The sequence below is a fragment of the Medicago sativa genome, chromosome 4 (genome assembly GCF_051527215.1).
Source record: "Medicago sativa cultivar Bolivia chromosome 4, Bolivia_mono, whole genome shotgun sequence".
Classification (NCBI taxonomy): domain Eukaryota; kingdom Viridiplantae; phylum Streptophyta; class Magnoliopsida; order Fabales; family Fabaceae; genus Medicago; species Medicago sativa.
The window spans coordinates 76,107,948-76,248,020 of record NC_140752.1 but is presented as its reverse complement, the minus strand read 5'-3'; the positions used below and the strand labels follow the sequence as shown (position 1 = coordinate 76,248,020).

General features: G+C 33.4%; 17 protein-coding genes, 1 long non-coding RNA gene and 1 pseudogene across 25 annotated transcripts; 13 read left to right on the top strand and 6 right to left on the bottom strand.

The window, feature by feature from the left end:
* Nucleotides 1-6,103: 6,103 nt before the first annotated feature.
* LOC146932007 (uncharacterized) lies at nt 6,104-11,174 on the top strand. The gene is made up of 2 exons (XM_085707715.1): nt 6,104-6,831; nt 10,685-11,174. Exons 1-2 carry the CDS (start codon nt 6,104-6,106, stop codon nt 11,043-11,045), a joined length of 1,089 nt encoding a protein of 362 aa, XP_085563841.1. The 3' UTR covers nt 11,046-11,174.
* LOC146932008 (uncharacterized) lies at nt 7,874-9,139 on the top strand. Its single transcript, XM_085700999.1, has 3 exons — nt 7,874-7,898; nt 8,147-8,631; nt 8,708-9,139. Exons 1-3 carry the CDS (start codon nt 7,874-7,876, stop codon nt 9,137-9,139), a joined length of 942 nt encoding a protein of 313 aa, XP_085557125.1.
* A 9,804-nt stretch (nt 11,175-20,978) lies between the features above and the next one.
* On the top strand, nt 20,979-25,186 carry ARAD1 (Exostosin family protein). Its single transcript, XM_085703588.1, has 3 exons — nt 20,979-21,952; nt 22,304-22,669; nt 24,530-25,186. Exons 1-3 carry the CDS (start codon nt 21,047-21,049, stop codon nt 24,704-24,706), a joined length of 1,449 nt encoding a protein of 482 aa, XP_085559714.1. The 5' UTR covers nt 20,979-21,046; the 3' UTR covers nt 24,707-25,186.
* Nucleotides 25,187-25,905: 719 nt separating this feature from the next.
* Nucleotides 25,906-28,550, bottom strand: LOC146932005 (HISTIDINE TRIAD NUCLEOTIDE-BINDING 2). The gene is made up of 6 exons (XM_085703589.1): nt 28,383-28,550; nt 28,213-28,305; nt 26,955-27,041; nt 26,564-26,711; nt 26,226-26,343; nt 25,906-26,127 (listed from the first exon to the last, which is right to left on the bottom strand). Exons 1-6 carry the CDS (start codon nt 28,412-28,414, stop codon nt 26,060-26,062), a joined length of 546 nt encoding a protein of 181 aa, XP_085559715.1. The 5' UTR covers nt 28,415-28,550; the 3' UTR covers nt 25,906-26,059.
* Nucleotides 28,551-28,619: 69 nt separating this feature from the next.
* On the top strand, nt 28,620-43,432 carry SRX (sulfiredoxin). 2 transcript variants are annotated; one of them, XM_085703590.1, is made up of 5 exons: nt 28,620-28,757; nt 28,847-29,007; nt 30,000-30,033; nt 30,217-30,310; nt 30,406-30,633. In XM_085703590.1, exons 1-5 carry the CDS (start codon nt 28,685-28,687, stop codon nt 30,419-30,421), a joined length of 378 nt encoding a protein of 125 aa, XP_085559716.1. In that variant the 5' UTR covers nt 28,620-28,684; the 3' UTR covers nt 30,422-30,633. The 2 variants fall into 2 exon arrangements, with proteins under 2 accessions (XP_085559716.1, XP_085559717.1); XM_085703591.1 differs by lacking the exons at nt 30,000-30,033; nt 30,217-30,310; nt 30,406-30,633 and adding an exon at nt 43,349-43,432.
* On the bottom strand, nt 41,096-41,214 carry LOC146932004 (5S ribosomal RNA; annotated as a pseudogene).
* Nucleotides 43,433-44,433: 1,001 nt separating the features above from the next.
* LOC146932002 (putative fasciclin-like arabinogalactan protein 20) lies at nt 44,434-45,321 on the top strand. The gene has a single exon (XM_085708355.1). It carries the CDS (start codon nt 44,463-44,465, stop codon nt 45,273-45,275), a length of 813 nt encoding a protein of 270 aa, XP_085564481.1. The 5' UTR covers nt 44,434-44,462; the 3' UTR covers nt 45,276-45,321.
* Nucleotides 45,322-47,942: 2,621 nt separating this feature from the next.
* Nucleotides 47,943-51,488, top strand: LOC146932001 (DNA-directed RNA polymerases II, IV and V subunit 3-like). The gene is made up of 3 exons (XM_085703587.1): nt 47,943-48,452; nt 49,463-49,700; nt 51,004-51,488. Exons 1-3 carry the CDS (start codon nt 48,007-48,009, stop codon nt 51,274-51,276), a joined length of 957 nt encoding a protein of 318 aa, XP_085559713.1. The 5' UTR covers nt 47,943-48,006; the 3' UTR covers nt 51,277-51,488.
* Nucleotides 51,489-52,605: 1,117 nt separating this feature from the next.
* Nucleotides 52,606-69,424, bottom strand: GRL (transcription activator). Of its 2 annotated transcripts, none has more exons than XM_085703586.1 (24): nt 69,251-69,424; nt 68,270-68,721; nt 68,107-68,181; nt 66,417-66,497; nt 65,700-65,790; nt 65,490-65,572; nt 64,056-64,140; nt 62,600-62,725; nt 62,391-62,498; nt 61,349-61,393; nt 61,128-61,270; nt 60,314-60,446; nt 58,969-59,079; nt 58,487-58,565; nt 58,068-58,261; nt 57,497-57,642; nt 56,684-56,765; nt 56,426-56,536; nt 56,080-56,205; nt 55,878-56,017; nt 55,698-55,794; nt 54,031-55,022; nt 53,624-53,836; nt 52,606-53,424 (listed from the first exon to the last, which is right to left on the bottom strand). In XM_085703586.1, exons 5-24 carry the CDS (start codon nt 65,745-65,747, stop codon nt 52,950-52,952), a joined length of 3,537 nt encoding a protein of 1,178 aa, XP_085559712.1. In that variant the 5' UTR covers nt 65,748-65,790; nt 66,417-66,497; nt 68,107-68,181; nt 68,270-68,721; nt 69,251-69,424; the 3' UTR covers nt 52,606-52,949. The 2 variants fall into 2 exon arrangements, with proteins under 2 accessions (XP_085559712.1, XP_085559711.1); XM_085703585.1 differs by having other exon boundaries at nt 65,700-65,780.
* A 6,166-nt stretch (nt 69,425-75,590) lies between these two features.
* On the top strand, nt 75,591-77,606 carry LOC146931999 (uncharacterized). The gene is made up of 2 exons (XR_015006898.1): nt 75,591-76,968; nt 77,070-77,606. It is a non-coding gene; the product is annotated as an uncharacterized LOC146931999 (long non-coding RNA).
* Nucleotides 77,607-81,426: 3,820 nt separating this feature from the next.
* On the bottom strand, nt 81,427-88,139 carry CPN60ALPHA2 (TCP-1/cpn60 chaperonin family protein). 3 transcript variants are annotated; one of them, XM_085703584.1, is made up of 9 exons: nt 87,995-88,139; nt 87,775-87,913; nt 86,952-87,083; nt 86,650-86,857; nt 86,411-86,556; nt 85,604-85,910; nt 84,834-85,084; nt 83,378-83,578; nt 81,427-82,051 (listed from the first exon to the last, which is right to left on the bottom strand). In XM_085703584.1, exons 3-9 carry the CDS (start codon nt 86,952-86,954, stop codon nt 81,764-81,766), a joined length of 1,404 nt encoding a protein of 467 aa, XP_085559710.1. In that variant the 5' UTR covers nt 86,955-87,083; nt 87,775-87,913; nt 87,995-88,139; the 3' UTR covers nt 81,427-81,763. The 3 variants fall into 3 exon arrangements, with proteins under 3 accessions (XP_085559710.1, XP_085559709.1, XP_085559708.1); XM_085703583.1 differs by having other exon boundaries at nt 81,427-82,143; nt 86,962-87,083; XM_085703582.1 differs by having other exon boundaries at nt 86,962-87,083.
* Nucleotides 88,140-89,396: 1,257 nt separating this feature from the next.
* Nucleotides 89,397-93,403, top strand: LOC146931997 (secondary thiamine-phosphate synthase enzyme). Of its 2 annotated transcripts, none has more exons than XM_085703579.1 (8): nt 89,397-89,814; nt 89,929-90,101; nt 90,188-90,248; nt 90,349-90,443; nt 90,535-90,568; nt 91,869-91,923; nt 92,010-92,052; nt 93,188-93,403. In XM_085703579.1, exons 1-8 carry the CDS (start codon nt 89,733-89,735, stop codon nt 93,257-93,259), a joined length of 615 nt encoding a protein of 204 aa, XP_085559705.1. In that variant the 5' UTR covers nt 89,397-89,732; the 3' UTR covers nt 93,260-93,403. The 2 variants fall into 2 exon arrangements, with proteins under 2 accessions (XP_085559705.1, XP_085559706.1); XM_085703580.1 differs by having other exon boundaries at nt 89,711-89,765.
* A 2,357-nt stretch (nt 93,404-95,760) lies between these two features.
* Nucleotides 95,761-97,850, bottom strand: LOC146931996 (Single hybrid motif superfamily protein). The gene is made up of 3 exons (XM_085703581.1): nt 97,724-97,850; nt 96,242-96,501; nt 95,761-96,121 (listed from the first exon to the last, which is right to left on the bottom strand). The coding sequence occupies exons 1-3, from the start codon at nt 97,800-97,802 to the stop codon at nt 95,993-95,995; spliced, it is 468 nt and encodes a 155-aa protein (XP_085559707.1). The 5' UTR covers nt 97,803-97,850; the 3' UTR covers nt 95,761-95,992.
* A 324-nt stretch (nt 97,851-98,174) lies between these two features.
* LOC146931995 (pfkB-like carbohydrate kinase family protein) lies at nt 98,175-103,446 on the top strand. Of its 2 annotated transcripts, XM_085703578.1 has the most exons (9): nt 98,175-98,244; nt 98,400-98,525; nt 98,780-98,882; nt 100,081-100,128; nt 100,229-100,326; nt 100,480-100,594; nt 100,700-100,782; nt 101,424-101,988; nt 102,970-103,446. In XM_085703578.1, the coding sequence occupies exons 2-9, from the start codon at nt 98,403-98,405 to the stop codon at nt 103,026-103,028; spliced, it is 1,194 nt and encodes a 397-aa protein (XP_085559704.1). In that variant the 5' UTR covers nt 98,175-98,244; nt 98,400-98,402; the 3' UTR covers nt 103,029-103,446. The 2 variants fall into 2 exon arrangements, with proteins under 2 accessions (XP_085559704.1, XP_085559703.1); XM_085703577.1 differs by having other exon boundaries at nt 98,175-98,525; nt 102,970-103,322.
* Nucleotides 103,447-104,733: 1,287 nt separating this feature from the next.
* LOC146931994 (uncharacterized) lies at nt 104,734-110,730 on the top strand. The gene is made up of 4 exons (XM_085703575.1): nt 104,734-104,832; nt 105,314-105,716; nt 105,836-105,952; nt 106,051-110,730. The coding sequence occupies exons 2-4, from the start codon at nt 105,429-105,431 to the stop codon at nt 109,915-109,917; spliced, it is 4,272 nt and encodes a 1,423-aa protein (XP_085559701.1). The 5' UTR covers nt 104,734-104,832; nt 105,314-105,428; the 3' UTR covers nt 109,918-110,730.
* Nucleotides 110,731-113,983: 3,253 nt separating this feature from the next.
* On the top strand, nt 113,984-118,041 carry LOC146931993 (transferases, transferring hexosyl groups). The gene is made up of 7 exons (XM_085703574.1): nt 113,984-114,496; nt 114,587-114,679; nt 115,259-115,454; nt 116,152-116,330; nt 116,465-116,709; nt 117,056-117,225; nt 117,591-118,041. Exons 1-7 carry the CDS (start codon nt 114,090-114,092, stop codon nt 117,756-117,758), a joined length of 1,458 nt encoding a protein of 485 aa, XP_085559700.1. The 5' UTR covers nt 113,984-114,089; the 3' UTR covers nt 117,759-118,041.
* Nucleotides 118,042-125,337: 7,296 nt separating this feature from the next.
* Nucleotides 125,338-128,747, top strand: LOC146931992 (alpha 1,4-glycosyltransferase family protein). The gene is made up of 5 exons (XM_085703571.1): nt 125,338-126,465; nt 126,550-126,699; nt 127,262-127,396; nt 127,790-127,984; nt 128,160-128,747. Exons 1-5 carry the CDS (start codon nt 125,408-125,410, stop codon nt 128,344-128,346), a joined length of 1,725 nt encoding a protein of 574 aa, XP_085559697.1. The 5' UTR covers nt 125,338-125,407; the 3' UTR covers nt 128,347-128,747.
* Nucleotides 128,748-129,906: 1,159 nt separating this feature from the next.
* Nucleotides 129,907-131,878, bottom strand: LOC146931991 (putative polygalacturonase At3g15720). The gene is made up of 7 exons (XM_085708354.1): nt 131,729-131,878; nt 131,477-131,614; nt 131,146-131,319; nt 130,816-131,023; nt 130,635-130,716; nt 130,430-130,538; nt 129,907-130,325 (listed from the first exon to the last, which is right to left on the bottom strand). The coding sequence occupies exons 1-7, from the start codon at nt 131,876-131,878 to the stop codon at nt 129,972-129,974; spliced, it is 1,215 nt and encodes a 404-aa protein (XP_085564480.1). The 3' UTR covers nt 129,907-129,971.
* Nucleotides 131,879-136,058: 4,180 nt separating this feature from the next.
* LOC146931990 (Glutathione S-transferase family protein) lies at nt 136,059-138,949 on the top strand. 2 transcript variants are annotated; one of them, XM_085703572.1, is made up of 6 exons: nt 136,059-136,168; nt 136,691-136,915; nt 137,011-137,187; nt 137,290-137,514; nt 137,610-137,738; nt 138,572-138,949. In XM_085703572.1, exons 1-6 carry the CDS (start codon nt 136,091-136,093, stop codon nt 138,803-138,805), a joined length of 1,068 nt encoding a protein of 355 aa, XP_085559698.1. In that variant the 5' UTR covers nt 136,059-136,090; the 3' UTR covers nt 138,806-138,949. The 2 variants fall into 2 exon arrangements, with proteins under 2 accessions (XP_085559698.1, XP_085559699.1); XM_085703573.1 differs by having other exon boundaries at nt 136,685-136,915.
* Nucleotides 138,950-140,073: the final 1,124 nt, after the last annotated feature.

Genomic DNA, 140,073 nt, shown 5'->3' with positions numbered 1-140,073 from the left:
TTCTTTCCATATTCAATTCAAAAAGCAAAAAACAAAATGGTTATTCAATTTCTCTCATAAAAAATTGTTCTTTAACACACATAAACTCTCTCTCTCCACATTTATCTCATATGCAGAAATTCCATACTCAATCAAACAAAATGTTAATTGTTACTTCTATGATTATTCCCCATAGTCTGCAACTCCCTCACTTTTAACGTTTTTTAGAAAATTTGTGCGCTCTGACCTTTCGTCGTTTCTGCAACTCCCTCGCTTCACTTACCCAGATTCCATCGGAGTTTGAAGATGATGACAAACTTACGGTTGAGCATGTGGCCCACAATTTTAAAAGACTTAAATTTCAAAAATAAAAATAATAAATTAAACCATATGACTCGGTTCACTCGGTTGCCTGTTATAAGAATTTTAATAACAGCCACGTGGACCAATGGCAGCAAAGGTGTCCAAAGGAGAGTGCACAAGCGACTGTATTTAGCATTGCTCCTCACATTATATTCTTACTCTCTCTCTTCCTTTTTCTCTTTACATTGTTTTTGACCAATAAAAAGAGAGAAAAATGAGGTTGTCATAAAAGTTGTTAGCAAGTGGTTGTTCAAATATCATTGTTCTATGACTAAAGATATACAACTGTAAAAAAAATGTATAAGTACATAGTCGTCTCTGAGGCATATAAATTATTCCCTATAACTTCAAAGTAGGTGGTAATTGCACATAAATATGTTTGCTTCCAAATATTAGATATGTCAGCATTTAATTTTTATTTCAAAACACCGATGTTCTAAAAGAAGAAGGTGTTGCCCAAACAAACTAGTTATTTTTGCTAATTAGTTTTGAATGGCTTATAAGTGTTGAAATCCAAAAGTAATCCAATAATGGACCCAACACCAATCAAGAGTGAAATGAGGAAACACATCCATCAAGCACTTGATGTCTAAGCCAGCTTTTACTCCATCTTTCAATATTGTTTGTTGAAGGGAAATAAGCTGTTAGGGGCCAGAACCCAAATGCTCCCAGTATACCAACTATATCACTGAAGAAGGGTAAGGACATAGGGTTATGGTGGTAGTGAATATCACATAGGTGGCCCTCCATACTAAGCGGAATATGTTAAGTTGGTACACTAGAGAATGGGTATTTCATAATTCGTTGTCTCAAAGATATTCTATGGATATTTGAGAGTAGTCCTTTTCTCAACAAATGCAAATAAAGGCTGGGAAAACACGGAAAATACTTAGGTGACATTGTGGTTGGTGACATTGGTGACATTGGTCAACCACAATGTCACAAGTGTACATAAAACAAAAATATCTTATGAAAGAGAGAAAAAAAAACCACTTTTGACATTGTGGTTGGACAATGTCACCAATGTCACCACCACAATGTCACCCAAATGCTACCCGGGAAAACACCTAACACAATATAACCTTAAAATAGATTTGCTACACCATTTTTGAACAATCAATATTTAATTTGATGCTAACATATTAAATTATAAGATACCAGTAAGCATTTTTTAGTGTTCGGCGGGCTAGGGTTAGTTACTAAAGGAACCATCAGACTAGTTTACATTTTTTAGTAAGATAAAATAAGATAAGATAAGATAAGATATATATATATATATATATATATATATATATATATATATATATATATATATATATATATATATGCATGCGTTCGAGCATGCAAATGATCCTGATTATGGATACCCTGTTGAACATACAACCAACAATGACATGTTATTTGCCCACTTAACAAGTATAAACTTGAAACATCAAGAAAGCAAAATCTAAACAAAAAAAGAAGCATAATGCCAAATTTTTGGCCTCCAATTTAGTTCCCACATTCACATCATCTGCGGGTGTCAAGCTTATTCATTCTACAATGCATCTTCTAATATATAATGATAGTAGTCTCCATTCATGTTGGATATCTTAGTCTTACAAATAATTAATGATATGGTACATTGGTTATAAAAAGATGGTATGATGATATATGAGGAAGGGATGAAGGAAAGAAGGAGGAAGCCTTGTAGCTGGAATGATGGTACACAATTTTTTTTTTTTTTTTTATAACATAGATAGATAGCACACATTTGTCACTATAAATATTTTGCATTCGCCTCATCGTACTTCACATCACTATATTTCGCATTTGCATCACTGCATTTCATGCACAATCAAATCATGCTTGGCATCGAGGTGCTCGACATAAATTTTGATAAGCAATTCATCAGTAGGCTACGTAGTTTGGCTAATAGGCTTAATTTTTGCTATAAATAGTGTGTGTGGTGTGGTGTGTGCGCGCATGCAAGCATGCGTGTGTGTGACTTATAAAAAAACATTGGAGGAGCAAAACAAAAACATTGTAGCCAATGAAATGATCGTTGACAAAAACATATAAGCTCAAGAGTCAAAATTGGATATAGAGACCACTCATGAAGGAGGTACCAGCAGAGCCTGTACCAACTGAACATATTCCACTTAGTATGGAGGACCACCTATGTGATATTCACAGCAACCATAGCCATGTACTTACCCTTCTCCAGTGATATAGTTGGTATACTGGGAGCATTTGGGTTCTGACCCTTGGCTGTTTATTTTCCAATCAACATGTACCCGTGTCAAAAAACAATATTGGAAGATGGAGTAAAAGCTGGCTTAGACATCAAGGCTTGATGGATGTGTTTCCTCATTTCACTCTTGATTGGTGTTGGGTCTATTGTTGGATTGCTTTTGGATTTCAACAGTTATAAACCATTCAAAACTAATTATTAGTGAAAATAATTAGTTTGTTTGGGCAACACCTTCTTCTGTTAGAACATCAGTGTTTTAAAATAAAAATTAAATGTTGACATATCTAATATTTGGAAGTAAACATATTTATGTGCAATTACCATCTACTTTGAAGTTACATGGAATAATTTATATGCTCAGAGATGACTATGTACTTCTGCATTTTTTACGGTTATATATCTTTAGTCATGTTAGTACTATTCTTCCCCTTGCGTTGAAGTTAACTTTTAGAGAAAGACCTTTAAATTTTTCAACCAAGTCCTCTTTAAAGGCGATATCCCTCAATTCCTGAAAAAGTTGCTCAAAGAGGTTGGGATCTAGTTTCGAGGCTTCTTGTCCTTGTACAGAATGCTGAGGTTTTAAGGAAAAAGTAATCCCTTGTAATAAAACTCCGGGCAATTGCAGCAACAACGTCCTCATCTATCATAGCATCAATTTCTTCAAAGTCTTCGCTGACAAACTTTGAAATGTTGGCGAACCGAACCAACATAAAAATAGTTCGATACAGATAATTGGTTCGTTGAACTTGGTTCATGAACCAAATGAGCCAAACTTGAGTTGAAAATTAAGCCCATTAAATAAATGAGTTGAACTTGAACTTAGTATAATTCGACTAGGCATGACAACAAAACTCATACCCGCAGGTACCCGCCCAAACCAAACCCATTTTGACGGGTTTTCCCCGTTTTAATCGGGTTTGGGTATGAGTTTGGGTTTTTCTCGATTTCAAAATATGGGTACGGGACGGGTAACGGGGATATAGGTACCCACCCCGAACCCATACCCAAACCCGTCCCAAATGTAGAAAATCAATTTACAGTTAAAACTCTATAAATTAATAATGTCAGGACCGGAGAAATTTATTAATTTAGAGAGTTATTAATTTATCGATAAATTAATAATTATTAATTTAAAGAGGTTTTAAGTAATTGTACTGTACATACCAAACAAAAAGACAAATTATTCTATGCCTCTTAGAATTACGTTGCAGCGAACCTTGGGACTCAATGTAAATTAATAACTACTGTGTTCATATGCATTGGAAATCAATAATGACTTTTAAAGTAAAGTAAATGTAAACAAGAGGAACAAATGTGTTCAATGTATTCTTAATGAGTCAGGATCCGTTGACACCAGGTGTCAACGAATTCGTTGACACCAAATCTTAATCGTTGATTTCTTTTGATCTGAAGGCTTATATTTGAACACTTAAAAGTATCATGTACCATATTTATTGTGATTTCATTTCTTAATTTGTTCCGCTGGATTCTCTCTCTTCTCATAATTAGTAGATACATTGTTTTTATGAATTCTATGTCCTCAATTTGCAGTTGACTTGCCATGATTTGTGCCAAATTAATTTTTCAATTGCTTTTGTTCAATTTTTTTCCTTTAAATTTTCAAATAGTAGAAATACAAGAAGGCCATTTTAAAAGCATATGATTGTAACGAAAAAAAATAAGCATAAGATTAAGAACAAGATGTAGAAACGAGGCTTAAAGGAAAAAGGTTGACATAAGATTAAGAAGAAGAAAAAACGAGGCTTATAGAAAACGAGTTGCTATCTGCAGATATAAAAGGTTGGCTCTTGAGATTGGAACAAAATGAACATCGAGTTTTCTGAGAAATTAACCCTTTTTTTTTAAGACAAAACTTTACTTTTGCATGCTGCACACAGAGAACAAAGCTTTTAATGGAATGTAAATTGCAATTATAGGCCTTCGGATCAAATTAGGAAATGAAAATCGTAAAAAGATACGCTACACGATACTCTTAAGTGGTTCACATAATATTCTTAATGAACAAATATAAGCCTTCGGATCAAAAGAAATCAATGGTTAAAATTTGGTGTCAACGAATCCGTTGACACCTGGTGTCAACGGATCCTGTCTCATTCTTAATATATTTTTTTCAGTTTCTATGAATTATTAATTTATGATTTTCTTGGGACCGAAAATTATAAAGCGATCTCCTGAAAAATTATTATCTTATTATTTTATCGAGTTTTTCAATTTTTTACATTGGCCCAAGTCGGGACCGGACAAATTTATTATTTTAGAGAGTTTATTAATTTACCGAGTATTAAATTAAAGAGTTTCTACTGTATTACCCCTTTTATATAAATAGAAAATGAAACTCTAAATCATTTCACTTACACAGTCAGAGTCTCAGTATTTCAGATGACACTCACTTATCATATTTCTCTCTTATCTTCTTCCATATATCTCATATTCTCAACCTCTTGTTTACGTTGGATTTTCGTAAACAACCGCTGGTTTACACATGGTAACTTGCAAGATCAACCAGTAAATCTTAGGACATATTGTGTTTGTTCTTGTTGTTAGAAATTCTGTGTTTTGGTGTCGAAAATATAAGAAATACAATAAAAACAATCGAATTCAATCCACTTGAACTCAATCGAACTTAACAAAGTAAAGTGCAAGAACACTTAAAGAAAAAAGGGTAAATTGCATTGATTAAATAAGAGTTGGTACACAGATTCATACATTGCAACTTGTGACTCGTTTCTCGCTTCCATACGGATACTTTGAGTGTAAGTTTGTATGATGGAATTGTGACCCGTTTTTCCTATGAAAAACTACTATTTATACTAAGTCTAGAAATAACTACACTTCTTTGAAATTCAAACTACAACTGCCACAAGTCGACAGTTTTACTTATTTGAAAACAAACTTAAAATACAAACTGACTTAAAGAATAACCGTTGATAACCACCTTCGAAAACTGCTTTATCGAAGTCTTCTACCATCTTCGAACCCATATTTGCTTTCAATACAACACACTGTTCGAATCTTCTTTAAATCTAGGTCAACTATACTTTGACCACATTTATTACAGCTAGTAAAATATATTGGCTAACAAATTGCCCCCCAGAAACGCCATTTTCGATTTCACCGAAGAAGAAAAAGACGTTTTTGAAAAAAAATAACTAACATTCTCCATCGAAATGAATGATGTCAGTATTTAATTCAAAACTAATTCAAATTTCCTTTAAATACTGACCCCACAATCTTAGTTAGTGGGCCACGTTCTCTAACATTGGAAAAGACAACACTTTAATGGTAAAACTGTCAAAATAAGATCTTGACATGTGTCATGATCAAAGGTCCATATAAAAACAAACTCACCTTTACTCTTCTCACTTTTCACCATTTCATTTTCACTTTCACTGTTCCTCTTCTCCGCCAAAAATTTTCTCGAAGAAAACACTTTGAATTTTCTGCAACTTCTATCTTTAACCACGAAATCTTCACTATTCATCAAATTCTCACAAAAACACTTAAACAATGACGAACGCAGCAGGAACTTCTCATGTGAATCGCGAAGAACCCGTTGATTTTACTAAAGAAATCGCCAGTGCTGCTCCTGCTTTTATGAATGAACCAGAGATCAATGAAGCTGAAAAAGCTATCTGGAAAACCCAGGTAATCATCCCTTGTACTGATACTCCACATGCATTCTTAGGCCCCATTTCTCTAGAACCTGAAACTCCAGAGATTAACTCTCTTTTCCCATGCATCGAAACTCAACCTCCTTTAATTTTCACAAAAGGTCCTTTTGACCTAAGTTTTGTAAAATCCAAAATTAGGACTGAACCAAAAACTTATCCAGAATACATTGCTTGGTTAGACAAAGTTCAAAAACAAAAGGGACAATTCTGGAAGGAGAAAGGGATTTTTGATCTCATCCAAATATCTCGATATGGTCCAAAATACCATAATGAATTGATATTTGCTGCTTTACATTTTTGGAACCCATCGAACAACAGCCTTCACTTGAAATGTGGAATGCTCACTCCTACCCTTTTAGATGTGGCTGGCCTTACTAGCTTAAAACCAACTGGATACACCTTTAATCCAGATGTTACCACCTCTCAATACTCAGTAAATTTCGATAGCCCTGCCTATGGTTTGTTTATAGCTAACAACCATGATACCGAATGTGCTGAAGTATCTGCAGATGAACATGTAGCTTTCTTGACCTACTGGTTATCTATGCATGTTTTTTGCTCAAGGTCAGTACAAGTCCCTAAGAAATTCATGTGTCTAGCTAGTCAATTACATGAAGGAACAGATATCTGTTTAAGCAAACTGATTCTAGGTTCTTTGTATGAAACCCTTAACCATACAACTAATAATCTTAGAGATTATCCCCAAACTGGTGGGAATTTAGTTGTATCAGGACCCATATGGTTGTTCCAACTATGGCTTTTAGCCATTTTTGGATCAAAACTTGCTTCGATCCTACCTTCCTCTTACACATCAGCATACTCAGACAAGACCACTGAAGGTATAGGCTTAGCTATGTTTCACCCCGATGGGAATAAGTCTTCACAACAACTTTTTGAGAATGCTTATGAAACCCTGCTTGATTGTCCCATTTTCACCCCTATGATGGCACCATTTACCACTAGGAAATATGGACCTAACTGGTTCAAAGAGGACTTTCCCACTACTTCGAAAGCAGCCAACAAAACAGAAATCAATGCTATATGGGAAGCTTATTTGACCCCTACCTATCTATCTAGCAGACTTACACCTGGTAGTCCTTATGGAGTATATGGTTATCAACCTAACCATGTAGCTAGACAGTTTGGTATGGTTCAATCGAAACCCAGCTCTTTGTTCAAAAGTATAAGTGAATGGAAAATTCCTCTGATCGAACCTGTGTGGAAATCCATAATTCAAGCCAGGAAAACAACTGTGTTCGAGCCTACATATTTCTCAACATCATTTGCATGCTCTGAAGCATTCTTTCGATGGTGGCGAAATTATTACACACGCCAATCCAATCGAGGGAATCCTGATGAATTGCTGCCTCAACTGACCAGTACTTTTCACACTTTGCAGAACAAAGACAAGAAGACTAGAGGTACGCACATTAAAGAAATTCAGCAATTTCAAAGATATTATCAAACAACATATGACCCTTTACATCCAAAGAGGACAGTATATTATGCTGCTCAAACTCTGAGAGATAAAGTTCGAGAAAAAATTCCAGAAACAATTTTTCCCCCTGGAACACCCAATAAATATCTTTATGTTTTAGAAAAGAAAATGAAACTAGCAAAACTTCCATCTTGTAATCTTGCTTTGGCCTTTAGGCCACCATACCCAAAATGGTTACTTTATAATTTCAAATTCCCACAAAATAATTTAGTAACCTATGCTAAATGCCATTTATACCAATATAATGGTGAACTTGGCTATGAATTATCCCAAGTTCGAATCGAAACTCCCAGTATCATGGGTATGATTTTTCTTTTACTAAAATATATTAATACTATTTTTAGAAGAAATAGTACTTATCTGTGTAATCACATATTTCAGCTTTGCCTTTAACTCCAGGAGAAGCAAAGCTCGATGATGCCAGCACCCAGAACACTTCGAAAAGCAAGTCTGACAAGAAGAAAAAGAAAGCTTCCCAAACTAAAGAAGTTGAATCGAAGAAATCTGAGACTGCATCAAAGGAACCTTCTAAATCAAAGGAACCCAAAGTGAAAACAACTTCATCAAAAAGATCTTCTAGATCAAAGAACAAGAAAGAACAAGCAACTGTCGATCTCTCTGATGATGATAGCGAGGTGGAGATAACTAAAGAACAGATTGAAGCTTCCAAAGTAACACTTCCCAAAGTCCATACTGAAGGAAGAAGGAAAAGAAAACAAGAACAAATTTCACTTGTCCAAGAAAAGGAAGTCGAAGTGGAAGCTTCTGAAGGTTCTCCCCCCATCTCACCATCTAAACCATTCAAACGTCTTCGAAAGACTTCTCATTCTAGTGCTCATTCACATGTTGGTGATAATGGTTCGAAGGTATTTTATCAAAACCATATTTTATACGCAATGTTTCTAAGTATCTTGTTTTAAGCATTGATCTTATTCTTTTTAGGGTATCGAACAAGAACAAACTAATCCATCACAACATGGGCAAGTTCTTCCTTCTTCGAAGACCACTTCACCAATTGCTGAAGACAAAGAAGATGAGCATGATGATGCTAGCAGTCCAGAAGGTCTTAAAGTGGATCCTCCTCAACAACAACAAACAGAAACACCCACTGATGACTTGGTAAATGATGAATCACTCAACAATGATCAATCTTATTCTGCACCCACCCTTGGAGATAATGTATCAAACTTTGCTACTGAAGATACAAACATAACTACTCGACAAAATGCTCCTGGTGATGCAGAAATGATTGCTCAACAAGATACCCCTATGATCGATCTAGAAGAAATCGATCGATTGGCCAAAGATGATCCTTTCAATGCCTTTGCCTTGATAGCTAAGAGTAATACTCTTTTCTCAACTAGCACTGGCTAAACTTCTGATTCATCCAAGGGAAATCCCTCTGAGACTTCAAAGAACAACCTGCTAGCAGAATTTCAAAAGAAGATCATCGAAGCCAACTTGCTAGAGTTGATTGAAAAAGATGCTGGAGCTCTTGCTGAAATCAGGAGTTTATTTGAAAAACTTGGTGCTCTCCCAACTGGTTGGAAATTTCGAAACCTGTTTAATTATCTTGAACCAATGTTGGAGAGTGCTAATCAAAACTTCCAGAAGAGGAAAACTGATCAAGCTCAAATGGCAGAGAAGAAAGTGCATCATGATCAAATTGTAATCGAACTGTCATCCTTCCAAGAGAAATTTAAAACTCTTCAGCAAGAAAGAAACAATGCGAAGCAGCAAGTGGTTGACATCGATGCCAAAATTAAAGAACTGGAAGCTCAAAAAGCTGAAATTTTGGCTAAGGATGAAGCCAGAAATCGAGAAGCCAATGAAGCTATTAACAAATTCAAGCTCTCCAAGGAACTAGAGTCTACCATTGCTCAACTTGCAAGTGACAACCATGCTCTCGATACTCAACTGGCTGAATACAAGAGCCAAATCGAGAAACTCATCTCATCATTTGAGATTTAGTTCTGTTTCTATTTTATTCTCTAAGACTTTTATTTTATTTCAGCCTTATCGAATATCTTGGTCTGTAATGTCTTTATAACAATTCGTGGACCATTTTCTATTTCGAACGACAATTTCTTTTCAATCATCGAAATTCCTTTCTTATTTTCTTATATCGAATTTAAATTTTATTTAAATCCAAATAAGATTGGAACAATTTCCAAGACATTTTAATGATGAGGAAACAAAAAAGTAACTTTTTTGTTTAACCCAACAAGTTAAACTTGCCTAGGAAGTTGAAAAGAAATAAAACAAATAAATGACCTTTTAACACAGATTAATCCTTTTTTTAAAAAAAAAAAAAACCTTTAAAACTTCCCTCAGGTTACGAAGTTAAGTAACCATTGGCCATCGGAATAACTGTTCCCACGTGTCATCATCTTCAAAGCAAGAAGAACCGTTTGATTGAGCCACTTCTTTCAACTTCCCTCCACTATAAATATGATTTTCCTTTTTATAAAAATCACTCTTTTCTTTGTTTCGTCTTCGTCTGAAAAATCCTTCTTACTCAAAGCTTTTTCTTTCTTAAATCATCATGACCACCATTGATAATCTGAGTGATGATCTTTTAGTCAAGATTGCTGCAAAGATTGCTGCTCAAAGCAGGAAAGATCTTTTCGCTTTTCGCCATACCAATAGCAGGCATTGGCGCGTCAGTGAGGATTCTGAAGTTTCTAGGGCTTTTGGAAATGATGTCCTCTACTTCCTCTACGACCCCAATGAATGGTACAACAATGCTATGGTGGCTCATTCTAAGTTTGCTTTTAAACTTAGACTCTGGAATCATGGCAACGCCATGTTCTGTATTCTTCGAAGCACTCAACACATGTTGGATGCTAATCCAAACATTGAAGAAATAAAACGCCTCCTTACTACTGCTATCAACACCACTGGCTCTCTGAGTGCAAGGTACTACCTTCTTCTCATCAATGCGCTCTCCATGCCTATGCCAGAAAACATCCTCGAAAACTTCGAAGATCTTGCATGGACACATCGATTGGCAGAATTTCGAAGCGACATTTTGGGAGGAACTTCAACTTATCGATTTCGCTGTCCTTGGTGGAATAGGCCCATGCCTATTTGGCTTACTAGGCGTCGTTTTTGCAACAACTACCACAACTGTGCAGGAGATGGGAGAATTGGAGGTTGGTATTCACTTCTACCTGGGCCAGATCATGAATACTACTTGGTCAATGCTTGCTTCAAGTGTCGTCTCGATACAGAAATTCGCTGGTTTCTCGATCGTTTTGGGATTGTAACTGAATGGTGAAAACCATCTTTAAATGCTTTTAGTCTTTAAGTACTTTGTGTTTTCTTTTGTAATGGTTTTTCCATTTTAAGCATTTCGATGTAACCAGCCCATCAGTTGGCATTTTTAAATTAATGCCAAGTTTTTATTTCGAATCAAATTACTCTCGTGTAATTTTAATTTCTTGTAACATCGGTTTATATTTTTTCAAATATTTACCGTTTATGCGTATAATTCTCTGATCTTCTTGTAATTCTTCGATCTCATATGCATTATTCGAAGAAACTCTTAGAATTTTCCATGGTCCTTCCCAACTAGGAGACCATTTTCCTAAACATCGATCCTTTTTATCCATCGGCAAGATAACTTTCCAAACTAAGTCCCCTTGCAGGAATAATTTCGATTTAACTCTTTTGTTATAGGCTTTTGCTATTCTTTCTTTTTGCTTTGTAAGCACTTCTAAAGCCATTAATCTTTCTTCATCAATATCTACTAATTCATCCAACATCATATCCAAATATTGATTTGTTGGAATTTCGATTTGTCTTTGAATTCGAGTAGATTGAAGTAAGATTTCTGTTGGCAATACAGCATCATGGCCAAATGTTAATCGAAAAGGAGTAGTATTTATAGATTCTTTAGGAGAAGTTCGAACTGCCCATAAAGCTTCATAAAGAAACTCATGCCATTCTTTGGGTTTTTTCTTTTGGCTAGCTTTTCTTTTGATTATAGTAATCAAATTCTTATTTGCTGCTTCTACTTGACCATTTGCCTGAACATAATATGGTGTTGAAGTCAACAACTTATATCCTATTTCTTCAGCAAATTTTACCATCTTTCGACCAGTAAATACAGATCCTTGATCCGTAGTAATAGTTTCTGGTATGCCAAATCTATAAATAATAAATTTTTGAATGAAGTGTATAACTTCATCTTGAGTAACATCTTTTAGTGGAACAGCTTCTATCCATTTAGTGAAATAATCTATTCCAACCAAAATATATTTGTAGCCTTTGGATGACTTAGGTTTGATTTCCCCAATTACATCTAAAGCCCATCCTCTGAATGGCCAAGGTTTCACTATTGAATGTAATTCACTAGCTGGTACTTTTTGAATTACAGCATGTTCTTGACATTCTTTACAACCTTTAGCAAAATTTATGCAATCTTTTAACATGGTTGGCCAATAAACACCTTGTCGAAACAAACGCCATTTTATTTTATGGCCTGCTTGATGTGTACCACAAGCACCACTATGAGTATTCGATACAGCCAAATATGCTTCTGCTTCACTAAGGCATTTAAGTAAAACTCCTTCTGGAGTCTTTTTAAATAATTCATTGCCTATTATCACATAACTCAAGGCTCTATACTTGACTTTCCTACAAGTTGTGCCATCTGGATCTTCCAAAAAATTGACTATGGGTTTTCGCCAATCATTATCATCCAAATTGTTAATGACCAAAATTTCAGAAAATTTTTCACTCTGAAGGTATCCTTGAGATGCTTCCATGCCCCCAAGTTTTGGTCTTAACAATTTGTTAGGCACAATATCTATCGAATTACGCTTTGTTTTAATTTCAATAACCTCTTGCTCTTGTTCCTTCGAAAGTTTGTACCCAGAAGCCAATTGAGCTAAATCATTAGCTTCTTGATTTTCTGCTCTAGGAACATGTTGAACTTCAATTTGAGCAAAATGTTTAAGTAATGCATTAACTATAGTGTAATACATTATCAAAGTTTCTTTGAGGCATTTATATTCTTTTGTTATTTGCTTTATTACTAATTCAGAATCACCTCTAATAATTAAACATTTCGCCCCCAGTTCGAGCAAAATCTCTAAACCATTTATTAAGGCTTCATATTCTGCCTCATTATTCGAACAATATTGGCTAATTCGAAATTTATATTTGGTTACCTCATTTGTTGGTGAAACAATAACTATACCTATTCCAGAACCATTTTTATGACTAGACCCGTCGAAATATAATGTCCATGGAAATGTTTCGATGCCCCCAGTCACAGGTTCTTCAATGGAATGATCAGCAATAAAGTCAGCCACTATTTGGCCTTTCACAGTTTTCAAAGATTGATAAGTTAAAGAATATTCTGTGAGTGCCAAAGCCCATTTACCAACTCTACTATGCAGAATAGGTTTAGATAACATGTGCTTAATAATATCGAAATGGGAATAAACATAAACATCAAAAGGCTTTATATAATGCTTAAGTTTCATACATGAAAAATATAAACAAAGACATAATTTCTCACTAGGATGATATCTTGTTTCAACATCACTTAAAACTCTACTAAGATAATAAATGGCTCTTTCTACACCATTTTCATCCTCTTGTGCTAACATACTCCCTATAGTTCTTTCAGATGATGCTATGTATAACTTCATCTTTTTGTCTTTCAACAAAGGTGAAAGAATAGGAGGATTAGATAAATATGACTTTATGTCTTCAAATGCCTTTTGGTGTTCAGGCTCCCATCTAAAAATTTCCTCTTTCTTTAATCGAAGTAATGACGAGAATGCTTGCGCTCTGCCACTTAGATTAGATATAAATCTTCTGAGGAAATTTATTTTGCCTAATAAAGACTGCAACTCTTTTTTGGTAGAGGGTGCTTTAGCCTCCATTATAGCTTTAGTCTTATTTTGATTGATTTCGATGCCCTTTTTATGGACAACAAATCCTAAAAAATCACCTGCACAAACACCAAACGCACATTTTAATGGATTCATTTTTAATCCATATTGTCTCATCCTTTCGAATGATAAACGTAAATGTTCTAAGTGTTTGTTTTCAGAAGATGATTTCACAACAATATCATCAATGTAAATTTGCATAAAATCTTCAATAAAATCATGAAACATTGAATTCATTGCTCTTTGATATATAGCACCAGCATTTTTAAGACCAAATGGCATTACTATCCACTCATAACATCCTAATGCCCCTGGGCATCGAAATGCTGTTTTAGAAACATCTTCTTCAGCAATAAATATTTGATTATAACCTGAATAACCATCAAGCATACTCAAATATTCGAAACCTGCTGCAGAATCTACCAATATTTCTGCTACTGGCATAGGATATTCATCTTTAGGAGTGGCGAGATTTAAATCTCTACAATCAATACAAACTCTTATACTTCCATTTTTCTTTTTAACAGGAACTACATTAGCTAACCAATCAACATACCTTGCAGGTCTGATGAAGCCACATTTGAGGAGTCTTTCGATCTCTTCTTTTATTTTTGGTAGAATCTCTGGTGCAAACCTTCTTGGAATTTGCTTCACTGGTTTCTTGTCTGTCCTGATTGGCAATTGCAACTCTACTACCTTTCTACTCAAACCAGACATTTCATGATAATCCCAAGCAAAACAATCCTTGTAATTTTTCAACAGCGCCACAATTCGATCTCTGAAGCTCTTAGGAATCTTTGAACTTATGTATGTTGGTCTTTTTACAGAACCATCTCCTATATCCACTTCTTCAAGAGGATCTTGGGCCTTCATTTTTATTGTAGATCCCATTGGATCTTCTTCAAAACCCAAAGGTTCATCATCATAAATACAGTCTAATTTTTTATCATCAATGAGGTCATCAGAATTATTTTCTACTGAAGCATCGAAGACCTCTTCTTCTTTGGCTGTTTCAGCCAAATCGAAGTTTTTCTCGGCTATGTAACGCCCTACTTTTTATTTAATTATTTTAATTAGTTTTAGAATATATTTATATGATTGGTATGATTTACATGATTTATGTGATATTTTCTTATGTTATATGTTGGTATTTACTAGCATAATATAATTGTTATTTGGTGTAGAAATATATTTGTTATTTGTTATAGATATATTTGTTATTTGGTGTAGAAATATATTTGTTATTTGTTATAGATATATTTGTTATTTGGTGTAGAAATATATTTGTTATTTGTTAGAGATATATTTGTTATTGGTGTATTATTATTATTAAGTGGGGGAGAGATATATTTAATTTAGAAATAAATAAGATTATGAGGAATAGAGTAGTTTTGAGGTGTAAGAGAAATAAGAAGGGGGTTAGAATAGAAAGAAGAATAAGTTGTTGGGCCTAAATAGATTTGGGAAAAATATTTTAGTATTATAAATAGAGAAGCTTATGTTAGAAAGAGTTTACCTTAAACCGCTTTTTGGAAAGAAGAGAAGAGAAGAGAGAAGTCAAGAGAAGAGGAGAAGACCTTAGGAAAGAAGAACGCTGCTGCTGATTCAAGAATTAATCTAAGGTGAGGGTGAGACTATCTTACATTAATATTAAGTTGTTAAATCATTAGATTACATCTAACAAGTTGTGGAGAGTTTGTGAGAATTTGAGAATTAGGGTTTTGAGAGAGATTTGATGATTAGAAGATGAAAACTTATTGAATTGATGTAGAAATTATGTACAGACCTTAGATAATCCATAGGATGATTATTGGAAGTAGTTTTGAGGTTAGAACCATGAGATTAGGTGAAACTTGGAGAAAATCTGCATTCAGCCCGTATTTTGATATTAAAAATGGAATTGATCGGTGCCGAATTGGTCTTAGGTGTAAACACGAAAGTTGTAGGTATGGATGTTAGCTTTCTAATGCCGTTGGTCTCACGTCAAAACAATATATAGAACTTGAGTTATGGTCAAATTACTGCACGTAGGTCACAGTGAATTTTTATGGACTTTCAGCACAACTTTTCCAAATTTAAAATAAAAACTGGTATTGATCGGTACAGAATTGGTCTTAGGAGTAAACATGAAAGTTTTAGATAATTTTGTTAGCTTTCTAGTGGCTTTGGTTTGACGTGAAAATGATGTTTGGTCTTTGAGTTATGATTAAAATACTACAGGGAGGTCTTAGCGAAATTGTACGGTGACAGCATTCTCTGTTTCATGTTTTTGCATTTTGTTCATATGTTTCTGTTTTGAATTGATCTTTGTTGTAAACATGAAAGTTGTTGATATTTGTGATATCTTTCCAATAGTTTTGGTTTGACATGAAAATATGTTGTGGTTAATTTATTATGTTTTTACAAAGATACATAGTGAATTATTGTTGATGTTTAAATACGATGTTATATGAAGTTGTTTATGATTGATGAATATGATGTTTTAAGATGTTGTTTATTATCATTTGATATTGTTATATTATGATATGACATGAATTATTTATGTGATCCATATGTTGTCAAGATGTTAAGATGTTAAGACGTTAAGATGATAAGAGTTGTTAAGTCGTCAAGTCGTTATGAAGTCATCAAGTTATTAAGATGTTATGTTGTCAAGATATCAAGATGTTAGGATGTCATAGATGTTCATGAAGTTGTCTAAGTTGTAGGAAGTTGAGTCCATTGCATACTCATTAAAGTTGGGGGCTTTAGGCCCGGCAGCCTTGTGCTCATTAAAGTTAGGGGCTTTAGGCCCGGCAGCCTTTGTGCTCAAACTACGTTGGGGGCTTTAAGCCCGGCAGCTTTATGCTCACATGTTGAAGAGCCTAATTACGCTCATTTATGTTGTTGAATGGTACCACATGCATTTGCATATCAAGAAGTTTTAAGATGATTTAAGATGTGAAGTTGTCGAGTTGTCAAGTTGTTAAGTTGTCAAGATGCTAAGATGATTTGAGATGTTAAGAGTTACATAGTCGAGTTGAGTCGCATTGTCGAGTTAAGTGAGGTTTGATTGTGATTTGATGATTATGATTTAATGATGATGATGTTTGACGATGATGTTGTTCATGTTTGACGATGATGTTGTTTAGGATTGATGATGATGTTGATTATGATTTGTTTATGATGGTTGAATATGAAGTTGTTATGATAAGATGCTATGTGATTTATGATATGCTGATATGTGAATATGATAAGATGTTATACGTTTACTAATGATGATGTATGATGATTCCTCGTGATTATATTTAAGATGGATTGTTTGTGATTATGTTTATGGTTGATATATAATGTTATGAGATGGTTATGATTAGTACTTGATGTTATATGATGTTGTTTATGTATATGATTAAGATGCTATGATTAAAAGGATATATGATAATGCTTATGACTAATATTTGTAGATATGTGATGATATTTATATGATGATATAATACGAAGTATATGACTAATATAGGAAGAATAATGATACTAGTTAAGGAAGTTTAAGTTGTTAGATATGATTAATGAGTTATAAGATGTTTAAGTTGTTGAATGTACTTTATATGATTTATATGTTTAATATTTTTGTTTTGAGAAATCTCACCCCTCTGCTTGGAAATGTTGCTCTTCGTATGGGTAACTTGCAGGTAATCAAGATTAGAGGCGTCGTGAGTGGACTCCTCACATGTGTGTCTAGGTGCTCTGATACGTAACGGGATGGGATTATGTCTTTACTTTCTGTTCCTTACGTATTACTTTATGAATCTTTCAAGAATTGATGTTGAACTAAGTTTTATGAAATTTTATATTGAGGCCCTTGTGCCAAAGATTATTTAAGTTGTCAAACTATTCCGCTGCGAAGTTTTAAAGATTATGTTGTTATATTTTTGAAGGATAAATTATTATTCCATTTACATTTTTTTAAGAAATGTGACATTCCGTTTTATGATGAAAAATTCTGATTTTATTTAAGAAATTTTTACGTTGGGAAAACGGGGTGTTACAGGCTACATAAGCCGTAATCTTTTCCCATATGCTGGGCTCAACCATCGATCAATTATTGATATCCCACCCAGTTGGTGAGATTCCATTTGCTGAATATTCTTGGTCATCAGTAACCCTCTTGTACGAAGTACTTCTTGTCTTCAGCAAATCTTTTTCCTTTACAGGTATCTTCTCATGGCAATCTTCATTGTTCACCACTACGAAGTCATCATCGAATGCAGTTTTCCAACGAAAACCCCATTCTGGTGCAAGTTTTACAAAGAATTTTTCTTCTTTAGTCATAGAACTTGATGCATCATTTTCCATGAATGGTGCAATATATTGAAGCTGTTTGTCAAAGTTCTTTTTGTTGATATCTTGATTATCAACTTCAGCTTTGAAATAATAACTCTGGTCAGCCTCAATATTCTCTACCAAACCATCTTTCCTCCAAATCACAACCCTTTGATGCATTGTAGAAGGAACTGCACCTACAGCATGGATCCATTCCCTTCCTAATAATGCATTGAAATTGGCTTTAGAAGGAACTACCAAAAACACAGTTACTCTGGTTATGCTTCCTACTACCAATTCTAGTTCGATAGCACCAAGAGATTGTCCAGTAGAGCCCTCATAATTAGTGAGCACTACATTATGTGGTTTCAAATCACATTCAGAAATACCAAGTTTCCTTAGAAAAGATTGTGGTAGGAGATTAACAGTAGCACCACCATCTACTAACACTTTGTTAATTCCAACACCATTTAACTTAGCTTGAATAAACAAAGGCTTTAAATGAAGCTTCATGCTATCATCAGGTTTCTCGAACACTGCATGTTGATCTTCGATGCAGCCATTATTCATAACATAATAACACAGAGGCCTATGACGAGCCATTTCCTCAGTGAAATCACATTCATCATCATGATTGGTCTTCGAAGATACATCATACGCATATTCAATTGGTAGTACAGAAACCACACATATAATGTCAAGACTTGGTTCAGAATCTGAAAAAGTAGAAGTTAGAATATCATCATCCCCTTTGGGGATGTTTAAAGCAGAAGATAATGGCGGGAAAATTCTTTCAGTAGCTGGTTTTTTAACCATTTCGAAAACTATTGGTTGTTTTCCCTTACTTTTGTCATCATTAGTGACATCTTTCAAAACTCCTTCCTTTTTCTGGCGTTGAAAACGGCGCCATTGAGTTCTAGTCATAGGATTCTTACCTTTATAGTTATTTTTGTAAGCATACTTGTTAGGATTAGAACTCTCCGGTTGGTCCGGAACTTTGACAGCTCTTTTTACCCATTTTGTTGGTGGTGCTGGAGGCGCAGAATGACCAGTTTTCTTGCCCCCAGAGAAAACCCAAGTATCAATAGGAGACTTCGATGAAGGAACGAACGTCTTCTTATGATTCTTCACTTGATACTTCTCTGAAGTTTTCATCTTGTAAGGAACACCTCTTTTGTTAAAGCCAAATTTAGAACGGTTCTCGAACCACCCTCCTTTACGTTTTGTTTGAGGTTGATATCCTTCAACTGCTTTTGCAGCTTCTTTATCGAACACTGCACTGCATCGAGGACAAAGCATAGCATTGGTGTTAGATATTTTACATCGGTTTAAAAAATCAACCAAATCTTCTTCAGCCTTTGGATATGCTTTCTCCATTTCCTTGGCCAATTGATCTTCAGTAACCACTGGCTCTTCAATTTGATGGTCCTCAGTAACCATTTCTGTATCAATATTATCTGAAATTTCCACCATATTGATAGAAATACCAGCAAACATGGATTCTGCCACATTGGCAGAAACATCAGCAAACATGGACTCTGCCTTTTTCATAGGATCTCCATCCACTTGCTGTTTTGATTTCTCTCCAAATTTCAGCCTCCCTTCGTCAAGAGCTTTTTGTACAGAATCCCTGAAACGAGTACATCGAGATAAGTTATGACCTAAAAAACCATGGAATTTACAAAATCCTCTTTTCTTCCTTTGTTCCAAAGGAGGCAACTTCATATTAGGTGGCACTAATATTATGCCATCATTAACTAAAAGATCAAAGATTTCATCACTTTTAGTAATATCAAAAGTATAAGTTTTAGAAGGATATTTGTCACTCTTGGGATCTTCAGGATTTTTTCCATTGGATGGCCTCAACATTTTACAAGCATATGGAGGTCCATCTTTTAATTCTGCTAGGTTTATATCATTGTCTTCAATGATATCTAAACCCCAATCGAATTCGGATTCACTATCTCCTGTTTCTATATAGGCAATTTTTTCCTTTTTAGGAAATTTGTTATGAGTTCTAGTTTTTTCAGCTTTAAGTCTTTCAACATCATTTACCTTATAAAGCAATGTTGAATTCCTTCATCCGCCTCATCCCCAAACCCCCAGACTCCTTACTCATACAAAATAATATTACAATCAATCCAAGTAATTTTTCTATGATCCTCACTCCCACCCCAAAAAAAATAATTTAAAACAGCCTCAAGAGAGGAGATTATACCTGAGGGAACTCTGAAGAAAGAAATGGTGTAAACAGACAGAGAAGACAGAACGAATTTAAGGAGAATCAAACGACCACCAAAACTCTATTCGATATATTATCTATGCTATATTAAGAAATTAGACCTTTTTATACTGACTTTTTCTCCTTCCAATTATACCCCTAAACAAATTTGACTAAAAAATATTATTTTGTTACTATCATTCGAAAAGATAATAATTTATGTTATATATATTTTTTGAAGATATTATATTTGTTATATTGTTGGTATCATTGAAAAATATAAATATAGTTTGTTTGTTTTTTTAAGAAGTTAAATTAGCCCACCCAATTTGACACAATTAGCCCACCCAATTTGACACTGATGAGAATCGAACCTGAGACCTCGAGGAGGAGCACACTCCCAGGTTTCAAGCCAATACCACTAGGCCAACCCAAGTGGATAAATATAATTTGTTACAATATGAAAGTGCAAAATATATATTATCTATACATTAATTTTAATCGAAATCAAAATAATTTTAATCAAAATTTCATACAAACTAATGTTCGTACTTTATACGCATTAAAGCAATAAGAAGATGAGTCAGACAGACGTGTCCGTCTAAAAGTTAGTATTAAATAATTTTTTTGAGGAGAAATTATATTAAAATAAATTTTTTAGGGATATATATATATATATATTAAACTAATTATATTAAAAATATAATGATATGCTTTAAAAAAAATTAAAAAATAATGATATATGGTTATTTATAAGACTAAGATAAGATTATTTTTGGAGGGGAAAAATAAGATAAGATGTTGAGTTGGAGAGGTGAATGAAATAGCGTAAGAAAGGTGAAGAAAGTGGCGATGCCGTATACAAAAAACATGGACGAAGAAGAAACAACGAAAAGCAAAGGAAAAAAACCCAAACACACTTTCCAAACACTATTCTCCACCATGACACGAAAACCAGTTTTCAAACAAACCCTAATTATCTTCTTCGTTCTCTTACTTCTGTACGCTCTCTTCAACACCTTCTTCCAACCCACCGATTCTTCCACCTTCGATTCCTCCACCTTCTCTTTCAACTCCGCCGCCACTTCCTCCGTTCTCCTCTCCTCCGCCGCTTCCAAATCCCCCGCGGTCAAGGTTTACCTCTACGATCTTCCCAAAAGGTTTACCTACGGAGTTATTCACCACCATTCCCTCGCGCGTGGCTCACGCGCTAATACGGATGAAAAGGATGTAACGTCGTTGAAGTATCCCGGTCATCAACATATGTCGGAGTGGTACTTGTTTTCGGATCTATCTCGACCCGATTCGGAACGTTCCGGTTCGCCTGTTGTTAGGGTTTCAGATCCAGAAGAAGCTGATTTGTTTTTTGTTCCTTTTTTTTCATCGTTGAGTTTGATTGTGAACCCGGTTCGACCTGCTGGTTCGGGTTCTGGTTCGGAGAAAAATGCTTACAGCGATGAGGAGAATCAGGAAGCATTAATGGAGTGGCTGGAGATGCAGGAGTTTTGGAAGAGGAGCAAAGGAAGGGATCATGTGATTGTTGCGTCGGATCCGAATGCAATGTACCGGGTTGTTGATCGGGTTAAGAACTGTGTTTTGCTTGTTTCGGATTTTGGAAGGTTGAGGCCTGATCAGGGATCATTGGTGAAGGATGTGATTGTGCCGTATTCGCATCGGATAAGAACTTATGATGGTGGTGTTGGTGTGGATAAGCGCAACACCTTGTTGTTTTTTATGGGAAATCGATATCGTAAAGAGGTAATGTAGTGTTTTCTATCCTCTTTTTTTCAAAATTTTGGTGATGATTAGTATGAATTGGGGGAGCAAAATTGATTCTGGAGTGTAAAATTGGTTAAGATATATTTGGTTGCTTTCGAGTAGAATTGATTTTGCCTACAAAATTGATTCTATTTGAAGCTAGGATCTGTAGCTTTTGATTCTAATTATTTTGGCAAACAAATTTATAGTTCAATTAACTTTTACATGAACGTATCCAAAAACATATATCACTTTCCCTTCAAATCACTGCAGAACCAACATACACGCGTTTTATTTTTACTAATGGCTTCTTGTTATATCAATTTGTTTATGTCATCGCTGGTTTTACAGGGAGGGAAAATTCGGGACACACTCTTTCAAATTCTAGAGAAAGATGATGATGTTATAATAAAGCATGGAGCACAATCCAGAGAAAGTAGACGGGCAGCATCACAAGGAATGCACACATCAAAGTTCTGCTTACATCCTGCTGGGGATACTCCATCAGCCTGTCGATTGTTTGATGCGATAGTCAGCTTGTGTGTTCCGGTGATTGTCAGTGATAGCATCGAGTTGCCTTTTGAAGATACTATAGACTATAGAAATATTGCTGTATTTGTGGAAACTGCTGCTGCTATACAGCCAGGATATTTAGTGTCAATTTTGAGAGGCATGACCCCAGAAAGAATCTTGGAATATCAGAAAGAACTAAAAGAGGTTAGTAATAGTATTTCTATAGTTTACTTCTGCAATAAAATCTATTGGTGCTTTTACTACTTTGTCTTTTGTTCCCCCTATTGCATTTTTTTTTAAAATAATCTCTTGGAAAGTATGATAGCATGAATAAAAAGTGTTTCAAATTCTTTTTAACCCTCCTTTTAAGTTTTTTGCCTTCATATACAAAAACTGTGGCATTGATGAGGAGATGCAGTTTAGCTTTAGCTTTAGTTTATGTTTGGTTTCAATTTTGGAGGGACCAAAATTGATTCTAAAATTGGTAGAATTGATTTTATCATGTTTGGGTGATTTAAACTTCAAGGATACTTGATTTTGCTTGTAGATTTGATTCTACTTGAGACTAGAATTTGTAGCTTTTGACTTCTACAATTGATTTCAGCCTTAAATTGTTAAATTCACTTTTACATAAATACATCCAAACATAAATCACTTTACATCCAGAATCAATTTTATTCAAAATCAACTTATGTCACTTTACATCCTTTTAAATCCACTCTTATCCAAACATAAATCACTTTACATCCTTTTAAATCCACTCTTATCCAGAATCAATTTTATTCAAAATCAACTTATGTCACCGCTGAACCAAACAAACACTTGGTAATTGATCATTGTTTATCATGAGTGTGAGTTTGATGAGTTATCATTGATGTTCTGTTATGTTACTTTATCCATTTATTGTGTTATAAGTTTGAATGCAGTGCATTTTTTTTGTATGTAAAACAATAATCATTTTTGCTCACTCTCTCATCCAAGCTTCTAGTCCCCTACTAAATGCATAGCCTAAGTACTTGTCTAATCTTTATGCCAAGCAAGATTGAAATTATAATCTGTTAAACCAAATCTTAATAGTGACCTTGAATTGGGCAATTTGCAATCGCAAGTTAGATTCTCATTGCTTCTTTCCTGTGTGTTGTTAACAGGGCCTGCCCTGTGCGGCCACTGCACAGGGCCTAAAAAATAAGTGGGTTATAATTTATTTTTAATTATGTCCCAACCCCTGTAGAGCCCAAGGAATGTGCATATAAAAAAATAATAGTACTTGATGTCTCCTTGTAGTTAACAAACGCCCAGCCCAGTGCAATTAATTGACACATGCTGTTTGCATCTTGACCACAACACATCACCACTGGCCCAAAGCAACAAAAAGCAATAAACTAACGGCTTGAACAAAAAAGAAAAGAAACAGAAAGCCATTTAAAATTAAGTATTTGGTAGCATACAATATGATTAGCATTGAGAAAGGCTAAATGGATTAGCATTGATAGCAATTGAGAATGATATTTTGGAGAGAATACAATATGAAGATTTGATTGATGAATTTGTTTCAAAAAGTGTTAGAAGGATGACTTTATTAAGTAGCTAGAAGGTTGATATTAGCTTGAAGTTGTATTTTGATGTTGTTGATTAAATCATGCATCTTTTCATGTTATTTACAATTTACATGAAAAATATTTTTTTCTAAGTTTTTTCTTGCTTTTTTTTTATTAGGGGCCTCGTTTCTAAGATTATAGCAGGGCTTCCTCATTGTTCAAGAAGCCCTGGTTGTTAATCAACATTTAATCCTTGTATCATGGTGTACATGGATTCCATGCATTTACGCTTCCTTGTATCTGTACAAGTAGTAATTATACTAAATTCAAGTATTCAACCTACTTGCTCAAACTTAGTTATAAGATATTATTTTCTGTTTTTTTTTTTTTTTTTTTTTACTTTTATCTGATTTTTCTTCTAAATTTTTAATTCTTTTTATAGTTAACGATTTCTAATTTTAAAACAGGGTTGACGAAATCATTCTAGTTCACTTCATTTTTTGATTATTAATATATCTGGTTTCAGGTGAAGCGATACTTCGAATATGATGAACCAGATGGGACAGTGAATGAGATTTGGCGCCAAATTTCAAAAAAACTACCCTTGATCAAGTTGATGATTAACCGCGAGAAACGGCTGTTTACAAAGGAACCTGATTGCTCTTGCGTATGTACAAACCAGACTGCCATTGGAACTTTATAGCACTCATCTCCCAAACAATTGGATTTGGCATCCCATGAACTCCGGCTTGGTTTTGACAGGACATTCTGAGTTGATGAGAAAATTAAGGATAATGATAGTTGTAAATGTAGTCTCTGTCATATTTCTCACAAGGGTGGCTTGGAGATAATTGTTGACAACCACGGTTTACTCAACTCATGTCCCAATCGAATTCTTGTAACACGAGAGAAATTAGGTGTAACTATCATTATCCGTTAGTTACTGCGGGGCTGGCATGAGTGTGATATTTAGATGCTGGAAATTGCTTGTTATCTGCCGTCAGTGTAGGTATACCTTATGCATTCTGTCATTGTAGATTCCACGAGCCCCTTATACACATTAGACTAGGCTAAGAAGATGAAATCAATTTGTATCGTGATTGTATTGTATTGTACAGGTTATAAAATAAAAGGCATGATTATTTTTATTTTTTATAATCATATCTTGATCTTTCCCTGTTCATTCTGCTGTTGTATGTGTGTAAGTATGTATCTACCGATAGCTCTCTTATCGTTGGTCAAATTTATTTATTGAATGTAAACCATAATTGTGTTCACCGTTAGTAACGTGTTGATCATAAGCAGCATGTAATGTTCTGTTGGTGTTTGAACTTTGAATTATAATATAAGAAGTAAGAACTGCGCATTTAGCAATTGGTATGTTGAAACAAATCTTGAACTTAGAAACAAGTGAGCAGAGATAGTCGGGGATACCTCGAATAAATATCAACCAAATATGCTGGAAACTTCTGGAATCTGTACTCCATAACTTTTATCATGACCGTTCAGAATTAATATAGTTCATCACTATTCACACCACCGTTTTTATGTAACAGAATCCTCTATATTGTTATTGTTTTGTCTAACATGCACAAGAAAAACGAATCAACATGATACACAAATATTTTTTTCATCATTAGATCAATAAATTACATAATATTTCATTTAATTTATGCATGATACAAGACTTATCCCACTTGTGCACCATATAATTGACTTTTTTATAAGCAATGTTAATGAGTTTATGTTAGTTTTGAGGGTTGAACTATGTACTTCCTAGTTGGAACTCTTTCGATGTCCCTCAGCTCACCTAACTGAGCTATCTGCTTAAGACATTCTTATATATTCCTATTTCAGAGACAAGATAAATAGAGCCAGTTTTCGCTCTCGTTTTATGGATAATTTAAAACATAACAGTATCAATGAGATTGCTTATTTATAATTTAAGTATCATAAACCCACAAAGAATAAGTTTAGGTTTTTCAATAACTAAAAATATTTCACATTTTCCATTCAGCTATTTCTAAGATCTCCAGGAATCAGCAAGGATTGACATTCAACCAGGTGGCCAATTCATCTGTCTCCCACCTAGGACATGCAAGTGCAGATGATACACACTTTGGCCTAGCAGAATAAGAAAAACGAGATTAGTGGAACAGAGCAAATAAGATACCATACCATTATTAGCAATGGAAATTGTTTTGATTAGAAAAAAGACATACAGGCACTGGCACCACTGTTGATGACAACACGAAATCCATCAGCGATACCTTCTTTCTCGGCTACTATTTTGGCGGCATAGAGAAGCTGGCCCAGTATCTCCCCATGTCTAGCATCAGCCTGAAAATGCAGATTTTCTTTTGTAGATCAAAATACTCCCTGTTACTACTATGTAAGGAAACATCCCAATAATAACTCAAAGCTAACAAAAAGAAACGCTCACTATCAGCGAGAAACTGAAGAATAATGTTACGTAAACCCCTTATATAATAAATTAGTGTACATGTAACTAAAAACTAAAAGCCTTGAGTTAATGTACATATAGAACAAGATTAGCGACCTTCCCAAGTTCTGTTAATCCATCTCTGAATTTTGGAATGACCAGAACATGAACCGGAGCCTGTGGACTGATGTCCCGAAAAGCTAGGACCTTTTCATCTTCATATACAATGCTTGAAGGGATTTCCTTATTTATGATCTTGTCAAATCTGCAAAGACGAATAAAATAGAAACATTGGGTGTCTCTGTTAATACAATGCTTGATTGGTTATCTTGCTTTTAATATTGACATTGTAATTCTAGGCAAGATAAAAGCAGACCGTGCATTTAAACTTTAAATCTTTCAATGTTCTTCGATTTTGAATAGTGATAATGAATTTCAAAGATACAAAACTTAGAAGTTTCAAACATATTTCAGAAAGATAAGAATTCAGTGAGTTTAATGTTGATACATTGTTGGTGCTCCACTATCAGCATTAACAGCAGCTGCTTTGGCTGCAGCTTGTTCATTGTTTGCAGCGCTGGCGCTAAATGGCAACCTGAAACAAGTAAGCAAAATGCCAATAAACATGAATTCACACCAAGTCAATAACTAAAGCTACTCCAAAAAAAAAAAAAAAGGGCAACCCGGTGCACTAAAGCTCCCGCATACGCAGGGTCCGGGAAGGGGTCCCACCATTTGGTGTATTGTACGCAGCCTTACCCTGCTTTTTACACAAGAGGCTGTTTCCAGGACTTGAACCCGTGACCTTCCAGTCACATGACAACAACTTTACCAGTTGCGCCAAGGTTACCCCTCTTTTTTGGCGACTTCACTGGGGACAAAAAAGATAATGGGAGACAAACAGCATATAACTTCAAAACAGATCCTGGTTATTAACAAGCTCTAAAAAAACTTGGTGTTGGATGACAATAAACCTTTATATTTGCAGTTACACACCTAACAGTGCAGACACACTCAAAAGATCCTTTTCTTAGGTATCCGATCCAAGCAACATTTTTAGAAATAGCTAGTATGTATATTCACAGTCAACAACAGCACCTGGTTGAACTTGAACAAATTTTTGGAAATAGCAATACAGTTTTAGTTTATTCATCCAGTAGTTACATCGTGTCTAATAACAAGTTAACAACTTACTTCGGAGAAACAAAGGTTTTTACTTTTCTTGTTCATTGTTCAGCTGCCAATAAAAAACAAGGTTATCCAAACATGAATTAGGTTGCAGAAGTTCCAATTTTTCGCATTTGAACTAAAATAAAAAAACAGACACATTTCTGAGACTATGTTTGGTTTCGCGTTTAAAGTAGCTAGAATTGATTTCGGAGGTGTAAAATTGATTTTGGCATGTTTGATAGTGTTCTCGAGAAGAATTGATTTTGTCTCCATAACTTATTTTAACTTGAAGATTTGTTTCTTGAGTCTAAACACAATTTTTATACTGAAATGCACACAAACATAAACACTTTACACTCAATTCACTTTCAAGTAAAATCAATTGTATAAAATCAATTCATTCAAAATTAATTTTTGTTACCTCAAAACCAAACATGCACTGAAATGCAATTGATTGCTATATATCAGTTCTTAATTCTTTATACAATTAATCAAAGTTTCCAACTTTTATTGTTTTAGGCACTGCCCATCTCATTAACAACGCAGATTTAACCTTACAGATCATAAAAAATTCAAACAAAAATAAAAAAAACTACCTGCGACATTGAATAGGAAGAACATAGTTGGAGAAATTGAAGTTGTTAGCTTTCACAACAAAAGCTCTTGTAGACACCAATTGTGAGTAGTTCCTGACAATAATTCAAAGCAAGATTCAATATTTCACATAACAAACACATGAATGAATCAAAAGAGTGAATATTGTTACCTAAGAAGAGAGAAAGGAACCGTAGCTGCCATGGTTCCTAGAAACGAGTGAGGTTGTAAATTTAGATTAATTCATTTTTTTCTGAAAAATATTTTACCCTTTCGTAGAGTTGATTCAGTGTAGATGATCCTTCCTAAAGCGCTTGTAAAAAAAGAATCTTGGCCGTTGAAAATGGTGGGCCATGCTTGTCATGTGATAATAGCTTATTACAACATGATTCACATTCTTAATTTTCTGGCTATAAATAAATAAATAAATAAAACCACAAGGAAAAAAAATATCTTGCAGAGAGGAAGAAAAAAATGGCAAATTTTGTTCTGCAGGTTCCAAATAGTTTGAGGAGTTTCACTGTGTCTGCTTCATCCAACCCTAATGGTGCATCACTCATTTTCTTTCTTTCTGTAGGTTAAATTTTTTATCTTATATTTTTCTATTTAATTTATATTAATTATGTTAAAATTTAGGGGCTCTTTCTGGTGGTTCTGGAAGTGGTGGTGTGGGTCCAGTGATACTGGAACTTCCTCTTGATAAGATAAGAAGGCCTATGATGAGGACTAGATCAAATGATCAAAACAAAGTTCAAGAACTTATGGATAGTATTAGTGAAATTGGTCTTCAAGTGCCTGTAATCACTTACTCTCTCTTTTGCATATTTTTATTCAAAATATATTTATACTTTATGGAGTTTATATATTTCTCTATGTTGTATATAAGTATACCATGGATTTAAATAGAAGCCCCTTAAGGTTCTAATAGTCATTTTTGTTAGCTCTTTATTAGATTTTTTTCTTAGGATCTTAGCTATGAATACTTATGAAGCAATGTCAAGTCACATACAGTTATGGAAAATGGTGATATTTGGGAAAATAAAAGTGATTGTATGTAACTACAAGTGTGAGTATTCGGTTGGTGTTAGATTATACACACCTTTAATCACAAGTGTCCGTGCTACATAGTTGGACACACATTTATTTTCCTGTCATTTTCTTTGATATTAATTACGAATGAAATATTTAGATGCAAGTTCTTACATTTTCTTTGATGAATTGGCCTTTTATGTAGATCAGAAGACCTTTACCATTTTCTCTAAGTCTTAGGTTCGAATACCCTATGTGTCAACAATTCCTATGTTGGGTCAATCCATACTCTAGCTTCAATTCACCCGCTGGTGGACGGTGGTCTTTGAATATCGAGTTTCCAAAAAAAAAAAAAAATAGAATAAGAAATCAAAACTGCTTAATTTTTTAGTTCCATTACATTGTTCTGATCTGAAAGTGGGGAAAATATTGTGTGCATGCAATCAAAATTGGTCTGTAGTTAGAGATGGCATGCCTCTGCTGATTAAACTGCCACTATAGCCATTCTCACTGTATGTTCTATAATCTATATAATTCCCACTGTTGAATACTATTGAGATTAGGGGGCAGAAACTTATGACTCTGTTTGTTAAGGGATATGTTTTTGGTGTTGCTGAATTTAATGTTCTGTACTCTATGATTTTCTTGCATTTTGTGTTGGTAAAACGTACAATTCCTACTATTTCTTGTTAAAATAAATTTCTCATTCATCAAAATTATCTTGCTCGGCTGCTAATTGAAGTTCTTTTAAGTGATGCAGATTGATGTGCTTGAGGTTGATGGAAACTATTATGGTATGTACTTTTCTGAATGGCATAATAATGATATGATTTTTTGTTTTTCATTTATAGCTAGTCCGTGCTTATCGCTATAAACAATCAAAACAGAACTAGGTTTATCAGACCGACTAACTTATTTTCAAGATTCTGCTTACACTGGAATCTCACTATATCGATTATCTTATGTTGTGGTTATAGGTTTCTCTGGCTGTCACCGGTACGAGGCTCACCAACGACTTGGACTCCCCACCATACGCTGCAAAATACGGCGTGGCACAAAAGAGACTCTAAGGTTAGTTAATATGTTTGGCTAACTACAAATGAAAGCATTGGAGATCAATTGAATTCATTGTCTCAGCTTATTGATATTCGTTTCTCATCGTGTAGGCATCACATGCGCTAAAATATGTGACCATTTAATCATCTTGCTCCTCAAAGCATATAGTGGTTCCCGTTTGATCATATTATAGATGATAAATTGTGTTTGTATTCACATATGAAGATGCAAATGTTTCTTCTTAGTGACAAGGGTACAACAGTGCGCTGTTGCTACCAAAAAGAATACAATTCATAATCCAATTTCTAATACATGATTTTTATCTTTACTATATTTAATACGTGTCTTAATACACGACATAATCTATCTAACTATGCAATTGCATCTTAATCTTTCTGATCTACTCTAACTTTAGAACTCTTATCTTATAGAAACTAAAATTAATGTGTGTGAAATTTTATAAATAATCTTATATTAAACAACAAAGTTTTTTTTTATAAACTATTCCTATAGAAAGAGACAAAGGGAGTACAGCTTTTGGAATTTATATATTTTTTTCCTCATGCTCTTTGTGTAAGTATTTCATGGATTTAAAGAGAAGCCGTAGATTATATGGCTCTCTTTAACTAAGACTGAAACATTTAGATGTCAATTGCTACATTTTCTTTTATGATTTGATACCTTGGATTCAATTTTATAAGGGTAAATAACCATTTTGGTCTATGAGTATCTGAGACACTTTCATTATAGCTCCTAAATGTATCGAAATTGTAAATACATTTTCAAGTGTATCTTTAGTTAATTCTTTTGGTCTTCAAATATGTCATTTTGGTCCTCAAATGTGTTTCTTGTCAGTCAATTTAATCTATAACCTTACAAACAAAAGAGACATTTAGGGATGTATTTACAATTTTGATACATTCGAGAACTATAATGGCAACGCTTTACACATTTAAGGATCAAAATGGCTTGTCTATTTTATAATTTTTTTACTATAGAAGACTTTTACCAGACTATGACATTTATAAGAAAATAAAAATACCATAACAAAGATTTGGTATTGATCTTGTTGGCATTTGTTACTTTGCATTAAAGAAATCAAAATTGACTTAATTAGTTCCATTGTGCTAAAAGTGGAGAAAATATGGTCACTGTCATGGTTTTCTGATTAAAGTGTCACTATAATTCTGACTGTTCGTTCTATATACCTATACTTTGTGATGGGTGCGCATATACAGCTTCGACAGTTGAATACCACGTTGGTTAGGGGGATATGTTTGTTGTGTCACTAAACTTAACATTGTGTCCTCCTCTCTCAAAAAAGAACAAACATTGTGTCCTCTTTGATTTGCTTCCATTTTGTGTTGGTAAAACTGACAATTTCTTGGTAAAAATAAGTTTCTTATTCATGAGCATATCTTGCTCATTGTTGTGATTTTATTAACTCTTTATTTCATTTTTTTTTTGCTTTCCACTACCAAATAATTTTTTTTTAGACAATATCTGAAAATAAATCAAATACTCCATTAGACACCAAAACAAAATAAAATATCCTAGAAGTATAGAACAATAGCACATGCGAACTAAATTGAGACTTTAGCACCTAAGAATAATAACATCAAAAAAATAAAAGTATATCAACACGTAATTAGCTAAATTTTAAACTTTTAGATGCAAAATTCCCATATGTTAAACTCATAACAACATTAATACATGATACAAAGTTAGTGTTAGACTTTTTAGAGGAATCATTCCTCTTTTTATATACTATAAGTATCTCTAACAAGTTCATTATGATGATACATGAACATGTCTCACATGATCTTGCATTATCAAATTCAACTATGCAATTCTTTCAATCAATCAAAGAAAACTGACATTACTACATTGATGTAATTTATTTTTTGGAACCTTTGAAAGACAAGATTAAGATTAATTTATCTAGTAGGTCCATTTTCAACTAAAATATAATTTTTGTTATGAAAATTATCCCAATTTATTGGATAATAAATATCACCAATATTTTTAATATTAGTGAAGTACACTATTAGGAACAAAGGGTCCAAAAAAATATCACCAATTTCTTCGATAATAGCACATTATTAAAAACAACCAAATTTTTTTATAGGGAGGATGTATATATAAATCTTTGTGCTATATGGGGTATATATATATATATATATATATATATATATATATATATATAGGAAGTGTATCAAATGAGAGGGTGAGAGGAGTAGATAAAGACCCTTGGATTAGTTAGATGGCTGTGATTAAATTATAAATTTAATATCATTCACGTGACTTTTCTCTCTCCCCCCTTAAAGGTCTCTGCTTCATCTTCTTCCCTACGTCGCTCTTCCCTTGCTGCTAAAAAACGATAACCGTGGAATGGATCATAGCATGTTACACTCTGTAAATCCAAGATGCAAGTATTAGTTATTTTTTTCTTTTTCAAAAAGAAGATGCAAGTATTATCAAGCAACCATTAGATTCATCATCTAAAAGGAGAAGATAAGAACAAGAAGCGTTTGTTAATAGAACAAAACCAAATCTTCCAACACAACCATTAAGCTATCGAAAATTTGTAACCATGTAATTAACCAGTATATATTCTCGGTTATACAAGAACCAATCTTCTAAAAAAAATTCATTCACCGTTTCAGTTTGTCAAACCAATTTCAATTATAAAGCTCATGGAGATCAAGAGAGGGCAAAAGAGATGGAGAGTGTCTTTTTCTTTCCCAAATTCACCGATAAACACGGTTAAACATGTTGTCTTTTTGCATTCCTACAATCTTCACCTTCTTTTTCCTATTTCTCCTTTCAAATCTAATGAACAAATTCAACATCCTTCTATTTTTAATTCTATAAACCCTAAAAAACAGGGTGTGTTTTCAAACAGCTTTATTAAACCCTAAATTCAATTCAAATCAGCTCAAGAAATTAGCAGGATCGTAGAATGAATATAGGCAAGCACGTCGGCGACGGCAAACAAGTATTTTGTCTTCACCTTCTGCGTTAATGGCAAAGAGAAGAGAGGGAGATGTAGATATGTGCGGCAAGTAGGATAATAAAACTGAGATTGAAGTGTTTGAAAGGAATTGAGATGGAAGCTTCAACATCGTTGCCCAGAAGTAAGAATTGGAAGAGAGTGAATAAGAAAGAATGCAGGTGGGTGAATGGGAAAGAAAAGAGACATCACGTGAGTTTTTAGAATTAAAATCTAATCTCAGCCATGTATTTAATCTGATGGCTGATGTTACACCCTCTCACCTCTCATTTTAAAATCTCCTCTCACTTGAAACATCCCCTATATATATATATATCAAATCGCGTCAAAAGGACCAAAAACATTAACAGTTCCTTTTTATAAAAAAATGCATTAACAGACTTCAGTCCAGCCCTTCATCGTGTCAATGTTTGGGGCCTTTATAAACGAAATATTTCTATATACTCCCCCTCTATAAAAAAAAATAATAATTGGGCCCCCTACCGGCAAGGGTCCTAGGCCGTCGCACCCCTGACTTATGGCCTAGGGTCAACCCTTCTTATATCTTCGTCACACTCCAAGGAGTAAACCCTTTCACGGTAATCTTCTCTGTGACCTAAGCAACGGCAGTAATAACAAAAGATTTTGAGACGCTGGTAATTGAATTTGATGAAAGATGTTTCTCCACCTTGCCTCTTGATTTTTTACCTGTCTCTTAAGTGGCTTCGTGACATCTAACAAGACTCTGGTCCTCGTGTATATTCTGAAATAGTTAGAATTGTTCTTGACATCATATTTAAGGAATTCTTCAGTATAATTTGCGATATTTTTCCTAGCTTTTTCTGTCATATACCCTGGTGGAATGTTGTCAACTTGGATCCAAAAGGGCACAAAAGTTACCGCGACCTGATCAAGCTTACCATTTTATGGGAGAATGTCAAGAACCAAGAGATATCGAAGTACCCAGGGCATTTCTTGAGGATTCTTTGAAAATCTAGGTTATGGTTGAATTGAAAGGTATACATACATGTCTCAATTTCCTAGATTTTGACACCTTTTACTAGACTCCAAAATGTTTTGTTCTTCTCCATCATCATGTATGATCGGTTAGTGAGAAAACGACCTACTAGGCAAAGGCGAGGGTTAGCTGTTTGAGCGAGGGTTTCATCTATTTGAATAACGAGTTCATCTTCTTCATCGCTTAGGGAAAGGTCTTGTGGAGTGTCCATGGAGGGATTCAAGTTTCAGCAGGTAAGATTCTAGGATGGAAATGAAGAATCGAGGAATACTTTTCACAGTGGAGAGAATGGTCAATTAAAATTTTCCATTGATGTTGTCCTATTATCCTACATCGAATTTATTTCGCTTGTTTATCCTTCTTGCATAAAACATTTCTAGTGCTACTACTCTCCCTTTTTTTTCGCTTAAGAATTTGAATTATTCTCAGGAAGTTATACCCCACACCCCTACATTTATACCTTCACCCCAACATTTGACACAAACTACCAAATTTACCCTTTTATAAAACAAAGCACAATCACCCTTTCACTTTTCACCCCATCTTTTTCTCAACAAAAAAAAATGTGGCTGAGGGAAAAAAACGCTTCCAGGAAAACACCATAGAAGTTCACCCCTCCTTTCCTATGAAAACACTCGTGTGCTTTTGCTCCCAAACCAATAATAATACTCCTTTCACGTGTTCTCTTAATCGTTCCGTGTTATTTATTTCTCTTAATCTTTTTTCCTGTGTTTGTTCTCTTAATCGTTTACGGGAATCATTGATTGAGGTTTGAGGTTTTCTAGGTTTGCCCAAGGTTTGCTAAGTTAGTGGGTTATCAAAATTATTCACAAAATCGTGTTCTAGGTTAACAAAATTGATCTCTGAATGCATGGAAATCGTTCCGATTGAAATCCCGAAAATGCTTGCAAAGTGTTTCGGTTGATTCTTCTCAGAATCGTCGTTCAGACACGTCTTATTTTTAAGTTCTTACTTTTTTTACTCAAACTTGTTAAATAAAAGAAATTGAGATGGGAATTACTGCACTGTTAAAACTGAGACCGAAATTGGGAGTTATTGTTGTTCTTTATTCATATTCTTAACACTTGATATTTGTTAATTTGTTACTGTATATAAGCTTTTTCTTACTCGTTTTGTTATGAGATGAAAGGTTTTAAATAGTAGTTCTTGTACAACAAAATCCGATACTGGAAATATTAGTTCTTTTGAATATTTAGCTCTTGTGTACCTATTTGTAAGTATATGCATATCTTTCCAAAAGCAATGATGAGTTTTCCGGGAAAATATCGGAAAAGTATTATAAGAGGTTTTGGAAAAATTTCAGAAAAGTATTTTATAGGAGGAATAAATCGGAAATACATATCAGGAAAAATATCATGTGGGGTGAACTCATGGAAAAGGTTAAAAGTGAGGGTGAGAAATTAATGTGTAAAATGTTAAATAACAAAGAGGGCAAAATTGAAATTTTTGAAAAATTGTAGGGGTGAAAGTACATGTGTTGGGGTACATGTGTTGGGGTGAAAATACATGTGTTGGGGTACAGGGTAAAATTTCCTTATTCTCAATACATTTTGAGATCCAAATCAGTAGTCTCGCTTGTGTGACTGCATGATATCATTGACTTGACAAAAGGGGTCCAAAACATTTATGATAGTAAACCGAATTCTCGTTGCTTTTACATTTTTCAAATTTATTTTTCCATTATACATGATAAAGTACAATGATTCAAACACTTATAAACGTAGTTTATGTTGTCATTAATTACAGTGAGCTATGTTTGGCAGTAGCCAAACTCATATTTTCAACTACATTAAATTCACTAGCTACTTGCAAATTTTCCGAATGACTATAATTAGGAACAAAAATAAATTATTTTTCCCTCGAAGAAGTAATTCATCTTTCTTCTTTTGATTCAAATGGTATGGTTTTCGCGGTTCTCCTCTTATTCTACAAATTGTTCGATTTTGATGAATCTTGTGGTCCATTTTTGCCTTTATGAATATTGTTTTACACATATTAACGTTTAACCGTCCAATTAGGACCATCCAATTAGGAGTATTGTTCGTCTTTGTTTTCATTTTGGGTGGAGTGGCATAGGCGGATGCATGTTGTTTTATTCTGCTAATTGGCGGGCTTTTGTTCCGTTCTTTAGAAGCAGGTATGTTGGGCTTGCATTGTCCAAGTGGCAAGCACTCTTTGGATTGAATGTATGATCGGTTCTTGTGAGTTATAAAGGACATTTGCTATAGTTTTTTTAAAAGAAAAAAATATCATTTTTTGTTAGAATAATCTTTTGTTAGAATAATCACTTTTAAAAGTATTGTATCTTTTAGTTACGAAAAATCAAAATCTAACAAAAAAAAAAACTTCAAACTAGAAGTTGTTAATGATTTAGTTGTTACAAAATAAAAAAAGGGTTAAATATGTTTTTGGTCCCTATAAATATACCAACTTTTCATTTTAGTCCCTCTAAAATTTTCTTTCAACTTTTAGTCCCTATTAGTTTTTCAATCATTACTTTTGGTCCCTATTTTTAATTTAATTTTGGTATTTTTTAATGAAATTGTGCAGAAATGTGTAAAATATTCTAAAAAAAAATTCCCAAAAAAATTAGAATTTTTTAACAAAACACAAATTAAATATGAATTTTTAACCTTAAAACATATAAAAATTCATATTAAATTCATGTTTTGTTAAAAAATTCTAACTTTTTTTTTGGAGAGAATCTTATTATATTATGAATTTTTCTGCAAAATTTTATTCAAAAATATGAATTCTACATATGAGTTTACTTTAAAGGAGGGACCAAAAGTGAAGATGAAATTTTTTTGAGGGACTAAAAGTTGAAGAAATTTTTTAGAGGGGCGAAAACGAAAAGTTGACACATTTATAGGGACCAAAAATATATTTAACCCAAAACAAAATGATTTAGACATTTAATAATTTAAATATTACTATTTATTAGAGATTTTCTAAGTTACTCTAAGGGTCCGTTGGTGTTGGGGGGAGAAATATTTTAATTTTAATTATAAATGTTGGTTCATAGGGAAATAGATGTATTTTAAAATTAATTTCCTGTTTTACGCTTAAACTTAATTAAATATATGAAAATGCTTGTTTTTACGATTTTATAGACTGATGAAAGACATAAATACATCTAATAATAAAAGTTGTTAAAAGAATAATATAACCTAATAATAATAATAAAAGTTGTTAAAAGGATAATATAACCTAATAATAATAAAACTTGTTACAAGGATGATATAATCTAATACTAATAAAAGTTGTTACAAAGATAATATAAGTAATAATAATAAAAGTTGTTTTTTTAAGAAAATAATAATAAAAGTTGTTACAAAGATATTATTGAGATTTTAAATTAATCTAAGGATAATTTTAGTAATACAATAAAACTTTAAGATAATATAAGTAATTATAATAAAAGTTGTTTTTTTTTAAGAAAATAATAATAAAAGTTGTTACAAAGATATTATTGAGATTTTAAATTAATCTAAGGATAATTTTAGCAATGCAATAAAACTTTAAAGAGATTATCTCCCCTCCTTTTCAAAAAACTCCAATTCGAGGGAAAACAAAAAGTGGGTTTGATCCTCTTTTCTTCCTTCTTCTAAAAATTGCGCCAAACACGTCAAATTAAAAATATTCTCTCCCCTCCAAAACTCTCAACCAAACAGACATGAACTTCTTGTAATTTGAAGTTGTTATTTTCTCTCCCCTAAAAATAATTCTCAATTATTTTGAATTATGTAACATTATGTGACAATAACTACCACAATAAACTACCAATAAAATAAAAATGCAGTACCCAAATAAAATAAATTTTATATGCCATTTTAAAAAATAAAGTTATATATTTTGCAGCATTTCTTTTAGGTATATATAACTTTAGAACATGTCGATAAAATGAGAGTGGGAAGTTCATAATGTAGGTGTGAAGTTCATGGTAAAAACATTACCACTCACAAACGTAAAGACGGACACTCTTTTTATTGCGTCAATGTTTGTAAATTGTGAACAACGTTTTTTTTATAAAATTTTGATTTTGATTATATGTGTGTGTGTGTGTAGATAGATAGATAGATACTTGTGACTTTTAAATTATAACAAATCCAACAAACCATATTTTTATCTTACTTTAAAAAAAAATATATTTATCTATTACAATTGTAACACCCCGTTTTCCCAACATAAAAATTCGTAATAAATCAGAGTATTTAAATCATAAACGGAATGTCACATACTACTTGAAAGTCATAAAGTGGATAATTAACATTTATCCTTCAAAATTCAACATCATAAAATCTGAACTCCGCAGCGGAAAATAGTTCAACAAAATAAAAGTCTTTGGCACGCAGGCCTTATCAGAAAAATCTCATAAGTTCTGATTCAATATTTATTAATAAAAAGTTCATAAATGACACGTAAGGAATAGAAGTAAAAGCAAGCCCCATCCCGTTACGTATCAAAGCACCTAGACACAATGTGAGGAGTCCACTCACAACCGCCACTAGTATTTATTACCTGCAAGTTATCCATACGAATGGCAACATTTTCAAGCAGAAGGGGTGAGATGTCACAGTCAACAAATTAAACATATAATTCATCAAAATGCATTTAACAACATAAAACATTATTAACATATCAAACATTTATCACTTAGCATCATATCAAATCATAATCAAATATCATCTTTAATTCATAAGCAAATATCATCTTTAAAACATAAGCAAATATCATCTTAAAGTCATCAGACATCTTATTCAACTCAACACTTGACTCGACGATGCGACTTAACTTGACAATGCAACTCTTAACATCTTAAACCTTCGTAAAAACTTCTTGATATGCAAATGCATGTGGTACCATTCAGGGCATCAAGCCCCCAACATATATGAGGGTAAATAGGCTCTTCAACAAAGTGAGCAAAGGCTGCCGGGCTTCAAGCCCCCAACGTAGTTTGAGCATTAAGCTGCCGGGCCTCAAGCCCCCAACGTAGTTTGAGCATTAAGCTCCCGGGCCTCAAGCCCCCATCTTTAATGAGTATGCAATGGAATCAATCTTCCTACAACTTAGACAACATCATGAACATCTCTTATAATCCCATTAACATGGACCACTTCTTAGATATTTACAACTTGGACCGACTCATACAACTTTGTGACATTAAATGGTCAACAACAGCAAACAACGACAAATGCAACATATAACAGTGCTTGAATAACATATCATCATTTAAGGAATAATCATATCAATTTAACATCATAAAACATCATAATATTATGTATCATACAATACTCACATAATGTATTCCAACATATCAACAACAATAATCACATATACATTAATCAATTACATTCATATAAAAGTCCAAAACATTCTTCAAAAGCAAATCAAGTTTGATCAATGAGACATAAGCCAAATACTCATAAAACACCTCAACTAAATCCCTAATACTTAAGTTGAAGTTGGGAAACCAACCATAAGTTTTTGGGCTAACTTGGGATTAGTTATGCTAAGTTTTCTTAAAGTTTTCTGAAGACCCACTTGGACTATTTCCATCATAACTCAAAATCTATACATAATTTTCTAGTCACTCCAAAGCCATTAGAAAGCTAACTCAAATATCTACAACTTTCATGTTTACACCAAAAGCTAATTCAAAACAGAAACGGGTGAAAAGACGCAAGAACGCAAAAATCAAAGTTCTGACAGCACGCAACGAAAGCACAACAAGCAGTCACCCATGAGGGGCTGCCTTACTGCGCTCAGGCGTGGAAAACTGCGCCCAGGTGTGGGAAGGCAGTAGCCCACCCCCCGCGCTGCAGCTCTGTGCAGTCCCATTTTTTTCGGTTTCACCGTTTCGTCCGTAAAAACCTAACCGTTACTCTGAATCCGATTCCGTTTTCGCCTACGCGTTCTATTCGACAAATCCTATTATATTTTACTCAAAAAAAAATCATATTTTCAAATCTCCAAACAGCTTATCCCAGAATCACTTATTTCTCAAAAACACTTAAAATCACTTTTTCTCAGAATCTCAATTTTCATCAAATCTCATGGTTCTATCATCCAAACAGCATCTAATTATCACCCTATGGAATATCTAAGGTCTGTACACAAGTTTCACCTCAATCTAACAAGTTTTTATGGTTCAATCATCAAAAACGGTCATAAACCCTAATCCCTAATTCTCACAAAACTCATCCTAATCCATGTGAAATCCATTTTTCAGAATCATACACTTAATAATGTTGAAAGTTAGTCTCACCCTTACCTTGTTTGATGAAAATCGCAGCTCTCTCTCTTGTTCTCCTCTTTTCTGACTTTTCTCCCTTTTTCTCCAAAAACGTACGTTCTGTGTAAAACTTTTCTAAACCTAACCTCTTCTATTTATCTCTTCTTTCTATTCTCCCTTATTTCTCTTCTCACCACTAAACTTTCTCAAATCACAACACAGCCCCACATCTTAATATTTATATTAATTTCAAATCTTATTTTATTAAATAATAAAATAAGTCATAACATCTCATAAAATCTCTAAAAATCATATAATTCACATAAATATTATAAATCACATAAATCTCATATAATTCACATATAAATCATAGCAATCATACATAAATATAATCTAAAACTCATTAAAATAATTAAATAATCGAAACTGGCGTTACAACAATAACACCAACAATATAACAAATATAATATATATTCTTACCTTTTTTAATGATACCAACAATAAACATTTTTTTTTGACAAGAAAAGGGTGGGAGATGTGCAACACAAGGACTTCTCAGGAGGTCACCCTTCCTAGTACTACTCTCGCCCAAACACGCTTAACTGCGGAGTTCTGATGGGATCCCGTGCATTAGTGCTGGTATGATTGCACCTAAACAACAATAAACATTATTATTCCTTTTTTTTTTGTGGTGTCCGGGGTTCGAACCCCAGACCTTGCATATATTATGCATTGTCTTTACTAGCTTAGCTAAGCTCACACATTATTATTCCTTTAAAAAAAAAATAAACAATATTATAGGGAATTTTTAATTAAGGGTAAAATTAGGACAATGAAAAAACCATCCCAAAACCCCCCATTCCCTTCGTAGTGTGTCTCCTATTGTTGTGAATTGTTTCTATTTTAATGATATTTAATTAATTTTTTAATTGATAATCTATACAAATATATACTGAAAATAAAGGGATTTTGGGCTGACGTTTTTTTGTAATTCTTATTAAATCCTTAAACAAAAAAATTCTATAATAATGTTATATTGTTGGTGTTATTAAAAAGGTAGATACTTTTGTTTATTTGTTATATTATTGTTGTCATTGAAAAAGATAAATATGGTTTGTTGAGTTCGTTACATTTGAAAGTAAAAAATATCTATAGTTATGATTTTAATATATATCAACAAATTTATATAAAATATCGTTGATAATCTACACGCGTTAGAGCAATAAAAAGAGCGAAAGACGAGTATGTGAGTGTCCGTCTTCTGCTAGTTTAAATAAAAATAATAAAATGGTTTAAATGAAGGGATAAAACAGGAAATAAAAATCAATCCAAAAGGATGTATTACCTTTATATAATGGTATAAATGAATAGATAATATTGTTTTTATTGTAGTCGATTAATTCCTATTTTAATGGGATTTAATTTTCTTATTTAATAATTTAAATAATATTATAAAAAGTTAAAATAGTTTAAATAAAGGGTAAAATACGAAAGAAAAAAGCTAGACCAAACTCATGTATATTTTTTATATAGTGTAGATGCCTTGACTATGAAGAATGTCAAAAAAAAAAACAAAAAAAAAAAGAGTTTTATTAAACTAAAAAATGGTTGAGAAGGTTGGTATGATACTCAAGAGTTTTAGGAAATAAATAAAGTGTGACAAAGAGTCTGTTGAGTGTTTGTTACACACTTTCAATACACTATTTTTTATTTGTTAAAATTCATATGGCTTCCACTTTATCATATGGGTTTTATATAAATTTCATGAGACTCATTAATTTTAACTAATAAAAAAAAGTGTTGAAATAATGTGTGACAAACAATGAGTTGTTCATAACATTAATGTTTTAAAAATTGGATAGTGATCTATCGTTTGAATCGGGAACAAGTCAATTAGCTAATTGGTTTGGTATGGACACACGTATTTGTTTTCCTGCCATTTTCTTTGATATTAATCTTGGTGGCTAGAACTGGCTGACATAACTAAGACTGAAACAATTAGATGGCAATTGCTACATTATCTTTGATGGATTGGTTTTTCTGTTGATGATTTGATGCCTTGGATTCAATTTTGCAAAGGTAAACAACCTTTTTGGTTTATGAATGTGTGAGACGTTTTCAGTATAGTTTTTAAATATATCAAAATTGTAAATACATCTTCAGGTGATGTTTTTAGTTAGTCATTTTGGTCTTCAAATATGTCATTTTAGTCCTCAAATATGTTCTCGTTAGTCGATTTAGTCTATAAACTTACAAATAAAAGAGACACTTGAGGATGTATTTGCAATTTTGATAATTTCGGGGATTATAATGACATCGCCTCACACATTTACGGACCAAAATGGTTGTTTACCCATTTTATAATGTTTTTACCATTGAGGACCTTTACCAAATTATGGCTTTTATAAGAAAATAAAAATACCATCACAAAGATAGCACGTTTGGTATTGATCTTGTTGGCATTTTTACTTTGCAACATTGAATAAGAGATGGCATGGTTTTCTGCTAATTAAAGTGTCACTATAGCTATTCTGACTGTTTGTTCTGTATAACTATACAGCTTCCACGGTTGAATACTATGTTGGTTAGGGGGAAGAATCTAGTGGCCCTGTTTGTTAAGGGATATGTTTTTTGTGTCACTAAACTTAACATTATGTACTCTTTGATTTGCTTGCATTTTGTGTTAGTAATACCAACAATTCCTCCTCTTTCTTTGTAAAAATAAGTTTCTCATTCATCAGAATATCTCTCTCAGCTGCTAATTGAAGTTCCTTTTAAGTGCTGCAGATTGATGTGCTCGAGGTTAATGGAAACTACTATGGTATGAGCTTTTTTTTATTTTGTGTATGGCATTAGCATCTTATGATATAACTTTACAATTTGCTCATACATAAAAACAGAAAGTTGAAGGACAGGAGTCTCTGTTGCTTCTGCAAGGCATAATAGTGATTCCAGTTTGATCATATTATAGATTATAAATTGTGTATAAATGCATAGATGAAGATGCACAACAGCACATGTATCATTGTTTGATTGATAAGATAAGAAAGCCTCAAATGAGGACTAGAGGCTAGAGCAAATGATCAAAACAAAGTTCAAGAACTCATGGATAGTATTAGTCAGATTGGTCTTCAAATGTTGTAATCAATTACTCTCTCTTTTGCATATTTTATTCAAAATCTATGTATGCCATTTGGAGTTTATATATTCCTCTATGTTGTATACAAGTATACCATGATTTAAAGATAAGTCCTTAAGGCTTAAGGTTCTAATATTCATCTTTGTTAGCTCTTTATTAGATTTTTGTTAGGATCTTAGCTATGATGTTAGCTCTTTATTAGATTTTTGTTAGGATCTTAGCTATGAATACTTATGAAGCAATGGCAAGTCACACACAATCATGGACAATGGTGATAATTTGATAAAATAAAAGTGATCGTATGTAATTACAAGTGTGAGTATTTGGTTGGTGTTAGACATAACTTTAATCTCGCATGTATATTTTTGGTGAATTGAAAATCATATATATTCAACATAGTTTAGATGATAAATAAAGGTTATTTAGATGATTAATAAAGGTTAGTGATATTTAAAATCAAGGTTAACTATATTCAATTGATAGTTATGAGTTGGTGCATTTTATAATATTCATAAATCATCTACTCATCCTAACTAACCACATGCTTGCTTAAACTATGTTAACTAACTAATTGTTGTAAAATTTTACGCGGGTAAAAAAAACAGTAACTTTATAATTGGAAGAGTAAAATGCCAACGTGGCAACAAAAAGATACCGCTCCATGATTTTATAGAAGGGGCGTTTCTGTCTTTTTAAATGAAAAGGAGTAACGACGATTTCTTCAACAATCTTTCATTTCCCGCTAAATTTCAAGGTTCAACCATGGCGTCGTTACTCTTTCTTGCTTCGTCTTTCATCATCTTCTTCTTTTCTTTCTCTGTCGCTCTTCCTCGCCAAACCATTTTCGACGCCGCCGACATTCTCTACCATTCTGGCTTCGACTCCATGTCCCTAACTCTTGAAATCGCCGGAAGTCTTCTTGAACACTCACCTTCCGCCACCATCTTCGCTCCCTCCGATTCCGCATTCAAGAAATCTGGTCAACCATCATTCGATCTTCTTCGCTTTCATTTCGTCATGTTACCGCTCCCGCAGCAAAGACTCCGGCGTCTTCCCGCTGGTACTAAGCTTCCAACCATGCTCACCGGTCAGTCGCTAACCGTCACTACCTCTTCCTCCGATCGCGTGACATCTGTTAACAATGTCAAAATCATTGGATCGCCGATATACGACAACGGAGTTCTCTTTGTTTACGGAATCGATAGGTTCTTGGATCCTAACTTTCAGTACACTGGTCCTAATCAGAAACCTAATTCAAATTCCAATTCATCGTTTGAAAAGGCACTGGAAACGCTCAAAACTACCGGTTATTCTGTTATAGCTTCGTTTCTCTCAATGCAACTGTACGGTGACATAAACCAGAACGGAATAACGGTGTTTACTCCGCCGGATGAGATGGTGATGAACCTTATCGAAGACCATCGTTGGCTCTTTCGTCGCGACGTGGTGCCTTGCAAGTTTATCTGGAACGACGTGGTGCAGAATAATGCAGTGCAAGATAATGATAGTGTAGTTGTGGATCCTAATGTTTTCTCGGATGAAGATCGGAATCTTTTTGATCCTGGTGAATTTTGAAGTTGCTTTTAAGTGCTTCTAGCTGCTTCTGTTAATTTTTCATTACTGTATATGTTTCTGCAAAGTTGAAAAGTGAATAATATTTCTTTGATTGTTTAGATAGTCCTTATTGAAAAGTGAATAATATGATGCAAAGTTGAACATTATACGCTTGCAATCTCAGATGTTTACTAATGCAAAGTTGATCATTTCCTTGTTTAATTCGTGTATGTGATTCTTGTGACTGTATGTTTATATCATTCTAGAGTTAAGTTGTATTTTTATTAATTCCAAAACTAGGTAGTTTAGAATTAATGTAATTGTGTCTCACATTGTTTCCCTATACATTTCATAAGAAAAATAATGTTTTGTGTTTCTGATTGAAGTGATTCAAATCATGATACAATTAGATTCAAATTATCCAAGTTTTTTCTTAAACTTGTTTTGGTCTCTGGATGGTTGGATCCGAATCATTCTATATTGGATTTGAATCCATCTTCAAAATAAGTTGCATTGAGAAATATGGCTTTGTTAATATTAATAATGAAACAAGTTAATTACATCAATATGGTTCTTACATGCTTTTCTTCTCTTATCTCTCAACCTATCTATTTTTTTTTTAGGGTTTTATACGTTTTGTTTAGGGTTTATGATACAATGTCTAATGCATAGTATTCTACTTATTCAATGTCTAATGCCACCCTTTTTTATATAGAAATTTATCTATTTTTTCAAAAGAAAGGTTTGAAAGAATTTCCAAGAAATGAGTTTTACAAAAGTACAATGCAAACCCCCTCATTTCATGTTTTATTGTAAATTTATCATTATGTCAAAAACATCAAAGTCGGATTAGAAAATAGGATCATAAAAATTACAAACAAGTTAAGTATTTAGTTAAGCATACCAAATATATAATTTACTATATATGCATAAGCATGGTAAGCATATAAATTTTTTTAAAAAAATCATAAGCATACACTTACTTAATAGAGATAAACTTGGACAATCCCACATGCTTAGTTTAAGCAATAGAGATTAATTATTGAGTCAAAAACGTCAAACTCAAATAAAAGAAGAGCATATAAATTACAATGCTCTTGCTTGGCTCACTTCTTGGTCCATCTTTCCAAGCCACAAAAACTCTAACAATATAAAAAGGGAAGTTAGAAAGTAAGCTTTCAGGATTTACAATACTCCTTAACTAAATAAGTAGAATACTATGCATTAGACATTGTATCATAAACCCTAAACAAAACGTATAATAAAACCCTAAAAAAATACACATAAAATCCTAACCTTTTCTTTCTTGCTATCGGCTACTCACTTACTCTGTCTCCAACGCATAAATAATGGGTAGGTTAGTAGCTAAAACATGATGGAAACAAATGTTATTGAAATTCCATGTTTAAAAATCAATGAAACAAAATTTAACAACCCATTGTTGTAACACCGTCTTATCTCGTCTCCATTTATGGTCAATGGGATGAGATGGAGATCAGTTACAATTTTTCATTTCATCACCGTAAAAGAAATAGTTGTTTCCATACTGTTTTTAAGAAAATAAATGTAAAAAATTGTAAGAGATAAACCAAAATTAAATGATACTAATTTTAATCATTTATTTTTCTAATTTTTATTACTCCTTTAACACTAAGCACATATAGAGATACAAAATACATCATGTTTTGATAAGGAATCATCGACAAATATTAGAGACAAATTTGAGTTCATAAAATTGTGTATTTTTTTAACAATAAAAATTTATATTACAAAAGACATAATCTCATGTATGATCAATGAGAACCACCAAATTTATTGAAGATTTACAATAAAATTTAAATATAACTTACTAGGTGCACAATTTTGGAAGAAAGTAAATATAAATTTTTAAAAGTCTGAACGTCTTCGTTATCTTCGACTGGGACATCATCATTTAGTTCTATTTTTTTCTTATGAAAAAAGTTTGTAATCTACCACTACCTGATATCAAATTAAATGTTGTCCATAAATAGTATTGTTTATTTTTATTCAGGGAAATACTATTGTTTTTTATTTTTTGAATACTATTGTTTTTTATTATGTTCAATTGTTCATTGAATTGCAACATTATAATAACTACTAAAAAGCCAAAAAAATTAACTCCAAGGACTCGATCTAATGGTAAAACGACATAACTTAAATATGAAAGTCACGAGTTCAAGTCTCATTAATGATTTTAGAGGGAGATAAATGTAAATATATTTGTAAGCGTTCTTTATACTTGAAAGTCTTTTTCACCTTGAATTGGATGATCATCACACCACGTTAATTGAAATGCATCTATCTCTTATGCGCGATGAGTATATGTCTCCTTAATTGAAATACGTCTACTCTCATGCGCTATGAGATAAGCTAATAAGTGTGCTATTTTTTAATGTGTTCAATTAGTTGATAATATTTATCTTATGCTTCAAAACTTACTTGTAGTAACCGATAGATACTTTGATACTTAATAAAAAAAAAAATTACTAATTTTCAAATTATAATTATAATTTCTTTTACGAATTAATTTATTTTAGGAGAAAAAAGTGAAAAACTTGAATTGGGGGAAAAATAAGAGTTAGAACAACATAAAGGAAATGACAATGTTAACCCTAAAGAATAGACACTACAATATATACAAGTGAAAACAGTGAACTATTACATTGGGGGGTTTGAGAAAAGGGTTTTAAGAACCCACATTTCTTCTCAGCATTCATCTTTCTCCTTAACAATGGAAGGCGCGTCGTACGCACGCATGCCGCGCGTGAAAATCCGTGAACTCAAAGACGACTACATGAAGTTCGAGCTTCGCGACACCGACGCCAGCGTCGCCAACGCGCTCCGGCGCGTGATGATTTCCGAAGTTCCTACCATCGCCATCGACCTTGTTGAAATCGAAGTGAACTCTTCCGTTCTGAACGACGAGTTCATCGCTCACAGACTCGGTCTCATTCCACTCACAAGCGAACGTGCCATGGCCATGCGCTTCTCACGTGACTGTGATGCTTGTGATGGTGATGGACAGTGTGAGTATTGTTCAGTTGAGTTTCATCTTAGGGTTAAGTGTATAACGGATCAGACGTTGGATGTTAGTAGTAAGGATCTTATTAGCTCCGATCATACCGTTACTCCGGTGGATGTTCCTGGTGGTGATGCTTCTGTTGAATCTGATGGAAGGTTCGGTTTCTATTTTGTTTTTTTTACCCTAATGAGAAAAAAAATCAGTTTTTTATAATGGCTTTTCTTAGATTTCAACTGGGTATTTGTGTTTTGTCTTTTTTCTTTTTCTCCGTTTTTGAATGTGATTGTGTGTATGGGTTTAGGTTTAGTGCAAAATAATGTTGAGAATGAATAGTTTTGTTTTAGGCCCTTTGGAAGTGCTTATAGCATAATTGCTTATGTATAAGCTATTTCTATAACGAGGTAAAATAAAGCTGTTTTGATATAACTATAAGCTAGAAGCTGTCGTAGAGAGTTTATGGACATAAGCTGGAAACAGCTTATGGATATGTCATAAGCTCTCTCAAACAGCCTCAGAAATGCTTAGCTTGGTAGATAAGCTCAAATAAACCAATACAAACAGGCCCTTATTCTCATTTTGGTTTGATGTTTTCAAATGTGACATGCATGGGTTTTGTTCTGGAGCAAAATATTTTTGAGAACAAACAGTTATGTTTTAGGACCTTTAGGTAAACAGCTTACTTAAGAGCTTGTAGCAAATGTGCTTATGTATAAACTATGTCTGTAAAAAAGATCCTATAGGTAAACAGCTTAATTTCAAGCTTACAGCAAGCTGCCTATGAATAAGCTATGCGTATAACAAGGCTCTTTGGGTAAACATCCTAGTTATGAGCTTTATAGCAAAAGTGTTTATGTATAAGCTATGTCTATAACAAAAGGTTAGATAAAGTCAAATTGTTTCCATTAAGCTGTAAGCTGTTTTCACAAGCTACCATGAAAAGATACCCTGGGAAGTGTATGAAAAGCTATTTCTATAAGCTCTTTCAAAGTGTCACAATCATAAATGTTTATGCAGTAGAAAAGTTCAAAGCAACCAATCCAAACATACCTTTAATCTCATTTAGATGGTTTTTTTACTTCCATTTTCATTGATGCTGAGTGAGTTTTAATGTTGGGTTTATTCGGAGGATATGTGTGATTTGAGTTTTTGTTTATGCTGAATGTAGGGGGATTATCATTGTGAAGTTGAGGAGAGGTCAGGAGCTGAGACTGAGAGCGATTGCTAGGAAGGGGATCGGTAAGGATCATGCCAAATGGTCACCAGCAGCAACTGTTACTTTCATGTACGAACCAGACATTCACATCAATGAAGATTTGATGGAGTCTTTGACACTTGAGGAGAAAAAGGAGTGGGTGGATAGTAGTCCTACTCGTGTCTTTGATATTGATCCTGTCACACAGCAGGTTTGCTTATTCTTATTCGCTTCCTAAGGATTTTGGTTAGGCACATTTCACTGATTTCACATGTAATGCTGGTGTTACTGTTATCTGATACTTAGTTATGCACTTGGAATTTTTAACTTTCCAAATACTTGCCTTACTGTCTTTCGATTTTGTGTTTAAATGGTTGTTTGATCATTGATGCATGTATTTATTTTCGAAATTATCTTATCATGTGCAAATTTTTATTAATTATTAGAATTTTTTATATATGATAATCATGAACATTATGTGATTCAGTTCAACCTTTTGAGTTGAAGTAGAGTGGAAAATGCAATTAAAGGTGCTTGTCCTCTTTCTGTGGTCAATGATGGACATTAGTGATTTGATGTTTTGAATAGTTCTTGTGGGAAAGTAACCTTTACTTTCTGATATGATCTTTACTTCACACTTTCATTCTACAAGGTGCTTACAAACAATCACAAATAGAGGCATGGAACGGGTGGCCCATAAAACACTACATCGGGATAGTGGGAAGGCCATTATGTCTAATTTTAACATTAATAATAAACTATATGTGTGTGTACGAACTAATGAAAATACCAAAAAATTAAGGTTGGAAATATAGGTGGGGGGCAAAGTGGGTCTTCTCGCTGAAATCATTAGCTGCACAAATAACTGTCAGTGAGTACGATTTTGACTGCAAACCGTAGTATGGGCATGACTCAAACATTCCATGGCCAAAGTTTGGTAGTGGTCACCAGCCGCAACACCGTTGTAGTGCCTGGTTAGTAATTGGTTGATCTTAGAACAAATGTTGGGAATTTGCTATACTTGGCATCGCCCAAGCTACCAATTTGATAATGATTCTTAGGCTTTAAAGGAAGCTACAGTAAATATGATATTAATATCTGGATTTAAAATCCTGCTTATGACGGTTGTTTACCATGTCCAGCATCATCATCTGCAGAATATATTGATCCTCATTTCTGCTGAACCAATGCTTATAAGGAGTTCTTGAAATTGATGTCTGATCAATGCTTAGTCTGTCAACAACCAAGTGTTTTACATACTCTTATCTTGTGTGGATTTTTTATACTTCGTACTTCAAATTCATTTTAGGTTCTGTGTGATTTATTACTATGAATTCACTAGGTACTTTTATCTTGTGTGCATTCTTGATCAATGCTAAGTCGGTCAGCCACTAGGTTCTGTTTGACTTGTTACTGCGAATCCTTCCTTGATGTATTGTTCCTTAAAAAATTCATTGTTACTCGACCGCTTAAGGTAATTTATTGTACTGATGTGATTTTTTTGTATTGATTAGGTGATGGTAGTTGACCCTGAGGCATATAGTTATGATGATGAGGTGATCAAGAAAGCAGAAGCAATGGGAAAGCCTGGGCTTATAGAAATAACTGCAAAGCAAGATAGCTTCATTTTCACGGTTGAATCTACTGGAGCAGTCAAAGCATCTCAATTATTGCTAAATTCCATTGAAATTCTCAAGCAGAAGCTGGATGCTGTGAGGCTATCTGAAGACACGGTTGAAGCTGATGATCAGTTTGGTGAGCTGGGTGCACATATGCGAGGAGGATAATTTTGAAGGATTTCAGGCTCAGAACTTGTTTGTTGCATTGCATTTTGTTTTTAACTCAACAGCTGAAATGTGGTTAACTCCTCTTTGAACCTAAGATGCTAAGTTACTACTATATTAGGTACTTGAAGATAACTAGATTTACGTTACCTGGTTTGCTAGAAACAGTGGTTAGCTTAACTCTTTGAATCAAATATGCTGTTATAGTGCTGAAATTATTAAACTCAATTGAGTCAAGATTAAGTTGAAGCTTTGGGTAATTAAAATTGCTTGTTGAAACTGTGTATATACAATTTGATTTGACTTAGTTTGATAGAAGCTAAGAGCAACTCCATTGCTTGGTTCACACTCGATTAGAATATGCTTTTGGTGAGCATAATACTAACAAATAGAGGGAGACGAAACAGATGTAGCTTGTAAATACTCCCTCCGTTTCAAAATGAGTGTCACTTTAGTCAAAAAAATTTGTTTCAAAATGAATGTCACTTTACATTTCCAATACAACTTTAATTTTTTCCTTTCAACTTTACCCTCTCCAACTTTTCTCTCACACAATTTTCAATGCAACTTTAAGTTTGTCGTTTTCTTATAAAGTAAGGGCAGTTTAGTAAAAGTGTCATATCTAATGATTATTTCATTCCATTCCTTAATCTGTGTGCAATTGGCTAAAGCGACACTCATTTTGAAATGGATGGAGTATATAGAAGTCTAAATTATGTAACACTTTATCTGATTATCTTATTTTAATGTCTAGTACGTTATTTAAAATAGCAATGTTATACAATATGATATGAAGTGCTTTCTCACAAAATTTGACCACAGTAGTAGAAAACTTACCATACAAGGGAAATGTGGTCAAATAGAAATTGAATGATGGATAAGAAAGTAATAACAAGTTGAAGTTAGTTCATTTTGTGAGTTACATTGAAGTATTTTTTCGACATTGACGTTCGTTAGTTTAGTTACCTTCATAACCTTCAGAATTTCTCAATTAAAATATAAGCAAACGTGTACTATTAAATAATACCTAAAAATGTTCGGATTATCTAAAACATTATACGAATGATTATTAAAATGGTTATACAATATCCTTCAAAAAAAAATGGTTATACAATAATCATTTGTTAAATACATAATTAAGTTCACGCAAATATCTCCAAAAAAAAAAAAAACTAATTACTCATGCGGCATTTTTTGTGCTACAAACAGAATTGTATTTGAATGATTAAAATGTTTACAGTTTTTATACCTGTTCAGGAAAATAAAGATTGAAAGAGAATGCATTCAGAAATGTTTATTTTCTTGTACTTTATTATAAATATAAATAAATTATTTATTTTTAAAAAAGTTATATAAAAATAATATATAGATTTGGCTATATGCAAATAACATTAAAAATTGCACAATAATGTCCCAGAGACTTACAGAAAATAAGATGTCAAGGTAAATGAGTAAAAGTAAAATAAAAATAATATGAAAACCTGGTTCTAACTAAAACAGCAGGAACTTCATATGGCATTGATTTAAACTATCCAAGGGCTACAAAAGGACGCTTCAGTGTGATATACATCATGAAAATTGTGGGAACCTGCTGGATGATTTATGGTTATGGACAACTGATCACTAGAAAGATGTGAATAATTTACCAGCTCATGTTGGGTATTTCAAACAATTTACTACTTGTATGCTAAGGGACCAGATCTAGATACTGCAAATCTAGGAAGTGGACTGGGTCCAGTACTGCCAGAATTTGAGCTTTCAACAGATTTAACCTTATGTCGGCCAGCACCATAATCCAAAGGCCCAGATCGACGGGTGTTCCTTATGCTGCTAATATCAGCGTCATAGAGGTGCTCTTGGCTATGTGATGATGATCCTTTGAAGTATCCTGAATCATTGCCATAATACGGTGGTGTGGAGTCCCCACGGGGATGCCTCAAGACAGGAGATGCATGTGCTAGCAATGCAGGTGATTGTCGGGGTGATGCGTTCATTATTGCCAATGGAGTTGATGGAGTATCGGCATAGTATTGACTGTAGACTGAACGGAGAATGGCGTACGGAACATGAGTTTCCAATGAGCTTCGTGGAAGGTATGGTGAAATCTCACAAAGTTGGTCTAGAAAGATAAGCTGTGCTACAAGATGAGATCTGTGCATAAATCCGAATATAAAACATTTTAGAAAACCACAGAATGAAAGACTAATGTTTCAGATAAAACAGAGCAATGATGCAGAGCCGCAGGTGAATTTTGCCTCGAATAAATGGCACTATCTTACCTAATTAGTATGTGTGGTATTCTCTATCACAAATAAACAGATATGATTCAAGCAAAATCGTATATAAGTACCTATGTGTTTCACTCCAAGAATCCAGTATCATCTCTGCAGAGAGTTTCACAAATAACTGCATCGTGGAGTTGATGCTTGCTTCAGCTGACATATGACCTGATAATTCAGGATCCATTCCCTCGTTGGCATGCCCATTGCTTAAAGACTGTCGATGCTGATGTTCACGTTCCAACCTCACAAACTCGCTTCCAGCAACCACCGCTGATATGCACCTGCCCAGTATGACATGGTTAGAGTGAGACAAATACTACCAAATATTATTGTACAATGGAATATTTCCAACTCCCATACAATGACATGTGACAAATTATAACCATGCAAAAACAGCTTTCAAATCACTGTAAAGCATTATGCTCCATTACGTTCAAAGAATAAGGAATTTTAGCTAAAACTTAACTATACTGACCTTGCCAAGCAATGGATATTGTTACTAAAACCCTCCGTGTCAACATTAAATGCCGTGGTGGACCAGATATTCGATGTCATGAATGTCGCAAATAAGTATGGTAACAAACTCCAGGAACCATCACTTGCACCACCAACATCCTCTAAAATTGATCTTACCCAAATGGAATCATGATCATTTACAACACCTGCCGTATTTGCCACTGTTCTCATTCTCTTGATCTCTTCCTTTTCTGGTACTCCGTCAGGTAGATGGTTAACTACCCCAGTTAGCAGTGAATGTATCAAGGGAGCGCCTTCTTCAAGTATGGCACCAGAAGCCTCAGATAGTAGCCGATCAAAAGCCAGGGCCAGGCCAGCCTGAATACAAAAATCTATCACAGTTTCCAGATCAACTATTTGCTTCATAGAAGCTTCTCTTTCAATTCTATCACCAGCATGAAGACTGGAAGCAACTGCTTCTAGCACATCACGATTTGATCTCAATGAGGTGTCAATGCAATTTAAAAGTGCAGCAGTGTGCTCTTTAAGCATTCTATCTAGCCTGTCTACTCCATAGCCACCAAAAATACGTACAAAAGCCTGCAGTTCACTTAGATCTGTGACAGATTCTGCAAAATATCCACCAACAGGCCTTGTACTCCTGAAGCATTTATGAATTGGAACAAACAATATCCCAGCACCTGATACATCCTTGATTATGTTTTCGATATACCAATTGCATACAGATTCAGTGGCCGATCCTGTATGTTGGTCTGTTGGCTTCTCAAACAAGTGCAGTGAAGAAACTGGTCCCGAAAAGGCTTCTGAAAGCAAAACTTCACGAATACCCTGAGTAATGTCCATGCTGATGTGCTGCTCTGCAAGATGCACAATGCTAACATGTCTCCGGATTAGTGATTCCAGAACAGAAGGGCGCTGAAGATCATTATCAGTTTTCAGAACACCAAGCAACCTTCTTCTGAAATTGCCAAGAATGCATTCTCTCATGTACTGCACAAATAGCTTGAGGTGTTAAAATATTAACATTTAACAGTATGATTGATGTTTAGTTCTGAAACAGTAAAATTTGATAAAGTAGGAGTGACATATAGGTTGATCTATTACTAGATGACCAGGTGTTGGATTTGGATCCTCTGTGTGAGGGATGCTCGTTAAGAGTTAAGTGCAGCATTGATTATAATGATAAAATCAATAACTTCAAGTATGTAAGATAAAGTGAAAGTTGTAATCACTTTGACCTTCTCCCCACTTCAGAGGATGCAACTCCAAATAGATTATAATTAAAATGTGATAAATACAGGCAAATATTCATTCATTTATCTGTCTATTTATTTATAATTAATTCAACCTAGACACTGTTTATATACAAGTTTCTTGCACTCACAAGTCCGCACGTGTGTTGATAGAGGAATTATAACTTCATTTACATTTTTTTAAACAAAAAATGCCAGGATTATCATCCTTGTTGTTAAATGAAGGGGGAGGTGGGGACCAATCCCTTTACAATTCATTGCACTACGTAACATAATTTGGAGGTTTTTGTTTTTGGGAGGTTTTTGTTTTTGTGGTGTCCATTTTATAGCGATTTGACCAAAATTGAGACCCATTACAATTCATTGCACTACAGAACATAATATGGTTTAAAGATAAAGATCCATGTCTAACCTCTCTCAGAACAAAGACATGGTTTAAAACACATATGGGCTCCATATCATTTAAAACCGAGCACAAATTGGTCAACCTCTGCATTGCAGCTTCTAACCTGTCATTATAAAGAGCGGACACATTTAAAAGCAATAGTTATGTGATTACACATACAATTAGCATGAGATGAGTATGACATACATTTTGATAGAACTATTATTTTCAGGAAAGCTTTCATGTCCTGGTAAAGGAAAGCCAGCCGTCCCTTTTGGAGATTTATATGATGGAATAGACACTCTTGATGCATAGTTAAGATATGAAGCCGCTTGCTCAGGAAGAAGCTGATGAAACCTCAAGGTTAGTTTTCAGAACTGTAGCTAACGTGTTAACCAAAAGTATTTACCTGATTTTCCAGGGCACCAAATCCTCCTTCAGAGTCAAGAATATTTATTAATCCTTCCAATCCCCCCATGATGGATTCTATTAGAGATTCAACATAGAGAACAGCATCCCTGCCAAATTTTGTAACCTGCTTGGAAATTCAAAATAGTGACTAAATATAAACAAAATTAAAAGATTGCAAATATTTTGCAGATCAAGCCTTCAAGTAAGTTAAACAAAACAGCAAGCACCGCAATAAAAAGGAAGCAAAGTATAGATCCATCATAACGTGCAGTTGGTAGCTTTAGAACTTTGGTCAGCATTTGACAATTCACAGTATAAAATAGCTGGGGTGGATTTGTTTTTACCTCTTCTGGAACAACGGGAGATGCACATTCTGGAAAACTACTAGCAATCCCAAGCCATGCACAGCAATGTTGAGGACGACCTTCTGGACCAAACATAGTGTTTCTAAAAACCTATTATAGGAACACAATTTTGGCTTTAAAATGAAAAGAAATGATAAACAGAATTCAGAATTTGAAACATAAGTCTAAAGCCATGACACAAAACTAGCTATCATTCTAGAGACAATGGATTAGGTGAGGGTGGAACAGGGAACTCACAGCTGTGAGGTGCTGGTGGTAAAAGTACAGCTTCCTAAGACTACCATGCTTTGAAAGTAGGGATTCCAATTCATCTACGCATCTGCATCAAAATCATGATACCGTTATTATCTCTTCAAAAATTTTGACTTTCTTTAATAATATTGGAGATAGAAAAATATTTTCAGGCAGCATTAGCTAAACTGTCAGGCTTTGGTAAAATATCTTTTCTTTTCTTTTTTTTAATTTTTTTATTGTAACACTACCAAAAAAAAAATATCTTTAAACATGTTGCACATGACTAATGCATAATACAAAACCCAACACTATATGAAAGCCCACTTGCAGTAGCGTATATAAAAGAATTCCATGAAAGAAAGGAGAGTCCAAGACATCCTCCTAGAACACAAAAAGACAGAGACCAGTCTCTACGAATATCTGGCAAACTAACAGACTAAAGAAATCATACAGTCCCACGCACAAGAAGGCTATTAAATCAAATAAAAGGTAGAAAGCAAGAAATCTCTAGCAATAAGATCTGGCATTATTCTCCTCAATTAAATGTACAATCCTTGCAAAATTAAGTTCATCAGCAACTGCATAAATGTTTACAATCTATTGATAAGTTTAGCTGTTTGTCTAGGAGGTCTGGAGATAAATCAATGACCCTCAAAACATGGAAATAGATTGACTACGGGGAAGCCCCAGAAATTGGGAATATTACGTTATTTCCTCCCCAAAACAAAAACCACAGTCCCCTTTAGAGACAAAAATTAAATATTATTACTCAAAAGAATCAAAATAGCAAAGCAAATCAAAATCAGGGATGAAAACCTGGACCAATTGTAAGCAGCATTCCCCTCCGATAATAAGCCTTCTTTGCCGGTGGAAACTGTAGCTTTCTCCAAGTGCCTAATGTTTATAGATGAACGTGAAGACGTGACCATCAGCAAAATTGATAGCCAATCCTTTCGAAAATCCTGAAGATAAGATCGTTAGGTGCACTCAAATAATACGCAGTTAATAACTACAAAACAATAAAGATGGCAGGATGGGGAAAAACTAAAAGCCATGATTCAGACACTAAAAAGAGCTTTAGTGAATCAACAAACAATCTTTGCATGCATCAGCACACTAGCACGACTTCACAACTTTAGCCTTCTTTAATATTTACTGTACCAATTATTTTATTAGCAAAATGCCAAGCACAAGTTATATTGAATAGCATTACTTCTACACAAAGGTAACGTGGATATGATTATTAGCTCAATCCAAGTATGTTTATCTCAAACTTCATAATGAATTGTAATATGCTTGGAAGCATATATATCCCATGTTTAAGATCTTAGGAAAAAAAGAAAAAAAAAAAAAAAAAAAAAAAAAGCTGAATGGATGACCTACATACCGACAGATCGCAAGTAATAGCAGATATATTTTCACTCTGAGGTTTTGGCAAGTGTTCAAGGTGGTGAACGATCTGCTGAAGAAGTCCTTTCAAGCTAGCATCTATATCAAGCGCCACCATTCCAGGGGTTCCCAGCAAAAACCGGATTCGTCCGGCACAGGATGAAAGATAAGACAATGAGTAACCTCGAATTGCTGCAATCAAATGAAACAACTATTAGATTACACAAAAACATCTTATATTATCCCGATCCCTAAAGCATGGCTAGTATAGCAGTTTACAAGTAAAATATATATCTTTATAAACGTATCACTTGTTGGAGATGTACTTTTAACATACTTTCACGATAATTAAAAATAGTAATTTAATATCATATCCCTCATCATGGGAGAAATTAATATACATAAATTTAGTCTAACCTGCAATGTATTTCCGGACCAAGCAACATAAATGGTCCATTCCATCCAACAGAAATCCAATGGTTGGATCATTTGGGTCCTGTAAACATGGTCATAAATTTAAGTCAGGTCAACCACGTTATCAACAGATTCAAACAATATACCAAAAGAAAACTAAAAAAAAAAGCAAAATAAGAGTTTTTCATCCAATGACAGCATTTTTAGAACATTCCTATCTCCCTAAGAACTCCATTTTCTGGCCATTTTAGAACATTCTAACCCATTACCCCACCATTTTCGACCCTAGAGTTCTATCAATTCGTTGAATTTTGATTGTGCCAACCCACAAGACACGGCCAACATGGGAAAAATACAATAAAAATTATTCAGGATACAAAAACAGTAGCATACTATTAAATAATTTTAGAAAGCCCTAATTCGGTAGTTTGATTATGGAAGAGCATCAGCTAGATCATAAAAAGCCAATGAAAAGAAATGCTTACTATGTCTACTGGCACCACACGAGCAGTTTTAGATTTTGATGATGCAACCCCAACATGCTGGAAATACCAGATCACTTCACATTGTGCTAAAGCCAAGGCAGAAAACACCATCTGGAAAGCATCTCATAAACAAGTTGTTGAAAAGTTAAGATCCATGAAAACATATATTAAAACAAAAATACACAACAAACTCCAAAGCTATAGAAGTATATTACTTGGTCAGCCTCCCAAGGGTATTAGATTATTTGGCACACTAACATTACCTTTTAAGTAAGTCTACATATGCACTTCAACTAGCGAAAATGGGCCGTAAATAAACAGAAATGTTCACAAACTATTTGGGATCACAAATCTAGACAGTTTGGTTCATTTATTAAATGAATGAGCATGTGCATAATATTAGGCTTGTTTATCTCTCAAACAAATAGGTTAAGAATAAAGAAGTATTTTTGTTACATGGTATTCAATATATATAACAATTATTTCTTCATTAGATATATGAATTGTTAATTTTTATTTCAAACCAATAGTTTCTGAATGCTTTTAAGAGTGGATGGAATTCATTTTTATTTGGGCACACATTTTTGTTTATTTAAGGTTCTTATCACAAGTAAATATTGGACTTCACAAACAACAAACCACGCACTAACAAAATATTAGAGTGAAACATGTGCTCTCCGTGACAAGTAAATGATGGGCTTCAAAGTGGTATTTATAAAATAGTAAGAATGTTAATTTTAGCTGAAGTTCACCTTAGGACCATCATAAAATCCAAAAATCAGTAACGAGTAACAACGACAATACACAAAAAGGAGAAAGGTCTTCACCATCAGACTACAAACAAAAGTTTGAGCGGCAAATTGGAAATAGAAACCACATGCATTTTAACAAGAGTGTTCAAATAAAAATTTAAAAATTACAAAATGAAATAATTATTTATAAAATATTTGTTTCGGAACAATAAGCCACTTGATAATTAAGTTAATAAGTCCTCGTGAGCTTAGCTCAGTTGGAATGGACAATGCATAATATATGCAAGGTTCGGGGTTCAAACCCCGGCCACCACCAAAAAATTAAGTTAATAAGCAGTTACTCGTAAACAACCCTTAGAACAATATTCACGAATTGCTTGATCAACTGTTGTTAAACTATAGAAAAACGAGAGTTCCTTTTAATAATTTTCCCAGAGATTTCCGGTTTCCTAATGAAACAAAACCACAGAAGAGACCTAATAACATGTCTTTGTGTACAAGTGAACCTTATCAGTGAAAACATGAGAAAAGTTTCAGCAACAATTGTCAGATAATCCATGATTTCATGCATAAAAAATGCCAAAGAAAGACACCTGAATGTTGGGGGCCAGTAGACTGGGCTGGTCAGTAAAAAACAGCACCATTCTCCCTATCTCTTGTTTCAGTAAAATTCTCCTTTCCCGATGTATGGCGTCACAAGATAATATTGCTTGTTCGTGCACTTCACTGAAAAATTCAATAGCTTCTGTGATTATCTTTGTCAATTGTAATAATATCATACAGATTTTACAAAAAAAAAAAAAAAAAAAAAAAAAAAAAATACATGTATAAGGAAGACCAAAGGTCAATCTAACAATTTGTGGACTAGATCTAACTAAACCCCAGAAGCTAACTCAAGAGGTAGGAAATGTCAAAGCCTTATTGTTGAAATATATATTATTTCCTTTTATTATTATTCTATTTTAATGGTTGTTTATTTTTCATTATATCACTCCTTAAATTAAGGAGTTGATTAGTTGTATTATCTCCTATAAAAGGAGCACCATTCTCATTGAAATAAAACAACTCAATTTATAGAGTAATTTCTACACTTATAACTTTATAAGGACAACATTGGCTATATCTCTAGTCAATGAGGGATCTCAGCAGTACTGATGCGGCCTTTCTTGGCATAAAACAATTCAATTTCCATAGTTTTATTTTGTTTTTGTTTCTTAGTGTAGAATGCATCGTTGCTTTCAGAATCATTGTCAGACAATTTAGATTTCATTTTCAGTCACAAAACCGCTGAAAATACCAACTGAATAATCATGACAAGTTCCTAGATTTGACTATCTTGGCCTCACTTGTATCTGTAATACATAAAAATAAGAATATATTATATTTAAATAAGAATTCTCGATATACCTTATCATTTTCTCAACCTGCTTTGCAACATTATATTCCATATCTGCTTCTTTTTGCTTTGTCCGACCAGATTTTGCCATCTTCTTAGATTCTAATATTCGAGGTAGAACGTACAGCTGATACTCCTCATGCAAAAGTATGTACTGTACAAAGATAATTAGAAATGTGTCACCTACTGCTTATAAAAGACACTGCTCAAAAACCGATAGGCAAAATTTTACCTCATCTCTGAATAATGTGAGGACTAAATTCTCCTTCAGTACAACCTGACATGCCACAAGCAAACTTGACATAATTAATTACCACATTCCACGATTATATAATAATGATCCACAAAATCATCAGGAAGTTTGAACCTTGGGATTATTAATCATCAACAAAATTTCAATATAAATTCATTTCTTAATCATCATATTTGGATGACTAGTGGGAAAGAGTATCATTTTTGTCTGAATAAAACAACATTTGCGAATTCTCGCACCAGTTAAACCACTTGATAAAAGTAAAGCACAACTCAAGAACAAAAAATTGATACTACTATTTGCTTTATTTCACAATGGATAGTATACATCAACCTCCATACCCCTGAATGGCTTGCCCGAGCACTTGTTTTAACGCCCAAGAAATATTACATATAATCCCGGATAAAGCCAAGCACAGATATTCGATAGCATTCTCATAAAACAACTTCCTCTCAGCAACATTAAGTTCAAATTAACTCTTTTCAAGAATTATACTAAAGTTAAATGATTTTTTTCACTTGGAGCTCAGAACACGCTTCTTCCTCAAAAAGATACCTCATCTCTTGAAGAGCTCCAATTCAATATTCTCCTTCTCATTTTCTTTTATGGTTCATTTAGTTTCTGTTTCATTGTCTTGCATGTATTATATTGAATGATGTACACATCAAGACAAGAAAGGAAAGTGATCGTCTATGATGTATTTACACTTCAAATAATCAGCACATGCATAAAGAGAGCATAGCTGCATAAGAAATAGAAACAAAGATGGATCCCTCTCCCGTATCTCTATTAGCTACTAATTTTAGTATTCATGCTTGGACATATTTACGGTTTAATATTTTTCAGATAGCATGCTGCCAAACATTGTATTAAGGCTATCTTGCATTAATAAAGGTTGTGCTACATTTTCTGCCTCAGCAATCACGAACAGTTCAAATAAATTGCACACAATGAAAGGAAAAGTCAAATATCAATTTGTTATATGGATAGACGATTTAAGTTATACAAACATGGATCATACCAAAGCAATATCGATGCTAGTGACACGCCGCAGCTCATCAGGGCAGACAAGATACCCAAATAACACCCATTCTCGATATGCAGTTACATTTGCAAGATCTTGTGCTCTCTGCATCATTGAGTGAGTAGAGTAATTCAGAATCTTTTTAGTACACAGCTATTTATTCATGAATTTAATATCAATGCGGTTAAAACAAAAATTAATATTACCAGAGGATGAGCAGAATTTGTGAGTATGTCTGGAAACCGAGGATGATATGGACTTATAAATCCTTCATTTCTAAGTTTCTTTGTGTCTGTTGATAGAAATATAATAGGGCCTACAGCCTCCAATACCTGAAAAAATATTTCAAAACCTTTAATGACACTGCATTAATTTGCCAAATACAGTCATTCACCAAAAAACAAAATTAACTAAGAAAATCATTCATTACATGAGATACAATTTAAAAACCAATATGCATCTTCAACTACCAGCTTAAGCTTTTTCGATGGTTGGTTTGTTCAGTGGTATCCGAGGGTTTATGACCAAGTGGTCTAATAATGAATCCTTGCTGCCCCATTCTTCTAATAAAAAGTTGAATTTCAGCATAACATAGATGGTCACGTGTAATATTCACTTCTTAAGCCTTGAGGGCTCTTGTGCGAAGGGTTGTGTTAGACATAATGTGAAAATAATTCGCGTATCTTCACCCAAAAGCTTTAACTTATGGGTTAGTAGATTCACAACGATTACATAAAAGAATAACAAGCGTAACATTAGAAGCAGAGATGAGATGTTCAATCTTCTGTGATGTATTACAGGACATTTTTTATTCATTTGAAAAGATTATGAATTACAGGTTGTGTTGATTTATCACGTATGAAAATCATAATGATCTTAAATTAGAAGTAATATTGTTTTAGAAAGTGTGTTGAGGTTTTAACATTTGACACCTAAAGACAACATAACTTCTTATGTAGATAGGTCTAGTTACTTAAAAAACCACAAAGATGGAAACCAGACCAACAATGTGACTTCTTTCGAGATGCTTAGTTGAATATTGATAAGTGTTAAATGTTAAACCGGTTCTTCCAAAAAGCTTCAGTCGTTATGTCTCATAAATTCATGAGCCCGCTTTATCATGTATTGAAAATTAATTTAATTCATTGTAAAGGCTTTGATACGATGTTAATAATCAAGTATGCTAAAGCTTATGTTGTTAGTTGGAGTTACAGGAGTGCATTTATATGTATCTGAGACTAAGAGTTTCTAGTTGATTATTTGTAAGCAATAGCACATTCCTGCATAGATGGTTGTACTCCAACCAATCACACAATCCATGACAAACATAAAAATACTCAGTTCTGTTCCAAAGCGAATGAAGTGATATAGCTTGATTATTCAATATTTAGTATTTTCCTGAGCAAAGACATAGAAGTATCACAGCCTCAGTCCTCTCCATAAAAAGTTTCCATATCACATGCTTACACAATATTTAACACCAACAAATGTAACTCGGAAAAATTAGACAGGAAAGTGAAAATAAGTTAAATTTTATCATGACAAAACAGAATTCGGAATAAAAATAATTAGTTATATGACTAGAAAATCTACTCATTTTCTTTATCATATGAACTTTGCAATTATTTATATCATACCGACACATAAAAGAATGTGACTAACCTCTCCAATGCGAGGGCTCACAAAATTAAGGTCTTCCTGTAAGCCTTTTAGTGGTGGATCGTAAGAGTCGATGAACTGAACCAAGCTGTAAAGTAGAGAAAAACATAAAAGGATAGAAATGATGAATATTTGTTTTTACCAAAAAAATATGACTAGAAAGGAGGAAAATTATCATAAAAGAATCTCATATTGACGCTGGCATAAAATCTATTTTTCGTCATATTTATCATTTTCATCTCTCATCCATTAGTTCAAAATTCAACTGCTCGACGATCTCATCCCTCCAGGCTCCATCTGTTTTTGCCATAAACTAATATAAATAGCACCTAAGATTTTGTATGAAATTGCCGTATACTATATTTTCATACCTGAATTAATAGATATCTAAAACTATAACCCTGATTCTTTCATTCCAACATCAACTTCCCCTCCTCCTAACCATGTTTCTGTAGAGAAGTTGTTATCTATCTACTTTCTCCACATTAAGCACTTTAACAAATATATTGCTGCAATTGAACATCTATTCAAGAAAGTCATTTGAGCCAGCTCTCTATTGATGACATTCTACAGAGGTTAAAGTACATTTTGTTACACCCACTTGGGTTGGCCTGGTGGTATTGGCTTGGGACTTGGGAGTGTGCTCCTCCTCAACGTCTCAGGTTCGATTCTCTCTGTGTCAATTTGGGTGGGCTAATTTAGCTTCTTCAAAAACAAAAAAAAAAAGTACATTTTGTTAGACTCATTATTTAGTGTAGATTGTATGTGTTTATTATAGCTTACCAAAACCCAGGTTTCTCTCTATATCAAGTTGTTCTTGTATGCTCTGTCACTCGTGTTTTATACACTCATACCTTGTTGTGTTCGAGAGTTAATAAATATTCCCCAAACTCTCTGTTAAAATTTTAGTTGGGCCCAACTCATCCTTACAAAACTGGCTTGTAAGGTGAAGATTGCATTCCGATGTGGGACTACATCCACCCCCTCAAAGCCAACCCAAATCCACCCCTTCACAGCCAACACAAGGCCTAGGGGCGGACCGCAGTTAAGGCAGAATTTCCAACACTCTTCCCCTTGTTTTTAAATGCTTCCAGACAAAGAGAGATTTTATCATAACCCTTTCCTCTCTTCCCCTCCCACCAAAACAATTACTGATAGTAAATTAGAATCTCTATCTGTCTCTCACCCATCCACCTCCAGGAACATAAGTCCATGTGCGCATAATTGCACAAGCAAAATGCCCCTCAGTATTTTGAGACATTTTGATAAGCTCGTGTTAATGTTTTTTTTTTTTTGGACGAAAAGAAAAGGAATAATTTTTTCTTTAAAAAACTAGATTATTCAACATGTTATGTCTTTGAGCGTATAGAAGCATACCATAAATTATTGTTTACCAGAAACTGGAACAATTTAAGACAAGTTATCGGAACATCTTACCGATGATAAAAATCACAATCCCGCTCATTTCTTGACATTGCATGTAGAAGGTTATAGGTCTGTAGCAACATCTTTCTTGGCATCTGCTATGAAAATAATGGTTTCCAAATTACTACTCATTTACATTTGGTTGAAACAATTATTTCAATACGGATTTTATTCTTCATAAAATGAACAAATTTAAGAAAATAAAAGAGGAAGTTAGCTTGCCTTCTCAGAGAAAAGGTTGACCCGTACAAATGAGCAGAAGAGGTCCATAAATGCATGTAGTATAAGAGAATTCTGATGGGGCTGCAAAACACTGTGCCTAGTTATTTGAGATATGCAGAGATAAAGTAATTATTTATTAGTTTATTCAAATGTCAGGACACCCATTAGAGCTATTTCACTAAAGTAAAGAACTTCAGATGAACGGGCTAAAAAGGGGTAGAGAATTCAATACATCCCAATTCTGATTCAATATTTGATATATATAGCACAGTAACCCGTGTGTACATGGGCCATTCCTTTTTAGAAAGGAAAGAAAAAGACAATTAAAAGTAAAAGAAAATAATGGATTATTATTAGGAGGGATAAAAACCAACACCAGGTTGACATGTGCTTCATAAAAAATCTAGATATTTTCAATAATAATAGAGATGACACCTTTGTAGTTCAGAAATATTCAGAAGATTTGAATCATTTTTCAAGAAAATTTGATGTGACTCCCACTTCTCTGCCTTATTAGGGCAGATGTTTGTCAGTGATGAAAAGCCACTGAACCTTTGGCTTGAGTGGAGAAAGAGAAATGGGTTCATATCATATAGTGGTATGTATATGTACAAACCAGTTCCCAAGATCCTTGTAACATCAAAGCAACTCACATCATAGGAGAACGCAACAATAGCAACTCACATCATAGGAGAGCGCAACAATATTGAGACTCACCAACAAGGTAATTACTGTACTACTTAGATCCAATATAAGTCGCAGTGCTTGTTCGCGAAACACCATCAAGTCAAGAAGTAGCTGTTACACACAAAAGAATCATTATCGTGTGAGTTCAAGCAACATGCAGCTGAATTGAAAATCTAAAAGATATGCATAAATGGGCAATTTTAGGTGACATAAAATGATATCAATGGAGATCATCTATTGCGTTCAAGCAACATGCAGCTGAATTGAAAATCTAAAAGATATGCATAAATGGGCAATTTTAGGTGACATAAAATGATATCAATGGAGATCATCTATTGATCAAAGTCATAAATTACAAAGATAATCAAACCTATAGTCAATCTCATTAAGATCAATGGTCAACCAAAGCCGATAGAGGAGAAGCATACAATCCCATTTTTTTGAAAGTTACATTTAACTGATGACATATGCAAAGCAATGAAACCAAACTCTCATAAGTCAACTGTTGTTGTTTTCTTCATGAGTGACTAAGTAAATTGTGCTGGTACATAAAGCATGGAGTTACAAATCATTGCTTGCAGTACAAGAAACCTTAACGGTTAGAATTAGGGTATTCTATGCTAAACAGTATTATTTATATTGCATTATTAAGGTGTGATTGTTATAGACTGAGCCCGTGCTAATTGTACTAAACTTGTACCTTAGCCTAGATTATCAGTTATATAAATAGAGGGATAAGTTCATTGTTTGTATTACACCTATTCGGACTTCCTTTTGGATTAAAATTACAAAATAACTATTAGAGAGGTAATGGATAAGTACAAAATTAGGATTACTTTACAATCTTCAAATAAAGAACAGGTATAGTTGTTAGCATTTGGCAGTACTTTTATCTTTTCTATCTTATTATATCATAAACCAACTATCAGAAGGGGGGAAATTATCAGGATAAGTGGTGATGGGTTTTTAGCTGTATCCAAGGGCAGTCTATTTAAAGGCATTGCTTAACAGTGTAATGGTTCAGTTGAGTGAAAAATTCCCCGGGGTTTATATTCTAGGTTTCTATGTCACCTTGTGTTGTATCAGTTTTAAATCTAAACTACAAGTTTTAGTCTTTTAGAATTCAGTGCAAGCTTCAGCCTTCTCTTGCACTCTTTCCAATCTTTCCTCCTATGAAAAAATAAATAAACTAGAATTGAATTTTAACTTTTCAGAATTCTGTCTACTCATGCAGTAAATTGAGTAAAGAAAGATACTGACATGTAGAGTTTGGGCAGTGTTGATATACCAATCAAGTTAAATAAGGTGTCATGAATCAACTAAACAAAAAGCTTCAATTATTGAGTAAATGCAAATGAATGGTTTTATATCCCAAATGCATTTCCTGAAGTGTAGACACTTCAGATGCCCACCCAATTTTTTTCCGAACTTTGACTTTTATTAAGAAGAATGTGTCAACCCTTAAAAAAAACAGAATAAGTGCAATAATGTTTGAACTCTATACTGTGTGATAATACAGCCTTTGGTACCATGTCATGAACAAATCAACAAACCAACCAAAATCATAAGTTATTGGGGGAAAACACATGAATGATTTTATATCTCACATGAGGGCATGCAGCCAAAATGAAGAAACTGAAAAGCTTCAGTTAATTGCTTGGGGTTTATGAGTGAGGAACATATGGAAAATAGTAAGTAAATAAAAGTATAAAAACAGCACCTGCACCCATGGTTCCAAGCTCTGTAAATGAAGTTCCGCATGATCTTGCATCGAGTCCCAGGCAATCTTATCTATCTGCATCCATATTTTACCCAAATAATAAAAATCACAGGCACCATAACGAACATTCAAAACGAAAAGCACATCAGACATGACTTCTTACACGTTCTAGTTGCAACTTGCTGAAGTGTTCAGGAAATTTCTTGGAGAGCAAAACGCAGATTCTAGGATGGTTGGGAAACACACCAGCTTTCCAAAATCCATCCGAAAATACATGATTAATGGGGTCTGGATAATCCAAAAGCTGATTTAACCTATACATCTTAGCCATAAGACCATCGGCAACATCAGTGAGCTGCACAACCCACTGCATGTTAAGACCCTTATGAGGTTGGGACGGCGTACTACCCTGAGACTGTCCATCATGACCGAAATTCCTGGAGCTGGTAGATGACAATGGAGAAGCTGTATTCGTTTCTGTTCCAAGGTAGTCTGCCCATCTAGATGGACCATCCCATTCCCTTGATCTTGCCGCAGTAGGCGATAATGAAGAATCCTGGTTCGATGATTTTTGCCTCGACTTTGCCATAAACTAATAATAATCCGTCTCCGGCTCTACAAATAAAGTTTTTCACAAACAAGTTCAAGACTAATCAATCACATTATATTCATATATTGAAGTATAACTCCAATTTTACTAGTAAAAATTTAAAATCATTAAGCTTGTATAATATGAATTAGAAACCTAAAATCTTGAAACATATATTATCCTACGAGATATACATAAAGAATGAAGTTGAGTATGATTTATGAGCAGAGAAGATCTTGGATAAAGAGAATTATTGAGTTATAAGCATGGAATTGTGTAATTTATAAGCAAAGAAAGTTACTAGAAAGGGAAATTAAGAAAAAAGTAAAACCTAATTTTCCATTTCTAGCTTGTAGTTAAAGCGGTGAGAAGTTGAGAAACAGAATTACCAAAAGCAGAAAGTGTGAATGTGATGAATAAGTAAACATAGAAAGTAAGTAAAAAAATAACAGAAAAAGCAAAAGCATTTGATTACAGAGAATCAAAATCAAAATCTGAAATTCAAAGTAAAAATTGAAAGAGAGAGAGAGAGAGAGAGAGAGAGAGAGAGAGTACAGTGGAGAGAGAAAGATGATAGTCAGATCTGAGAATAGAGTTAGTTGGAAGGAATATGAATTATAATGTGAAATGTTGCTGAAGCTGCTGCAAGTGCGGGATGGAGGGAGCTGCAATTTTCAGCGCAGATATTATTGTTACTGTTGTTAGAGCTTTTTCTTGTTTTGTGTTTGTAATGATAATGATGGTTAATTCAATTTTTATGTACCAAATAAAGATAGATTAGCCGTTTTTTTTTTTTTTTTTGAAAGTGCCGTTTTTGTACTTTCACATTTTCAATTTTGTTAGTTGTCACGCCTATTTCTTCAGTTTTACTTCTACACGACGTGCGTCTCCGTCTGTCTCAGCTCACTCCTGTGCTTTTCTGCATTTTTCTACTATATTGTATATCTACGCTTTTCTGTATTCTAAAAAATAAACAAATAATAATAATAATTTTGCCAAAAAAAATAATTATTATTATAATTTTGATCAAAAATAAAAAATAATTATAATAATAGTAGAAGTATCTTATAAGTACCACTTAGGTGATAACCACATAAACATTTGATATGTTGGAAGAGTTTGAATCCTCAATTTTTTATTGCATCAAACTATTTTTTTGGCTAACACATTGTGATTAGGATTTTTAACTCTTATAGGCGTATTAAGGTATCTCAATGACTTGGATCATTTGAATTTTTTCCGAAACTAGCCATCAAGTTAGCAACAAGACATTTTCTTTTTTCACTTCTCCAAACATAATATGTGGGATTTTCGCCAATTTATTTAACCAAAAAATGGTAATAATAATAACAACATTTAACAAAAATAAAGATATGTCTAACATTTAAAGATAGCAATCTTTATTTTCGCAAGTCATCCAATTTTTAATGGCAATGATGATGTGGCAAATTTTTTTCGTGGTTGTCGGGGTTCGAACTTCGGACCTTGCATATATTATGCATTGTTCATAGTTAAACTCACGAGGATAAATTATACATAGCATTATAAGGCTAACATGTCGCATACGGGGATGTACACATAAGATGATTAGTTGTTTATAGCACACAGTCATGTTAGTTACATTTGATATATTATCTAATTTAACGTTTGATTGACACGTCATCATCACCGATGAAAAAATAGATGACAATTTAACTTAATGACTAAAATTGAGAAATTTAAAATATAGAGGGATAAATCTTACTTACTAAAGCTTGTCAGGTCAAGTTAACCCTAACCCTAAAATTAATCTAGCATTTTCCCTCCCATTTCTAACGCATTAATTTCATGTTTGACCTCCTCACCCTTAATACACGCCATAAATACATTTAAATTCAGGTTGTTTGGTAATTCATTTCACTTAAAACCCTTAATACACGCCATAAATTCATTTAAATTCAGGTTGTTTGACAATTCATTTCATTTAAGGACACGGTTGTTTGGAAAATAAAATAATATGGTTGCAACATTTCAATAATAGAACACGGTTGAAAAATAAGATAATATGGTTGCAAATTTTCAATAATATGGTTTCAAAAAAATAAACACAGTTCAAATAAAAGAAATGCATTAAAAAAAAATTTTAAAAAAAATAAACGATATTGCAAATTAAAATAATATGGTTCAAGTCAAATTATCTTTGTTTCTAAAGCGTGTCTGGTCAAGCAATCCATAACCCTAATTTTTACCTAGCTTTTTCCCTCCCATTTCAACGCAATAAATTCGCAGATTTGACCTCCTCCCCCTTTGTCATGCAATAAATATCATTTTTTTCAAATTCAATTGTTTGAATTTCTCATTTAAATGTCCTTAAAGCATTTCGAATTCTCACATTTGACATTCTCACTCCTTTGCCATTCATTAAATGCACTTTTACCATTCATATAAAATCTGAAAATTCTCTCCTCATTTAAATGCAATTGTTTGACATTCTTCTTTAAGATCAATCTTTTAAATGCTCCTTTACCACACAATAAATTCTAACATTTGACATTCTCACCCCTTTGTCACGCAATGAATTTCATTCACATCAAATCCAAAAAATTTCTCCTCGTTTAAATGCAATTGTTTGACCTTCTTCTTTAAGATCAATCTTTTAAATACTCTTTTACCACACAATAAATTCTAACATTTGACCTTTTAACCCTTTGTCACGCAATGAATGTCATTCATATGCTCACGTTTATCTCTTATTATTAAAGCTTAACCCCCTCAGCAGAAATCATCTTCACCCTCTCACGGGTCAGCATAGTCAAGGAAATGTGTGTGTGTGTGTGTGTGTGTGTGTGTGTTTTTTTTTGAGGTATTTTAGATACACCATATTTTCTTTGAGTCAATCCATGTTTTAGAAATTTCTAATTGGGGTTTTTCAAGTTGTAGATAAAATCAAATTTTAATTGTATTACACGAGATTCAGATGTGGTTATAGTTCTATGTATTTTTCTTATATGTTTTTAAGTTGTTTCTGTTTTTAATCTCAGACTTACCAATGATGATTTAGAGATGTATTTTTGTTTTATGTTTTCAGTAACGTGTAAGATGTTTCCTTATCCTCAAAAAATCTAATGAATATGTCTTTTTTGCGTTAAGTTATATGTCCACCTTTATTTTGATTCAGTATAATATAGTGTATTTGCAAATTATTCCATATGATATAGTGTTAGAAGAAAATATAAAAGACAAAAAAATTTATGCGCTGACATAGCGTAAACAAAATTTAAATAACTTAAACAAAGTTTGGATACATAGTTAATATTCAAATTTAAATAAGTTCAACTTATTTTATGATTTTAAGAGATAAAAGCAAAGTTATAAGACATCAAACATGCTGAGATAGAAGCAAAGCTACAAGTTAGCAATTATCGGACATCACATAATATATAGTTTAAGCAGGTCACCACATATAAATTTTGAGGATCTAAAATACTCAAATTTGAACAAGTTCAACTCAGTTTGGATACATTAATAGTACGATCAAGTTTTAAAAAGTTCAACTTATTTTATGATTTTAACATGCATCCATATGGAATTTCAATCCGAAAATGGCCAAGATACTTTTCTATCATTAGTTATCCTTTTTAATGTAAGTTAGTTGGTCATATGGTAAAGCACACCTGACTATGATTGAATGTATATGTTTGAAACCATTTATTTTAAGTAACATAATGTTGAATGAACGTGTAACCTCTCTTAAGCCTTAGAGGTTAGCATGTCTCAAACATCTGACCTCCACTATCTTCATTCCCATTTAGAGTTTATAAAAATCAAAGATAGTTATATATTCTAATGTAGTAAAAATTTGCTTTGTAAATTGTCCATGTAAATCCAAGAACGTGTTTGCATAAATTGTTCATGTACTTCAATGATGTCATACTCTAACGATGTCAACTTAATACTAATTATGTAATACATCATATTCCTTATGGAATTATTAAATTACAACCCAATTAGATGATATAACTTATCCGTCGCTTTTCTTCGTTGGTTGGACCCGTGCATCGCACGGGTCGATGTTCTAGTTGTTAAAAATAAAATTAAGGGACCAAAATTGTAGGTCGACCATAACAAGCGGCCAAAAAATTATAACTATCTAATAATTTATAGCGCTCCAATCCTTTATTATAAAAGCTAGAGTTGATTAACTAGCATGTTTGCCCTAATCCCTAGCATTTTTCCCTCCTAAGCATGTAATTATTATTAATCTAATCTCCCAACCACAAACTTAATCACAGCCGTTGATTCAAACTCTATTTTCAAACTCCTCATTTTCTCTCTCATACAGAAACGTCATAATTGCAATTGAAAACGTAGTTAATGCTAATCAAGTCAGTCAACCATTATCCTCTCATACCATCATTTTTACGTACAGAAACTCTTCCATGTATATTAACGATTGCATTCCCATTATTCTCTTCTGCCATCATTTTTACGTCAAAACAGTTTAGACTTAAGAATGGAAAGTGATGCACAAAATCTCTTAGCATTGCACTGCTTGAAGGGTACAAATAACACAGCAAAATCTAACCATGTTTTATCTTCTTTCTTGATCTCTTATGTTTTGTTTCATATATATTTTCCAACTTGCACTAATTTCTTTGAATCTTTGATCTTTTTCAGCTCCATTGGATCCAAATCCTATAACTGATTTGGACAAGTTTGTTAACAGATTGCGAGTTCAATATAGAACTATTCAACTTGAGTTCCGTGTAACAGATGTGAGTGCAAGATTACTGATACTGCGTTTTTATAGATGCGACATTTCAAATTAAAAGTTCATTTGATCATTTTTCTCACTTACTAATTTCAGATATCTATGTTTTTCAGGGTGCACTTATGTTGCCAAAAACCTTTGTCTCTGATTTTGGTGCATCGCTAGGTGATTACGCAACTTTTATCGACCCTAACAACAACCAGTTTAAGGTTATGGTTGAAAGGATACGTGGTAGCGTGTTTTTTTTTATTCTCTCCATTCTTTATGATGTAATTATAAATCAAGCAGTGCAAGGCTATGTGCAATTCTGTTAACAAGTAGTGTAAATTATTTTGATATTCACATTTACGTGCAAGGATGCATGTAAATGGTGTATGAGATTTGAAAGCTACACTAAAACTTAAGACTATAGAGATGCATGATTTCTGCTTAAAAAAAACAATTTCAGTTCCCTCTATATCATAAATGTTGGTGCGCCTGGCATGCTAAAAAATGGGTGGTTATGAGTTTTGAAAGATAGACTAAAACTTAAGGCTATAGATATGCATGATTTCAGCCATAAATCAAAACTATTTCAATTCCCCCTATATCATAAATGTTGGTGCGCCATCCATGCCAAAAAATGGGCTGTTATGAGATTTGAAAGTTAAACTAAAACTTAAGACTATAGAGATGCATGATTTCAGCCCTAAATCAAAACAAACTTTCAATTCCCTCTATGTCATAAATGTTGGTGCGCCTGGTATGCCTAAAAATGGGCTGCCAATAATGATCGAGTAAACACATAAAAGGCAAGTCAACCTGTATGCATTTAAGGAAAACTAACCAATAATATCATTTAATTATTTTTTGTCTGCTTTTAATAGTGTTTAATCATATCAAAACAGATGTGATTAAAGAATTAAATGATATTATTGGCAATTTAATACTCATGCCAATATAAAGGATGTCTTTTTATTGAATCACGTTAATTGTGCAAAATAGGAGTATTGTTAGTATATACAAAGTCATCTCAATGAATGCATTTGGTGAAGAAAAAAGTAATGATATTTATGGAATTTAATGATATTGCACAAAGAATAAAAGGAAAATTACCACGTAGTTATTGCTAATCGATTGTGTTAAATCTTGACCAGTATGCCCTTGATGTCAAGTCAAATTTCAAATATCTATGAAACTTAATCATGTTTTATTGTGAATAAAAGAAACTTATTGCTCATACGAAATAGAAGAGATTAGTAATGCTAATCGAATAAAAGAAAAAAGTAATGATATTTATGGAACTTAATGATATTTCATGAAGAATAAAAGAAAAATTAACACGTAGTTATTGCTAATCGAATTTGAAATTGCCATTCATCCATGTAACAAGTCAAATTTCAAATATTAAAAGAAACTTATTGCTCATTATTGCTAATCGAAAACAAGGATTGGAAATACTAATCGTTGATGGAGATGGAGATAACACTAATACGACCTCAAATGTTGTTTATCACGAAGTCTTTCGTAATATATCTTGATGTTTAATGTTCAAACTTTTTTGTTATGTATGCTACCATTTCATTTTGTTGCTATTGTTGTCTTAGAAGGGAACATATTTTTAAATTGTTATAAAACTTTTATTAACTATATATGTTTACATTTTTGCGACTGATTCGATTAACTTCTACGTGATATGACCCGTGCAGTAGCACGGGTCAAGAGTCCAGTTGTTTTAATGAGAACATATCTAAGAATGGATAGAATTAGAGTTAGATTATCTTACATGTGGTATTCCCCCTTTATTGAGAGTTTTTCACCTGATAATGTGATAGAATAATCAGATATGATCACTATTTTTTGTTTGTTGATGGTTTTTTTTTCTTTGACATAACAATTTTTTAAAAGACAAACAAACAAATATTATAATTTAGTAAACTCATTTAGATCTTCTGCTTAAAACTAATTTTCAGAGGTCATGTATCAGATCTTCTGCTTAAAACTCATTTAGTGTTCTTTAATGGTTACATATATAGTTAGTCATTTATTATGATACTTCTTTTACTATTCATTATTTATGATTTTTCTTAGTAATTTGTTTAAGTTCCAACTATGTTTTGTCAAAAAAACTATGTTAAATATGATAAGGTATATTTATAAAACATACTCGGTTTTTTCTAGATTACCCTCTCTTATTTAGAGGGTATTTACCCCCTCATGATATCAACCAATCAAAATGTAGTATACATTGGCAACATTAAATGTCAAATAAATGAGTAACTTTTTTCTATAAAAAAAAATTCAATTTTAGGTAACTTTTCATACTTTTAATTTTTATTTAATTATAGACAAGATTACATTATAGGTCCTTTATCTTATTTATTTGTAACACTTTGGTCCTTTATCTTTATTTTTTTCCGTTAAGGTCTTTTATCTCTCATAAAAGCACATATACATCATTTTTCTCATTTTTATATTAAAAAAATACATAATTTTATTTTTTAAAATATATTTTTATTAAAAATGAAAAAAAATCCAGAAATATGATGAAGATGTTCATCGTCTTCATCTTCTTTCTTTGAATCTTCATCATCTTCATCGAATCAGAAAAAATTCTACACAAATATATCTCAAAATATCATGAATTAATGTTATGTTAACCTCAAATCTTCTTTTAAACACAAAAATCAAAACTCTATAGAAAAGAGATTTAGTTTCATCACAAAAAAAAAAAAATTAGTTATATAAATTGTCACACCGTATATTATTATTATTTTCTAACTCAATATTCAAACCCTGCATAAAAATAAACCCAAAGTTTAGAGCAGCTTTGCACATCAATTTTGTTGTTTCCGGAACAATCTTAACTTTTGTAAAACCTAACCCTTCCGCCAGTGACTAAGCCTCCACCATCCGCCTTGCAACATTTGTGAAATTAGGGTTTTGATTTTTGTGTTTAAAAGAATATTTGAGGTGAATATAACATTAATTCATGATATTTGGAGATATATTTTAGTAGAATTTTTTTTATTTAAAGAAGATGATGAAGAGTCAAAGGAAGAAGATGAAGATGATGAACATCTTCATCATATTTCTGAATTTTTTTTTTCATTTTTAATAAAAATATATTTTTAGAAATAAAATTATGTATTTTTAAAAATGAGAAAAAAGATGTATATGTGCTTTTAAGAGAGATAAAGGACCTAAACGGGAAAAAATAAAGATAAATGACCAAATTGTTACAAAAAAATAAGATAAAGGACCCCAAATGTAATCTTGCCTTAATTATATTTAGTTGTTCAATCTTAATTAGTTTACACGACAAGACTGGCTTAGAACAATTAAAATTTCACATCAAATTTCTTTCATCTGAATGTCCTTAAATTTATCCGTTACATTCATAAAATTTCTTCTTCCCATTTTGATTGTTCAATTTTGTCGTTCTAAACTGCCGCATTTTTCAATTTTCGTGAAAATCGTCGTCGTTCGTTTGATTTCAAATATCGTGAGAATTATCGTTATTTCCAGAACCACGTCAGATATGGTGAGTTGATTTTTCTTTTTGATTTGATTTTTCTTGGTTGTGAGGTAGTTAATTATAACAATTGAGCAAGTCATATGTTATACTTTAAGGATTGCTAGCAGGTGTTGCTGCTGTGATGTTTTGGGAGTTTGCTAGCATTTTTTTCGGTTGCTGCTGATATGGTTATGTCACGAGGCTTTTGTTCTTTTGTTTGGACTTAAAGGCTTTGGCTGATAGTGGGGTAGGTCTATGCGTGTTAGCAGATTTTATTAGGTTGGCTACTTAAATAAAAAAAAAGTCACGATACCTGACACGGTTCTAGAAACAACGACAATTCTCACTATAATTTGAAACTGCAGCAGTTTGGAATGACAAAATTGAACAATCAAAATGGGAAGAAAACGAAAAAGAAACAAGAATTGATCAATAGGGAAGAATAAAGAAGAAATTTGAATGAGGGAGATGTTTTTGTTCTCACGTTCGGGGTTGTGGAATGGAAGAAATTTTATGAATGTAAGTGATGAATGTAAGGACATCCAGATGAAAGAAATTTGATGTAAAAATTTTATTTGTTATAAGTCTTGTAGTGTAAATTAATTAAGATTGAACACCTTAATATAATTAAATAAAAGAGTAAATTACACTCTTCTCCCCTCAAAGATTCTTGAATTACACTCCCCTCCCCTGTTATGTTAAAATATACACTCCCCTCCCCTCTTATTCCAAACATATTAGAAAACATTTCATTCCCCTCCCTTAAGAGAAGCTTGAATTACATTCTTCTCTCTTCTTATGTTAAAATCTACACTTTACTTCCTCAATAATCTAGCAAAAATAAAATAAAATAATCTAACACACTTAAAAAAAAGTACCACGGGTCTATTTTAACATAATCAAAATTTGAATACATATTTTTCGCTATTTTTTAATCACAATTACATTAACATATAATTTTAAACCCTATTATAAAATATGAAACAACCAAAAAATAAAATTACAATAATTACTAAATACAATAAAATATGGTTATATAAAAATTAGTTTTATACTATAAATTATAAACTTAATAGCAAAATATTTAAGTTTAATTACCATTGATATTTAAATTATAAAGAAATGAATTTATTTTTCTTAAATGGTGGTTCAAAATTAGTATATATCATAAAAATATTTATTTATGTTAAAATAGATTAAAGTGTAGTACATATTTAATTATTAAGGAAGAGGGTTGTAATTCAAGCATCTTAGAAGGAAAGGAGTGTAGATTTTATTTTTAAAGGGAGGGAAGTGTATATTTTAACATAAGAGGGGAGGGGAGTGTAATTTACTCTAAATAAAAATTAAAAGTATTAGAGGGGAGGGGAGTGTAATTTACTCTAAATAAAAATTAAAAGTATTAAAAGTTACCTTATGATTAAGATGAACTTTTTTATTTTTAGAAAAAATTGATTCATATATTTGACATTTAATGTTGTCTATGCATATTACATTTTGATTGGTTAATATCATGAGAGGGTAAATTACCCCCTAAACAAGAGAGGGTAATGTAGTTCTCACCAACATACTCTGTGTTTATGAGATAGTAGTAGTGATATGTCATGTAAGTATAGTTCAATTGGTAGTTTCATAAATATTATGCACGTTTTGAACTCTAGATTTTTCATTTCTCTATCCTTGTAAATGATAAACGATGTTGCATACATGCATACATTTATGTATCCTTTGTGGGCAAAGTGCATACAATAATGCTTTGGTTTCTCAATTCTCAAACACATTCAAAATTTGTCTATTTTAAAGATGAATTTTCATTGACACAAGCTTGTAATGGATTCTATGACCACACATTTAAGGGACCCCGAATTACCTACAACTCCAATATATACAATTCATAGGCTATACAATGTCTAATAAAAGAGACTATATGATGTTGCATATACGTCAAAAATGCATCACTCCATACCGACGAACGAGGCCAGGCCAATGATGGTTAAAAAAGTGATTACTGATTAATAACCACGCCACCGCATCTAGTGGCATTCACTGTACGAGGTATACATATATAGAGTATATTGGTGGGTCATTGTACTATTTATCTAAAAATATCCAACTAACAAATATACAAATTAACCAACTTTTTGTTTCATTATGCTCATGTGTGATTGAATGCTACGGGCAATATCTTGATATGTAGTAAATGCCAAGGTGCAGTTGGTGAGGAACTAAAGCATTTGCAGAACAACAATAATGATGTAGGGTCACAAAAATAGTGTATTTTAAATACATATGAATCATTTGGTCCTCCCTAGCTATAGTAAGTGCCTACGGGGAAGATATAGTGGTGATTAGTGTGAATGGAAATATTGATACTTTGAAGCCAAGTGCTGTATCTTTGAAGCATTTCTTTCTCTATTAACATACTTGACTTACACATTAAGCCATCATCATTTCATTTCATATTGTCAAGTTAATTAATAGTGTATTTTTCTTTTGTGTGCAACGTATATACATCAAATGTTCACTTTTCCAAGTGTGAGTTGGGGTTTAGACGTTTGATATATTACCTTCCTTTGTATTTTTATATGAATTTTTTTTTTTTGTGCACTCATTACTCATTTAAAACCATGAGGGGAATCGTCCCTCTCGTATGATATGATGGTCTATTGAAATCTTCACCATTCATTGCAAAGGAAAGATAATGAGATTTTAGGAAAATTAAAGTAAATTTCAAACGTGAAGATCAAGAAATATGAGGAAACATGGGAGAAAAAAATTGAGAGAATCTCTTCCCGTTGAATGAGAGTTTGAGATTTATGAATGTACAAATATAAAGATTATTTTTATATTGAGCACATTTTAGAAAAGTATTACACTTGGAGCCTACTAAGATGAAAATAACAAGTTTAGACGTTAGATTAAGTTAAACACTATCATAGATTTTGTGAAAGTAGATTTTAATCAAATCTTAAGAGTGGATTTCAAATCACACTGTCATTATTACAAATTATTGGTTTGAAAGCATAGAATCAGAAAAATGATTTTACCAAAAGTTATCTTATTGTGATTACCCAAGACTTGTTTGGGACTAACTCTGTAAAATAATTTGTTTACATCTCACAGGGTTGCAAAAATAAAATACTTCTTTATGAAGGTACTGGATTTTACGAATGTACTGATATCTTTAAGAATTAATTTTCAATATCTAGACATTCAGTTAAGTATAAAAACCAGTTATTTATATTTCAAGTGGTATTCATGAATAAATATTAACCACTTACTGTTTGAAAATACATATAGTAGGGATTGGGAAACCTTCAACAAATAACTGTTTAAAAATATTTCAGTAAAAAGAAAAGTAGTGTTCATAAATAAATATTAAGAACTGACTTTTTACAAAACTTTTGGTAGGTAAAAGAGATAAAAGATTGTTCAGGTAAAGACACAGTGTCTGGACTCTGAAAGCTTCAACACCTACTTGTTTTTATAGTAATATATTACTTAATTAAAACGGTTCAAATTCTCCTTAATAATTTATTGAACCACTAAAATAAAGAAAAGGTAGCAGTTGATCAACCATAGCACGTAGCACATTACATTCTAACAAATTCAAGACCATAGCTAATTTATAACATATATACAATTACGAGAGAAGCAAGCAATTATTCACACACAAAAAAGAAGCAATTAACGCATGTTGAAAGTTGAAACTATATGCTGTCCTTGGACATATATCAATTGCTACTCATATAGAGCGAATGGGCCAGTGTCTCAGTTAAAAATAAGATTAATCAACTAAAACGTGTTTCTGAAATGTGTATATTTTTTATGTAAAAAATGATTAATTAAATAAAGGAGATTAGAAACAGAGGGGCTTGTTAGAGAGACATATCACATACGACATCATAAGTAAAGGAAGAAGCAGGTGCTGCTACTCAATTACTCTGCCAAACATTACAGTTTCTATAATCTGGAATAATATACTCTCATTAACTGGACAATGAAGACACAAGTCAGCGTAGTAGGAGAGCCTTCTTAAAGCAATATTGTTGCAAGTGTACCTACTCATCCAATAAAATGAAAGTACAGGAAATTGATTAATATTTCAAGACTTACAAGTCATCCAAATGGGCCAGATTAAAATTTAGACAAATTCATCGCATGATTTTGACGAAGCAAAAATTCCAAGTTGTGTGGTGAATTTAACATATTTGTACTTGACTTTTACAAATTTATCATTTAGGTTTGATCAATTAGACCATGCATCTAAGAAAAGGATAACTTTTCCTGATTTTGAAGCAGAGTTTAACAAAGAGTCAAAAATACCTATATAAGCATATGTCATGGCCTCAAGGAAAAGGATAAACCAGTGTGTAGACCGGGAACTATTGGGAGATGTTAAATCCTTCAATAGATTTCAGTACCTCGAGATATTAGCGGCTGGCTCAGACAAAAAAGAAAGCAAATTCCATGACACTGACACACTTAAACATCCAAATTGGAGTTTATTATTGACAATATCAGATATAGGTTCTATCTTCTATGATCTATGTAACAAAACTATCATCTATAAAATGAATCGATAAAATGGAGAAAGAAACCTAACACTATTCAACTCCCTATGTAACTTTGAAATTCCTAATTGTTCCTATGCTTCGTGATACATGGGTTTCATCATACCCCAAGAGTAAGAAACAGCAACCGTGACTTTTTCCATTCATAAGAGCATTCTTGTTGCTGCCCAAGTACTAATCAACCCAATGGACATTCAACATCGAATAAGTCCTACTCTGTTTTCAAAACTGAAATTGTTTTCTCTATTTTAGGGAGTTATACCAGGGACCAGAGGTACACGTGGCTTGGGTTTTTTTACTTTATCAACCAATATAGCTTGAGTAGTTAGAACCACGCCAGCAATGGAGACTGCACTTTGAAGAGCACATCTTGCAACTCGACTAGGATCTGCTACTCCAGCATTCAAAAGATCTTCATATGTGCCAGTCATGGCATTGTATCCGATTCTCCAGTCAAATGTTCTAGTCTTCTCGACAACAACATCTCCATCAACTCCAGCATTAGCTGCAATTGATTTAGCAGGTTCGACAAGTGCCTGCAATGATTCATGCACAACTGCTTACAGATATGCAAAAGTGTTTGAGACAAGTTCATAAATAAATACCTTTCACAAAGTTAGTCTCAATCCTACAAGAAAAGGAGGGGAAAATAGTTGAGAAATTTCAAAACATTATTACCAGAAACTAAAATTAATAAAATTTAAAAATAAATATCCTAACAAATATCTCAGCCCAATAAATGTGTCATTTTTCTCTCCTAAGGGACAGGGTTAGGCTATATGGTAACTCAGATGCAAACACGCAGGAGACTTGACATACCCCTCAGTTGCCAGAGGGGAGCTGTAATCAAAGTTAAATCCTATATCATTGCTTCATGCATTAAAACCACGGTATTGACACGGGGGAGGAAGGATGAATGGATATCAAACTCTTAATGCAAACTTTAACATGGACCGTAGATAGTTCAGTGGTTTCTCCATCTACAATGTGGACCATCCAGGAAATGGATCAAACTATAACTACATATTTTTGGTATTAATGTCACTCAGCTTGAGATTCTAGAGTACTTGGATTTGCTTGAAATTTGAGATAATTCTTCTAAGCCAAACTGAATTTATATTCCAGGGTATGAATCAGTTGAATTTCGGATCAAATATCATTTGATGATACAAAAAGCGTGCGTTCAAAGTGTGAATCTATTCTATCGAAGGAACTGAATCATATCAATCAATTAAAGAACAAATAAAATACAATCAACAAGAAGAATAAGGCTTATTCCCTAAAGTAGCAGGGGAAGAATACTGCTAAAAGTAAAAACAGAAAAGACTAAACAACTGCAGATATGTTGAGGAATGACACATAATCCCCTACTCAAGCGTTAGTATTTTCATTTTGCATTATCATTGCAAATAAATATTCATAAAATCTAAACATATGTTCCAAAGAAATAGCAAAGTAAGACCCATTCAATGAAGTACAGTCAAAATGTAAGAAACCATGGTTAAAATCTTAAATGCACACACTGTATATCTCAAGCATATGTTTCAGAAAAGAGAATGTTCCACCATAAATAAATGAGGTATGTTTTGTGAAGTACATGTTTTTTCTTCAATTAGAATTAAACAATAATTTTTTTTGAAGAAGGAATCGAACAATAATTTAAAAGAGAAAACTCGATGACCTTGCAAAATATGCAAATTTCACAAGTCAAAACTCTCCCAATTTTTTCATGGAAAGAAAAGGCAACATAATACATGGAAATGATAGTAGAAAATTCACTAGAGGTTCAATTTCGTAAAAGAAAAAATATTCAGACTCGGAGAGGGGAAATAGAGCTAGCAGACTCAAATTTGTATTCATACCTTCGCCACAATATCAGCACCAATTTGCTCATCTAGATCTTCCATGGAGTTCTTTATGGCAGGTATCAAGTCCAAAAGGTGGACATATGTGGCACCCCCTCCAGGAACAAGTCCCTCATTTATGGCAGCAAAAGTAGCATTCTTAGCATCCTCAATCCTCAGCTTTCTATCCTCAAGTTCTAGCTCAGTGTGTGCACCTACCTACACAATTGGTAAATGCATCAAGTAGTATACAACACTAAACAAAATTAATAATTTGAAAGTAACATATTCTGAGCAAAATTTAAGATGAGAGACCATTGTTTCTTCACAACAATTTGCAATCAAGACATTTGAAAAGGAAAAAATATATATAACTGAGAGCTTATTAACTATGTCAGAAGTTATGCCACAAAGCACTTAAATTTAGTAATTTATTTGCTTTTGGATATGCAAGTTAAAAGCTACCTGCATTCTCAACATATTTTTTTTCACCGTAAAAATTGAATCTTAGGGTGATGGGAAACAAAGAGGGAACAGCTTATGGGTAGTTTTCATAAGCCATCTTGGGGGGTTTATTAAATAAAATAAGTTGAAAACAACCTATTGTTATATCATAACTTATAAGTTATATTCATAAGCTCTTTCAAATACTTCACAAGTGCTTACGACATAAGATAAGTCCAAATAAGCTAATAAACACTTCCAAATTCCTCCATTGTGAATGTGAAAAATAAATGGAATTGAGGAAGATCCATCCAGTTCCATTTAACACAATGACTTGCTTATTTTAGGAAAAAAAAAAAAAAAACACAATGAGCTACTTGGTTTCATGCATAGCCTATACAAGAATCAAGGGATACATATCTAAATAACACTTGCTTTGTACCATCCAACAAAACCAATAACAAAGGCCAACAGTTAAGTAAAAAAAAATAATGCAATTTCTATTTTTACTATAACAGAAGCCACAACAAAAGTTCTTTTGCACTAGATGGAGTTGGCAACGTAAATCAAACAATGCTAAGATGTCATATTATAAATCGTATTTAAATCAAAATCTTTCTGAATGATTTGACCTATAGTTGAGTTTTAGATTTTACTAAATCTTCAAAAAAATTCCAAACCCTCACGCAAGAATGTTGCTAGTGTTAAGCCAAAAAAAGCAAATGTTTTGCATGTGGTGCAAGATCTAGATTAATATTATCTTTATTCTTTTACAAGACCCAATGTCATTGAACTCAGAACCCTACAATAATAGATAAGAAAGAAAAGAGAACGAGCTTATTTCTGATTTTAGTCATTTGACTAGCAATGGGACATCCTTCTTCGGTCCTTGGTTGAATTAATAAAATCTCAGAGTTATGATCCTTAAATAGAGTAAGAAATACTAAAGAAGCAGTTGATAAGTAAAGGGTCAAAATGATCAGAATAAGGACAGCCCATGATGACAGGACATGTATGTTGAATTAGATACCTTTATAACGGCTATACCGCCAGTGAGTTTCGCAATTCTCTCTGAGAGCTTTCTCGAATGGTTTGCATTGTCTGTTTCAATAAGATCCTTCTTTATCTGTAAAATTCTAGCCTGAATTTCAGCCTTAGTGTTTGGATCAGCAAATATAGTTGTTGCATTACTGGTTATTTTCACTTTCATTGCAGTACCAAGCTGGTCTGATGTTGTACCTTCAAGTGTAAGACCCAAATCTCCACAGAGAAAATCCGCACCTGTGATATTAAAGTCAACAGGAGGTCAACCAAGCAAAGCTGGAAATGTGTTTATACTTGATCGTAAAAGATGCTAGCCATATGATTCGTTGCAAGACATGGGAACAAAGACATTTGAGGCAAAAATAAATCATAATTTCAATATACCCCCACACAGTTACACCATATAAAACAACAAAATTCAACAGCACTAATTATAAGACCTCTATTAACAGTCAACTGACGTACTGAAACAATCCGCTAGGTGGATTGTAATCTTGGCAACTAGAATTAGACAGTTGAAAAATGAGATAATGGATTTGAATTAGCACCCAAGACAGCCATACTGTCCAACTAAAAATGTTAAATGAAAACAAAAGGCAATGACATAGAAAAGCGTCTTATACTGCAAAATAAGCAACTATTTGGAGCATACCATAGACTTTATTAAAATAATTCCAAGATAGAAAAATGTAAGCCTAGTATGAAGGAAGCTGGCAGAGATAAAAACCGAGTTTATCAAATGCAGTAGGAACTCACCCGTCATGAGCGCAATATCTTGTAACAGTGATTTCTTTCCATCTCCGAGTCCTGGACATTTTACAGCTGCAACTCGTAGTAATCCTTGCATTTTGTTCACTATTAATGTTTCCAACACTTGTGCAGTGACGTCCTCCGCAATAATTAAGAGCGGAGCACTCAACTGAATAGCTTTTTCTAGCAAAGGAACTATTTCTTTGACGCTTGAAATCTTCTGATCCGTTACCAAAACTTTAGCATTGTCAAACTCCACAATGGATTTTTCCTGGTTGGTGATGAAGTAAGGAGACATGTAACCCCTGTCAATCTGTACAGAAATAACAGACAACAGCTATAATAGGGAAAAACACAGGGACATGATCATTCAGATCTGGGAAAGAACAAACAGTTGTCATTGAGAACTATTATTAGAATTATTAGGGTTAAATAAGTTTTTTGTCCTTATAAATATACCAAATTTTGATTTTAGTCCCTAAAAAATAAAATAGAATGTTTTTATCCTTACAAAAAAAATTATTTTGTTTTTGGTCCTTAATGACCAATTTATGTTCATCTGAATGTCAAGATCATAACACTTTTATGATCAAGATGTATCCATGTTATGCCCGTTTATTATGTTCAACCTTTATATATTCATATTATGTTTAAAAAATGTCAAAATTATATCCATTAGGGACCAAAACTAAAACAAAAAAAATTGCGAGGATGAAAACATTTCATTTTATTTTTTAGGGACTAAAATAAAAAATTGCTATATTTATAGGGACGAAAAACTTATTTAACCCTAATTATTATCATCATAAATACCTTCATCCCTTCTTCAATTACCACAGAGGTTTCAGATGATGAGGATGACTCGATGGTGATTACCCCATCAAATCCAATCTTCTCTATAGCTTCAGCAATCAAATTACCAACATACTCGTCATTTCCAGCAGAAATCGAGGCTACAGCTGCACAAGGTGGGGAAGAAATATCTTCAACACATTTTCACAAAGAAAGTGTACTTTGAAAAACTCAGACAAGCATTGGTGCATAATAAAGACCTTTGATATGATCCCTTCCTTCAACAGGAATACTTCTCTTCTTCAAGAACTTCACCAAATCTTTTACTGTCTTTTCCATTCCCTTCTTCAGAGAAATAGGATTTGCCCCAAAAGCAACTGCTGATAATCCAAATTTAATCATAGCGCGAGCCAAAATAATTGCAGTGCTGGTACCATCACCAGCCAAATCATTCATTTTACTTGCAACCTACAAGCAGGAAAAATAAAAAACATAAGCATGTCTAGTGTTATTTTATGCCTTGAAATTTTCATCCATTTAATCTAAGGTAGAACCTAACAACCATGGTCGACCTCTTGAATTAGCATGGCACCAGCATTCTCAATTGCATCGGAAAGCTCTATGGATCGTGCAATTGTCACGCCGTCATTTATTACTTTAAGTTTTCCAGATTCAGAAAGAATAACATTCCGTCCTGCGTAATAAGAGATAAAATAAATGAGCACGGATAGTAAACAAACGTTGAACGAAAATTGATCAAAGGGCCATACAGTATAGGGATTCAATTGCAGAAAATTTACAACTCAAACATATAATTGTTGTTTGGATAAACAACTTAATAAGTGCTTTTAGCATAAACGCCTATCATATAAGTGCTATATGCTTTAAGTTATTTTCATAAGCTATCCCAGAGAGGAGCTTGTCGAAATAGGGTGAAAACAGTTTATGGACATGTTATAAGCTGTTTCTGTAAATTCTCTTAAACACTCTCACAAGTGGTTACGACAGTGAATAAGTTCAAATAACTCAATCCAAACATGTTGTAAGAGTCTGGGCTGGTTTTAGCTTATCTACCGACAATCTGAAAGAACTTATAAAAATAGTCTACGACGTATTCATAAGTTATTTTCAGCTTGGTTTTATAAGTTCTCCAAGATAGCTTATAGAAACAGCTTATGGAAACAGCTTAAAGAAATAGCTTACACAGAAGCAGTTAGTTAGCAAAAAAGTTGTTTATCAAGAGGGTAAGTGTTTGTTTGGATTAGGTTATTTTGTAATGAAAATTCAAAACAACTTATAATCAAATTGAAAACATTAGTTCCAGTAAAACAAACCATAGCAAAAATGCAAGAAATTGAATAGAAGAAGAATTAGGAAGTGTTAACCTTTGGGTCCAACGGTAAGAGAGACAGCATCAGCGAGTTTATCAATCCCGACTTGTAAATTATCCCTGCATTCTTTACCGAATGATATCTTCTTAGGGCTTGCTCGCACCACAAATTGTGGGTTTCTCCGACGAAAAGACTGAAACGGCGAATAGTCAGACCAAAATGGACGGAGCGAAGTGAGAGGGGGAGAATTGCAGAGAAGAAAAGAAAGACTTACTGAAAATGAAGAAATGGAAGAGAATCGATTGGGAGGGAAGAAGAAGAGAGATGTGTGAGGTTGAATTTGCGTATTCATCTCTCAAACTCCAAATTGGATACCGCCAATCCTTTCCCGCAAAATATTCACACTGTCGGTGTCAGTCAGGGACTCAGCGTGTGAAAATGTATTTGTAAATACAATTCGCCAAAGACGAAAAAAATCATCCATCGCAAAATGGAAATATTTGCAGTTTCTTTTGATTTGAATGACTTCTAAAAAGTTTGATCCAATTTTATGCTAGTAATTAACAATTAGAAATGAAAATAATCGATCATCTTTAAAAAAATATTAAATAATATAAAAAAGTATAGTTTAAATTTAACTAATTAGTCTCAAAAAAAATTAACTAATTAGTATTATTAAAAAATTAAAAACTAATGACTAATAGATTAATGTAATGTATTATACAAAAAAGTATAATATTTATGCATGTGGTTCTGGTTTGGTTCAGTTTAGAAAAATAAATGCAAAATTCGATATGAGTTGTTGTTATAGAAGTATATGCAAGGTCTGGGGTTCAAACCCCGGCCACTACAAAAAAAAAAAACACGTCTAATCAATTTTGATTTTGTGTAGTTTTTGGATTTTTTTTATCAATTTGCGATGTGAACACCTTAGTCGAGAGTATACTTTATAAATAAGCAATCATAAGCAAATCTTGTATTTCTTTATTGGTTGAATAATCTTTTAGAATGTTTCTCTCGAGGTTTCAGGTTAGATTCTATTTGGTGCCAATTTTGGTGGGCTGGTACGTCTTCTTAAAAAAATTATCAAGAGGTTGTCATCATCCCTCCACGTGCACTCTCAGTGGCTCCAATTTAGAATCCTCCAATCACTTCTTCTTTGGTTGCAACTATGCTAAGTTTATCTGGCACTAGCTAAGCTCAATCTTGAGCATGCACTGCAACTTCAACACTTTTACTGATGCTCTTGAGCTCTGCAATTGAAACTGGTCCCCCCCAACAATGCAAGCTAGTCATTTTAAGAGACATCACTATTTGTAGTTATGTTATTTGGTATTGCAAAAATCAAGAGATTCAACAACAAAAACATCATCATAAGTATGTTATCAACCTTATTATCTTAACAACTTCACTTTATGGCAAGCATAATAAGCTTCGCTTCAACTCCTCCATTTTTTACTGTAGTTTTGAAAGCATTCAATGTAAAAGCACTTTAATGCCCCATCGCTAAGGAAATCATTTTGACAATCTCTTGTATATAACTAGATCAAATACACTACGGAAACCTCTCATGTCATTAATACATAGCTCGTTGGAACTATGGATGTTGTTAAAATAGCTCCTCATAAAGGTTGTTCTCATCTTTCAAAAGTGATTCCATGCTAGTTTCCTTGGCGTTCAAGTCACTTGAAACCGATCCTTGGCAAATGAAGAGTAGACAAAAGAACCGTGTTCACATGATCTCCTCTAATTATTTCATAGTTTCTCACATCCATATAAAAGAGAACCATTGTGTCAACAAACTTGCCAATTTAGGCTTAGGTGTAGACTCTTCTATTTGGTGGTACGAGATGTCATCTCAAACTGGTGGAGACTATTCTAGAAATAGACTAAGGCTTTCCTTTTTTTTATTTTATTAATAACGATATACCCGGGGTGAGAAATGTGTGTAGTTTACGTGGAGGAAGGGGTCTTCTAGACAATTCAATTTAAATTAGTGTTTATATTGTCAGATGGAGATGGGTGTGGAAAGCATAACCAAACGTGTGAGTAGCACTTGCTGCCCAGTCGTTTTGGTTGATATTTTCGACCTGGGTGTCACTTAAGTTAATCAACGAACACTAAGAACTAATTTAGACAATAAATAAATAAATAATAGTAAGAACTAATTATTTGCTTTTCAAATTAATCTTTTTTTTTTTCTTCTAGGAAACATGCAGGTGTCATCACTGTGCGTAGCAAAGTTTCCATTAAGCGTGAAAGCGCAGCACCCAACCTTGAAGACAAAAGAATCCATGGCTGAATCCACCGCTCCCAAATGGGCCCAGAAAACCATCGCTCTACCACCTTACAAACGCGGCTGTCATCTTGTTACTCCCAAGGTTCCTCCCAATCTCAATCTCACAATTTTCCCCCAATTTCATTTTTCATTTACTTATCAAAAACCCCAACTATTTTTTTTCTTCAGATAGCGAAAGAAATTGAACAGGATCTTTCTGGATTCAAGTGCGGTCTCGCCCATCTCTTCTGTGAGTATATATATTTATATAACATGTGATGTATCAGAATATCATTTTTTTTTTCTTTTTCAATTTGAATTTGTGCTGAAATGAAGTTGGTAAATTACAGTGCAGCATACAAGTGCTTCTCTTACTATCAATGAAAATTATGACACTGATGTTCGCGATGATACCGAAACATTCCTCAATCGAATTGTTCCCGAGGTTTTACCATTCACCAATATTTGTTTATTCATTCATTGTTTATCATAGACTAGTGTTTTGTTGAAAATTTTGTGTTTTTTGTGTCCTGCAGGGGCCATCTGCACCTTGGAAGCACACTCTAGAGGGTTAGTTTTTTATTTTTAAGTTTCTTTACACTAAATATATTCTAAAACTTTAAATATGATCAAGGAGTAGGAGCAAGTTTGGATTGCCTTATATGAGTTTATCTAGTGACATAAAAACTTGCAAGACTTTCTAGAAGAACTTATTTATTTTCATTAGCTCTCCATGATAGCTTACAAAAACTACTTGTATAAAAATAGTCTGCCTTTGCCTTTGTTTTTTCTTTTGTTATAGAAATAAGCATATCTGATATATAACCACTTATATGATTAGCGTTTATCCTATAAGCGTGTAATTGAGTTGCTTATCCAAAGAGGGTCTGGATCTAGCCTCAGTAATGCAATTTTCTCTTTTTTGCAAAGTTATTGTATTTAAGTAATTATACTGTTTGTTTCTTTACCACAGAAAGCCTCTATCATTTGAAGAACCATTCACATACTCTGATTGTAAGAGTAGTGTAACTAATGTAACAAATTAGTCTTTAATCAGTTAGTTAGTGCGCTGGCTAAACAGTTATGCTTACCTCCTTAGCTCATGAATGAGCTACCTCTTGTATATAACATTGCTTCGGTATTTTTTTATATACCCCGTAACATGCAACAACTAAACAGTCTTAGCACTCTACTCCACAAATGCATCTAACATCTCAATGTGAATCCATTTGCAAAGGAGGGGAACACTGTTGTGTTCAGTCTCAATCCCATTATATACCTACTATAAACTATAATGAAGTATAAGAAAAGATGAACAAACCCATTGTTGCAAGTTTGCAAAGAACCCAACCATGATGTGTGTTGAAATGGCAAGTTGAATTGAGCTCCAATGAGGAAAATCGGTCCCACCATCCTCTGCTCTAGTTAAATTGATCCTTGGGATTCGTAAACATGTCCGTTAATTTTGAACTGCGATGCTAGGTCCTGGTTTGGTCTAGTGTAATCTATTTATCCATCTCAGTTTAATTTATTGGTTGCATACTAAATATTTAGATTCTGTTCTTGGGGTTTGCTTTAGAATTTTGACTACTTATTATGTAATTTGCGCGTGGTATCCAATTTGTGTTTGGATATTAAGATAACCATTTTAAGCATTTTTTTGCTTGTTTTAAATATGTAATTACGAGTTTACAAATCGAGCCTACGGAGATTTCACCAGTTTACTTAGACTATCAAATTTGACAACCTTGGTTATTACGTAACAATGCTGTTGTTGGTTTTCCAAGTATAATTTACGTGTTTTCCCCCAATCTGTTGTATGTTCCACCCTATCCAACCAATAATGGTCTTTGGTTTTGCAATTTTGTAGGTCATGATGACATGCCGGCTCATATTAAGTCATCAATGTTTGGCTGTGCACTCACGTAAGAAATACTTCACATTTCAGTTCAATTAGCTATGCTGAAAAGTTATGATCATCTTATCACCTACTGATGTCTTGTATTTTCAGGATACCAATTACAAATGGAAAGCTTAACATGGGAACCTGGCAGGTAACATCGTTTACTTCTAATGATTTACCTATAGACGTTCTTGGTCAAGCATGTTGAAAAAATTCTTAAAAACCCACAAAAGTTACTATTGAATTTGAGTATGTTGGCTGACAAATTTTTTTGAAATTCACAAACCTATCAATTATTAATCATTTTCCGACCAAATTCTTATAAAAATCACGACCCAGAGTAAAAAAATCAACGACTAGGTGTATTTTATGCGCATGTACGTTCAAGGAATTGAACATATGTTTTCAGTGTGGGTAGTGTTTCAAAAGTTATCGTCTGCCGTAATTCCTCATTAATGCCATATATTTAGTGATTGGTAGATATGTTTCAAACCATTGGTATACAATACACTGTTTGATAGTCGAGTTAAAATTGTGATTGTGAAAAACCTTGTTATTTTACAAAAAGAAAAAAATAACAGAACAGTACAGCACTACATGTCATGATTGGTAGTTCCTACACTATCCATGTGATGTTTCTCAACCACTTTTGCATTTCACACATTTTTACTTGGAAGTATTAAATTCCTTACATCACACGGGCACTTGAAATTCTCAAATAATGCTTATCTGTGTAAAATCACGAGGACAAGTTTTAGATTAGGACTGTGTGCTACTAACAACATTACATTGGTGGCCTTGTATCTAAGAAGAGCTGATGGAAAACTTATTTTCTTAGGCATTGCTTGTCCACAATGTAGGTAATGGCAGTTGTTCAATTTAATTTGCTTATTAAAAATTGTGGTCCGAAGGCTTTGAAGAAAATTTAAGTGCAAAACGTCATTTATTTTTGTACTGGGGTTTTCCTCAATAAAGTTTATCCTTATGAATAAAAAAACACATTCAGTATGATAGCATTTGAAATCATCACCGTGTTTATTTATAAAAATAAAATAAAAATCATCATGTTTTATTTTCATAGATTATGTTTTGAAATATTTTATAATGTTGGATGTGTGATTAAGAGTTGCTTGAGATGGATAATTGTTCGGTTACTCCTTGCAAATGATTGCACTACTGTCACTGCATGATTATGTTACATAGTAAAAAACTCAAGTTTAGATAAATGTAACATCATTATTGTTAATAATATTACACTATTATTTCTACTTCTGTCTATGTTTCAGGGTATATGGTTTTGTGAGCACCGGGATCATCCTACCTCACGAAGAGTGGTTGTCACTCTTAATGGAATATGAGGTGTTTGGATCTATTTGCTTTGATTCGCCTTCATTTCGGAACTTATAGCTGGATACATTTGCAATGTACTATTTACCCTTTTTACAATGTAATCTGAGTACTTTCCTATGAATGCAATGCAACTGTGAAACGTATTCCGACCACTTAGTGCATATTCCAAATCATTAGTCATTTTATTTAGCGTGACATTTTATGATAAATATTTCGAACAATTAGTCATTTTCTCTTGTGTGACTTTTATAAGAAGCGTGCTCTTTTTTTTTGTTACAAAAAGTTTAGGTGGGTTCGGCTCCGGTAACCACCAGGGTCAGGGCAGGCCTCCGGGCCCAAAGGCACTTACAGAGGTACTTACAGATTACCCACCAACACCGTCCTCACATCGGCAGCGGGAATCGAACACACAACCTTCTGAGGGGAAGTGACCCGTTCCTTACCAACTGAGCCAACGTGTGTTGGCTATAAGAAGCGTGCTCTAGTGACAACTTTTTGGGACATCTTTTGTGTGCACAAATGCGACTGTTATTGAGAAAATAGAGGGAGTAATTAATAATACATTGAAAATTAAAATTGAAATTCATTTTAGAACTCATTATGGGATAGATGAGGTACAAAACACAATTATATGCCCTAACACTCATTTTCCTTGTTGGCACTTTATCTTCTTTGTAACAATGTGCATGTGAAAAGAACATTTATTCCTCGTTGTTCATTTTGAATTGGTGGAAATGTAAATGTTGTTCACTCTTCATCTTCCATTCCATTTCTGTGGGAAAAAAAAAGTTAAAATAGAAATGGTGATCATTTTGATTTAAATCTGTTCGACTGGTATGGTGGTTTTTTTTTTCTTCTTTCTGGATACTTTTGTAAAAAATAAGATGTTTGTGAAATTTGTGTTTGTTGAGCACTCTAGTAATACAGTTTGATCACTTACTATCGAAATATCGTCTATTTTTATGAAGTCAATGGTTAAATCCCTATTTGTTTATTGGTGTTTTTGGGAAGAACAAATATTTTCCTCGGTCCACATAGTCGCACTAGTAAGATTGAAAAGCATAATTTTCCTCTTTAATTTACAGTTTCAAATATTGTATTCTTCTCTATGAATAGAACTGTCAATAATACACTATAGACACACATAAGAAAATTAGAAAGGGTTTGATGATGATTTGGCAAACGGCAATTTGGGTCATGTGGAGAGCTAGAAATGATTGTATTTTCAATATGGTTGTGAAACGGTGGGATGAGGTGGTTGATGAGATTAAAGTGTTGTCTTGGAGGTGGTTGTTAGGGAGGTTTAAGGTGCCGGCTTGCTTGTTTTACGAGTGGGAATGGAGTCCCCGTGACTGTTTGATGCGTTGACTGCTGTGTAGTTGCTGTCAGCAGGTTTTTAGCTGCGGTTTACGGGTGGCCTGAGATGTTTTCTTGCTGCAGTTATCATTGCTGCTTGCCAAAATTCTGGTGTGCTGGAAGGGTTTTGAGCAGCCTGTGGCCTGCTGTTTTGTGGCTGCAGTTTGGTTCTGGAGGCTGCTGGTTTGCTGCGCAGCTATGCTTGTGGGTGTGCGTGAGTACCGGTTTTGAGGCAGGGGTATTCTTGTTTTGTGGGATTTGGGTTGTGGTAGTTGTTTTCCCATGTTGTATATGTCGGCCTCATTATTTTATCTCGCTTTCGGTTTCTCTGTTGTTGTTTCCTTGAGCTTTTCCGCGAATGTTGGTGTTTCTTTCACCATCTCGTCGATGAATAAAATTTGCCGATTAAAAAAAAAGACACACCATCACCGTCCACGTTTAGTAAAGGACGTTCACAAAGGGATAAATTTGAGACATTTTGTAGAGTTGATGGTCGATTGAAGTGCTCATATTCTTAATTGAGAGCATGCAATTTGGTTGCCAACATTACGATAACAGACCGTCAAGTCATCACCATTAATGGCATTTAGCAACAAACATTAACGGATGGACGAATTCGAGTAACATATTACAAAGTTGATGATCAAATTGTCTTATAAAGTCGGCGGTTATTTTTGTGGTTTCCTAGATAATTCTTTCCGGTATCTTTCTGCATCATCCCAAAATGAGTGTAATTGATGTAAAATGATTTAGTTGGATCTAAGGAGTTAATGACGAGTTTAGACTGAGCAGACCGCCAGAGCCTGAGGCACGATTTTCCATTAAACTCTACAAATTAACCCCAACTTTCAAGGAACGAACGAGACACCTACCTGATCATATATAATATTTCTTAGCTGAAAACTTGTTGGTGCATCATGCAACTCATTTACTAGGGGGACATGAAGAAATATTCTAAGCTAGTAAAGCTTCTCAAAAAGAAGAAAAAAACTAGTAGGGTTTTAGTGGCGAATCACATATGTCGTGTAAAGCACGACAACCTATTAAATTCATAGAACTTCTATTCCATCTTAGTTGAAAACAAGGGCATCAAACTAAAATGAATGTCGTATGGCATCAAACTAAAATGAATGTCGTATGACAAAACTGGCAGTATCACAAAACAATAAAAACTACTCAACATTTTTTATTATCAAACTTCCCAGGTTATCAATCTCATTTTTCCATTGCAAAGGGGGAAAATATCATCCCTCTGCATCAGAAGCTAGCGCAAAAAATGAAAAGAGCAATCAAGACAGACAAAATTACAAAAAGAAGCAATTCTTAGCATCCAAATTGACATCATCTATACCAATGGGAAGTACTGAAAGATATCGGCAAGACTATCAATGACTGGAATCTTCTTCTTCACAGAACTTGGTATACTTTTCTGAATCCATCAATTTGTCAAGTTCGCCACTGTCACTCATCTCAACTTTAATTATCCATCCATTTTCATAGGGGCTTGAGTTGACCTACACGAAGAAAAATAGGAAAACATAAAAACACTTGGCAGATAAAAAATGAATGTTGTGATTCTTCAGCACACATATTCTATCATAAAAGTTAATTATGAATAAGGCAATAAAACTCACCAAAGCAGGAGAGTTGCTGAGCTCTTCATTAACTTCAATCACTTTTCCTGAAACAGGAGAGTTGATGTCACTAGTTGCCTTCACACTTTCAACTGCACCAAAACCATCTCCTTGTTTCACTGCCGTTCCCACTTCTGGCAATTCAACATACACAACATCACCCAAATGATCTTGGGCGTGATCAGTTATGCCAATGGTTGCAGATTTTCCGTCAACTTTCACCCATTCATGAGAATCAGCATACTTCAGATTGTTCAGAACTGTATTGACAATTTGAATTCATTATGCATACAACCTTGCAAAATGTTGGTTTCAATAACAATAACAACAACAAAAAATCATCTCCAATATGCTACTTGTTCAATTGGATATTTCACACTTATGATTATCAAGTAGTCTGCAGATGATGATTATCATGTAGTCTGCAGATGAGAAGACAGAGACTCGGAAAATCACCAAAACTTTCAAGATATTAAAATTCAATATGCAAATTGGAGATATTTTGAGTTTTCATTCCATCCTACAAATTATAAATTTTGGTTAATTCTTTTCGAAAATGCTTACAAATGAACAATGATATGGATTATCCCATCGTTCACTTTAAGTTTTAACACATTAAGCTCCAATATGATGTACCAGATAATAGTTAGAACAAAATTAAGCAACTAAAAGATTTTATTGAGATATTAACGGTTTAATTGATTTCAAGGAGGAAAATGACTTTGAAAAACAATGAGTAATGTTTCCTCGAGAGTAATTTGGATTATTGAGAAATGTTTGAATAGCTTTATAGGTAAATTGGTGCATATAACTCAGTCAAAAGAAATTGGCTGTGTCTAAAATGTATTTTAGCCAAACAAACCAACAGTTTGTTATTTTCCCCCAAAGTGCTAACAAGCTAAATTTGTTGAAAAATTCACCTTTAAAAGCAAAAACGAACATAACACTCAAAAGTGATTCTCCACTTAATTTCGAAATATGCACTAAAAAAGAATGAAAATGTCTTTCTTTGTAAAGTGATAGTATTAAAGCATAAATATTAAAAATGTAACAAACAACATAGGTACAAAATAACGATTCAGATGAAAGAATATTCCATTTCCATTTTGGAATTTAGCCTAGTATATGTTACTTACATATTGTTAACAAAAAAACAAAATGGTCTCTTCCTTTTGTCACTATTCACTAAAATTGAAAGAATAGATCGTCCGGCACCAAAAGTTGATATACGGCGGACACAGATTAAGCTAATCAAAATACGAACCACATACAGATCAAGTTCAAAATAAATTGGAGGTGACTGAATGGTGTAGTGCACTTTCCGATCCTTCCCACTAACGCATATAAAGGCAATAAATTAACATAATAATAATAATAAAATAAAAAGCGAGGATCAAGATCCAGATTCCAGATATTGGATCAACAACATACACATGAAATAAAATTAACAGATCAAAGAAAGAGAGAAGAATGAATGAATACCGTTAGAGAAGGTTCTGTGAAAGACAGAGATCCTGAGGTATGATGCTGCTCTGGATGCCCATAACTGCCTGCAAGCCATCTTTTTCTCTGTCTGCGGTCGATGTGTTCACCACCACTTACACTGAATGAATGAATGAAATTATTGCCCTTTTTTATATTGCTGTGGTCGGTGACAAACAAAGGGAACTGAGAGAGAGAGAGAGAGTGAAGAGTGGTAGGGTTAAGGAAGTTGGTGAGTGGGGAATATTTTGGTACCGCTCTACATTTGATGGATTTTGGAGGAGCTATCAGCCAGACACGTGATGTGCATGCCTGTGTTGTCCTACTTTTTTTTTTTTTTTTTATTTAAAACAGGAGTAGCAAATTTTTGGATGGACATTTATCTCCTCACTAAAATTTCTGGTGACACCCCGTAATAATATAAGTATTCTACCCTTCACCTATTTTCCTCCTCTTCTCTACTCTTTTCATCTTCTCCTATCCTATATCACTTTTAAACCATTTTTCTGTCAGATTTCAAGGTAAGGAACTCCATTTACAAACCCTCATTTACTTTGATCTATTTTTATTTACTTTTTTAATTTTGGGTTTGATCTCTGCAATTTGATGTTGACCATTTTGTGTGAGTTTGTAACAATAAATTTGATTGATAATTGTTATGTTATTTGGTTGTAAGGTTATGCTAGGTGGTAGGCAATTGGATCATGGGGATGCAGAGGCTGTGATAATTGGGGGTATGGTGTTGGATATTCATGCCACACCTTCATTCCATGCAAATCCAGGAACTACTACCCCCGGCAAGGTTAGTTAGTTAGTTAGAAACTGACACCTCTAATAATTTGAGAAAATAGAAGTGATCATATATAATAACAAGTGTCAGTGTTGTCGGATACACCTTCAATCTGAAGTGTCTGAGCTAACCAAACCATGATTCAATAGTTAGTTCTCAATGTTAAATGAAATATGTTGTCAACTCAATCTTGTTAACAGTCATTATGGTTATTATTTCTTCTACTTTCTTTTGTTGCTGCATATCTTAATCCAGAGGGTTGTCAGGTTTATTATGTGCAAGGGGGCGTTGCAAGGAATGTAGCAGAATGCATGTCAAAGCTAGGAGCAAAACCATACATGATTAGCGCACTTGGCTTTGACATGGCTGGTAAAATTCTTATTATCTCAAAATATCTCAAGTTGTATCTTCTAGCCTTTGTCATTATTAAGAATTTTGAGACTTAAGAGGTGCCACTGCATGGCATCTTCAATTGTCCTAAAGGGAAGTTTGTCACTTATTCTTGCTGAAAACATTTCTTTTCATTCATCTATATTTGGATATACCTTTTCGTCCTAAAGCACAATACTGGATCTGTTTTTCTTCCAACGAAAACGAAAGGAAAGTGCGCACTGCAGAATGGATTGGAAATAGCCTTTGGATAGAAATACAAAAAGACTTGAGCAAAATCCAATCCAATCCTTGAAATTGAAATTGATATAGTTTAAAGTATCTGAATTGATGATGTTTTGATATACTATCTTAAAATTTGGGTTGAGCATAACTCAACCTTACAAAACCGGTTTGTAATGTGAGGGTTGCCCAAAATTTATAAACACTACAGAGGCCTTATCTCTAGCCAATGTGGGACTAAATCCAGCTCTTCACACACAACACAATGAAGGTGTTGGAGGCTGCAATGAAGACAACCCAAATGCTGCAATTAGGCGGCGAGGGGCAGACCACAATGAAGACGGCATTTCTACTATATCATTTTAGGGTCCGTTTGATGGTCAGGATAGGGAGACAGGATATGAAACATTAATCATATCCTGCTTAAATCCCATGTTTGATGCACCAATGGGATAGGATAAAATAAACCATTTTCCTATCCTATCCTGACTTTCCTTTGTAATTTCTATCCTAAGTATAGGCTGGGTTAGAAACTATCCTGATGGGATTAGAAGATCATTCCCTATTTTATTGTCTTGATATTCTGCCATTTTTAAAATAATGATAGCATGTATTTTTTAAAATATTGTCATGTTATAATGATATCCTGTTTGTTATCATGTGCGCATCAAACACATAATATGATTAATGTTTATCATGTCCCTATCATATCCTATCTCTATCCAGCTTTATATCATATCTTGCCTCTATCCTATCCTGACCATCAAACGGATCCTTAAGGTTGTCAAATGAGATACTTGTAATGCCAATCAGTTAAGAAGCTTCATGGTTGGTTCTTACTAAGCATGTGTGTATCAGAAGAAGACAATTTGACCAGAAAGACATTTGACAAATAAATCTAGGGAAAAAACTTCCAAAATTTTGCCCTAATTTTCCGATAATTTTGTTACTACAGGAAACCTGCTGTTGGAACAGTGGAAAACTGCTGGACTATCAACAGAAGGTAAGCTCTTATTTCTTTGCAGCTCATCTTTGTATAGATTTTGGATAAGTTTTAACAATGCAAGATAATGACTTAGTGCACATTACTGAATCTGATGTAGGTATTTTGAAGAATAAAGCTATTGAGACTCCAGTAGTATGCAATATCTTTGATGTTAATGGCGAGGTAGCTGCTGGTGTTGCTAGTGTGGAAGCTCTTGTAAGTTGATCATTCAAGTGTTAAGCTATCAAGTAATATCCAAACACAAACAAGCTAAAAGATATGATTCATAACCTTACATATTTATATGACCGCAGCTATTATAAGAGACTGAAGCAGTTAAAAAAATCTTATTGAATTATATTGTCACAGGAAAAATATTTGACACCTGACTGGATTTTACGCTTCAAAAGCTCTTTGCTTTCTGCTCCAGTATTGATGGTTGATGCAAATCTGAGCGGTCCTTCTCTTGAAGCTGCTTGTAAAAGTAAATTGCATTTACTCTTCTAATTTTCTCCTCCATTGTCTCTACTGCACTATAAACTCACTACAAATTCTATTTCTTTTGGTTGTACAAATATCTTTGTCTTAGTGGCGGCTGACATGGGGTGCCCTGTCTGGTTTGAACCGGTGTCAGTTGCTAAATCGAGAAGAATCAGTTCTGTTGCCAAGTATGTGAGTGCCATGCTTCATGCAGACATGATATTCTTTTTTAAATATATTTCATGGTTTGGTCAAAGGTGTTCATGAGAATTTGGGAATACACTACTGCCTCTCTCTCTCTCTCTCTCTCTCTCTCTAAATATAAGCCTCTTTTGAAATTTTTCCATCCCTAAATATAAGTCTCATTTCAAATTACTAGATACATTTATTATTTTTTTCTAAATATGCTCCTAATTATTACTACTGTATGTTTTGGGAGATGGGATCAGGGTTGAACAAACCTATTTACAAAAGAGTATTTTAGTAACATCTATATACAAAATAGATACATTAAATTAACTACATACTATTTCTTAATATATGTGAAAATTGCAAAATGAGTTATAATAAGAGACAGAGGTAGTAGTCTGAAATATTTGTAAACAGTTGTTGTGGTGTCATAAACTTCCCCGGTGTTGTCATGAACTCTTGATAATTGATATTCATTATTTTTTTAATTATGTCATCAATATCTATCACTAGAATATTCTTTAAATGTATTACGCTGTACACATCACACTTGTTTCAATTTATCAAAATTCGATGTTGTTCATGCCTATAAAATTCATTGTATCAAAATTGTTTTCTATGACATGTGTGCACACTTTTTTTAGGTGACTTTTGCTTCTCCAAATGAAGATGAACTTATTGCGATGGCAAATGCTTTATCTGGCAGCAATGAGTTCCGCCCACTTAAAGAAAACCATAAAAAAGATAACCTATCAACAGGATCTTTGTTTCAAATACTGAAACCAGCAGTGTTGGTTTTATTAGGAAAAGGCATTAAAGTGGTCCTAGTGACCTTAGGCTCAAATGGAGTGTTTTTATGCAGCAAAGGAGGGCCAAGTTGCTATAAATTTCCTGTAGCGAAAACAAACCGGACTGGTTTTGGTGGACAACTATACAAGTCTGTTATGCAAAATTGTCCACCTAATTGTTATTCTGGTTTTTCGGAACTTGATATAAGTAATCGTCTCTTTGCTGTGCACTTGCCGTCACTCCCTGCTTCAGTTGTGAGGCTTACTGGGGCAGGTGATTGCTTAGTTGGTGGAACACTCACATCGATTTGTGCAGGATTAGATATTATGCAAAGTGTGTCCGTTGGCATTGCAGTGGCTAAAGCTGCTGTTGAGGTGGAAACAAATGTCCCTTCTGCTTTCAGTTTAGCTTCCATTGCAGGTAAGGTTTTATTAATGCATTTAATTATTGCCTACATAGCACCGACACTTTAGATCGAAGGTGTTCCCGGTGTCTGACATGTGTCAGTGTCCGATATCGAGTGCCAAGATGATACTGACATGTGTGGTTACAGTCAATCACTTTCATTTTCTTAAACTATTACAAGTGTCTACGTGTCAGTACTATGCGTTGTGTCTGTCTTTGTGTTGGTGCTTCACAAGTTATAGCCATATTCATATTTTATGCATGTCTATTTGCTTCATTGTTGCATGTCTATTAACAGCGATATTCAAATGCATAATGCATGTAGAGTTGAACCAGTGTTTGACATATGCAAAATTCATATGAAGCTTGATAACTTGGAAACGATGCACATGATATTAATTAACCACAAGGCGAAACTACGTTGTAAAGTGAAACTAACACTCTGTTTGGGACAATTTTTTCCGCAAATGTGGCTGTTATTATGGAAAAGGGACAGTATATAGTTAACCACAATGTGTGACTCAGGCTTCCCCTCATGTTAGTGAACTTTATATGCAATGCAGGGGCTTGAAATTTGCTATAAAAGCACTTGATGGAAAAGGCTTCACATTAGATCTAGAAATGAATCGAGCGAAGTAGAAATTGGTTTAACTCGATAAGAATTGGTTCATCGAAGCTCAATTCAAAGCTTGTGATGAAATTTTTTCAGCTCAAACTCAACTTAATACAATTTTTTCCGGATGATGTACATGCTTAGGGACAGTTTTTTTTTTTTTTTTTTTTCCTTTCTAAATGCAGATTATATTTAGGGAAAAGTGTACTATCTACTAGCTAGTGGCTTGACTTTTACAATTATAGATTTTTTTTATATAAACAAATAGGATTAATTAATTCAATAGTGTATATTTTCAGTACGTATTTAAAGATTTTTACAAGTTTTAATTATTGACGAATAATTATGAGTAGTGTGATATTCTGTTCTGTCTTTTTGCGCAGATGATACCAAGTCTGTATTTTGTCATGCCAAAGTGCTCTTTCAACAATCAATGCTGTAGGTTGTGAATGAGGATCACATTAATTAACAGCCTCTTTGACCTTTGGGGCCTACAAGATGTACATGGCCTTAAGTTTTCATGCCTTAGAAGTTGGAAGAAATAACCGATTTTGGAATCCACATAGTTGAACACACTGACATGTTTTACTATATCATTTCATCAACTTTTTGTTTTGCAAGAGTAGCCACATCTTGTTCTCGGTCTCAAGATTTTTCGTTATATTCCAAAGCCTTGTAAGTTGTAACTTGTAACCATCATTGATAAGGAAATGTAATAGCCTTATTTCAGTAAAAATAGTAGGGGTGGGGGTAGTGGGGGACCGGAGGTAGTGGGTTGATGTGGAGAAGAAGACTATTTTGGTGGCTAACGTTTCATTCCAGATTAATGTGGAAGAAGACTCTTGGTCTTGGTATCATAATTTAGTTAAGGAGAATGCTAACCATTGCCCGTGGGGCATTGGATAAGGGGATAAATATAGAAATATAGTATTGGAAAATGGTGAAAAGTGATAAATTAAACTTTTTAAAAGTCAAAATGTTGTTGAAACCAAGACAAACATGCTACTTTTGGCTTCCTTAACCATTGCCCTCAGGGCAATGAGTCAGGGCAATGGTTAGCAAGACCCTTTAGTTAAACGACTCTTAAACCTGTGTCGGTAGAGGGCATGCTTACCATTGAAGGATGGCATGCTTAAAGGTGAATGATAATTTTATATGAAGATAAAGATATATTTTTTAATAACAAATGTTTTTTCTTTATAACAAATAGTAGTAGTTAGTTTTTTAGATTAATATTTTACTCATTCGTTGGGGGTTTGAAAAATAAATGATAAATTTTGTGAGTAGATTGATTGTTTGATTGAGTTTGTCTAATTGAGATTTTATAAGTGGTATTTATAGACAAAGTGACCTACAAAATCCCATTATCAACAAACATGGTATACAAAGTCTAGCCTTGATGCCGCTAAATTTGTAGGTAGTGTGCGTGTTTTTGACCATTGTTGTGTGTACATATAAGTAAGTAACACCCTTTCTTGTCGTTCGAGATCTTTAAATTGTAGTAGTTTCCGTTACCTATAGTTAAAAGCAAGGAACGCAAGCGTTTGAGGCCAAATTATCAATTCCATATGCATTTCACTCGCTACGACACCCCCACGACCACGAGTTTGTTAGGAGACAAGCGAACATGGTTGCTCATAGTTTAGCTAGGGCAGCTTGTTCTTGGGCTAGTCACCGTATTTTTGATTCTTATCCTTCTTGTATTGAACATTGGTTGATTAATGATAATAGTTAATTTTGTTTTTGTTTAAAAAAAAAAATTCAAATCACTTGCATTCAACTATCTATCTTTAGTTCAACTTAATTTGGTTATAGATATTTTTTTATACTAATAACTTAGATAATTCATAAGTGTAAACAAGAAAAAATATTTACAAAATATTTACATTATCAATGCATATAAATTATTCGATTAGATTTAATATTTATTTAACTTATAAAACAAGATAAGATAAAACTATAGTGCTTCAAAAAAAAAAAAAAGATAAAACCATATGTTTGACCAAATTTTTATTTTTTTTAGTTTTGACCAAAAATTTAATTTGGAAATTCAAATTGGTATCTTTTAATTTGATCTCTTTTTTAATAGTAACATATAAAAACACAGAAAATGGGCTATATATGTAACTTACCACATAAAAAAACCCATTCATTCATTCATTCCTATTGCGCTGCCACAGAACCCGTCTCTTCTCTCCCTTCCCTTCCCGCTCACCAAACCTAAAACCTCCTCCTCTCTTCCATAGGTGCGTGTACCTTCGCTCTCTTCTTCTTTTTCGCCATCGCTTAATCACACACTATTTCCGCATTCTTTTCCTTATTATTAATCCTTTTATTTTTTTATATACATAAAAATATAAATATCTTTCCGTTGCGCCGTTCCGATTATGCTGCTTTACACTTTCATCATCGCGCGATGTTCTTTTACTTTTTCTTATTAATTTCTCGATTTATTTTTGTTCCGATCATTCTCTGCTGGTGTAGTTTTTTTTTTTTTTGTAACCGGCGTTTTGAATATTTACAGTTTTTGTTTTTCGCTCACAAACAACAAATAAACTTCATAATCGAAATCGTATTTTAGGTCAAATTTGTTTCAACTAGGTCAATTGATTTTTATTAAAAATATTATATATATTTGTTTTGTTTATGTTTTTAAGCACTTGTAAATATGAAATTTTCAAACAATTATGATTAATAGTTGAAAATTGATTAATTACTGATTAATAGGTCAAACGTGAAGAACATTTGGGGTATATGATGGTAAGTATGCAAATGCATGTTTTTTTATCTTCTTAATTTGACAGCATAGTATTAGTATAGAATCTTTAGGTTTACCGTAACAATGAGGGTCAATGATAACCACAACAACAATGCTCGCGGAAAAGATCCGGTTTTCGGTGCAATCTTTATTGCAAACAGTGAATCGAGAAGAGAATGTTTCAAGAAGGGATTGTTTGGGCTCCCGTCTTCTTATATCCCATTCGTAGAGAAGATTATGCCCGATATGGCTTTGTTTTTATTTGATTATGAGAAGAAACTACTTCATGGTGTTTTCAAGGCTACTTCTAAGGGAGGTAGCAATATCGATCCTAAGGCATTCACTTTGCTAGGGATACAATATCCTGCTCAGGTGAGAAGAACCCAGTTACTTCATTCTATAATTTAGTTAATGAACAACAGTCTTTTGATTCTGAGTGCAAGAATCCATTTTTGTTTACTTTAGCTGATACCATTGATCTTCTGCTTTAGGTTAAGTTCACTGAGATTTGGAAATGTAAGCCCCTTCCTGAAAAGATATTTCGAGATGCAATCAGAGAGAATTACTTTGCAGCTAACAAGTTTAACTTTGGGCTATCTGGAGATCAGGTATGCGCTTGTACATGATTGGTTTTCGATGAAATGTGAAAGATTTTCAAAAGGTTATAAATCAGTATTTTTATTTATTTTTGAACTGTTCTTTGCAGGTCAATAAACTTCTACATTTGTTCGACATGAACAAGTTAGAACCGGAGGTTCCTAGGAGACGTATGTCTAGAGCAGATGATATGACATCAGAGCAGTACTCAGTTGGCGAAGTTGGAAGATCTTTTGGTCATGGAATGCTTGATGAAGGTGTTCCATTAGAGCCGTACTCAGTAGGCGAAGCTGGAAGATCTTTTGGTCATGGAATGCTTGATGAAAATGTTCAAAATGACAGAGTTTTGGGTGATAAAAGTTCACCTGTCTTGATGCATAATTACCAAGGAGAATATTCTGCACGATACAATGGATTCAGTGCAGATGATATTTTAGTAAGCAAACAAAGAAGGTCTTCTGAGCTTGGAGTGGATTATACAAGTGGATATGTTGGTGATTATTTGCCATTAAAAGATGAAAGCAGGCTTGCTGCACGCAACAATGCAGATTATTTAGATAACTATGCTGCCAAACTCTCTCTGGATACTGCAAATGGGTATGTTGGTGATTATTTGGCAAGAAAAGATGACAGCAGGTTTACGTCCCTTGAGAACAACGATTATATGGGCACACATCTCAGGCCATACAGTGTAGGTGGATACGCCGACATTCCTTCTGATGATGTTAGAGTTCATGGTGATGGCAGGTCATCAATTAGTGATAGGTTGATGGGTGAAGACCTAAGAAATAGTGATCAGAGGATGATATTTTCGGATGATACTCCTAGTTTACATGATTCCAATGTCGATCTGCCTGTCTTCTACAACAGGCCTAATTTAGAGCAAAGTTCTTTGGTTGAAAATCATTGCAGTTCAACTTCTGCTATGATTCACCCATTCCATTTAAGCACTTCCTGTGCAACACAAGGAGCTGAAAGTTCTATTCTGTATGATTCAGATGCTCCTGGCTTAAACTTCAGGCAGCTACCATCTTTTGGAATTAATAATGGTTCTGAGTCAATAACTGAAAGACTTTCTCCATCAACCAACTGCGGAAGGAATTCAACGAGTAGGGAACCACAACTCGTGCATACAGAACTCAAAGACAAATACAGATGGCACAATATTGGTGATTGTTTTCCAAATTCTGTATTGTATGGTAGCAACAGGGAATGCATACAAAACTCTGGCCAGTTGGCGTCAGAATCTGCTTTATATGAGGCTCGCAGTAACATTTTTTCCTTAAAGTCTTCGTCAGCTCCAATCCCTTCTTCTGATATTGGAAATAGTGGCAGGACACATGAGCCATTTTCTTCACTGTTTGATAATCACAAATCATATTTGGACTATAATGTTCATCCCATGGCATTGCAAGAATATCCGAGTCATGATATAACACTAGCAATGAACAATGGAACATTAAGTTCTGATGTTCCTCTGGCAAATTGGGATAATTTTCAAGTCCAATATGATGATTCATTGGATCATGGATACGATATGGGATGTCATGGTGATTCTCAAAATAGCAATCATGGCCATCCAAATAAAAAAAGTAGTGTGTTTTCTCGTATATCTTATGCACGTGATGTTAACAAACGGGAAAACAGAAACAATGCACAGAAGGAGGAATATGGTTCCATTACTTCAGTTGATGAAGTGATGGAAATGGTTCGTCGGAGTCAAAGCCACCGGTTGACAAAAAGAAAACCAACACCCAATCAGCGCAACAATACTGAAAGTTTGAGGAATAAAACTCAACTCAGTAGTCAGAGCAAGAAGAATGATTGCTTTGAAAATGCCTTGGAACACAACAAGGATGAAAGCTTAAGGAATAAAACTCAAGTCACCAGTCAGAGGAAGAAGAGAGATCTCTTTGAAAATGCCTTGGAACACAACGAGGATGAAAGTTTGAGGAGTAAAACTCAAATCAGTAGTTTGAAAAAGGAGAAAAGAGATTGCTCTGAAAATGCCTTGGGACACAATGAGGATGAAAGTTTGAGGAAGAAAGGTCGAATCATTAGTCTGAAAACGAAGAAAAGAGATTGCTCGGAGAATGTCTTGGAACACAACGAGGATGAAAGTTTGAGGTATAAAACGCAAACCTGTAGTATGAAGAAGAAGAAGAGAGATTGCTTTGAAAATGCCTTGGATGATCTAAATACGGATTCCACAACTGTGACTGGAGGCAATCCTAATACAACAACCAAAGTTGTTGATTTCAAGCGTCGAAGCAAGGTGAGGAAACATAGTGATGAGATTGAGAGAAGCTCCAATGAGAGTAAAAAGAGTGAGAATTTGTTGGTTGGGCAGCAAAAGAGAAGAAAGTTGATTCGCCCAAATTTCAACAAGAGTGCATCTTGTGAAGACAAAGACATTAATCTTGGCGGTTCTCAAAATTTACAACTACCATTGCTAAATGCAAGTCGTAATCATAAAGATGTTATTGGAAGTGGATGTACATTGGTGAACCAGTGTGATTATGATGTTAAAACAGATGCTGAAGTTCAAAACATCAATTATCAAACACAATCTGAAGTTAAGAATAGTAGTCACGCCACAGAATTTATCTTCAGTGGAGGAGAGAAAGGGAACGTTGTCGCCCTTCCTAAATTATTTGATGGGTCAGAATGTGCGGATAATAAAAATCACCAAAAGGTTTTGTTCTCAGCTTCTTGCAGTGACGAGAGTTTTCATAACAAGGAAGGTTCGTGTATGATGGATAATGTAGAAGCAGCATCTCTGGAGAAGGAATCGTTGCGTGCAATTTGTCAAGAAAAAGCAAATGTTGGCACCCTTCCTGAATTAAATGATGGATCAGAATGTGCGGATAACAAACCTCGCCAGAAGTTTTTGTCCTCGGCTTCTTGCAATGAAGAGAGTTCTCATACCGAGGGAAGTTCATGTATGGTGGATAATGTAAAAGCAGTATCTCTGAAGACGGAATCATTGCATGCACTTTGTCAACAAAAAGCAAACGCTGGCACCTTTCCTGCATTAATTGATGGATCAGAATGTGCGGATAGCAAAAATGACCAGAAGGTTTTGTTCTCAGCTTCTTGCAATGAAGACAGTTGTCTAGAAAAAGTAGCATCTCTGAAGATGAAATCATTGCATACAATTTGTCTAGAAAAAGTGAATGTTAGCACTGTTCATGCATTAATTGATGGACCGGAATGTGTGGATGACAAAAATCACCAAAAGGTTTTGTCTTCAGCTTCTTGCAGTGAAGAGAGTTCTTGTACCAAGGAAGGTTCATGTATGGTGGATAATGTAAAAGAAGCATCTCTGAAGATTGAATCATTGCATGCAGTTTGTCAAGAAAAAGCAATTGCTGACACCCTTCCTGGATTAAATGATGGACCAGAATGTGTGGATAACAAAAACCACCAAAAGGCTTTGCCCTCAACTACTTGGAATGAAGAGAGTTCTCATACCAAGGAAGGTTCACGGGTGATGGTTAATGTGAAAGAAGCATCTCTGAAGACAGAATCATTGCATGCAGTTTCTCAAGAAAAAGCAAATGTTGGCACTCTTCATGCACTAAATGATGGATCAGAATGTGCGGATAACAAAAATCACCAAAAGGTTTTGTCCTCAGCTTCTTGCAATGAAGACAGCTCTCATACCAAGGATGGTTCATGTATGATACAACAACCAAGCCTTATCCCACCAAGTGGGGTCGGCAAGGAAGGTTCATGTATGATGGATAATGTAAAATCAGCATCTTTGGAGACAGAATCATTGAATGCAATTTGTCAAGAAAATAATGCAGATAAGATCATATGTGCTGACAGATGTATTAATGCCAATGACAAAATGCCAAAAGATTGTGGCTCCTTCTCCATTGAAGCTAAAGATGGTTCTGAATATTTAGGGAATGCCGGTAATGAAAATGCTCCAGTCGAAACTTCTTGTCACATTGAGGCTTGCATGTAGAATCGGTATCTCTAGGCACATGATCACTGCATTCAACTTCTCAACAGCACAACTTTTTGATAAGATCACATGTGCTGACAGAGGTACTGATACTGCAAAACAAATTTCAAAAGATACTATGTGCTGACAGAGGTTCCGATACTGCAAAGGCAATTTTTTCCTACTGAAGTTCAAGACGGGTCTGTCAATTTTTCAACATTCCTGCTCGCAATGACAATGCTGCATTTGCTTCTTGTGAACAAAAGATGGCTTGAGTGTTTGTTAAGAGCTCACATGCCAATTTCTCTTTGGACTGGTAGAAGGTTCAGAAACATGTGAAGGGACGTTCTGAAAATTGTGACTGATCTTCCTGTTATTTTGGAGGTAGTAGTTTTTTTTTTTTTCCCCCACAGATGCAGAGGTTGTAATTAGTAGTAGAAGCATCTGAATTTCTCTAGAGTGAGTAACAAAGTAAAGTGAGTAATATCAACCGTTGGAGAACCAATTAATGGTTGATATTATATGCATTTTCATAACAAATCACGGGTAATTGAAGTTTTGGCCCTTGATTTTTTTTACTCACTTTACTAACTACTCTTATTAGTATGTTTGGAGGCCTCATGTGTTACCATGTTTTGCTTTGTGTTTGTTTCAAAGCTACAACTATATTAGCTTTGAGTTGAAACTATGTGCGTTTGGGTATTGGCACCTGTTTCCAAACATATCTTAGATGAGTCAAATGTTTGTGTTTCCCTAATGTGGAAAGAACAATGTTCTGGTGTATAACACTTGTGGTCTTTTTAGTTTGAATTATTTATGATTTTAGTTCTTGAATAGTTTTTTGATTGATTTTAGTTTCATATTTCTTTGATTGGTACAATTAAATTTGTTTAAACTGTTAAACTCAAAATTCTTTGATGAGAATATTATGACTGAATTGGATTGTAATTGAATATGACATTTTGATACAATGAAACTGAATTTACAAATCCAGGTTATCGTTCTAGCGGAAAAGAAAACTATGCTCTAAATTCCATTACATAAACATATAAGTTCGAGACACTTGACAGGGAGACTTTCAAAGTAAATAAATAGGTATTGCCCACAAAATAGATTTAATAAAATTGTTTTCATTAAAATTGTTTTCATTAATAAACAAGTGTTGCCCTCACCCTCTTCTAAAAAATCTCACATGTCACTTAAATTATATTTTTTTAGACATCTTAACACTGATTAAAAAAATTAGTTGATTTACATCTGAAGTTTTGATGAAAAAATTTGTAATTTTCAATTTCTAAAAAATAATGGTTATTATTTGTTTAAGAGTCATTTTAGGTCCTTTTTTAAAAAAGAAAAAAAAAAGAAGTCATTTTAGGTCTTCACTCTTGTGAAAATACTATTGAATCCACGAGGATAAGCAAGTGTGGGTGGAACAATTCTTACCCAAATCAAAAATATTTGGACACACATACATAAATGGAAAGAATTAAAAGAGAAATAAATTTAGTCACATAATTTTTAACTTTTATCTTTAAATTTTTCTTATTTATGTGTGTGTGGTTGTGTGCCTAAGTCATTATTTATGTTTGTGACCAACTAAAACTTTCTCGTGTGGGTGATGATTTTGTGGAGCATGTCGAGAAGTAGAAATCTAAATATCTAGGAGGATGGTTATTGAGAGAACTCCTTCACTACTGTGAGTCAAGGAAAGAAGATTTCATCAGAGTCGTCCTTTGCTCAAATGAAAGATAGACGATTTTAAGTTTCTCTCGCAACATAAGTGTAGTAAACTAACTGTGAGTTTTGTAAAGTGCAATATCAATGCTTACTTCTCTAGACAATATATAATCGTACTGAGTATTAAATTATGCCACACATATGAATTTTACTCGTTTATGGAAGCCAAAACACTTTAGATCCAATCACATACTGAAGTTCAAAATGTTGAGGCTTATGGATTATTGAAGGTTGTCAATTCAATGAGATTTTATATTTTGACTTATTATTAGGAATCAGACTTAGTGTCGTGATATTTTAGTCACGATATGCATCTACTACTTGTGTCAGACTTCTATGACTAAAATAACATGAAGTGGAAAATGTTAGACGGATTTAAAACCTGTGATGGAAAATGAGTTTTTTTTTTCTTTTTGTCAAAAAATTAATTTAACTCTTATGTTTTATCTTTATTTTAGTCAATCATAACCTTGAAATTCTTCTTGTTTATAACAAAAAAAGACATATTTCTCTAGAAAAAAAAGATAGATTATTACTTTAATCGTAACAATTTGAAAAATCATAAATACGATGATAGTGATATTTTTAAGATTGTTTTTTTTTTTTACGCTAATATGAATTGGCTAATATATAAATTAAACTACGTTGTACTACCTCCTTCCCTAATCATAGGTCCCTTTTGAGAAAAATACGGGAATTAAGAAAGTTAATTGTTGAATTAATTTTGTCGACAATTGTTATTGTTTTACATGTTTATCCTTTATAAAAGAGAATTAGTGTATGTTTTCATAGAGTATTTATTATATACTGCAGAAAAATATGCAACATAAATAGGATATAGTGGTAAAGAAATAATTAATGTACATTGAAATTTGAAAGGGATCTTATAAAAAGAGGGAGGTAGTAATTTTTATCATACACCACAAAAAAATAGTTCAGATTAATCTATATTTGATGATAAAACTTGTGTTGATAAGCTAGTTTACAAATTACAATGGATGAATCGGTTCATTGAATTGTAATGTTAAATGAAGTTAATTTTTTAAAGGGTTTTAATGAATCAAGTAGTTCAACTAACTTATATTGAAATAACCAAAAAAAAAAAAGAAATTAATTAATCTTTATATATATATATATATATATATATATATATATATATATATCTTTTTTAAGGAATTAATCTTTATATCTGTCAATTAAAGTATCAGATATATCCACTACCATTCTTCAAAAAAGATATATCCACTACCAAAAAAAAAAAGTATCAGATATATCATCTTAAAATAACTCATTCGGTAAGACCATCCACATTGGTTAGGTCTTAACCATATAAGACCCGATACCTAATAGGTACCCTCAATGTGGAATTTTTTTTTGGGGGTCTCTTAAGACCCAGGGTTTTACTTAAGACCACAATGCTTAAGTGGACCCCATATTACTTTTTATTAAAATAATCATTTTTAAGTGGACCCCACATTATTTTTTCTCAAATAGATAATAGTGTCTTAAATAAATAGTTATTGGTGGGACCCTTTTAGACCTTTTGTTAAAGGGTCTTCATTGGAGTAGATGAGTATCTATTAGGTACTATTATTAAAAAATAATAATAAAAATGATGTGTCCATGTGAGACCCATTTAAGACCTCACAATTGAGTGTCTCCAATGTGTATGCTCTAAGCATCCGCAATGATAGTTCCTTAACAAGGACTCCTTAAATGGACCCCACGTGACACATCACTTATTTATAATTTTTAATAAAAGTACATATTAAGGACTCAATGACTCCAATGACAATACACTAATAAGGACTCCAATGAAAAGTACTTAAATATGTCCCACTATCTTTACATATTAAACAAAAATAATTTATCTATTACTCATTTTTACAAGTGGGATCAAGTAGTACACATTTTATTACTTCTTTATGCAAGTGGGACCAAGTAGTACACATTTTATTACTTTTTTAAATGTGGGACCCGTTAGTTATCCAGGAGAGATATGATCCTTATATAGTTGTCCGTTCCTTAACGGTGACTCAATTTTTCTTCCTCCAATGAAGAGTCCTTAACGGGAAGTGGTCCTTGTTAAGTAAGGACCTCCATTGGAGATGCAATCCTCGGGTTCGAACGGGTTCCACTTTGGTGCCATAGTTGTGTGCCATTGGTGCCATCTCCACCACACACACACACATCACACACACATCCCCACACCCATCAACACACATCAACGGCCAGGATTGCATCAATGACACCAATGACACCCAAGCAATGTCATGGAAGTATTTCCCCGATCGAACCGGACGCTCCAAAATATCAAGACATAAAATTGAGAGAATTTGAACACAACGTCAAACTCGCTTCCGATAAATTCACCACCATCAACCGAGGCTTTGAAAAGATGAAACTGCAGTGAAGTGGATGATTCTCACGAAATCGAAATCAAATCCGAATCCAAAATGGTTCAGACGACATCAAACCTTGATCATCACGAATCATTGGTACTAAAATCAGCCATATATTCAAGAATCCTTCTAGTCACCCTTATCATCTTCTTCCGAATCCTAGCTTCCCCTTACGACACTTCCGCCTCCTTAAACCCTCCATGCCTCACCGCCACAACCACCACACCAAACGACACTCGCCGTTCACCCATCGCTTCCGCCATCGAAAACGGCATCGTTTGGGACTCCGTTTACTTTATTCGCTCCGCTCAATGCGGCTACGAATATGAACAATCCTACGCCTTTTTACCTCTTCTCCCTCTTTCCATTTCCTTTTTATCTCCTAACAGATCTCTTCTCGCTCTCTCTGCTTATCTTATCAATAATATCGCTTTTGTTCTCGCTGCTCTTTACTTTTATAGGTAGGTACTCACTACTATTACTCCTTCAATTTCTATTTTACTTCAGAATATTTCGTTAATTGATGTGTCTTCATTGTTGTTACATTACAGGCTTTCTATAGCTATCTTGAAGGATCCTGAAATCGCGTTACGAGCTACAGTTTTGTTCTGTTTTAATCCTGCTTCTATATTTTATTCATCAATGTAATCTTCTCATTCTCATTTTTGCTTTATATGAGAGTTCAAATTACATTCACTGTCAATGTAAAAGTGGCATCGAATAAGACTCAACTGTTTTGCCTTATAAGGTTCTGTTTGGACACAAAAACTTAGTTAAATGCTTATAACATAACGCTAATGATGTAAGTGCTCATGTATTATTGTTTCTGCATCAAAAGATAAAATAAAATTTAAATTTTTCGTATAATTGATGAACTGTTTTCATGAGTTATCATGGGAAGACAGAGAAGTTTATCGAAATAAGCAGAAGATGGCTTATAGACATGTCATAAACTGTTTCCATAAGCTCTCCCAAATAGTCTTGCAAGTGCTCATGTTAGTAGATAGCTTTAATTAAGTCAATCCGAACCGACCTTAAATTGAAATTAATTGTATGAAATGGCAAAGTGGCGAGTTCTTATTGGTTGTCATTGTAAAATAAATGTTTACACTAACAATGTATGCTCCTTTAACTCTATATAATTTCTAATATGTAAATGTTGCTTTGTGATTTGGATATTAACTAGTCGGGTCTTTTTTTTTTTTTTTGTGTTTGAATTGTAGATACTCGGAGAGTTTATATGCTGTTCTTAGTCTTGGAGGATTGTACTACTTTGTATCTGGAAGAAATAATTTGGCTGTTCTTCTTCTGGCTCTCTCTGGTTTGGCAAGGTCTAATGGGGTGATTAATGCTGGCTATATCTGTTTTCAGACTATGCATCGGGCTTATCATGCCCTCTTTCAAAATAAGAATTTTACTGTGAGTTCATTGCTTCTTTGTTCTTTTCTCACATGTTGCTTAAGTGGCATTGTTGTTTGTCTCTGAGAAATGATTTTGGAAGGATAGTTTCAAATTTTCATTTGCATTCAGGCATTGCCTTTATACGTTTAACTTAACTCCGTAGCACTGTGCTCATATTAGTAATGGGTTAAACTAAAGTCTTTGTTCTTTGCTTTATCTTTTGTTTCTGAGTTCGGGCACTTAGATTAACTGCTTCTGGAACTTGCATATTTTACAATGGACATAGTTGCTGGCATTACCAGTTGAAGAACTATATCTGCTTTTTCATAATTTGGAAATTTGATGGCTAAATTTGGTTAAGGATTATGGATGCCCAATGATAATTACAGATGGGAGGGAGAATGGTTGGGCGCGATATTGTAAATTTTATATCTTATAAGTTCAAGTGTTTTTTGCAGCTGTGTTTTTTTTTTTTCCACATGTAAATGGTCAGAGTACAAAAAGTATATAGACCTTGAACTATTGGTGTTTCCCCATCAATTTAGGCCTTATGAACTATGTGCTATAGACTGACACATGCATCACTCACTATTTAGGGGTAGATGTTTTAGGATTGATTTCCACATTAACTGAATAGATAAAAAAAAAAAGTTATGGATCATTATTACTCCATATTATAAACAATAACTCCTGATTGATTCTGTTGTTTGGCCAGTTGGCTTTGCAGATTATTATTGTTGGAGCTTTACGCAGTGCATGTATATTTGCTCCATTTGTAGCCTTCCAGGCTTATGGCTACTACAACATGTGTGTTGGGCGTTTTCCTGATGACATTAGGCCTTGGTGCAAGGCAAGGGTGCCGTTACTTTACAGTTATATTCAAAGTCATTATTGGTATGTCCAATTTTAAGTTCTTCATTTATTTTTCTGAAGCTATGTTATTATGATGCATTATCTTTGTTGTCTATAATCTGAATCTTTAAATATTAAGATGTTCCAATGAAAGCTGTTAATTTATGGTTGTCCAGGGGTGTAGGTTTCTTGAGATATTTTCAGCTGAAACAGTTGCCTAACTTCCTTCTTGCATCTCCAATCCTGTCTTTGGCGTTTTTCTCAGTTGTTCACTATGCTAAGTCAAGACCTCGGATCTTTTTCTCGCTTGGTTTTGACACTACTGTTGAAGAAAAGAGCTGCGACGTTGTGTTTTTGTCGGAGGATCTCTTAAGGTCCAAAGTAGCTGGCAGTGTGGAGAAATCCCCTGTTAGAGTAGAAGGTATAATTCTTAAACAGATAATTATGTTTTGCAATTGTTGTCTGCTTGGAAGTACATTGTCATTTAAGGAATGTCATACTACAATTAAATCTATTTTGACTGTTCCTACCTTTTTAGTACTATTTTCAGATTCTCTCAGAGCCTTTTGTGTTGTTTGTCTTGTCATTCTTGTATGGTGATATCTGTGCACTTATAAGCTACACTTTAATCCTTAATCCATTATTCTGTAGCTCATTTAAGCTCATAAGCTCATATGTATATATCTGTGCACTTATATGATCTTGTGCATTTGCATATATAATCTCTCATTATCTTTGCAACTGTAACATTATTCACTCTGTAACAGAACATTTCAATATTAGGAAGAGGAAGAATGTAATCAAAGGAGATGTTTCCCATGTTCCCAAAAAGTCTGAGCCAGCAGCCAGACCAGGATACTTGTCTGCATCTGTTCTCCCGTTTGTGCTACACTTGGGATTCATGGCAGGCACTGCTTTTCTTGTCATGCATGTACAGGTTAGTGCCAACTGTCTTGCTGACCTCTGCTTCTGTTTATCATGTTACTGAATATGAGAAACAAACAAGTTTCATCTTGAACTTTTGTTAATCCTCTTATTTTTTATACACGGTCTAGAATGTTGCTTAGATATTCTTGACGTGAGGGTGTCCTTGGTAGCAGTATAACTGGGGAAGTGAAAACAGGGAATTGAAAATGGTCATATTGTTTGGACACACGGAAAAAGTGTAGATACACCTTTCATTTTCATTCCTCTATTTTCTGTCTTCCCACTTTTACTACCCACTACATCTTTAGTTGATTCCTATAGTATCTCTTTGTTGCTTCAGAATGACTGAAGTGTTTTAATTCTCACATATAACAGGTGGCAACTCGTTTCTTGTCTGCCAGCCCTCCTCTTTATTGGTTTGCTTCATATATAATGACATATCCTGCAAAATACCTTAGATGGGGGTACCTGATATGGGCATACTCTGCAGCATATATTCTTCTTGGCAGTTTGCTCTTTTCAAACTTCTATCCTTTTACTTGATAAGTTACAGAGATGGTTTTCCTTGAATATTATGAAGCGGGGCTCATGAATTTAAGATGTCTGTTGGTTTTTTCGGCCGTTTGGTGGTGTTTCTATGCGATCTTATTTGCCTGTTATGTACTAGGTAGTAGTGGGGATAATGCCCCCTTTGTGCAGTGTATCCTGTAGTTTGTAATCATTGTAATGATCTGGCCTTAACAAAGTCCAATTCTTTTTTCACTTCCTTATTATATGTTTCCTGTTAACAAGTTTCTTTTAAAGTTCAACATATCTTCATTTCCAATGTATAGTCATAGTTATACCCCAAATGATTTTCTTAAATAAAAATAGGAGAGGGAGATTATTATTATTATTATTATTAATGTCCCAAGTGATTTATTTTACTTGCTTTACATAAGGGTATACACCCTCCGATTTCAATTATAAGCAAAAGTTCACATTTTAGATTCATTCAATAACTAATGTATTTGGTATGTAAATATATATCAAATACATTAATTATTGAATAAATTTAAAAAGAAAAATAAACTTTTGCTTATAATTTAGACCGGAGGAAGTATATAAAGTATGTAGTTATGCTTGTAAAAAATGTGAGGAGTGCTAACATTCTATTTTCAACACTCTCTCTTATTGGGTGAAAACCGTGTGCATTCAAACACTTTTTGTGAGGCCTATTTCAAATATGGTGGAAGTCATGTGAGTTTCACTCAAGAGGAGAGCATGTGATTTTCCCTTCGCTAGATAGTTGGGTAGGAAAAGGTCAGACCATATTTTTATTTATTTTTAAAATAGAGAAGATCAAAGCATTTTAGAAACCTATTTAACTAAAAAGATAAAAATATCAACCATAAAAATAACTTTTAGGTCTACCAAATCAGCATACTTAAGTTAATATGAATATTATTATTTTTATATTAAAACTGTGTACTTTGGATTAAAGGGTTGAATAAGTTTTTCATTCTTAAAAATATAACAAATTTTTATTTTAGTCCCTAAAAAATAAAATAGAATGTTTTCATCCTCACAATTTTTTTTGTTTTGTGTTTGGTCCTTTATGGCCAATTTATGTTAATATTAATGCCAAGATTATCACTTTTTTATATTCAAGATGTGTCTTGTTTTGTTCATTTAGTATGTTCACTTATATGTCCATATAATGTTAAAGAAATGTCAAAATTATGTTTGGGACAAAAAACGTTAAAAGAAATGTCAAAATTATATATGTTTGGGACAAAAAACAAAATGAAATTTTTTTGTGAGAATGAAAACCTTGTTTTATTATTTCATGGACTAAAATACAAATTTACTATATTTTTAGGGACAAAGAACTTATTTAACCCTAAATATTTGTTAATATTTTCAGTATTTTAGTTTGTCAAAAAACACTTTTTTTCTAGTAATTTAAGTTTTTTAGTCTACATTAATTTTTTGCATATGATTAGAGCACTTATTGATAAGTCAAAAATAGAAATAAATGATAAGTTTTATATAGGAAAAAAAACAAATTTTTAAAGTTTCAAAGTGTTTTCCCCTATTTATTTATTTTTGCGTTAAAGTTTTAAATTGTTGGGTGCACTATATCCTTTGAATATATTATTATAAACTGGAACTGAAATATGACGTCGTATATAGTCAAATTCTCTAAAATGTTATATTATGTTGAATAGTCAAATTCTCTAAAATGTTATATTAGTTTGTTAGTTCATTTAAATATAGATACAGTCATCTATTTAGATGTGTTCATATGAAATCAACTTTTAAACATGATAACATGTCACATTACATTACAATTTCAAAATATCAGACTCATGCCTGAAAAATAAATCTATAACAAATTTATATATCATGTTTCGGCGTTACATTTTTTTGATGGATAAGTCTATCGTCTTACTAGTTTGATCGAGTAATACTATTCCTATTTCATAAAATAAAAATGAAAATCATTTCAGTAGTATTTTTCTCACGGAAAAGTTTGACAACCTTTTGTTTAGGTTATCACAAAAAGGGTTATATAATAAAATAATCTAGAATTTATTTTTAGAGATCTTTATAATAAGGTAAGTTAACTTTCGATTGTCAATTTTGTTTTATATTCTCTCTCATCTAATGTAGTCATTAAAATTTTAGGCTTAATTGCATGTTTGGTCCCTTATGTTTATTTTAGTTTTCAAGTTGGTCCCTTACGTTTTGAAAGTTTCAAGTTGGTCCCTTACGTTTTAAAAGTTTTCAAGTTGTCTCTTACGTTTTGAAAGTTTCAAGTTGGTCCCTTATGTTTATTTTAGTTTTCAAGTTGGTCCCTTATGTTTATTTTAGTTTTCAAGTCGGTCCAAAACATAAGGGACCAACTTGAAAACTAAAATAAACATAAGGGACCAACTTGAAAACTAAAATAAACATAAGGGACTAACTTGAAACTTTCAAAACGTAAGGGACCAACTTGAAAACTAAAATAAACGTATGGGACCAACTTGAAACTTTCAAAACATAAGGGACCAACTTGAAAACTAAAATAAACATAAGGGACCAAACATGCAATTAAGCCAAAATTTTATGTAACGAATGAAGATTGTCATATCTACATCTTCATGTAACACATGAAGATATTTCAACAACCATGAAGACATTTCATGTAACACAAAAAGATGAATTCATTGGTTGTAAATTGATGTTTATATTCAACATCATGTAACACATGAACATATTTCATGTAACGTATGAAAATTTGGTCATTGGTTGTTGTTTGGTGTAGTCTACATGAAATCTTCATGTAACATATGACGATGTAGTCATTGATTGTTGGTTATAAATCAAATTGCGTTTCGTTTCACATTGGTTTCTTATTTTTCATCTTCTTCATTCATCTTTACAAGTTCTTATAAATGATAGATCGAGATACCACTAATGACGTTTTTTGTATAAATATACCAAATATATTTTATATTGAGAAGAATCATACTAAAATTTTATTCATCGAACTATATATAGAGTTAAAATTGCAATACAGAATATATTTTTAAATCATGTCTTTTTTTTGTCAAGTAGCCTAGAGGCTATGACTCACCTATTAAATTTGGAGAAGTGGTGAGTCTGAGATTCGAACTACGACCCTTGCATAATATTGTCATTGCAACTACCGAACGGGTTGTGCTTACAAGACTCTAAATTATATCTTTAAATAAAGAACAAATCATAAAAATGTTTTAAACAAAAATACAAATTATAAATCCTAATGATATCTTAATGATAGCTTGTTTTATATCTAAAATATATTTAAATATAAAATATTTGAAAAACTATTTAGGCATATTATTTTCAACAATTCCTTCTAAAATGACCTTTGGGCGGTGCTTTTTTCTAGTCTTTTATTCAAACTCATGCAATTGCTTCCTTCATGGGGTGTTAGTTTTTTTAAGGTGCGAATAAGATAATATTTTAATATTTTTCTATGTTCGAATAAAAGATGGAAAACAAAGTTCGAGTAAAACACCATTTCACTAGACCAATACATAGTTTAAAAGATACAAGGGCCCATGTATAACATTTGGATATTAACTTAGCAAGATACATAGTTATCAATGTAGAATCTTGCTCTTCCTCCGGTAAGTTTTGCTCCCACCCAGTCAAACTGACCAAAATACCCCTGCGCTAGTTAACTAACACAAGTGTAAATCAAACATAACTTAATTTTACACATGCGTGATTTAAGTCAAGCCGCATAAGTTAACTCACGCAGGTGTTACATCCCGCGTGAGTTAACTCACACTAGTACTTTGCCTGGAGGGAGCAAGTGTTAGTTAGAAATGAGTTTGATGAGTCAATTTTATCATTTGGCAAAAAGTGTACAACTTATTGTATTAAACTGTTTAGACATATGATATTGATATTGCCAGCCAAAGTACTAGCGTGAGTTAACTCACGTGGGGTGTACCACCTGCGTGAGTTAACTCATGCGGCGTGACTTAAGTCACACATGTGTAAAATTAAGTCACATTTGATTTACACTTGTGTTAGTTAATTGGTCAATTTGGTTGGGTGGGAGCGAAACTTGCTGAGTAAAGAGCAGAATACATCAATGTATTAACTTAGGGCCCATGTCTTCTTTCATATGAAGCGCCAAAAATCTGATAACAAACATGATTCTATCAATTTTGAAAATTACAACAATATCATTCTAAATGTGACATGCATGTCTCATGCATTGTATGCCTAACCACTCTCTAAAGCTCAATCATAGATTCATTGCAATTCATTTTGTTTATGAACAATGTCTTGATATATAATAAGTCATATGAGGTGTGTTCTCAAGTTCAATTCCACACCTAATGTCTTCTTCCATGTATTCTCGTATTCTCAATTGATGGTTTACAAGCTTCTTATAAAAACGAAAAAGTTGTTATCTTCTACGTTTTCTCGTGGATCGAAACTAATTGGATCACACTAGGTACGAGCTCCTCACATGGATTGTGATTCTACTTGGATGATTAAGAAGGAATAACAAATTCATATATTGGTTTCATCCACATTCTGATAGGGGAAGTTATTTTGCTACAACAAGCAAGTTATTTTGCTACAACAAGTATTGTCAGATGTTTATCTGTCAAAAAATTTAATAAAAAGCGAGAGTAAGAGAAATACAGCGCATCTCAGAATTTTTTGCATTTGGAGCGAGTATAACATGATATCTAATCGACACCTATCGATTATATTCTTGATTTATCAATATTTAGGTTGCACATGTGACTTGATTTTGTGAGTTCATGGTGACTCTATTTGACTGTATAGATCCGCTTTGACTGTATCTAATTTAGGGTTTTATTTTTATAAAGGTTTCTGCAATTTCAACAATATTTTCTTGCATTTTATCGCAATATAAAGGTTTGTAAAGTAATTTAAAATCATTGTGTTTTTGTGAGTTTTCCACGAGAGAATTAAATCAATTAATAAATACCACAAAATTAAATTTAGAAAAAATCAGTGAAATAGTTCCACCGCTGCACTCGCCATGAGATCCATGGAACCTCTAGTTGTAGTTCATGCATGCATAATAATTATTAAAAATTATTAAATTTGTTAAATTTAATAATTGTTAAATTTGCTGACTAAACGATAACCATAAAGGTGCATGCATGCATAATAATTATTAAAAATTAAATAGAAAAATTTATATGTTGCATGATTGGACCAAACAAAATAAATCTGGCTGCAAATTGCTTAAGAACGAACGATGAACAAAAATGGAAAATGCTAAAATTAACTTACGTGACGTGCTTTGAACAACTAATAAAGGCTTTGTCACTGTTATGCTACTTATATTGGTGTGTGTTGGCAGGTGCAAAACTAAATTTAATGGCGAGATCACAGAAAATATGGAGCCAATGAATAACTATAATGGAGAGAGGAACAATGAAGTACTACTTCTTTAACGAAAATACTTCCTCCGATTCTATATATAAAAAAGATTCTTTTTATAGATACATTTAATAATTAATGTATTTGGTCTTTATTGTATAATAGATGAGATATGATCTGTTGACACCAGGTGTCAACGGATTCGTTGACACCGAATATTAACCGTTGATTTTGATTGATTTAAAGGTCTATATTTGTTAAATTAAATAAAAGTAGGGAAACGTTAACTTGTGCCCTCAAGGCACAAGTTAATGATTCAAATATATATAAAACTTATTGGAATGCGTGCATTGCATTTAATATTTAACTTTTTAATCATTTAAATGCACAAAATTTTATAGGAAGTTTTTTCTTTTAGGTTTCTTAACATGTGCCCTAAGGGCACAAGTTAACACTACCCATAAAAGTATCATGTGACCACATCTTTTGAGATTTCCATGCCATAAATATTCATAATTTCTTTTTGGAATAATAAATATTCGTAATTAGATCTCCAGGTTTTCCTCTCTTCTCCGGTTGATCATCTCGTTATAAAAATGGCAAACAACAACTAAATAAATTTTCTCAAAATTTACTCATCGTCCATTTTATTATATTGTAATGGTGGTATAATTTGGATTAACATAACATAGATAAAAAATAGCCACTTGTTTTAATTTAAAAGATAAGCTCCCGTTTATTGCTTTGTTAATTTTCCACCACTCATGATTGCCTTCTACCGTAAAAAGATGAAGATGAACACCCTCCCATTTTTATTTCATGTGTAAGTAAAAGAAATGAAAATACTTTTGAAAAGTTAGATCATGGAAAATGACTAACAGGAGAAGATAGGGAATCCGATAGAACTAATTACGAATATGTATTATTCCCGAAAAAAGATTATGAATATTTATGGCATGGATATGGTCACATGCTACTTTTAATTGAACAAATATAAACTTTTAGATCAATTAAAATCAACGGTTAATATTTGGTGTCAACGAATCCATTGACACCTGGTGTCAATGGATCATATATATATATATATATATCTCTCTCTCTCTCTCTCTATATATATATATATATATATATATATATATATATATTCTAGAATTAAATTTTATAAGTATTTTATGATATTAGATGGATCATTGTGATCATAAATTGCTATCAATAGATAATTTGATTTGTGTCGAAGAGTTTTACCTCAACTTAATATAAGGGTTTTGCTAACCAGTGTCCTAAGTGCAATGGTTAATGATGTCAAAAATAGAAAATTTTCATGAAAAACAACAACTTTTTGACTTTCATAAAGTTAAACATTCTACTTTCCACTAATTTCTAATGCATAATTTCTATATTAATACCCTTGTTTAAAACATTCTACTTTCATAAAGTTAGCATTTCCCTTGTTTATAACATGAATTTTATAAAATAATTATGATAAAAAAGTAAATTAGATTTTTTTTTTGTTGCAAATTAGATTTAAAACCTCTTCATTCTTTTGTGAACAAAACATACATTTAATTAAAATTCATCTTCTCCTTTCTTCTGTATCAAATATACATATTTATTTAAGGATCATGTTAACCGGTACCCCAGGATTGGTTAAGGAAATAAAAATATAATTTTTTATTTATTTATAAAAAACAACAATTTTTTGAACTTTTATTTAGGGATTTTTTTTTTCTTTTATAAAGTTGAACATTCTATTTTTCACCACTTTCAATTCAAAGTTTCTATATTAATTTATGCACTAGTTAACATTTCCCTTTATTTGATTACAATATTTCTCATCGAATTTCCTCTCTCCTTCTCGTATATGTTAAACCAAATGGACTTTAAAAATATTTGGTTTCAATTTTTGATGACACCTAATTGATTATGTATATTTGTAATTGATTTTGACAAATTTAAATATTTTAAACTAGTAAGAATTTTGTCTCTAGAATTTATTTAAAACTAAAATTTAAAACTTTTAACTCAAACTATAATTTTTACGTTCTCGTGAAATTAACTCAGTTGGTAGACACGATATATAATATATGCAAAGTCTGAAGCTCGAACTACAACCACCACAAAAAAAAACTATAATTGCCACATAAATATATCCAAAAATATATCAATTTCAACTCAAAAGTTTAATTTTTAATTCAAAAATTAATCTTATCTTATGAAATCAACTTTAATCAAGATAACTAAAAATTGCCATTGAAGCAATGTGACAGAGCGAAGACTGAAGAGAGACCAAACACAGAAAAATGTTGCGATCACGACGGCGGTCACCTTACGGCGCCTATCTCTGCGCCGTAATCTCCGCCGTCCTCCTCCTTCTCTCAGTCTCTCTTCTCTACTCCCGCCTCTCTCTCTCCAACTCCAATCCCCCCTCCAATCCCCGCACTCTCCTCTCCGACTCCATCTCCGACGAAGATTCCGATCTATCCACCACCTCCGATCCCATCGACGAACTCGACTTCATCGACCTCGACCAACAACAACAACAAACCCAATCTCCTCCCACGAACCCTTACTTCTTCGATCCCATCACCTCTTCCATTCGCAGATCCTTCAAAACCCCTCCCATTTTCACTTCTTCAATCACCACCGACGATTTCACCATTCTCTCACCTCCACAAGATCCTTCTAAATTCGCATTCACCTCCGATGACATTCCCCTCGACGACGAAGTTCGACGAAAAGCTACAGTCATTACATCAATTGAAGACGCGCTTCTTCTCAAATCACCTTCTTTGAGAGAGATTTGGGGTGAATGGTTTGATAAGAAAAGTGTTTTTCTTAGAAAAGATAAAATGTTGAAATCTAGTTTCGAAGCTTTTAATCCAATGCTTAATCCTCTTCTTCAAGATCCTGATTCTGTTGGTGTTTCTTCACTCACTAGAGGTGATAAAGTTCTTCAAAAATGGTGGATTAATGAGTTCAAAAAAAATTCATTTTCAGTTCATAAAAATACTATTAACAATGGAAATTTAGTAACTGTTGCTAAAGGTGGAACAGAACGTAGAACTTTGATATTGGATGACAATGGTGATAATCATATATATGCTGATGGTAATAATTGGGGTTATTTTCCTGAATTGCCATTGCGTTTATCGTTTAATGATTTTATGGATGCATTCTTTAGAAAGGGTAAATGTGTCATGAGGGTTTTTATGGTGTGGAATTCACCTCCTTGGATGTTCACTGTTCGATATCAGCGTGGTCTCGAGAGTTTGTTATTTCATCACCCTAATGCTTGTATTGTGGTGTTCTCTGAAACAATTGAGCTTGATTTTTTCAAAGATAGTTTTGTCAAGGACAGGTAATTTTGTTGTTGCTTCAATTTTGTGTTATGTTGTTTGAATTTTACGTTTTTAGCTGAGCAATAAGGATTTTGTTTTTTCAGATACAAAGTTGCTGTTGCTATGCCGAATCTTGATCAGTTACTGGAGGGTACGCCCGCAAACATTTTTTCTACTGTTTGGTTTGAATGGAGAAAGACAAAGTTCTATTCAACTCATTACAGTGAGCTTATTCGTCTTGCAGCTTTGTATAAGTAAGTTGTCTTGGTTGTCTTGGCTAGTATTAGTATGTATCAGTTGCTTAATTATAATTGTAAACTGATTTTGTGAGTAGATGGTGTTCACTTTAGCTTTAATCTATTAGTTGACTATTTATGCAGGGTAGTCAAATAGCGGCACTCCAGCGCTATGTTTTAGCGGATTTTGATGAATCCGCTATGAAAACCGTGACGCTGTCCTAGTTTCGCTATTAGGGCAATAGTGGCCGATTTTCCAGTTTCTGCTGGTGTCTGGCAATAACAGAGAGAAGAAGATTTTAGGGTTTAAAGTAGAAAAACTGAAGAGTCCTCCTATATACATCGTAATATATAAACCTTTTAACATGTGACCTATGCTCTGCCTCCATTTCCTTTTATTTGCATGCAACATTTTTTTTTTTTTTTGGGTATATAATTGACATATTTCAACCACTATGCAGCTTTCACTATTTGTCCGATACGTAATTTGCTATTTCACTTAGTGGTTCTGCTATTGATAACACTGTTATGATGTATACATCTTGGGATATGACATTGACATTGTCTTCTGTTTTATCAGATATGGTGGGATCTACCTAGACTCCGATATCATAGTTTTGAAGCCAATTTCTTTTCTTAATAATTCTGTTGGTATGGAGGATCAAGCTGCCGGAAGTTCTTTGAATGGTGCTCTTATGGCTTTTGGGAGGCACAGGTATTGTTAGCATGTTTCCTATGTAATGTTTTCATTTTGTAAACAGGGTTTTCAAGGAAGCTATTAAAATGAAAATCATAAACTTAATAATAATTCTATAATAGTCCGATCTTTGACGAGAATTGCTTTTGTCCTTTGCTCCCTCATATCTATTTTTATAATAGTGAGACCTTGAATTTTAGATATAGCCAAGTACAAATATGCATTGATTTGAAATGTCGTGTCATATATATTGAGGTTGATTTATGAACATTCTGCTTTAAATTGTGTGTTGCCGACTTGCCGTGCCTTTTTGCAACATTATGTGAATGATAGAGCGATGGGGGAAAATGCCATTAATTTGATTTGTTTAGTATTGAACATTATGTGAAATCCATTCTTTGTTCCATGCAGTCTGTTCATAAAGGAGTGCTTGGAAGAGTTTTATATGACATATGACGATAACAGTTTGAGATGGAATGGTGCTGATCTATTGACGAGGGTTGCGCAAAAGTTTGTAGGAGAGGAGAACAAAACCATTAAACAGTTGGAGTTGAATAAGGAACCCTCTCATGTCTTCTTCCCCATCAATTCTCAGGACATCACAAGGTAATTTGACATTTCTCTAGATTAGTTAGGAATATACTTGAGATAAGGTTAAATAAAAAATACTTGTTGTCTGTTGAGACATCTGAGTCTAATTTGGAGAGCGGTACTGCCTCTCTTTTTTGCTTTAGTTTTGTATTGTGTTCTTGATCCCTAACTGAATTAAACCCGCAAACAGATACTTTGTTGCACCAACAACAGAGACGGAGAAAGCACAGCAAGATGTTCTGCTTGAGAAAATACTGCACGAATCATTGATATTTCATTTTTGGAACAGCTTGACTTCTGCTCTCATCCCAGAACCAGATAGCCTTGTGGCCAAGCTTATGAATTATGCATGTATCCGATGCTTGGAGTTACTGTAAATACTAAGTTATCCCAATGCTGTCTTGAGCTACCATTCTGCATCACATATCAGGAATGATCTATATCTCTGGCCAATACCAAGATTGTAATCCTTCAAGTCATAATGCGGCTCTTGATAATGGTGTCTAGAAGCCATTGGCAGGTTCTTTTCCATGCCACTGTACAATTTTGTACTATGTTTGTAGTTGATTACCTATGTAGACTTAGGCCGGTGGTATCGAATGTTCATATATGTTACAACTAACAATGTAGAATGTATTAGTGGCTCACCACTGCACGGTTCTGATGGAACTGCAGTGTATAGCTGATAGAGCAAGCTGTTTGTATTACTCATTCAAGTAAATATATGTTTGGTCTCGAAGGAAGCCTAAACCTTCGGGAGATCTTTTCGGATGGCTAATTGCTCATGCTTCCCAGCAATAACCACTTTTTCGTGTTTTTAAGGCACCTTATGACAATTCTTTAGCAGTATAAAAACAATTCTTCTGTCTTTTCTTTAAATAGTTGCATGGTGACACAATTACATTGGCCTGATAAGAGTTTTTAAAGCCTTGAAATATACATCTAATGAAGGTATAAAAAGTTGAATGATAAAAGGGCAAAATTGGCATTGGATTGTAGGGATGACGGTACAAATTGACATTTTAAAGGCATAAACAGTTAAGTGAAGATACAAATGTATGCAGTAATTTTTTCTTAAAACAAAACAAAACCTGAAAACATCAAAGTACTTGTCCTGCCTTAGAGTAACGTTTGAGGTTCAAATTTTTTTACTTGCTCACTCGTTCTCTCTTGTGAACTGGAATATCTTTTAAAAAAAAGTGAGGGAAAATTGGAAAAATAAAATGAAATTTTTTGGTTACAAGATAAAATTGGTAGTTCGTGTAAAGTGGATATAAGATAAAATTTTATGAATTCTTTTATCTATTTTTGTCCATAAACGAGCCGGCCGGTGCAAAATCATTCATTTGTGAATTTAGTTTACTTTGAATAATACATGCATGATTTCTCAAAGAAAGAAGATTCGAACCCCAGACTTTGCATATATTATGCATTGTCCTTGCCAATTGAGCTAAGCTCACGAGAACAAATATTTGTTTTTAATATAAGGAGAATGTTAACCAGTGCCCCGGGGCATTGGTTAAGCAGCTAAAAGAGGTAAGATTTTATTAAAAAGTTGTGTAATAATTAGTTAGTCAAAAGTAACCGTTTATATCCAAGAAATTTTTTCTACTTTTGCATTCCTTAACCAGTGCCTCGAGGCACCGGTTAACAAGACCCTTAATATAAATATAAACTAAAACAAAAGAAGTATTATTCCCATAAAAAAAAAAGAAGAAGTATTACTGAAAGAGCATGAATAAAAGGAGGCTCACTCTCAACCAAAAGAGAAAAAAGGAAGGTCAAATTACCATTCCCACTAACTAAGGGGTAGACCTATTTAATCTCTAAGAACAAAACTTGGCAATTCATTTCTCAAGAATCTCAAATATTGGTCAAATTATTCTCTATATAAAGACTAAAATGTCTTTATAAGAACTAGTATGACCATCGTTTGACATTTTTAGGAATCAAATTGTTTATTTTCCTTCATAAATTTTGCAATTTTTTAAAAGATCAAAACCTAAAGACATGAAACTTCTGGATTACAAGAAGAGCATGACCCTTGTGCACTATTGCATGATGCAGATGCTTTCTTTCCATCAAGATCAACTATGTCGATATCTTCAAGTATAATGTTGGTGCAACCAATACGAGCACAATTCAGATCAATTGCATCCTTACCATTTGTGGTTCCCCGAATGTTGCGGAAAGTAACATCACTCACTTTTACCGCTTTGCTTACACCTTCTAAAACGTTGTATTTTATTTTGAGAGGTTCTAAAGCGTCGTATTGTTGATTAATAATCACAGGATTCTCCACTTTAACAAGAATAATATTTTCATATGTTATTTTTCTAGCATAACCAGATCCTCCCTGATTAAAAAACAACACAACCGAAAGAAAAAATTAAAACTATTATGTATAATTAAATCACCAGAATGTAATTAGTTATCCAAAGAACTAGAATCAAATCATACCGTACATGTCTTGATTCTAGCACCATTTGTTGTTTCGCTAAAGGTGATGTTTGATACATGTACCTCTTCTACCGTGGAATAATCCCCATCTTTTCCAAGGCTTCCAACACTATACACCACCAACACATCCAATAGAGAGGTTAGAGTTTCTTAAATGTTGATGAAATAATAACATACAATCATAAAAATTATTTGAACAACTGACCTTATGCCATGACCAGGACCACAATGAATATCGGTTATGTTTATGAACTTGGAGCCATTGTTAATGGCAATGCAATCATCACCTACAATAAACAATAAATAAGAAAAACGACGCATTAATTAATTTTTGACTTTGTGATCAATATAAATACTATACGATTAGAAATAATCTAGAACTTAACCGGTTGAAATGATTGAATGCTGAACAGAAATGTTGGTTGATGTTGAAATGTCAATCCCATCCGTGTTGGGACTATTCTTTGGTGCTATTATATGAAGTTGGGAGATTAAAGCGTCATTGCATCCGACTATGCTTATATGATTTTTGGGGCTGTTGATGTGTTTCAATGGGCCAAATTTTAGATTATCACATTCAAGAATTTTAAGAGCCTGCATATATACAAGTTATATCAAATGTTTAATGAATTCCAAGACTCAAAGTGTGAGTTTGTGTACATTTTCCGTTTTAGTTAATTATCATTTTAATTTTAATTTAGATAGAATTAACTTACCGTTGGCCTGCTATGGCCATTATTGTTCCACCATGAATCACCTTGGCCATCAATTGTTCCACCACCGTTGATAATAAGGCCATTTATGTTTGAGAACTTGATCAATGAATTCTCATCATTATCGTCCCATTTCCAATTTGCATTGCTCTGTGGAGCAGTGATAGTTCCCATTATCTGCAAAACCAAATATTGAAAATGTAGGTGAAGTAAAGCAACATTATACATAAATACATACATTGAGTTAAAAGAAAATACCATAAACATAGAAAGTGGGATATATTTTCTCTAGCTATGCATGTCTAACTAATTTATTAATTCCCTTATAACGTACCTTAACATTAATGGTTGTAGATTTGCAAGGACCTTGAAATGACAAAGGTTGCAACATGAAATTTTGGCCTTCGGGTATGATAAGTGTCGGGGTGTCTAGAGTTGAACCACACACATCTAGCCATGCTTTCGTAAAAGCCTTTTTGCAAGAAAGTTTAAAAATTGTATTAGATTTGAAATTTTGTTTCATATGAAAAAAGTATATAAAAAATAATTGCATGAAATGAAATATGAAACTATAACAAAAATATACATTTGAATCATCTGTATGGCCATCGCCTTTGGCACCATACTTAACAACATTGAAGTCATTTTCAACGGCTGCTTCACGATTTACTAATCTAAAGCACAAACAAGGTGAAGCAATGACAAATATTAGACAAAGAACAAACAAGCCTTTCATCTTTGAAATAAGAAAAAACAAATATTTCTAAAGATGATGATTAAATCAAAAAATCTGAGTACTAGAATCCCATGAAGTGAAAATTTGAAAAAAGGGCTACAATTATATAATGTAGGATACTTCTCAAACAATAATGGTGTATTGATTTCTATTTTCAAGGTCTATATGATTTAAATAAAAACAAAACAATTATTGTTCTGAAATTTGACTTTCATTATGGTTAGTATCGTCTTCAATAATCTTTAATGTCAAATATTATGCAAATATGTCTCACTTGTTCTGTATACAATCATGCATTATAAGGAATTGGTAAGTTAAACGAGTGACTCGTTTCTAGTAATTGGTAGTTGACTTTGTTTTTGAAGGAATTGGTAGTTGACTTTTTATGAGACTTGAAAATAATAATTTCTGCAAATAAAACTAATTAACTAAGATCAGAGCAAAATGTAAAACGATTTACTTTTAAAATAGTCAACAAAATGACATTAGCAAGTAACATTATTTTACGGTTAAACGAATTTTGTTAATACATGTTATAATACAAATGATTTTGTGAACTAACAGGGTGGGGTATCAAAGTGGATCAAGGGCAACATAAAAGAAAAATAATATTCTCTGATTGGTAACTAACACTTGTTGGTGCCTGAAAAAAAAAAATTGCAGGTAAAAAAAAAAAGGAATTTTCAGATTAGGCAATAGTATTTCAATAATCTTTATTGCCAAATATTAATTATGTCTCTAAATGTTTCCTTTTGGGAAATACTTGTAGTATACTTTCAACGGAAAAAAACCGAAAAACCTAAAATGTCAACGGCAAAAAATTATATACGGCTAAATGATACTCCATCCGTTTCTTTTTAAATGTCTTTTTAGAAAATTAACACCAAAATGTGTAACGGTTCGGTTTGGATTGGTTTTCAGTCAAAAAAATGTCCGAACCGACGAATCTTTCATCGGTTTGGATTGGTTCGGTTTTCACTGTTTTTCAAAAAAGAAACCGAACCAAACTAATCGGTTTGGTTCGGTTTGGATTGGTTCGGTTGATCGGTTTGTTTAAAAATACAATTAAAAAAAATTCATATTCTCACAAAATATTTCATAGAACTTTGTATAATTGTATTTCATATTTTGTTTTTTCATGTTCTCTATTTTTCAAACAACTTTTCATAACTAACCTTACTCAATATTTCATACATATGATCCAAGATTCGTTCATCCATCATTCTTCAAAAAACAACATTGGTTTTGTCCGTGAGGTAGGATAATATTAGTAAAATAAGGAGTGTGGCTATCATCGCATTGGTTCATCGGTTTCACGGATCTTGAAATGAAAAACCATGAACCAAACCAAACTAGATCGGTTTCGATTGGTTCAGATCGGTTTCAAACCGAACCAAACAAGGTCGGATATTTTTTCGGTTTGGTCGGTTTGGACTTTCGGTTTCGTTGGTTTTGTTCGAACCACTTACACCCCTAAAAAAAGCGATGTGTATTTTTGCATATTTTTTTTCTATTATACCCTTATTTTAATCCACCAATAAATTCCTATTTTTTTCTACACACTTTATCTTTCCAATATATTTATGTTATTTTTCTCTCGTAACAAACAATTGTCAACTACAATATTATCTTTTTCTCCAACAAATTTCTAATTTTTTGCGCACTCTCTCTTTTATAACAAACAATTGTCAATTTTCTAAATATTATGCACATCTTTTTAATTATTTTAAGTCAATATAAAAATTATGTTGATGAAACTTCCTATTCTTCATTGTCATCTTGTTCTTGTATCTTGTCAAATGAGTCTTCAACCATTGCTCCCTCTTCACTCATCAGCAATTCCAACGAATCTTTCACTTTTTATTCTTTTTGAACAATCATGGAGTCTTTTATTTTATTCTCTCAAATTTATTCTTTTACTTTGCACTTGAATTTTTTAACAATCGCTACTCATCTTATTTATAGAATTTTAACTCTTCTTAGAACCATTGTTTGTAACAAATTTTTGTTTAAGTTTGAAGATAACAAGAAACAAACTTTGTTTAAGAAAAACAAACTTTAGTTTTCCAAATAGATAGCATTAATTAGTTTCATTGAAAAAAAATAAGAGTAGCTGACAAAGGGTATAATTGACAAATCATACCCTTAAAAATACCAAAAAGACAGTTAAATAGGAACGGAAAAATCACCTTAAAAAGACACTTAAAAAGAAACGAAGGGAGTAAGTTCTAAAAAAATGATAAGTTTGCACAAAAATAAAAATTTGGGTAAAAATTAAAAAACTATTTTTTGTTTTTGTTTTTTTAACAATGTTGGAAGATTTTTGTTCCTATTTGGGTTTGAAAGTTAGCCTTGAGAAATCTTCTATTTTTGTTTCTGGAGGTGTGACTAATGCGAAGAAGAATATGATTTATGTTATCACCAACATTAGATTTACTTCCAACCTCGTAAAGTATCTTGGTTTCAAGTTGTTATAAGGGTGTATCACTAAACAAGATTTTGTATAAGTGGTTGATCGTGTAGAATCCAAGTTGGCTTCTTGAAAAGGGAGGCTTCTTAACAAGCATGGTTGTCTAGTTCTTGCTACCGTTGTTTTAAATTCTTTACCTTCTAATGGGATGCAAATTCATTGGTGCCCTCAGTTAGTTTGTGACTATCTTGATAGAGTTTCTAGTAAATTTGTTTAGAATGGCTTTGATGATAAAGGGCTTCATTTGGTTAGTTGGGATAAAACGACTCGACATAAGAAATTTGGTGGTCTTGGTGTATATATGGCAAGATTCCAAAATGTGTCTCTCCTTGACAAGTTGGTTTGAGATATTCTTAACTCTACTAATAAGTTATTAGTCAAGATGTTTTAAGATATTTATTGGGGAGTGCTTTGATTTTAAACGCTACTACTCAAAAGGGATCTCCCGCTTGGAACTATATTGTTCGTGCCACCGAACTTCTAAGAGATGGTTTTCAATTCAAGCTTGTGGATGGTAACTCTAGTTTTTGGTATAGTCCTTAGTTGGATAAATAGCCTCTTTGCAACCACATACCTTATGTTCACTACCACGACATGCACCAAAGTATCAAGGATCCTGTGGAGGACAATGATTGGCATCTTTCTCATCTTTACTCTACTCTGCGTGAGAATATTATTAATTGGATTACCTTGAATCCACATTTTCTTGCGCAGGACATCCCTGATGTGTGGGTGTGGTCCAATTGCACATTCGACATTTATTCTGTTCATGATGGTTATCATTGGTTAATGGGTGCATGTACGTCTTTGTTAAGTGAAGCCAAATGGAATTAGATTTGGCGCCTCCAATTTCCTTCCAATATCCAATTTTTCTTATAGCAAATGTGTCATGACTCAGTTCCTTTCAGGTCTGTCTTAATGTCTGAAAACCTTTTATCGTCTGACTTATGCCTTATTTGTAACATAGAAAGTGAGGATATGTTTCATGCCTTGTTTCTTTGCCCTCGAGCAAAGGGTGTGTGGTCCTTTTGCCTCCATCAGTCGATCACCTCTCTTGATCATGACAACTTATGCACTTGGTTAAAAGACTTCAGTTTTAATTTTGGTGTCGGTCCCATTATTCTTTGGAAGATTTGGTACTCTCGCAACAAATGTACTTTTGTAAATATCAAGCATTCTATTAAAGAAATTGGTGCTCAAGTGTTCTCACTTTTGCATTATGTTTTTAAAGCATTTGGTTCTCATAATCCTATCGTATTTAAACGCTTGGGCATGTCGTCACTTGGATTCGACTTAACTTTGGCTCAGTGGCTCTTAATGTAGATGACAAAGTGTTCCTAGAATCAAATTTGGGTGGTTTTGGTGATCATACATGATGTTTGTTGCATGGTTTTATCGACAACATTAGTAGACCTTGCATTCTTACCGCATACTTGTGAAAGAAATTAATTAGGAGGGATTGCTGATATGAATCCTTACCGCATACTTGCACAAAATGCCAAATACCTTTCGAATTTAGAATCGCCGCCGTTAGTTTCTTGCTATCGCACTATCGTAATTTATAGCCGCTATCCCAACATACCTAACTAATAATATTGTTGTTAAACAAATATGAGCCACATAAGTGTTGGTCATGGTGACGTAACAATCTTGAATCTTAATCTATTCTAAAAAATATACAGTTAGTGGTACAAATCATTTTTGTTTCTTAATTGAAACTTTACTTGTATAATACATAAAGCATGTTCTGTCTGAGATCAGTGCTCCTTCACAAAAGCTCCTCTACCCTCTCTTTCTTCTCCCACAACCGCCACTACAAGGTAAAAATTATTGATGCATGTCATAGTTGTTGACTTTTATTTTCTCTTAATACTTCACAGATTCATGTTTCATATTAATCATTGATTTCAATATATTATATTACTAATTGAAGATGTTAGTTAATCTGAGTTAAAATTTGAACTGATCATAAACTAATGTTCTGTTTGGATTGACTTATAACTTATTTGAGCTTATCTATTGACATAAGTACTTGTGATATTGATTGAGAGAACTTATAACTTGTCCATAAGTTTTTTTTAGTTTATTTTCATAAGCTCTTAATAGTAGTTTTTGAAAACAGTTTACTATTTATATGAAAACAGTTTGACTTTATTTTATCTTTTGTTACAGAGAAGATTATACATAAGCACTTATATGATAAGTGTTTTGTTTATGCTATAAGCGTTTAGTTAAGTTGTTTATCGAAACAGGGCCTTAGTTTTCTTCTATATCATTTAACTACTTTGAAGGTTTTGTGATGTTTGTGATTCTTGATTAAAATATCTTTTGCTTAGCATTAGCATATTGTTGAAATGGTGCGATCATCATTGGATGAGATATCAGACTCGGGAGCATTTACGAGATCTGATTCCACATTCCGACAATTCGTTTCAAAGGATCCAAATTCCCAATTTCCAGCTGAGTCAGAAAGATATCATCTCTACATATCATATGCTTGTCCTTGGGCTTGCAGATGCCTTGCTTACTTGAAAATCAAAGGACTTGACAAAGCCATCAGTTTCTCGGTTAGTAGGTTTTTGGCTTAATATTTGCAGCTGGTGTGATTTCAATTTTCAATAATTCTTCCTAGAATTTTATACCTTGCATGTTTAATAATCAGTCGGTCAAACCTATATGGGGAAGAACTAAAGAATCAGATGAATATATGGGATGGATTTTTCCTGAATCGAATACCGAGGTCCTTGGAGCTGAACCTGATCCTTTGAATGGAGCAAAGAGTGTTAGAGAACTTTATGAAATTGCGAGTACAAACTACTCCGGAAAGTTCACTGTTCCTGTAGGTTTTTGCTTTAGAATGGACTTGTTTCTTTCTTAGCTTTTGTGATTTGCTTTTCTCAGTAGATTTCTATTGTCAGCTGATTGATTTTGATCTGCACAGATTCTGTGGGATAAGAAACTCAAGACAATTGTTAACAACGAGAGCTCGGAGATAATACGCATGTTTAATACTGAATTCAACGATATTGCAGAAAATCCCATCTTGGACTTGTATCCCTCTGAATTGCAAGCCCAAATTGATGAGACTAATGAGTGGATATATCCTAATATAAACAACGGTGTTTATAGATGTGGGTTTGCAAAGAAGCAGGAACCATACATTGATGTATGTATCTATTTTTTACTTTTTCAGGTGTAGTTAATAATTTAATGTTTACATTCATTTAGCATTTGAAACTGTTCATTTGGTCCTTTGTGCAGGCTGCAAGAGAATTATATGATGCTTTGGACAAATGCGAGGATATACTAAGCAAGCAACGCTATATATGTGGCAACAAGCTTACTGAAGCAGACATTCGTTTGTTTGTCACTCTCATTAGATTTGATGAGGTATAGTGTGCGACTTTGTGTGTGGGTTGGGCACCTATTCTTGATATTTGGGAGTATCTTATCATCATTGTCCTTGTCTGAATTAATAAATCAACCTCAGCGGAGGTGGGTCTTATGTCTTTGGGCCATTCATAGAATGAGATTAGAAGACCGACTCCATCAGAGGATTGAGTTGAACGAGTACCCTAGTAACCTTTGCTGGTATACTTGGTCATATTAGTAAAGAACACTGCCCTGAGCGTTAGGTCTTAAAGGTGAAGGCGTTCCAGTGGACTGAGTTGCCAAACAGTTTGGTACATAACATAGCCCCCGAGCGTCAAGCCTAAAAGGCGAAGACATTCAGGTGAACCGAGTGCTCAAACAGTTTGATACCGAATTTCAAAAACCAAATTGCACCCCTAGTTTTAAGACTGTGTAACTTGTCAAAAATATGGAGTCTGTGTTGTCAAATTTCATTCTTTTAAAAACATTAAAATTCAATATGGCCCTCTCCAAACCTCTCTATCTAAACATATCCTTAGGCACCACATGCATTAATCAGTAAACTCACCAAGTGTTTCCTTCTTGTTATTGCTTTATTATTATTCGATGGACACTTAATGGTTTAACTTATAGCATGCTAAAGAGGAAAGCTTTGAAGTGGAACTCAAATTCTGAAGTTTTTTCTTCATTCTTTTTGCGCTTTTAATATATATCTGTTCAACATTTTGATGGAATTAGAGGAACATACAAGAACTGGGGTGATTGCTTTCCTATTTTGTGACTCATTTTGTTGCAATCTACCCATCCCGATGTTTTGATTTTTAAGTAATTCGCCATTGTTATAATTGCAGGTTTATGCAGTTCACTTTAAGTGTAACAAGAAGCTAATACGGGAATATCCAAATATCTTCAATTACACCAAAGACATTTTCCAAATCCCTGGCATTAGCAGTACAGTGAACATGGAACATATAAAGTTGCATTACTATGGAAGTCATCCTTCTATCAATCCATTTGGGATCGTTCCTATGGGGCCAAATATCGATTATTTTGCTCCTCACGACAGAGAAAGGTTTTCTACTTAGGTTGGTTGCTTGTAAAATTTGTAATAAAGGGTAAGAAACTTCAGTTTGTTTGAAGGTATTGTTGTGTTGTAATATTGCAGAAACATCCGTGCTTTCAGGAATAAGACATTTTCAAAATAAAAGTGAGACAATTTGGTGTGCCTATGCGTTACTGTTATAATTTATCTATAATTGGACCTCCATTGATTGAATCTGTTTGTTATGATAGTTCATGATGAACAATTTTCCTACATCAAATCATGCATACATATACACCTCATTGACATCTAAAAAGGTCATTAGAGCTTTACTAGAATGATTCTTATGCCATTATCTCAAGAAACTACATTATTGTTATTTTTTTGAAAAACTTAAGAAACTACATTATCTTTAGGGTCTAGGGTTTATCGGCATTCTCTTGATCTGATTCTCAACAAAGATTCAATGTTGAGTGGTTTACACTCCACTGTCTAAAGAAATAAATACTCTTAATTTTCTCATTTTTATGTTACTTTTTTTTTTTCATTCTTAATACAAACAAGTTTTTTAAGATTTTTTTTCCTCCCGATGATCCTTATCATTATCCCCAACTAATTTTGAATCCTAAGATAACAATGCTGAGACGTTAGAAGATAAAGGAAAGGTTCTAAGTAAAGTAAATTCAAAACAAAATATATGACTAAGTGAGTTAAATGTAGATGGATAGTTCGATACACTAACTATAGAAATAATAAGGATTTGAAGACGGCAAAAGTTATGGTGCATAAGGAGATCCTTATGCATCGTGCATAATTGATTTCTACACCCAACATAATTGCTTTCTACACCCCAAGTGAAAAGAATTATTTGGGTCCACTATAAAATCTATTTGTTTGTGGGCCTAATAAAGCCTCATATTATAATTTTTTTAAATCCGCTTATTCAAAACAACTTATTTATGCAAAACAACTTATTTGTTCAAAACAGCTTATTCAAAACAGCTTATTTATACAAAACAGCTTATTCCGATTTCATTTTAAAAAACAACTTATTCAAACAACTTATTTATGCAAAACAACATATTTATGCAAAACAACTTATTCAAAACAGCTTATTTATGCAAAACAACTTATTCGAAACAACTTATTTATACAAAATAGCTTATTTGTGCAAAACAACTTATTCAAAACAACTTATTTATACAAAACAGCTTATTTGTGCAAAACAGCTTATTCAAAACAGCTTATTTATACAAAACAACTTATTCCGATTTCATTTTAAAAAACAATTTATTCAAAACAACATATTTA

What these genes read in the sequence shown, in the direction of transcription:
- LOC146932007 (XM_085707715.1), top strand. Translation starts at nt 6,104, where the DNA reads ATGACGAACGCAGCAGGAACTTCTCATGTGAATCGCGAAGAACCCGTT. An exon ending in ATGCATGTTTTTTGCTCAAG is followed by an intron (nt 6,832 to 10,684) that starts GTCAGTACAAGT and finishes TCTGAGTGCAAG; the next exon opens with GTACTACCTTCTTCTCATCA.
- LOC146932008 (XM_085700999.1), top strand. Translation starts at nt 7,874, where the DNA reads ATGAAACTAGCAAAACTTCCATCTT. An exon ending in ACTAGCAAAACTTCCATCTT is followed by an intron (nt 7,899 to 8,146) that starts GTAATCTTGCTT and finishes CACATATTTCAG; the next exon opens with CTTTGCCTTTAACTCCAGGA. An exon ending in TTGGTGATAATGGTTCGAAG is followed by an intron (nt 8,632 to 8,707) that starts GTATTTTATCAA and finishes TATTCTTTTTAG; the next exon opens with GGTATCGAACAAGAACAAAC.
- ARAD1 (XM_085703588.1), top strand. Translation starts at nt 21,047, where the DNA reads ATGCCGTATACAAAAAACATGGACGAAGAAGAAACAACGAAAAGCAAA. An exon ending in GAAATCGATATCGTAAAGAG is followed by an intron (nt 21,953 to 22,303) that starts GTAATGTAGTGT and finishes CTGGTTTTACAG; the next exon opens with GGAGGGAAAATTCGGGACAC. An exon ending in ATCAGAAAGAACTAAAAGAG is followed by an intron (nt 22,670 to 24,529) that starts GTTAGTAATAGT and finishes ATCTGGTTTCAG; the next exon opens with GTGAAGCGATACTTCGAATA.
- LOC146932005 (XM_085703589.1), bottom strand. Translation starts at nt 28,414, where the DNA reads ATGGCAGCTACGGTTCCTTTCTCTCTTCTTAG. An exon ending in GTTCCTTTCTCTCTTCTTAG is followed by an intron (nt 28,306 to 28,382) that starts GTAACAATATTC and finishes AATTATTGTCAG; the next exon opens with GAACTACTCACAATTGGTGT. An exon ending in CAACAGTGGTGCCAGTGCCT is followed by an intron (nt 26,128 to 26,225) that starts GTATGTCTTTTT and finishes TTATTCTGCTAG; the next exon opens with GCCAAAGTGTGTATCATCTG.
- SRX (XM_085703590.1), top strand. Translation starts at nt 28,685, where the DNA reads ATGGCAAATTTTGTTCTGCAGGTTCCAAATAGTTTGAGGAGTTTCACT. An exon ending in TGCTTCATCCAACCCTAATG is followed by an intron (nt 28,758 to 28,846) that starts GTGCATCACTCA and finishes GTTAAAATTTAG; the next exon opens with GGGCTCTTTCTGGTGGTTCT. An exon ending in GGTTGATGGAAACTATTATG is followed by an intron (nt 30,034 to 30,216) that starts GTATGTACTTTT and finishes TTGTGGTTATAG; the next exon opens with GTTTCTCTGGCTGTCACCGG.
- LOC146932002 (XM_085708355.1), top strand. Translation starts at nt 44,463, where the DNA reads ATGGCGTCGTTACTCTTTCTTGCTTCGTCTTTCATCATCTTCTTCTTT.
- LOC146932001 (XM_085703587.1), top strand. Translation starts at nt 48,007, where the DNA reads ATGGAAGGCGCGTCGTACGCACGCATGCCGCGCGTGAAAATCCGTGAA. An exon ending in TCTGTTGAATCTGATGGAAG is followed by an intron (nt 48,453 to 49,462) that starts GTTCGGTTTCTA and finishes TGCTGAATGTAG; the next exon opens with GGGGATTATCATTGTGAAGT. An exon ending in TTGATCCTGTCACACAGCAG is followed by an intron (nt 49,701 to 51,003) that starts GTTTGCTTATTC and finishes TGTATTGATTAG; the next exon opens with GTGATGGTAGTTGACCCTGA.
- GRL (XM_085703585.1), bottom strand. Translation starts at nt 68,695, where the DNA reads ATGGCAAAGTCGAGGCAAAAATCATCGAACCAGGATTCTTCATTATCG. An exon ending in TCAACCTTTTCTCTGAGAAG is followed by an intron (nt 65,573 to 65,699) that starts GCAAGCTAACTT and finishes TTTTCATAGCAG; the next exon opens with ATGCCAAGAAAGATGTTGCT. An exon ending in AATATCCATTGCTTGGCAAG is followed by an intron (nt 53,837 to 54,030) that starts GTCAGTATAGTT and finishes CATACTGGGCAG; the next exon opens with GTGCATATCAGCGGTGGTTG.
- CPN60ALPHA2 (XM_085703582.1), bottom strand. Translation starts at nt 88,072, where the DNA reads ATGAATACGCAAATTCAACCTCACACATCTCTCTTCTTCTTCCCTCCC. An exon ending in AGATATTGCGCTCATGACGG is followed by an intron (nt 85,085 to 85,603) that starts GTGAGTTCCTAC and finishes TTAATATCACAG; the next exon opens with GTGCGGATTTTCTCTGTGGA. An exon ending in GTGCTGATATTGTGGCGAAG is followed by an intron (nt 82,052 to 83,377) that starts GTATGAATACAA and finishes GAATCATTGCAG; the next exon opens with GCACTTGTCGAACCTGCTAA.
- LOC146931997 (XM_085703579.1), top strand. Translation starts at nt 89,733, where the DNA reads ATGGAGATGGGTGTGGAAAGCATAACCAAACGTGTGAGTAGCACTTGC. An exon ending in CGGTCTCGCCCATCTCTTCT is followed by an intron (nt 90,249 to 90,348) that starts GTGAGTATATAT and finishes GGTAAATTACAG; the next exon opens with TGCAGCATACAAGTGCTTCT. An exon ending in TTAACATGGGAACCTGGCAG is followed by an intron (nt 92,053 to 93,187) that starts GTAACATCGTTT and finishes TCTATGTTTCAG; the next exon opens with GGTATATGGTTTTGTGAGCA.
- LOC146931996 (XM_085703581.1), bottom strand. Translation starts at nt 97,802, where the DNA reads ATGGCTTGCAGGCAGTTATGGGCATCCAGAGCAGCATCATACCTCAGG. An exon ending in TCACAGAACCTTCTCTAACG is followed by an intron (nt 96,502 to 97,723) that starts GTATTCATTCAT and finishes TTGTCAATACAG; the next exon opens with TTCTGAACAATCTGAAGTAT. An exon ending in TCAGCAACTCTCCTGCTTTG is followed by an intron (nt 96,122 to 96,241) that starts GTGAGTTTTATT and finishes TTCTTCGTGTAG; the next exon opens with GTCAACTCAAGCCCCTATGA.
- LOC146931995 (XM_085703577.1), top strand. Translation starts at nt 98,382, where the DNA reads ATGTTATTTGGTTGTAAGGTTATGCTAGGTGGTAGGCAATTGGATCAT. An exon ending in TTGCTAGTGTGGAAGCTCTT is followed by an intron (nt 100,327 to 100,479) that starts GTAAGTTGATCA and finishes ATATTGTCACAG; the next exon opens with GAAAAATATTTGACACCTGA. An exon ending in CAGTTTAGCTTCCATTGCAG is followed by an intron (nt 101,989 to 102,969) that starts GTAAGGTTTTAT and finishes CTTTTTGCGCAG; the next exon opens with ATGATACCAAGTCTGTATTT.
- LOC146931994 (XM_085703575.1), top strand. Translation starts at nt 105,429, where the DNA reads ATGAGGGTCAATGATAACCACAACAACAATGCTCGCGGAAAAGATCCG. An exon ending in GGATACAATATCCTGCTCAG is followed by an intron (nt 105,717 to 105,835) that starts GTGAGAAGAACC and finishes CTTCTGCTTTAG; the next exon opens with GTTAAGTTCACTGAGATTTG. An exon ending in TTGGGCTATCTGGAGATCAG is followed by an intron (nt 105,953 to 106,050) that starts GTATGCGCTTGT and finishes TGTTCTTTGCAG; the next exon opens with GTCAATAAACTTCTACATTT.
- LOC146931993 (XM_085703574.1), top strand. Translation starts at nt 114,090, where the DNA reads ATGGTTCAGACGACATCAAACCTTGATCATCACGAATCATTGGTACTA. An exon ending in GCTGCTCTTTACTTTTATAG is followed by an intron (nt 114,497 to 114,586) that starts GTAGGTACTCAC and finishes GTTACATTACAG; the next exon opens with GCTTTCTATAGCTATCTTGA. An exon ending in TATATTCAAAGTCATTATTG is followed by an intron (nt 116,331 to 116,464) that starts GTATGTCCAATT and finishes ATGGTTGTCCAG; the next exon opens with GGGTGTAGGTTTCTTGAGAT.
- LOC146931992 (XM_085703571.1), top strand. Translation starts at nt 125,408, where the DNA reads ATGTTGCGATCACGACGGCGGTCACCTTACGGCGCCTATCTCTGCGCC. An exon ending in GATAGTTTTGTCAAGGACAG is followed by an intron (nt 126,466 to 126,549) that starts GTAATTTTGTTG and finishes TTGTTTTTTCAG; the next exon opens with ATACAAAGTTGCTGTTGCTA. An exon ending in AATTCTCAGGACATCACAAG is followed by an intron (nt 127,985 to 128,159) that starts GTAATTTGACAT and finishes ACCCGCAAACAG; the next exon opens with ATACTTTGTTGCACCAACAA.
- LOC146931991 (XM_085708354.1), bottom strand. Translation starts at nt 131,878, where the DNA reads ATGAAAGGCTTGTTTGTTCTTTGTCTAATATTTGTCATTGCTTCACCT. An exon ending in GCCATACAGATGATTCAAAT is followed by an intron (nt 131,615 to 131,728) that starts GTATATTTTTGT and finishes TCTTGCAAAAAG; the next exon opens with GCTTTTACGAAAGCATGGCT. An exon ending in CTACAACCATTAATGTTAAG is followed by an intron (nt 131,320 to 131,476) that starts GTACGTTATAAG and finishes TTGGTTTTGCAG; the next exon opens with ATAATGGGAACTATCACTGC.
- LOC146931990 (XM_085703572.1), top strand. Translation starts at nt 136,091, where the DNA reads ATGTTCTGTCTGAGATCAGTGCTCCTTCACAAAAGCTCCTCTACCCTC. An exon ending in CCCACAACCGCCACTACAAG is followed by an intron (nt 136,169 to 136,690) that starts GTAAAAATTATT and finishes GCTTAGCATTAG; the next exon opens with CATATTGTTGAAATGGTGCG. An exon ending in CCGGAAAGTTCACTGTTCCT is followed by an intron (nt 137,188 to 137,289) that starts GTAGGTTTTTGC and finishes TGATCTGCACAG; the next exon opens with ATTCTGTGGGATAAGAAACT.